Consider the following 121,742-nt stretch of genomic DNA (forward strand, 5'->3'; position numbering starts at 1 on the left):
AAAAGAAAAACAAGTTTTATGAATGAATAACATGACACAATATTACATAATATGAATTGTATCCTAACAGTGAGACTTCCATCATCTGGCAAGAATGACTCAATACAATAGTAATTCTGACAAAAGTGTTTTTAATAAAAGAAAATAAATAAGACATAGGTCTCATTACCTAACTTTACAACTACATTCTACATTGGGTCTTTCACTGTACTTGTCATTTGACTTAACTTATGATTATGTTTAAGGTCCATTCAAGTAAACTAAGTGTAATTAGTTTTAAATGATAGAAATACAAAATTGATTCTACCTTATAAATTAATATCATCATTAATTTAATTTCTAAATTGATTTTACTTAAATTAGATTGGACACTGTTGGCTATAAAAAGGCAAGGGAAATTGAGGATTTGAGATTCATTTGTTTTCTATTTTGAAGCCTAAAGTACAAACACACTATACTATGTGATCACTAAATATTCTTCAAATTTCGATGTGCTAATGTGCCTTCTACCTGAAATCTGCAGAATCCTTCATGCTTTTCTAATATTTTGATGATTATATGTACAAAACGTGCATCAGTTATCTGTTAGAGATCACCATTGCATTGTTAACTGTGGATACTCATTATTTAATGAGAGGCAAAAATAAATCAAACAGGATGTTTCTGTTTCAAAACGCTTCCTATGCCAAAACTGAAACAGACACTAAAAATGAGGATGTCAATACAAAGAGGCAAGTACATTTACAAAGAGTATTTCACTGTCATTGATGTTGATAGCAGTCAGCAGTGTTGGTACTATGTCATGCAATCTCCCTTTCTCTTGCAGACAGTTTTAATGTATGATAAAATAAAACAAGTGCTGTGAATACATCATTACTGCTAGTCGTTTTGGCTCCAGAGGTTAATATTTATTTTAAATATAGTTTTAAATAATTGTACAATTTGCATTACCATAGCCATGCTATGACTGCTTTTGTTTGGCAAAATATGTATGTGAAAAATGTCACACTATTTATGAATTAAGTCATGCACTGGTTTCTGTTGGATAAACAGTTTATCAATATCACATTTATATCAGCTCATCTCTCCTGTTAAAATACATTTACCTACTTCCTTTGCATTGGCAGTACCACTGACCTGTCTTGGTGTCAAAAGTGACTCTTGTCCTTCCAAATTAACACCAATAATCTTTCTTCTCAGTGTACACAGAAAAATAAACAAATCTGCCAGAGAATCCATGATCATTAAAAACAACTGGGTAAACACTACACACCCCTTCAATGGATGTTTGTGTTTGTAATGAAAGACATTCATCTTTCCTAAACTTTGAAATACGGCCATTATCACACATATTTTCAAGAACTGCGTCTCGTAGTCTAGATGGTCGAGTGAATGGTAGTGACACAGCAGTTCTCTGTAAATGAATACATTCCAAAGCTGGATTCCCACTTCGGCTAGCAAGAGCCATAAACTCCCTGCACTTCACTTGTGCAGTGAAAGATTTGCAGATATGTAATGGTGCCCTTTGACCACTTTTGTCTTTGGCAGTGAAATAGATACCACTTGCAACATCAGCCCAGTAAATGGGATCCTTTGCTACCCCGTATTGATGCATAGCATGTCGTCACAAGGAAGCATGACTTCCAAAACTGGCATTGCAGGTATGACATTGCAATGGTTTAAGTTTAATCTTTCCTCCAGGACTGGTTTGGCTGTCTAGAGGAATCTTTCTCCTTTCAGCCAATGTTTCTAATAAAACAAATGCACAATGTTTAATGAATAACACATATGTTAGTATAGTGTACGTTAGGGTGCTCTGCTCACACGAAAGGGTTTTGAGATCAGTGGTTTTCTTATTTCATCTGATTTGCCTGTATAGCATTTTTCTGTGTAAGAATGTAAAATAGTGGTAAAATATTAGGATCAGCCTTAGATAGTAGAGTCATTTAAAAAGCAAGTTAGAATGTGTTAATAAAGAGTCCTTACCTGTACCGCATTTTACATTTTTAAATTTGCAACCTGTATAAGAAGGAAGTACATATATAGTTAGATTTTTTTTCAAAGTTTACAAATTTTAAAGCAGAATAGGCTAGTATGATGTGGAGCATCAAATATACAAAAGTAGAGCACTTGTTCTTAGGCATTTCAAAGAGTTGCAATTCATTATATTAAAACAATTTTACTTATTTTCTTTGTTATCGTATGAAATTCTTAAAATACAATGGTTTAAATGTCTGTATTACCATGTTTTTCAAAGTGTTTCTTGAAATTATGCTTTCTCTGCATAACAGTTTTGCACTTATGACAGTGTCAGTGGCTTCTGTTTGCAGAGCATCCATGCTCCACACAGTAACAAGGAATGATGGATTTATCTGTGAAAATATACATATACACCACAAAACTTAGATTATATCACCATAAATATTGAAATTCTTAAGAAAAAGGCTTTTGGGCAATTCTAAATACAATGGTAGGAGAACTTTTGAACATACAAGTTAAAATGTTTGAAAGTTAAAACATACATACTTATATAAATATGATACATTTAAACTTGTAATGAAGATAATGATCACACTACATTAAATGCAATGTCTTGCCTCCTTCTCATCTCTGACCCCTAAGTGGTGGAACGACCTGCCCACCAAAGTCAAACCAGCAGAGTCCCTGACCTCATTCTGGCACTTACTCAAGACGCATCTCTTCCCACAGCACTTGTAATATTAGTCCTCTATCCCTGCTAGACAGCACTTCACAGTTTTTATTATGCTCCTTGCGTTCTTGATTGTTTTCCTCCTTGCTCCCTTTCCCGTAGCCCTGGTCTGTGATCCTACATCTTGACAGCACTTAGCTTTCACCGTCCAGGATGTAGGACCTCACTTACTGTACTTGTGTAAATTGTAATTGAAATTTGTAAACTGTATTTTGAATAGCTATGTTTTAGCTAAGTTGAATTTGTAATGATTAATGCCTTGTACTTCTCTGTATTTTTGCACTTATGTTGTAAGTCGCCCTGGATAAGGGCGTCTGCCAATAAATAATAATAATAATAATAATAATAATAATAATAATAATAATAATAATAATAATAAAAATACGTTTGATCTGCAGATATTATACTATATATTGTATTTATTTCATGTCTCCTTTATTTCTTACCAAGAACAAACACATCTGAAACCATAACACAAGAATAAATTAATAACTTACCAACACCTTCATCTTCAAAACAAATGGAAAATCCCCAGTGTCAATTGACAATCTTCATCTTTTGATATCTTGCATAAATCCTCAAAAGATGCAAAGGTTTTTGGACCTGTTTGTTTGGAAAATAAAAAAGTAACAGTTTATGGGGTGCCAAATGTAAAACAGCACACACTTTTTTTTATAGTGCCTTCTTTCACACATGTATCTTAAACCGTTTGTTTTTTTCCACATTTAGTAAGTACTTAAGCCGTTTTTCCACATTTCTAAATATTTAGTTTATTTAAATAAATACTGAAATAAATGCCAAATCTCAATTTTTGCAAAATATATATATATAGTTTTTAAATACATATTTAGTTTAAATATAACTGTTAAATATAAATGTAAATTAAATATGAATATAAATAGAGTTTGCTAAATAAATATAGAGCTAACATGCAAATCTAGCACCGCCCCTCTGGTCAGTCAGCCTCTCACTTCAGTGGGCGGGGCTTCAGTATCCCGTGTATGAGAGCTGCGTTTCGGTGCATCAGGGCATCAAATTGTCGGATTGTGTTTCCGTGATGCGGTCAGTGGAGCTGGTGGATATTGATCACTGAGTGGACACTGACTCCTAGTAAAAACTGAATTAAAATCACCAGACTATGGAGGTGGCAGGAGGGTCAGGGCAGGGTGTGTCGTTTCCCCCTTTGATACACTGGCCCACAATCAGCATATTGTATTTATAATAAATAACACACAGTCCTGCTCATCAGTGGTCACTCATATTGTATTTATAATAAATTACACTCGTCCTGCTCATCAGTGGTCACTCATATTGGATTTATAATAAATAACACACAGTCCTGCTCATCAGTGGTCACTCATATTGGATTTATAATAAATAACACACAGTCCTGCTCATCAGTGGTCACTCATATTGGATTTATAATAAATAACACACAGTCCTGCTCATCAGTGGTCACTCATATTGGATTTATAATAAATAACACACAGTCCTGCTCATCAGTGGTCACTCATATTGGATTTATAATAAATTACACTCGTCCTGCTCATCAGTGGTCACTCATATTGGATTTATAATAAATAACACACAGTCCTGCTCATCAGTGGTCACTCATATTGGATTTATAATAAATAACACACAGTCCTGCTCATCAGTGGTCACTCATATTGGATTTATAATAAATAACACACAGTCCTGCTCATCAGTGGTCACTCATATTGGATTTATAATAAATAACACACAGTCCTGCTCATCAGTGGTCACTCATATTGGATTTATAATAAATAACACACAGTCCTGCTCATCAGTGGTCACTCATATTGGATTTATAATAAATTACACTCGTCCTGCTCATCAGTGGTCACTCATATTGGATTTATAATAAATAACACACAGTCCTGCTCATCAGTGGTCACTCATATTGGATTTATAATAAATAACACACAGTCCTGCTCATCAGTGGTCACTCATATTGGATTTATAATAAATAACACACAGTCCTGCTCATCAGTGGTCACTCATATTGGATTTATAATAAATAACACACAGTCCTGCTCATCAGTGGTCACTCATATTGGATTTATAATAAATAACACACAGTCCTGCTCATCAGTGGTCACTCATATTGGATTTATAATAAATAACACACAGTCCTGCTCATCAGTGGTCACTCATATTGGATTTATAATAAATAACACACAGTCCTGCTCATCAGTGGTCACTCATATTGGATTTATAATAAATAACACACAGTCCTGCTCATCAGTGGTCACTCATATTGGATTTATAATAAATAACACACAGTCCTGCTCATCAGTGGTCACTCATATTGGATTTATAATAAATAACACACAGTCCTGCTCATCAGTGGTCACTCATATTGGATTTATAATAAATAACACACAGTCCTGCTCATCAGTGGTCACTCATATTGGATTTATAATAAATAACACACAGTCCTGCTCATCAGTGGTCACTCATATTGGATTTATAATAAATAACACACAGTCCTGCTCATCAGTGGTCACTCATATTGGATTTATAATAAATAACACACAGTCCTGCTCATCAGTGGTCACTCATATTGGATTTATAATAAATAACACACAGTCCTGCTCATCAGTGGTCACTCATATTGGATTTATAATAAATAACACACAGTCCTGCTCATCAGTGGTCACTCATATTGGATTTATAATAAATAACACACAGTCCTGCTCATCAGTGGTCACTCACTGAACCAGCGCACTGTGATAGTGGCCGGTCGTGCCTGTAGTCAGATGCATTGTGGGATACCCGTGTATAAAACACTCAATATAGGAGAGATCGTGAGATTCAGACTAATTTAGAAGGCCTCGTCAGATATACATTTATGAAGTTTCAACATGTTTTTAATTTCCCTGAAGTTAATTTCAAAACAGAAAACAGATAAAACTGAAAAAGTGAGCTTTGTGAGCTGCGCTTGCTAAGCACTGATGAAGCTGAAACGTTTGCTGCTTTTTCTCTTGAGCCTTTAAGACCTGATTCCACACAGAAATAAATGCCTGACTTTGTTTCCTTTCAGTGCAGTGCGTGGACAGGATCTCTGTCTTAATAACAGACACATTATACATCGCACTCGCTGTCATTGCATTGCACTGCCGCCATTTAAGGGATCATGTTCCCCCCCACTGCTGTGAGAGGCTGACCTGACCAGAGACTAGATTTGCATGTTAGCTATATATTTATTTTGCAAACTCCACATTTAACATTTATATTTTTATGTAACATTTAGATGTAACATTTACATTTAAAGTAAATATTTACTTAAAAACTGTATATTTTGTGTGACTATTTAATCAAACAATAAATATTTATTTTTCAAAAACAGAGATTTAGCATTTATTTAAGTATTTATTTATATAAACAAAATATTTATGAATGTGAAAAAAACTGCTTAAGTATTTACTAAATGTGGAGAAAAACACAAGATTTAAATTAAATGTGTGAAAAAAGACACTCGAAAAAAGTGCGCGCTGTTTTACATTTGGTGCCCCATACCAGTTTTATGTTAGTACACAAAAGTGGCAAAATGTTTCAAATATCATACCTGCCATTAGGACGTTCAGCTGCCATCTCTTCAGATGCTTTGAAGAAAATAATTTGATGTGATCTTTGATTCAGACAAAAATATACTGATTGGCCTGTGATTGACGTCTTTTGTGCAGCCCACTCCAGATTTACCTGGCGCCAAGGATGCATTGTATGCATTCAAAACCATTAATCAACTGGTCAGTGTCTCCGATGACAGGTCGTGGCAAGAAAAAGTCAAACACAAACTATTTCATACTTTGATTAGTGCCCGAGTCATAATGTCTTGTTTCAGTAACCTGGTGCAAGGTGTGAACAGCAACCATTGTAAAATATTTGATAAAATATTCTCAACTGATGTGAGAAAATGGCAGAACTAACCAAATCATTTGAATACCAATGTTGAAACATTGTGTATGTATCATTATCATCATTTTTATTAGTAGTAGTTTGAATCAAACTAGTGATAACACCACTCCACACTGGTCCGAAATACTCCAAGCACAACAGGTCCAGTACAGAGACCACTCTACAGTGTGAAATATGTTTACACACAAACATTATCCATTAAGTGTGCTTTCACACATGCAAAATACTGAGTGATAGAATAAACACATCAGAACAGCATGCATTGTACTTTACAAGTGAAAGAACAAATATGTACAAAATATATATTGTGCCATCGTTATCCTCCTCATAATAATGATAGTGTATTGTAACACTTTTTGGGGGTTTTCAGGTCCCGACAAGATGGTGGTCTCCTTCGCCACAATGCAATGATCTTAACGCATCACTAAAAGGCCCAGGCCTCCAGGCCAGACTGAGAGGCTCGAGATCGCTAAACTGGTGTCAGAAGTGTGTGCCGAACCTGCGACAGGGCTAGGGGCCACTGAGATGCGTACCCCAAAGCGTGAAGCGAGCCAACTCCATTCCGGGGGGAGATATGGGAGTAGCACGGAGACGCGCTAGCACTGAGTGGGGGGTGGATTGGTCAACTTTTTAACATTCTCTCACTCTCCCCCCAGTCCTGTCCATCTCCTGCGAGGGGGGCTGCTCCCAGCATGCCTCTGTCCCTTATGCAAATGCTAGCGCAGTCCCCCCCCCTTGACACAGCACTGTCTCCCGGCACAACAGTGTTACAGTATTATTATTAATGATAACAATGATATTTACTTATAACACCATGTTGACTCGTAAAAGATTGTAACTCACTGTATACCCAAGACAAGAAATAATATATACCACCGAGACCACTCAGAAGTGCTGGCTAGGGGTATTTTACTGCTACTGTCATAACTCAGAGTGCTACTTTACATAATACATTACATTAAGGGTTTTGTAGCAATTTGTTATTTCTGATACTTACTTTCTCAGACAAACAAAAGTAGAAATAAGCTGCAAAATTAATACATAATTCTCCACATTCACGTTTTTCAAGCGAACCAAACTCAGTTATTTTGACAAATGGACCGACACCACCTCTTTCGGTGTCTGTTTGTTTCGGTTCGGTTCGTTTTCCAATTGAAATGTGTTGTTCACACTCTTCTCTAAAGAACCAAACCACACTGAATACGAAACAAACCTCTAGTGTGAATGAGCACTTAGTGTGAAATCGGCTTTAAGTACCTTATTAGCTCTGATCAGTTGTATTTGAGTTTCAGTATTTCAGTATTTGACTCAATTACTTTTTTGTGTTAGTTTGCAGACACCTTTTTAAGTTTTCAGACACTTTTTGAGCTTGCAGACACATATTGTTGTTAGTTTGCAGACATTTTTTTAAGTTAGCAGACACTTCTGTAATGTTGCAGATGTTATGGGAGTTAGATATATGTTGTGCCACTAGGTGGCACCCTAAATGTTAGTTAGCTACAGGAACTGTAATTTGACCTGGTTGTTCTTATGTTGATGTTAGGAAGTGCTGCTCCAATTTAACATGGCTACTGTTAACCTACAACCTGTGTTTGTCTTCATTGCATATATCTGAAACTGCAGACACTTCTTAAGTTTGCTGATGTTTTAATTGTAAAGTCACCTTTTTTATTTGCATGTGTATTGCACTTCAGGTAAATTGTATTTTTGTGTTAGTCTGCAGACACTTTTTAAAGTTGGCAGACACATTGTATTGTTAGTTTCCATAAACTTTTTAAAGTTTCCAGACACTTTTTAAAGTTTGCAGCAATTTTTTTAGATTTGCAGACACTTCTATAAGTTTGCAGACACTTTTTTAAGTTTGCAGACACTTTTTTAAGTTTGCTGGGGTTTTGTTTTAATTGTACAGTCATCTTTTTTATTTGCCTGTGTTTTGCACATCAGGGTCACCGTACATATACCCTCCTATAATTTCCTATAACAAATTATGTCGTTCATACCATCGACAAATCGCCAGCACCCCCGCCCCGTTGACAAACAAAATATCGTATACCTACTACTTCAGTCACCACTACAGCACTGCCTGTTATACAGCAGCCTAATCTCCTGGGCTGCTCAGCAGTCTTTATTTATCTATGCTCCAGTGTACTTTTAGAACTTCTGTTTTCCATTATATAGATAGGGAGAAAAGTGCCTCTTTGCGACTCCCATAATGCACTGTTTTGGGTAAGATAGAAGTTCCAATGTTAAATAAGTGGAGTTGACTATCTTGTTTAAATAGAGGATCTTTGCAATAACTATGTTAAAAAACAATGGTAAATATAAAGTTAAAGTTTGCAGCAACTTTTTTAATGTTGCAGACACTTTTCTTGTTTTTATTTGCATGTGTTTTGTACTTCAGAGCCACCATATATAGGCACAATCTTCCAAAATTATGTGGGCATATGCAAAGTTGCTTTCAAATGATGTGGGCATACAAAGTGTCATGATATCACAAAACTTTCCCCCCCAAATAGGCAAGGCTAAAACCCTGGATCCTTGAGACAAAGTTACAGATCTCTATGTAATAGTTCCTCTTCCCCCACAAAGAAATCAAAAAAGGGTTTTTGTAAAAAATGTAAAAAAGGCAAATTTCTCAGGCAATGTGATTACTGTTGGCGTGTTAGGAAGTAGACAATAAGTACAATTTTGAATAAAATACTTAAATGACACTACTGGGCTTTAAGTTAATAACCCATGCACACACAAAAGCTGTATCTAAAAGTGCATGTTTCATACACAAATGCTCAGAGACTTTTGTACTCTGTTTTAACAAACGTGTTAAAACTGAATCCAGAGGGCGTGTACTTGGTACTGTTATATTGTGGCTATACGACACCAACTTATCATAACAGTTATATATGGCAAGTGTAAAACTAATGTGTCTTCCTGAACTGAGTCAAGTTAACAACCACTTATCTTTTCATGGGGGAAAGTGTTGAATAGTAGAACCTGTTGAGGGGCACCCTCAGGTGGTGAAGGTTGGCCACGGTAAGAGCAACACTGCAAACTAAATACTGTAATGTTGGAATAAAGCTGTCGCAGTGACATATTTTCCTCAGTAGATGGAAGATTCCACTGCCATTCTTCATTATAATCTTGTTGTCTTCTATGAATAAAGACATGAATAAATCAGTTAATGAGACGTATATGGGCAGTAGGGTGGAGTAGTGGTTTGGGCTCTGGAGCAAAGGGTCATGGGTTCAATCCCAGGTGGGGGACACTATCCTTGAGCAAGGTACTGTACCTATATTACTCTAGTAAATGCCCAGCTGTATAAATGGGTAAAATGTTAAAATAATGTGGTATATTGTAACAATGATATGTCACCCTGTCTGCTAAGAAATGTAGTAATATCTAGACTGTTGGTTAGAACATCAGTTGAAATGGGTTCATTATGTTTGTCACACTGTGCTCTAAAAGTTAAATCTCGTTGTCTGTGTCACCCAGAGCTGAGGAATGAAATCTCCAAACTGCAGCGCAGCTACAGCAGTATGAAGGCAGGCTGTCTCCCCTTAGAGATGTGCCTCCCCAATGATCCCAGCAAGACTGGTGAGTGGGCCTTGGGCTTTCTTTTTGTTATTGCTTTTCTTATTTGATTAGTTTTCATTTGTAGAACTAAACACTATTATATGAAAAGCTCTGTATTCAAATTTTATATAATATACATATTTTGTGGAATGTTTTAGAACATGAAATCTAAACAACAGGGAAGAGATGTAAGGGTTTTGAAATCAAGAAGCAAACAAACAAACAAAAGCTCTGAGCTGCACTGTGTTTACATTGTGTTTACATCATAGGAACATTTTGTTTCACAAAAGACAAGAGGCTGTCAGCAGCAAGATATGCTTAAAGGAGCAAGCTACGATGTTGGTCACAGAGAGCTTTTTAATGCCTGAATGAGGAAGCCAAATCACTTCACTTTTCATTTGAAAAGGTTCAGAAAGTGGAGGCATTATACATTTTAGATCAAGTCTTTTTTAAATTGTTTATTCAAAACCTTATTGAGGTTTTACAAAGTCCATAAATCATGCTGTATCAGCAAAATCACCTGTAGTGCTATGTTTATTTCAGTCTTTGTCCTCTAAATTAATTAGATATTGGACTTTTATCTACCATTATTCAGCCATTGAGAAAATCTTGCATATAAAGTTAACATGGAAAATGAGTGGACAGTTTCTAATGCTAGAACTCTCTGTGGCTACTGTATATTTACATGTGGGTTCAGATGTGCCAAATGTCATGATTTCAGTAACAAATTTAAATGGGTAAGGCCAAGTTATATCAGTGATGTTACATAGACGAGTCTTTGCCATTGTTGTCTCAAAGGAGAAACTGAAGCCTTGACTGTTTTGAACTGTATACTTCCACAATAACTGTAATTGAAAAGGTGGAATACAAAATAATTATTCTAGTGATATATGATGATACATTGATTTTAGTTTTCTTATCTGTCCATGTGCATGTGTTCAGTGCTGCTTTTGTTTTGTTTTTGTACATGTTTTCTTCATGATGTTTTAATCAGGACACTTGAAATGAGCTCAGATATGCCTAAAATATAACAAGCTTACCTTGACAACATTGGAAATGACTTGCTTAGACAACACCACTTTAGTAATTCAGCCTTACAGCAGGGTACATCGTTCTAGTTCTTTTTCACCTATTTAATTAATTATCCCAGTATTTTGTACATTTGTCATATCTGCATGAACGTTGTTGCTTTTAAAATTAATTTGCTCAAATAGAAAGCTTTTGTCACAACAAAATGATGTGATGTGAGACATTAAAAACTCAATGATTACAATATCTTAATTGTGTTTCAGTCAAAGGTGTATTCTCTGATTACTCAGGTAAGTTGAACTTTTTTTCAATACTTAATTTTATTTTAATTATTGTTTAAAATTGAAAGATTATGTGAAAAGCATCTTTTGGAAACCTTTGTCACTTTTTAATATCTGTCTTTTTAGACCAGACCAAAAAGTCTCTACAAAGGACCACAGTGCATAAAAAACATAACACAACTGTAACACAGTATTTGCTTCTCTACAGGAAAGGAGGGAATTGTCATTAATCCAGGTAAATCACATAAAACATGTAAATAACTTTCCAATAGGGAAACTGCATGATGCGATTCATGTTTCAGGTTTCATAACTATGCTAGATTTCCACAGAACAAACATAGGACTTTTGACTATTGAAAAGTGTTTAATTTAGTGCTGTTCTGTAGTGCTGTAGTTCCTTTTCAAATATCTAATCACGTTCTTTCTTGGTAATGTTTGACTTGTTATACACTCACCTAAAGGATTATTAGGAACACCATACTAATACTGTGTTTGACCCCCTTTCGCCTTCAGAACTGCCTTAATTCTACGTGGCATTGATTCAACAAGGTGCTGAAAGCATTCTTTAGAAATGTTGGCCCATATTGATAGGATAGCATCTTGCAGTTGATGGAGATTTGTGGGATGCACATCCAGGGCACGAAGCTCCCGTTCCACCACATCCCAAAGATACTCTATTGGGTTGAGATCTGGTGACTGTGGAGGCCAGTTTAGTACAGTGAACTCATTGTCATGTTCAAGAAACCAATTTGAAATGATTCGACCTTTGTGACATGGTGCATTATCCTGCTGGAAGTAGCCATCAGAGGATGGGTACATGGTGGTCATAAAGGGATGGACATGGTCAGAAACAATGCTCAGGTAGGCTGTGGCATTTAAACGATGCCCAATTGGCACTAAGGGGCCTAAAGTGTGCCAAGAAAACATCCCCCACACCATTACACCACCACCACCAGCCTGCACAGTGGTAACAAGGCATGATGGATCCATGTTCTCATTCTGTTTACGCCAAATTCTGACTCTACCATCTGAATGTCTCAACAGAAATCGAGACTCATCAGACCAGGCAACATTTTTCCAGTCTTCAACTGTCCAATTTTGGTGAGCTTGTGCAAATTGTAGCCTCTTTTTCCTATTTGTAGTGGAGATGTGTGGGGTCTTCTGCTGTTGTAGCCCATCCGCCTCAAGGTTGTACGTGTTGTGGCTTCACAAATGTTTTGCTGCATACCTCGGTTGTAACGAGTGGTTATTTCAGTCAAAGTTGCTCTTCTATCAGCTTGAATCAGTCGGCCCATTCTCCTCTGACCTCTAGCATCAACAAGGCATTTTCGCCCACAGGACTGCCGCATACTGGATGCTTTTCCCTTTTCACACCATTCTTTGTAAACCCTAGAAATGGTTGTGCGTGAAAATCCCAGTAACTGAGCAGATACTCAGACCAGCCCGTCTGGCACCAACAACCATGCCACGCTCAAAATTGCTTAAATCACCTTTCTTTCCCATTCAGACATTCAGTTTGGAGTTCAGTAGATTGTCTTGACCAGGACCACACCCCTAAATGCATTGAAGCAACTGCCATGTGATTGGTTGGTTAGATAATTGCATTAATGAGAAATTGAACAGGTGTTCCTAATAATCCTTTAGGTGAGTGTATATTAGTAATAATGTTTTTACAAGTTATTACAAAATTTGGGATATTGAAAATTAATGATATATTTTTTACATTCAGTGATGTGCGGAGGACATTAACAGGGCAGGGGCTCCACAGGGGTGTGTGGATGGATTGCCAACTGGGGGGTGTGGGGTGGGACTTGGTCTGACTGGATCAGCTGATCCAAGGAGCCATCAGAGTGGTTAGAATGGCAGCAGAATATTCCAGATTTACAGCAGAGTTCTTCAGCTCTAGTCCTCATCGGTACAATGCCTGCTTAAGATGTGTTCAGTGGGTTCCACTGGCTGAGTTAAACAAGTAGATATATCTGATTACATAGGATGCTGTGGACTACAAGGAACTGAGGATCCTTACCTTCAAAAATGTATTTCGTAGGTTTGAATCAATGTGCTTCTCTTTTACAGTGTGGAAGTGGATTCATGATGCAGCAGGTACTATCTACATTTTATCTATTAGAAAAGCTTTTATTTGTATTTTGTATGAATATATTAAATTCAAAAGTTTCATTGAATGATAAAAGTTTACTAGTGTAAGACAGAGTGGTAGTCCTTTGGCCCTCTTTTTCCATGGACATATCATGAGGACATATGAAACTGCAATAGTTATAACCTGATGAAGAACATAACAAGGAATAAAACCAAGAGGAGGAGACATGAAGGCATCTGGCCAGGATAATTGATCAAGAACAGCATCTATGAAGAGATCTTTAGAACATTTTAGTCCTAATTAATCTAATTGTATAATACATTTGTCATTCATAAAGTTTGTGAATTGTGTGTATCTCAGTCCTCGGTTTTCTTCTTTTCTCCACAGTCAGTGTCATTTTCGATCCCAATACTGCCCAGGCATCTCTCATCGTGTCTGAAGATGGGAAACAAGTGAGACTGGGAGACAAAATACAAGATCTCCCTGACAATCCAGAGAGGTTTAATCCTGTTATAAATATCCTGGGCAGAGAGGGCTTCACATCAGGACGACGCTACTGGGAGGTGGAAGTTGGGAACAAGATTACATGGTTTTTAGGAGTGGCCAGGGAATCTGTCAACAGAAAAACATCAGTCACATTAACCCCTAAGAATGGCTACTGGACAGTAGAGCTGAGAAACAGAACTGAGTTTAAAGCCAATGCTGACCCCTCTATCTCTCTCCCCCTGAGCCTGAAGCCATAAAGGTTGTTTTATACGTGGATTATGAAGAGGGATGGGTATCCTTTTATAATTTGGAGGCCAGGACTCACATCTACACATTCACTGACATCTTCACAGAGAAGCTCCATCCTTTCTTCTGTCCTGGTAATCTGCTAGCTTTATGATTGTCAGAGACATTTTGCTTCTGCCCAGTGGGAAGCAGATAACAAATACAGGATGTGAGATGATCATGTGCATAGAAGCCTTGATTTAACTCTTTTATAAAGAAATATCTAATCATGCAGGGGGCATAATCTTTTCAGAAACAGGAACAATTTTAAAGCAAGAAAAGGAGAATAGAATATGTGTGAAAATATTAAAATGCTCAACCTGATTATGGAAATACATCAGTTTCACCAAATGTGTAAAATCATTATATTATATTATTTTTTATAAATTAAATAAAAGTAGTGAAGGCTGCATTCATTTTAATATTTGATTGTAATGCTCTCACCATAGGTCTCTTGTGAAATGCTGCAATGCTTGTTGTGCTACAATGTCCTTAAAATTATTATTTTGTGATTGCAATCAAAATATGAATAAATTAACATTAAATCCAAAATTAACCTTGTCATATTTTAATTAAATCTGAAAATGGGTGGTATAACTTTCAAGGTTGGCTGGAGACTCTTTCCAGGTGGATTGTTCAGGTTAAAGGATGTTTTTTCGTTTGTTTGTTTTTAACTTGATTATGATTTATTCAAGCACTCAGAGAATTACATTTCCTTCGGTGTTTTCTTACACTTATCCCTTAACTAAAACTGGTGATAATGTTTCTCCACATAATTGGTAGCATTCTTATCTGTGGAGATCTACAATTTAATACTTAGTATTTTTTATAAAGCAAAGTATTAAATAAAAGAGTAATAAGTGGCGCAGTTCATGACACATGAAGTGAAACAGACTTAGTGAACACACATGAAAAGTTTATTTCTCTTTTCCAGCAGTGCCCTGCAGCTGTGTGAGGGTCGCTGTGGCTGCTTCAAGAGCAGAGTCTGCAGCTGCACCGCAGCGCTGGAAGAGGAGGGGCTCCACTCGCAGAAGTGAAAGTAAATTGCAGAGATGCATACTCATGCTGGGTAGAGCTGCTGAACTTTGCCCTTCTTTTTTAAGATAAAAAAAACACGGGTGCACTCGGAGCCCAGGCCATGTGTAGGGGGATAAGGATCTGTGGCTGTGCTGAGTGTCAGTGCAGTGAGAGGACAAGGGCAACACAGGAGATCAGGGAGTTTAGAGTTGGAGCTGTGACTCTCACCTGCAGCTCCCCCACCGAGACTCTCTGGTCTGCGCAGTCGGGACACTGCTGCGTCTCTGCTGTAGGTCTTCAGTGGAAATAACGAGACCTGGGAGCCTTATTGACCACAGTGTAGAGTCTGAAGAGCTGCTCTGCACAGGACTGAGTGAGATCCTTCAGGTAACGTCTCCCCACAGTGTGTTTTGGAAGAGTTTCAGAGTTTTGTTAATGGGACTCACTTTATTAGAAGGACAGGCATGATCATGTAGCTGATCAGTAGGTGTTGTACATTGAGAGTTTGTTTACAGGCCGATTTTCTCTCCAGTTCAGTTCAGTGCAGTGACTATCAGGCAAGACAGTCTGGGAGTTTTCTGTACGGCAGTATTCTAATCTGCTCACAAGGCCCTGTTTCTGTCATGTGACTGTCTGAGTGGGAGAGTCCCGGCATCTGTGTAGTAGCTCCATGTAAGAGTCTTTATGCTTGTCTGTATCTGTGTGTTATGTCCTGTACTGTGATATTGAGCTTTCCATTCTTACACTGTCAAGCTGACATAGTCACTTTTGTTCTTGTTTCTGGGTTACAGGTTTGTTTGACAATGTGTGTTTTGTTGTTCTTTGTTGTTACTGTGACACTTGTGCAGTTACAAAGTGTGTGTTGTGTGTGACTTTGTATTGCACTTATGTTGTAAGTCGCCCTGGATAAGGGCGTCTGCCAAGAAATATTATTATTATTATTATTATTATTATTATTATTATTAATAATAACACACATTCTGTAACTACATAAGTGTGTTTAGTACATGCTGTTTGATAAACCAGGTCCACAGCTGCACTGTTTGGTGTCAATGTGTGTAGTATGATAGTCTGAGGATGTGCTGACCCTGTTCACCTGCAGCTGTGTGTGTGTGTGTGTGTGTGCGTGTGTCTATATCTCTATGCAGGGCTGAGTCTCTCTCTACAGGCTGAGCTCTGTGTCTACAGGTATGTGGTTGTTTGTATACATGTGTATCTCACTGACTCTTCTCCAATCAAGTTCAATGTGTCTGTGTATCTATTAGTGTGTGAAGAGTTGCAGAAAGTCTCAACATTTCTAAGTTACATTTGGTATTTTATGGGTTGTGTGCAAGACCGAGAAGACAGTTCTTTCCTACTTGATTGGTTCAAACAAGTTTACTAAGCAAATTGTAACAAATTAACAAGAGACATTTAAATTAATTACTACATAGACTTATGAATGAATAACCTCTTGGTCAAGGATGCTAACACAGTAAGGTTTGTTAAATAACAAAACGCAGGGCAACAACAGAATGCAAAGTCTTAGAGATAAGAGAGCTATATTATGAAATTATAGAAATAATCTATACTGTTGAGAAACTCTTTGGATCTGGCAAGGGCTGACACAGCCTAACAGAGAAAGGCCGTTCAGCATTAAAACTCTAGAAATGTGAAATTTTGTTATTAGTGTGTATCTCGACTTATTTGTGTCTTGTTTGTTGGGGGAGAAGCATGTTTTCATCCACAATTTAATTTTTCTCTTTCATCACATATATTATATTTTACATATAAAGATCTTGAATATGACAGTTGTCTTTGCTATGGCTTTAAGTAATTAATTTTGGTTGCAAATCCATTGCAATCAATGACTGCCTGAAGTCTGGAACCCATAGACATCACCAGATGCTGGGTTTCTTCCCTGGTGATGCTCTGCCAGGCCTGTACTTCAGCTGTCTTTAGTTCCTGCTTGTTCTTGGGGTGTTTTGCCTTCAGTTTTGCCTTCAGCGAGTGAAATGCTGCTCAATTGGATTCAGGTCAGGTGACTGACTTAGCCATTGCAAAACATTCCACTTCTTCGCCTTAAAAAAGCCTTGGGTTGCAAGAACAAGCAGGGACTAAAGACAGCTGCAGTACAGGCCTGGCAGAACATCACCAGGGACGAAACCCAGCATCTGTTGATGTCTATGGGTTCCAGACTTCAGGCAGTCATTGACTGCAAAGGATTTGCAAACCAAGTATTGAAACTCACAATTTAATTCATGTTTAAGTTAGTTTGTCCAAATACTTTTAAACCCCTAAAATTGGGGGGACCACATATACAAATAAGTGTAAATCCTACACTGTTCACCCAGTTTGGATGTAACTACCCTCAAATTAAAGGTGAAAGTCGACACTTAAAGCACATTGATTGTTTCATTTCAAATCCATTGTGTTGGCATACAGAACCAAAGTGATAACAATTGTGTCACTGTCCAAATATTTATGGACCTAACTATATATATAGTGCCTGACCTCGGCCCCCCTCAAATGTTAACTCAATTCACAGTGGACACTTCACACTCTGGCTCAGTTTTCTTTGATTACTGATTACTTTGACTTCTGTTATTCTCTCAGTCCAGAGCACAAGCTGAGATGACATCAGTAATTGGTGAGACGCTGTTGATTTCCTCCTCGTCTCTCTCATTGCTTCTCTGCCAATCGCTGTGGAAATGGCTTCCCCCAGTATTCCCCTGTGTGAAGAGCAGTTCCAGTGCTCCATATGTCTGGATATATTCTCCAAACCAGTCTCCACTCCCTGTGGGCACAACTTCTGCATGGCGTGCATTGGAAGGTACTGGGACAGCAGTGATGTGTGTCAATGCCCAATGTGTAAGGAGACTTTCTCTAGGAGGCCTGACCTACGTGTTAACACCTTCATTGCTGGGATGGCTGAGCAGTTGAAGAAGGTAAGGCTCAGCCCTCCTGAGGAGCTCTCTGCTGAGCCTGGAGAAGTGCCCTGTGATTTCTGCACTGGGAGAAGGCTCAGGGCCGTGAAATCCTGCCTGGTGTGTCTGGCCTCTTACTGTATGACTCACATCCAGCCTCACTTTGGAGAAACTGCCTTCAGGAAACATAAACTGATTGACCCTGTGATCAATCTTGAAGACATGCTGTGCAGGAAGCATGAGAGAGTTCTGGAGCTGTTCTGTAGAGATGACCAAATATGTATTTGTGAGTTCTGCAGTGAGGCAGACCACAGGATACACAGCACTGTACCTTTAGAGGAAGAATGGAGAGAGAAGAAGGTAGGTTTTAAAATGGAAATATGCAGTATTTATAATTTGACAAAACACTTACAAATACAGGAATGGTACATTTTTTAAACAATGCATGCTATTTTTTACAAGGTAAGAAATATGAACTTCAGAGGACAGAATGCCATTTTCAATTCATGTCATGAGGGCTTCTAAATGCAGAAACTGCAAGACTTTTTCACCTTTACTAGTGGGAGAGTCTGGAGCCCAGTGTCAGTGAGCCATCAGCAGTGACTGGAGTCTCTGTGTCCCTCTGTCTGTCCACAGGCTCAGCTGGGGGAGACTGAGGCAGAAGTGCAACAGAAGATCCAGGACAGACTGAAGAAGGTGCAGGAGATCAAACAGGCAGTGGAGCTCAGCAGAGTGAGTCCTGTCCTGTCTGATCAAACCCTACTGAGTGGGGCACCACAGGGCTGCACTGCTCTCTCTCACACAGATTGCATGGCTCAGTGCTGCATTGCTCTCTTTCGGGGAGATTGTTCATACACAGGACTGTGGCTTGTTGGCAAAAATATGTATGATGCAATCTCAGCTCCCTGTGAGGTCACAGCTAATAACTCACCCTCAGCTGATTGAATGTCTGTGTGTCTCACTAATACTGTGTTATTCTCTTCTGTATGTTCCTCTGGTCCCCTCAGCTTGGTGCCCAGAGAGAGGCTGAAGACAGTGAGCAGGTCTTCAGGGCTCTGGTGCGCTCCATTGAGAGAAGCCAGGCCGAGCTGCTGGAGCTGATTGAGGAGAAGCAGAGAGTGGCGGAGAGGCGGGCTGAAGGGCTCATTGAAGAGCTGGAGCAGGAAATCACTGAGCTGGTGAAGACACACACAGAGCTGGAGCAGCTCTCACACACTGAGGACCACATCCACTTCCTACAGGTCAGCACTGTGACATCACTTTATTCACAGTGACATTTATTGACCCCTCCATGATGATGAGTGTCTCCTCTCTCCTGTAGAGTCTCTCAGCCCTGCCCCCTCCTCCACACACCAAGGACTGGTCTGACGTCACTGTGACCTCTGACCTCTGTCTCAGTACTGTTAGGAGAACAGTGTCTCAGATGGAGGAGATACTTAGGGATGAACTGCAGAAACTCTCTAATGCTGGTTTGTAGACCATTTATTTTAACTCTACATCAAAGTTACAAGCTGTATTTTACCTACAGCAATGGACAACAGCGATCGTGCTGGCCTGTGCTGATGAATGAGAGTAACCCTTTAAGAATTTAGTAATTTGCTATATGGAATTCAGTTTTATCTATATCATTGTTTCCTGCACTATAACATTAGAGCACTTGGAATCTTTAACAATAAAATGTTTCATTTCAGACAATAACATAACAAGCTAGATTTTGTAATGTAGGACAATTTATTATGAATGATTACAATCAATGGTTGTTTGACCACAGTGTTTTTCTTCCCAGAGCTCAAGAGGGTCCAGAAGTGTGCAGGTGTGTGATTTCTGTTGTTCTTCTGCTGCTCTCACTAATGGATGGAGAGAGAGAGAGAGAGAGAGAGAGAGAGAGTGCCAGGCAGTGCTGATGGTATAAATCCCTCACTCAGTGTGATTTGTAATATTCACTGACAGGAGGGATTGACTGAGCTCCACATACACAGTCTCTCATTTTGGGATGGATTGTGAATTAGAACTCCAGTATTTCTGAATGAAGCCATAACAGCCCTTCAAGCTTTTTTCAATGGGGGTCAGTGGCTCTGAGGAATCCCAGCTGACCTGAACCCAGTCCACAGCAGCACCATCAGCAATATTCACTCAGTCCAGCAGCACAGCTTCCTGTGTGACCAGTGTCCCCACCTGGAGAGGAGCTCCATACAACACAGACTGTGGTTCTTCTGTTAGAGCAGCACTGTGATCTTCTATAATACCTCATACTCTCATGTCTCCCTCTCAAAATGAAATACAAAATTAGAAAATGTGAAGAGTGTTCATTCTTCTCTTCAGTTTTTTTCATAATTGTTGTGAATTTGTTCTTCATTATTTTCTCTTCTCTGATCCACAGTGGATGTGACTCTGGACCCCAACACAGCTGCTGCCAAACTCATTCTGTCTGAGGATGGCAAACAAGTGAGACTGGGAGACAAACGACAGGCTCTCAATGACAATCCAGAGAGATTTGATCCTGGTCCCAATGTCCTGGGAAAGGAGGGTTTCAGTTCAGGGAGACACTACTGGGAGGTGGAGGTGGGGGAGAAGACTGCGTGGGATTTAGGAGTCGCCAGAGAGTCCATCAACAGGAAGGGGAAGATTACACTGAGGCCTAAGAATGGGTACTGGACTGTATGGTTGAGGAATGGGAATGAGTACCAGGCTCTTGCTGGCCCAGATATCCCCCTCCCCCTGAGCCTGAAGCCATGGACGGTGGGGGTGTTTGTGGATTATGAGGGGGGGCAGGTCTCCTTTTACAATGTGGAGGCCAGGTCTCATATCTACACATTCACTGACACCTTCACTGAGAAACTCTATCCTTTCTTCAGCCCCTGTAACAATGATGGAGGTAAAAATGCAGCCCCGCTGATCATCTCTCCTGTCCGTCACACAGACTGAAGGAGGCAGATTCTCCAAGGAAGGGGGAGCAGAAACCGTAATCAGTGAGAGTAATAACAATGATATTCAGATCAGTGCTCTCCAGCCCCAGAAATACATTTTGTATACAAAATATTTAACAAATGACATAAAACATTTGAGGCAGACTTGACCAGCATTGCTTTTACAGTCTTGATGCTGGCCAAGTGTGCCTCAAGAATTGTCGTGTCTTTCACTGGGGTTCACTATAGAGTGCGTTTTTTTTTTAATGTGTTATGTTGCAGACTGCTGTTAAGGCATCTGCTGTGACTAATTGCTCACCATTATAAATCACAATTGTAATGGAAGACATTTGCGTAGCTTCTCCCTCCCTGGTACAGAATGCAGTGTTTTTATAACTCCTGCATAATTTAGTTAGATCAACGATTTTAAAGTTTAAATACACAGTAGGAGAATCTGAGAGTGTGTTTTAGGGGTTTGGGAGTATTATTTTTTACTTAAGATTCACAATACATTAGGCTAATTGTTCACTGTCATCACTTCCATGCAATTTTGTAAATTATAATATTAGAAGAATGCAATTTTTTAATATTTTCCAGTTTATATTTGTTTAAAAAATGCTGTAATGTTTGAATAAAGATCAGAAACATGATAGTATGGAATCATTACAGAGAAAGAAAGCAGCTTGGCAAGGTTGCAAGTCATTGTTTGATATGGTCCTATTTAGCTCACTTTTCTTATAGAGGAATGTTAATATATTTGAATGATGGATCTCCATGTTAATTATGGGTCCTGACTATAAAAAAATGATATGTACAGTGAGGGAAAAAAGTATTTGATCCCCTGCTGATTTTGTATGTTTTCCCACTGACAAAGAAATGATCAGTCTATCATTTTAATGGTAGGTGTATTTTAACAGTGAAAGACAGAATAACAAAAAAATCCAGAAAAACACATTTCAAAAAAGTTATACATTGATTTGCATGTTAATGAGGGAAATAAGTATTTGATCCCCTATCAACCAGCAAGATTTCTGGCTCCCAGGTGTCTTTTATACAGGTAACGAGCTGAGCTCGTTACCTATATAAAAGAAACCTGTCCACAGAAGCAATCAATCAATCAGATTCCAAACTCTCCACCATGGCCAAGACCAAAGAGCTGTCCAAGGATGTCAGGGACAAGATTGTAGACCTACACAAGGCTGGAATGGGCTACAAGACCATCGCCAAGCAGCTTGGTGAGAAGGTGACAACAGTTGGTGCGATTATTCGCAAATGGAAGAAACACAAAATAACTGTCAGTCTCCCTCAGTCTGGGGCTCCATGCAAGATCTCACCTCGTGGAGTTTCAATGATCATGAGAATGGTGAGGAATCAGCCCAGAACTACACGGGAGGATCTTGTTAATGATCTCAAGGCAGCTGGGACCATAGTCACCAAGAAAACAATTGGTAACACACTACGCCGTGAAGGACTGAAATCCTGCAGCGCCCACAAGGTCCCCCTGCTCAAGAAAACACATGTACAGGCTTGTCTGAAGTTTGCCAATGAACATCTGAATGATTCAGAGGAGAACTGGGTGAAAGTGTTGTGGTCAGATGAGACCAAAATCAAGCTCTTTGGCATCAACTCAACTCGTGTTTAGAGGAGGAGGAATGCTGCCTATGACCCCAAGAACACCATCCCCACCATCAAACATGGAGGTGGAAACATTATGCTTTGGGGGTGTTTTTCTGCTAAGGGGACAGGACAACTGCACCGCATCAAAGAGACGATGGACGGGGCCATGTACCGTCAAATCTTGGGTGAGAACCTCCTTCCCTCAGCCAGGGCATTGAAAATGGGTCGTGGATGGGTATTCCAGCATGACAATGACCCAAAACACACAGCCAAGGCAACAAAGGAGTGGCTCAAGAAGAAGCACATTAAGGTCCTGGAGTGGCCTGGAGTGGCCATAGAAAATCTGTGGAGGGAGCTGAAGGTTCGAGTTGCCAAACGTCAGCCTCGCAACCTTAATGACGTGGAGAGGATCTGCAAAGAGGAGTGGGACAAAATCCCTCCTGAGATGTGTGCAAACCTGGTGGCCAACTACAAGAAACGTCTGACCTCTGTGATTGCCAACAAGGGTTTTGCCACCAAGTACTAAGTCGAAGGGGTCAAATACTTATTTCACTCATTAACATGCAAATCAATTTATAACTTTTTTGAAATGCGTTTTTCTGGATTTTTTTGTCGTTATTCTGTCTCTCAGTGTTAAAATACACCTACCATTAAGATTATAGACTGATCATTTCTTTGTCAGTGGGCAAATGTACAAAATCAGCAGGGGATCAAATACTTTTTTCCCTCATTGTATATATTGTTGAAACAAATGTTAGGCCTCATACTTGTTGTTGAAATTGAGTAATTGCAGAATGTGCAGTATGTGCAGATGGGTGAGGAAGTTGAACAAGTTAGATAGTCTCTTAGAATAAAAAATAAGCCTAGGTGTCAAAACGCACCCTTGTTTTTCTGTCTTGTTTATTAGCTGTCTGCATTTGCTGAACTTTTCCATTGTGCAAGAGTAAGGAACTAACGAAATGATCAACAAATTAGGAAATGTGTAGAACCATGCATTGCATTGACCGCTTTGAACCTAAACGACAACAGCGAAGCCTCAATCTTGCACAATTACCTGGTGCTGTCACCCGAATGGGACTAGATTAATGGGACTTAGTACATATAAAGAAACTGTTATCTGCAAAAGAAATGGTACCCAACATGAATACATTGAGCCTATGCAAACCTAGAATGGTACTTATTATATCTGTGACCATCAAGCTTACTCTTGGCTGCCCACAATTTGGTCTGGGTCTGCTATTGGTCTGCTATCTAGAGTTTATAAAGCCAGCCATGAGACATCTCCCCTTGTTACCTACAGGTCAAATGTAGAACAAACGGGACATCTTTGAAACTGAGCAATTTATCTGCATTGTATTTCCCAACTATGGTGTGACCCACACAGTCAAAGTGGTCAGACTCCTTAGATGAATTGAGATCTGAAACTGTGCAATACACACCATGGTTTTACAAAATCACATGGGTTTAGATTTTACACTTAGCCTCAAAGTAGGTGTATGTGCAAAGAGTGCTGCACTTACATACCTGAAAATTCTGAACAGATCCATGATTTGACTGATCATGTCAGTAAGAAGATACACCATACAGATTATATTATTATTATTATTATTATTATTATTATTATTATTATTTTATTTTATTTTATTTATTTTTCTTGGCAGACGCCCTTATCCAGGGCAAATTACAACATAAGCGCAATAAAAAGTGCAAGAATACAGTTAAGTACAAGGCATCAAACATTACACAGTCTCTCATTTTGGGATGGATTGTGAATTAGAACTCCAGTATTTCTGAATGAAGCCATAACAGCCCTTCAAGCTTTTTTCAATGGGGGTCAGTGGCTCTGAGGAATCCCAGCTGACCTGAACCCAGTCCACAGCAGCACCATCAGCAATATTCACTCAGTCCAGCAGCACAGCTTCCTGTGTGACCAGTGTCCCCACCTGGAGAGGAGCTCCATACAACACAGACTGTGGTTCTTCTGTTAGAGCAGCACTGTGATCTTCTATAATACCTCATACTCTCATGTCTCCCTCTCAAAATGAAATACAAAATTAGAAAATGTGAAGCGTGTTCATTCTTCTCTTCAGTTTTTTTGAGGCATTTGAGGCAGACTTGACCAGCATTGCTTTTACAGTCTTGATGCTGGCCAAGTGTGCCTCAAGAATTGTCGTGTCTCTCACTGGGGTTCACTATAGAGTGCGGTTTCTGATGTGTGTAATTTGTTTAAACTGCTGAAATAAGTCTGAATCAATATACTGGGGAATACAAGAACTGCAACCTGGACTCTCTCTCATTTCTTATTTGATGTTTTCTATAACCAATAAACCTAGCTAGCAAGTGAAAATGCTACAATATGTATGTATTTCCAGATAGAATGAGGGATAGAGAGCATATGTAAACTATTAATATTACTTTTAGTTGTAGCAGCAGTGTGTGTGTGTGTGCATGTGGATTTGGGGTTATACATTCAGCTCTTTTTTTTTAATGTGTTATGTTGCAGACTGCTGTTAAGGCATCTGCTGTGACTAATTGCTCACCATTATAAATCACAATTGTAATGGAAGACATTTGCGTAGCTTCTCCCTCCCTGGTACAGAATGCAGTGTTTTTATAACTCCTGCATAATTTAGTTAGATCACCGAAGTTTAAATACACAGTAGGAGAATCTGAGAGTGTGTTTTAGGGGTTTGGGAGTATTATTTTTTACTTAAGATTCACAATACATTAGGCTAATTGTTCACTGTCATCACTTCCATGCAATTTTGTAAATTATAATATTAGAAGAATGCAATTTTTTTAATATTTTCCAGTTTATATTTGTTTAAAAAATGCTGTAATGTTTGAATAAAGATCAGAAGCATGATAGTATGGAATCATTACAGAGAAAGAAAGCAGCTTGGCAAGGTTGCAAGTCATTGTTTGATATGGTCCTATTTAGCTCACTTTTCTTATAGAGGAATGATAATATATTTGAATGATGGATCTCCATGTTAATTATGGGTCCTGACTATAAAAAAATGATATGTATATATTGTTGAAACAAATGTTAGGCCTCATACTTGTTGTTGAAATTGAGTAATTGCAGAATGTGCAGTATGTGCAGATGGGTGAGGAAGTTGAACAAGTTAGATAGTCTCTTAGAATAAAAAATAAGCCTAGGTGTCAAAACGCACCCTTGTTTTTCTGTCTTGTTTATTAGCTGTCTGCATTTGCTGAACCTTTCCATTGTGCAAGAGTAAGGAACTACCGAAATGATCAACAAATTAGGAAATGTGTAGAACCATGCATTGCATTGACCGCTTTGAACCTAAACGACAACAGCGAAGCCTCAATCTTGCACAATTACCTGGTGCTGTCATAAAACCAGTAATTGATTTAGGGGGGCCGATAAATCACAACACAAATGACAGGGACCATCGATTTTGAGCATAAGTACCTCAAAAGAAGAGAACTCACTAACAGTGATTGGATTCAGTGGCATAGGTGTCATGGGTGGTCTGGTGACAACGGTCTCCCACACTACGCCACCGCAGTTGTTTAAAGAGGAGGGGACCTATGCACCACCCATTACAATCCCCCAAGCAGGCTCGGATCGGGATCTCGGCACACCCACCACAGACACAGGAAATTAAATAACGGGTTTATTTACACACAAGGCAGGACGGCTGTGTGACAGTTTTACAATAAGGAATCTAGCTAAAATGCCATTGTTTATGTGGGCAATAAACAATATTCTACAAGCGAATAAAATAATTCCTAAAAACTCATTCCCTAATCTGTCTTATAATCAAAGAAAAGGAAAATAAACCAAAAGCCTGTCTAATAAAATAACGCTTCCTTTCCCTCAATATCAATAGAAGTGGTGGCAAACAAAGATGTGCAAAAGTTACAGCTATAGATACAGCTCAATCCCAAATGTCTTCTGCCTTCTGGACATTCTGCACCGGTGAGTCCCTTGTCTTGAAGTGTCCATATTCTCTCTCTCTCTCTGTGTATGTGAAGAATGCCTCCCAGCAGCTGGACCCCATACTGGAACACGTCTCTCCTCCGGACCAATCTGTGTGAGTGCAGCTATTACTGATCTTATCTCTAAATGGTACTTATTGCATTTCATTCTCTCTTTCCATTTCAGATTGCCAATGAGGGCACTTCCACGGTAGCTACAGCAGGGCAGCAGCTTCTACAAAAAAAAAAAAAATCCAAAATCTTTTGAATATATAAGGTTTTCTCCACGCTCATCCATGATTTGCTTTTACTGTTGGCGCAGTCCTTTTGCCTCAGCTCCGACTGCTACTGTCTCCGACTTTCAAGCTCTGCAATGCTTGTATTTCATTGTATTCCGTCTCAATTTGGCACTTTCCTGCGCAGCTTCAGTCCGTCACTCGGTCCCACTGTCCTTTGCTTGTGCCTTGTCCCGCTGTCCATGCCAGGGATTTATTTATTGTGTTAATTGTACTGCATAATCCTTAAATCCTACAAATATTGTATGAATGTGCATGCATTTTTTTGCATTTAAATAATAACATTAGATTTAGATATTGTAGCTGTCACCACCGCCGCCCCCCCTCTAGAAAATATGGTCTGCTACAAACTGTTTTGCTCCTGAGTGTTTTGTTCCTGTTTTGCTTGCGCTCACTCAGTGTTATCTTAAGGCCATGATACACTATGACATTTCCATGAAATCCAATTTCATGAAATTCGAATGCAGCCCAGGATTTCCTCAAAATTTCAGTGACATTGCAAGAATTCTGATTTCATCCGATTTCATCCGATTTCAAGCAATAGAGCAGAGTCCAATTTTCATGAAATCGCCCTGGACAAGTATCCAATCAGAGAGCAAGAAGGAGTCACATGACAACATCTACGACATCACTGGGAACCTTGAACAGCAGATGGAAGTTGGACAGGAGAGGAGAGCGAGAGAAGTGCCAGTTTACCCACTGTTTACGGCTACTGTCTCATACACATAAAACTGTGGTAAATTGTCGAAAGCCATTCATTAAATATTAAATAAATATTTTCCTTTCAGTCTTGTATTTCTTACCTTACATTTGATTTTACTCAAATCATAGTCATGTATTTTATACATGGGGTTCAGTCTAGAACAGAAGAAAATGCAATTAATGTTATTATCCGATAAAACAACCAAATCACTGTTGTTTGGGTGCTGCAATGCCAAGCCCTCAACGAATTCCTGGCTACACAACTGGCCCTGCCAATGTGATATTAAACAACAGTAAGTTCCTCTTTATATCACAGAGCAACTTCGTCTGATGGCAGTATAGCAGACATGAAGAAAGGCAACAGTTGTGAAAATTTGGAACTAATGTCAGTCAATTCTCCATTGACAGAGAAACAACCTGAAGCCAGGATATCCCAGCAAAGAAACACAGCAGGTACAGTTCAGAAGCCAATCTAAAAACAGTAGAATTTTTTGAGTATAATTATTTTGTCTTTGTACCCATTTCAATGTCTGTTATGTTGGAATTTATTCTACAACTAATATAATTCAACAAAATTATAAATTCATTTAAAATTGATTAATTTGTGCAAACTTAGAACCTTAGAACTGTGGGGTGTCCCTTACAGAACACCTGCTAATCTGGCTTAGCCTCAATTTATACATTAAAGTAACCAAAATTGCACACTTCAATGTTAAATCATGTAGTAGGATTTGTCATATTAAGAGAATTTCCTAATTATTAATATTTTTTTTCAAACTGAGAAATTATTAGTAACATGCCAACTAAAAACAAATGTAAAATGTTACGTTCCTTCCACATTTAAAACTGCATGATGAAGAATGAGGCTTGGCTAGAAACATCTTTACTATCGGGCTGCAATATTGTAGTTTATTTCTGTAACTTAAATTTAAAGCAGAAATAGAAACAAATATATGTATTCAATGACAACAGCGGTCGAATGTACTTTACAGCAAGAGATGTTTGTATCAAATTGTTTTGTTGGACTGGCATTCAGGATAATTACATGACTGAAAGTCCACTATGTCATTACTCAAGATGAAGAATGTCATTTCAGATAAAATCTGTTTCAGATGGAGACAAGTTTATTTTCATATGACATCTGTCCTAGTTCAACCAAATAACTCAAAAATAGGTGTGATTTATGACAATACTGAGTTGAAATTAAGATATTTATTCAACTTACACTACCATAACCTAATGAATCAAACAAAGTTAATTCAGAAGACATTACAAAACATAATAAAAACATAAAGTAAAAATAAGAAATCAAGATTTAAAGAAGTAATAAAATAATTTTACAGTGAGGGAGAAAAGTATTTGATCCCTTGCTGATTTTGTACGTTTGCCCACTGACAAAGAAATTATCAGTCTATAATTTTAATGGTAGGTGTATTTTAACAGTGAGAGACAGAATAACAACAAAAAAATCCAGAAAAACACATTTCAAAAAAGTTATACATTGATTTGCATGTTAATGAGGGAAATAAGTATTTGATCCCCTAACTAAAGGGAGTGTAAAAGACACCTGTCCACAGAAGCAATCAATCAATCAGATTCCAAACTCTCCACCATGGCCAAGACCAAAGAGCTGTCCAAGGATGTCAGGGACAAGATTGTAGACCTACACAAGGCAGGAATGGGCTACAAGACCATCGCCAAGCAGCTTGGTGAGAAGGTGACAACAGTTGGTGCGATTATTCGCAAATGGAAGAAACACAAAATAACTGTCAGTCTCCCTCAGTCTGGGGCTCAGGCAAGATCTCACCTCATGGAGTTTCAATGATCATGAGAATGGTGAGGAATCAGCCCAGAACTACACGGGAGGATCTTGTTAATGATCTCAAGGCAGCTGGGACCATAGTCACCAAGAAAACAATTGGTAACACACTACGCCGTGAAGGACTGAAATCCTGCAGCGCCTGCAAGGTCCCCCTGCACAAGAAAGCACATGTACAGGCCCGTCTGAAGTTTGCCAATGAACATCTGAGTGATTCAGAGGAGAACTGGGTGAAAGTGTTCTGGTCAGATGAGACCAAAATCGAGCTAGTGGCCTAGCCAGTCTCCAGACCTTAATCCCATAGAAAATCTGTGGAGGGAGCTGAAGGTTCGAGTTGCCAAACGTCAGCCTCAGCCTTGCCAGCCTTGGTTTTTTCAGTCGAAGGGGTCAAATACTTATTTCACTCATTAACATGCAAATCAATTTATAACTTTTTGAAATGCGTTTTTCTGGATTTTTTTGTTGTTACTCTGTCTCTCACTGTTAAAATACACCTACCATTAAAATTATAGACTGATCATTTCTTTGTCAGTGGGCAAACGTACAAAATCAGCAGGGGATCAAATATTTTTTCCCTCACTGTAGATGAAGCTCTTCTAAAGATTTTCTAAATTTACACAATCTATATATATTTAGGAGTTGGGACACAGACCTAGTGAAAAAACACAACATAATACATAGCCAGCGAGTTAACAGAGTAGCTGAGCCGAAGAAGAATATACAACATGTACATACCGCGCAACAGCAAGACCATGCCTGTCAGCGTGCAGCACAGGAGTATCCAACTCAACTGAATAGTACAGAGTGGAAGAGCTCTATTGTGCTGACAATTAGATTTCGTACAAACAAACTACTACCAGCTAACGCAGGGCAACTACAGCTCTTACCATGTGAATAAATGAACTATGTACACAGCGGGGCACTGGAGAAGCTCAAGTGCCCTCCGCTAGAGGACAGTGGCAGTGAGCTCCATTCTATACAGGTCAGACGGAGCCACAGTCCTGCTGTTTAACACATATTTTATTTATATACAGAGTGGGGTACAGGCCAGACGCATGCACCACCGCAACACAATGCATAATGAAGGAACTATATACAGGGTGGCCTCGTAAGGCAACGTTCCTGCGAGGCTGCATGACAGACCCTGGGAACACATCGACAGGGCTGTCAGTAAATCCAGGATCAGCTCACATGGGTGCTCGACTGGAAGGCATAGTCCAGTGGAAGGGAAGACACAGGGTCAGACTGGGAGAGGAAAGGCAGGAGCCAGAGCCCGTAAGCTACTGGGGCTCGACTGCAGCCAACACCGGGTTCCCAGTGGAAGCGACCGGTCCCGTCACATGCAACCTGTAGAACTGAGCAAATGTAAGCTGCGAGGCCCAAGCTGCAGCCGCACAAATGTCTGCCAAGGGGGCGCCTTGAAAAAGGGCTCACCATGTGGCAACACCTCGAGTCGAGTGGGCCACCAGGTGGTCAGGCTTCGGGGTCCCGGTGGACTGGTAGGCCATGGTAATGGTGTCCAAAATCCAATGCGAGAGGCGTTGCTTTGACAGCGCCTGGCCCTGTGTCCGCACTCCATAAGACACAAACAGTTGGTCTGAGTGCCGAATGTCCTTAGTGTGTTCCAAATAGCACCTGAGGGCCCACACAGGGTCCAACAGAAATTGCAATGAATTGGGTCTTGACTGCCATCTTGGCATCAGGTGCTAAACGTACGCCAGCGGTAGGAATACTGCGACCTTGTAGAGGGAGCTCTCGCCGACTGAATAGTGGCTACTACTGCGTCTGACAGACCGCAGGCAATCAATCGCTCCCACTCAGGGGCCAGGCCCAGAGCTGGAAGAGGCCTGGATTGGAGTGCCAAAGCTTCCAGAGATGAGATGAGAGTCCTGCACCTGGGAGAGCAAATCTGCTCTCACTGGGAGCTTCCAAGGGTCTCTGTGGAGGAGGGCGATCAGGTCTGCAAACCAGATTCTGCAAGGCCACTGTAGGGCTATCAGCAGAACTCGTTCTCTCCTGATCTTCTCCAGGAGAAGGGGGAATGGTGGGAATGTGTAAAGTAGACAGCGCAGCCATGTGTGGGCTAGCGCGTCGATCCCTAGGGTTCCTGAACTGTCTTGGATGGAGAACCATAGTGGGCAGTGTGTGGACGCTGCCCAGGCAAAGAGATCCACTTCTGCACCCTGCCGATCCGGCTCCACAGTTGCTGTATCACAAATGGGTGGAGACGCCATTCTGAGACCGGGGGGCCTACCCCTGAGAGGAGGTCCGCCGCTGTGTTGGCCAGGCCTGAGAGGTGAAATGAGAGGTGAACTGGAGTGGAACCGTGGCTGCGCCCACAGAAGCAGACGGCGTGATAGACAGTACAGTCTGCATGACCGGAGGCCTCCTTGCCTGTTGATATATAGGCAACCACCGCTGTGTTGTCCGTCCAAACCAGTACATGTCTGTCCTGCAGGACTGGCAGTAAACGAGACATGTGAAAAAGTAGACGGATCCGGCGACCAAGGATGGTGGAATAAGTGGCAAGGAGAGCAGAGTGTGTCACCAACAATAAATGTCACGTTTATTAATTCAAAGAGTCCACCTGAGCAATCAGGTCTATGCAATAACTTCAGGATGTGAAGTACAAAAACAGGAATTTTGCACATGAAAAAAAACAAAACAAAAAACTTGCCAGTAAAACTAGGCTTACTACAAAAAAAAAAAAAAACAGACAAAGAATACAGCTAAATCCAGGCTTACGCCATTAAGACAGTCAAACAGCTAACATAAGCTTGCTTTGCTTATTCAATGCACTGGCTGTGAGCAGCCATTACCTTACCCAGGCTTCAACAAAACAGAACTGACTACAGGTTGAGATAAGGCCTAATTTTTCCCTTCCTGAAGCTCCTCCCCTGATTGGACTGGTCCACTTTCCTAAACATACAGATAAGGCTAAATGTTCTATAACCTTAATTCTTATGCATAAGCTTTTAGTTCCAGAGTAGTAAATTACAAAACAAACATTTCTGCATAACATGACAAGAAAAACAAACCAACAAACTATCTGCATGGCTGCCTTAAGAAGAAATTGCCAATACACTCGATGCCCACTCGAAAGCAACCACTAGGTGTCGCTCCCAGGCCCTAGGAGCGAACACAGCAAAATTCCATCCCGGAAGCAATGAGCCAAGCTGTAACCTTATAGCGTTTACCTTTAGACAAGAAAACGAAAAGGCATTACAAAAGGACAGGGACCATAAAAGATTCATAAAGCGCAAGGTAAGGATCCTGAGTTGTTTATCTTATCATTAATCACAATTCTGCGGCAATGTCTTTAGCATTAAATGATGGTGTGGGTTTAATGTAATGTATTGCCATCGGTGTGTGCTTGTGGTCCTCAAAACACTGTTGGTGATGAGTTTGGGACAAACGCATCATCACAAGACAGTCCAACTGCTTGCAACTCCAGGATATTGATATGGAGGGCCCGTGCTGGCTCCATCCACTTGCTTCGGACTCCACGTCCGTCGCAGACTGCTCCCCAATCCTGCTTGGAAGCGTGTGTCATCATGACTGCTCGGTGGTAGACTGGCAACAGGAGCACACTAGGGTCAAATTGTGAGGGCTCTGCCACCAAGTGACTGACTCAGCGTGCTCGATCATGGCGAGGGTGCATCCTGAGAGACCTGAACCACCACTGCAGCGCCCTCAATTGGAGGAGGCTGAGGGGGAGGGCCTTTGATGCAGTCTCTAGGAGGTCCAGCAGCCTCTGGCAAAGGGACACCCTGACACGAGCTCTCAGTTGAAAGAGGGAGAGACATGTGCATATGGAGGCAACTCTCTCTGGCACCAGTGTGACAAGCATGGCAACAGAATTGAAGCGCAGTCTGAGGAACTGTGCCTTCTGAGTTGGCATCAGACTGCTCTTCTCTCGATTGACCTGGAGGCCCAATTCGGAGAGGCGGCCTAAAATCAGGTTTGTGTGTTTCTGAAGCTGTTCCCTTGAGTGAGAACAAACCAGCCAGTCATCTATATAGTTGAGGATGTGGACCCCCTGCCAATGCAAGGTGGCTATGCACTTGGAAAAAGTAGGTGGGGCTAATGACAGGCTGAAGGGGAGAACAGCAAACTCGAACACTCGGCCCTTGCGCCTGCGCAATGGGGATGTGAGAGCAAGCATCTTTCAGATCCACCGTGGTGAACCAGTCGCCGGGCTTGATGGCCTGGGACATAGTACGCAGGTTAAGCATCTTGAAGCGCAACACCTTGAGGTGGCAGTTCAGGCGCCTCAGATCCAAGATGGGGTGGAAACCGCCATCTTTCTTGGGCACAAGGAAGTATGGGAATAGAATCCCTCGTGCTGCCCCAGCGGGGGCACTTCGCTGGTTGGTCAATTCTCCAGGAGAGCGGTGATTTCAACACAAAGTGCCGCACACTGCAACAGGTCTCTCACTCGCGTCCACACCACACCCTGGAAGGGGGTGGACGTGTCTGAAATTGTAGCCAACTGATACAGTTTGGAGCACCAAAGAGTCTTGGGAGTTGGCAATTTGAGAGTTGCTGTAAGGGTGGGCCAGAGGCTGTTGGAATGCCTCAGGGGCGGGGCTCAGGTGGTGGAGGAGGTGGGGTCAGGCTGGGTCTCCTACTACCACGAGCTGCCATGGGCTGCCGGAGGCCAGGGCGGTGAACCAGAGGTGGTGCCTGCCTGCCAGTGAGACGCTGGTGGAGATCGGCAGGTGGGCGGGGCTGTGGGCGGGGCTGTGGTCTGGCCTGTGACCTGGGAGCCGCGGTCGGGAGGCCTCCCTGCTGGCAAGCTGCTGCAGACTGTCTGCGCTGCTGGGCCTGGGGTGAAATGGGATAAACCCATGCCAGCTACAGGGACTGCTCCCTCTCCTGGAGGGTGCGTATCAGAATCGCCCCCACAGAGGGGCCAAAAGTGAAGCCTGGCGAGTCCTGTCCGCCTCATTTGGGTGAGATCTCTTACGACACACCGAGGCTCAAGCCAGGCAGCCGGGCCTCGGATTTTACTGCCACTGCTAGCGCTCCTGCTGTGGAAGACAAAAAAAACAACACAGCAAGCAGTTGGAATATATAAGGCACTGTATAAACACGACTATCATTTTTAAAGTGTACTATTTGTAGCTGAAACTGAAACTGAAAGCACAACAGAGCCCTGGAGTGCAGATGGAACAGTCGGATTAGCTATCAATATTAATTAAATAATACAAATAGACACAGAGTAATAAATAGTGGTGAACAGCACAGCCATGAAGCCAACCAACCGAATAATAATTGTTAAACAACAATAAGGGTCTAATGCACAGACAAGACACAGAGAGCTCACATTCTCGGGTCCAGGCGAAATGGCAAAAGAGGACAAACCTGCGCTTTATGCAACAGGATGTGAGAAGGGACCTGTTCTGAGTGACAAGCGCAGGGGCCAATGGCAGCTTTGATAGAGTGACGTTTCGATCAGGTTCCTACGGCAGGTTCCTGCGCAGAAACAATGACATTTCTTTTGCAACCCACAGACCTTCCTAGACATAAAAATTTAATAAATAGTTGTCCTCAATTAAAAGGTCAATATGATTATTTTTAAAATATGACCTAAAATCACCTCTTTCTTTCCCAGGACCTCAGAAGAGCAGTGATGGGAGAGTGTCTCTGTACAAGAGGATCTCACTGCTCCTTGTCTGTGTGTGGATCCTCACTCTCATCTCTGGACTGGCTGTGTACTGTGAGTATTGAACAAGCAGGAGTTCACTGTCAGAGCTGCTCCCACTCTGGACTGGACAGCAGGCTGACGGTGAGAAATACTGCAGCTGTGCTGATAGAGGGCTCTCATCTAGACAGGGTGACACCTGTACAGTCTTCAGCTGAGTCCTGAGCAATTTTACCTTGGCATGTGGCAGCCAGAAAGCTATCAGACATTTAAAACAAATATCTGATAGTCTGAGCGCATTTAACACTGTTTTCAATGCCTTTTTAAAGCAACTGTGATAACTTACATTACAATAATGTAAATTAGGAAAATAATTAAAAGCAATGTAACTGAATGCTTCCTATGGTGTCCCGTTGACAATGTAGCAAGACCATAAAAGTGGTCGACAATAGCAATCATAATTACAGTCTTTTTGTTTTCTATCTATTTATATATTTCTTTTCAGTTTTCCTTGGTTCAATAGACAAGCCAATGCAGAGTGAGATGTTGAAGCTGCAGGAGAACAACACCGCTTGGATAACTGGTATCTACTTATCTATGCTTGTCATTTACTCAAACTTTTGCTTCTTGTCAAAACAATAATTAAATTCTGTTAGAAATTATAATAAGGTTTTCTTTTCTACTTTAACTATAGTTCAAAACATCAAGAGCAGTTACAAAATGTTACACATTTGAGACATGGACATGGTACATACCACAAACAAGAAATGGGTCCCTGTCAATTCGTCCCAGCGACAGTTGGCCCACATGACATTTCTCCCCCATCATACTTAAGCATTTGTAACCATGAGTGCATTAACTTATAGGAGAGTCATAGAACACATACATGCACATATACAGGTATATCTATATCTATCTATCTCTGTAATGTCTCAGAAGACCACAGAGATGAACCCAAGTGCAAGCTCTAATACAGAGTAAGCACAGCTAACAATACACAGAGGATATTCAAGAGATGTGGTTTAAAGACAGTCCAGGGGTTTGTCAAACAGGCTGAAACAGGCAATCCAAAGGGTTGGTCGAAAAGCAAAGGCAGGAGGTCAGAAACACAAGATAGTCAATAGCCAGCAGTAGTGCTTAGAAATGCTACAATGAAAGAGACAATACTTAGCAGTAACTAAATGACAAATAGGGGTTTAAGCTCTGCAAAAAATTAAGAGACCACTCCAAGTTCAGAAATCAATGTTAAGTGGTCTCTTAATTTACACACACACATTTTATTAATTTATTATAATGGTGTTTTTTCTTAATTGTTGCCGGGATGAAGAAAAGTTTTAAAAATACAAATTTTAGGTGTCATTCATCTCTAGTACAGAATTTGACATTGTTCCAGTTCCAAAAAGGGGTTTCCTGCACAGGATGCTTTAGGTTATCTAAGCACAAAGGAGCTTTAAAATGGTTCCATCAGTATTTGTACTATTTTCTGTTTCATACAGAAGTATAATGCTACATTTATTATATACACACTTACACTACCATTCAAAAGTTTGGTGTCGCTTAGAAATTTCCTTATATTCCTTAAATATATTTGAAATTAGTCTGAATAGGAAATATAGCAAAATGAATAGGAAATATAGTCATTTACAAGGTTAGAAATAATGATTTTTAATTGAAATAATAATTGTGTCCTTCAAACTTTACTTTCATCAAAGAATCCTCCATTTGCAGCAATTACAGCCTTGCAGACCTTTGGCATTCTAGCTGTCAATTTGTTGAGGTAATCTGAAGAGATTTTGCCTCATGCTTCCTGAAGCACCTCCCACAAGTTGGATTGGCTTGATGGGCACTTCTTACGTACCATACGGTCAAACTGCTCCCACAACAGCTTAATAGGGTTGAGGTCTGGTGATTGTGCTGGCCACTCCATTATAGACAGAATACCAGCTGACTGCTTCTTCCCTAAATAGTTCTTGCATAGTTTGGAGCTGTGCTTTGGGTCCTGTCCTGTTGTAGGGGGAAACTGGCTGCAATCAAGTGCCGTCCACAGGGTATGGCATGGCGTTGCAAAATGGAGTGATAACCTTCCTTCTTCAAGATCCCTTTTACCCTGTACAAATCTCCCACTTTACCACCACCAAAGCACCCCCAGACCATCGCATTGCCTCTACCATGCTTGACAGATGGTGTCAAGCACTCCTCCAGCATTTTCTAATTTGGTCTGCATTTCATGAATGTTCTTCTTTGTGATCCGAACACCTCAAACTTAGATTCGTCTGTCCATAACACTTTTTTCCAATTTTCCTCTGTCCAGTGTCTGTGTTCTTTTGCCCATCTTCATCTTTTCTTTTTATTGTCCAGTCTGAGATATGTATTTTTCTTTGCAACTCTGCCTAGAAGGCCAGCATCCCGGAGTCACTATTTACTATTTAATGAAGCTGCCAGTTGAGGACCTGTGAGGCGTCTGTTTCTCAAACTAGACACTCTAATGTATTTGTCCTCTTGCTCAGTTGCACCGGGGCCTCCCACTCCTCTTTCTATTCTGGTAAGAGCCAGTTTGCACTGTTCTGTGAAGGGAGTACTACACAGTGTTGTACGAGATCTTCAGTTTCTTGGCAATTTCTCGCATGGAATAACCTTCATTTCTACGAACAAGGATAGACTGATGAGTTTCAGCAGAATGTTATTTGTTTCTGGCCATTTTGAACCTGTAATCAAACCCTCAATTGCTGATGCTCCAGATACTCAACTAGTCTAAAGAAGGCTGGTTTTATTTCTTCTTTAATCTGCACAACCATTTTCAGCTGTGCAAACATAATTGCAAAAGGGTTTTCTAATGATCAATTAGTCTTTGAAAATGATAAACTTGGCAAACACAACGTGCCATTGGAACACAGGACTGCTGGTTGCTGATAATGGGCCTCTGTACGCCTAGGTAGATATTCTATTACAAATCAGCCGTTTCCAGCTACAATATTCATTTACAACATAATCAATGTCTACACTGCATTTCTGATCAATTTGATGAATATTTTAATGAACATTTTTTTTTATTTTCTTTCAAAAACAAGGAAATTTGACCCGAAGTGACCCCAAACTTTTGAACATTAGTGTATATACAGTGGCTTACACATTTATATCCTTGATACTTCGAATACATTGTAATTCTGCAATTTGTCTTTCTGAATTAAAATAATTTCCAATATTAATACTCACAACACAGCACAATAGAAACATATTTTATGAATAAAGGCATGTTTCTCAACAAGCACAATGATTCACAGCTGTAAGTATTACAAAATGCAATCTCATGAAAATAGTCCTGTGCCAACTTTCTGTTGTCTGGAGGTTAATAGGAAGAGTCTGGAACTGGAATTTAAGTTTCCAAAGTTCCCCTGTTCCCTCAGGGTATAAAAGGATGTTGGACACAGAAGCAATTTATTAGTAGCATTCAATGTCATGGTCAAAGTCAGAGAGCTGTCCGAACACAGACAAAGGGTTATTGACTTCCACAAGTTGGGTAATATCTAACACAAAAATAAGACCCTAATAGTATCCACTTTAGCATCCATCATCATATACTTGAAAGGCACTGACACGCTCATTACCTTGCCAGGAAAAGGATGCAAGAAAAATATTTCCACCACCTGCAGTAAGAACAATGATACGGGTGGCAAACACAAATCCATGGATAACAATTGAAGATCTCCAAAACAGTCTTGCATCATCAGGATACAATGTCTAAATAAATACCATTCGACCATGGACAGAATATCCCAAACAGCATCTTAATGACTCTTGGGGTCATGCTCTATGGTTAGATGAAACAAAACTGACATGGCCACCAGTGTTATTGTTGATACTGAAAAGGTGAAGTTCACACTGTGAAGAAATAAGGAGATGGGTAGGGGGGGGGGGGGAGCATGAATAAATGTGGAGGCTACTGTAAAAAAAATATATGTATATTGGCACCTATAGTCAAATGTGTATGAGCAAAATGCTAACTGGAGAAGACCCCTGAATAATGTGTTTTTTACCTGGATTTAGTGAACTGTCAATTTAAGGTTTCTCAATGAAGGATTTTATAAGATCCCCTGGGGCAAAACCTCATGTGAAATGGGTCCATTAATTATCCATATTAATTGTCTTTGTCACCCAGAACTGAAGAAGCAACTACAGCAAAAGGAGAATGAAATCTCCGATCTACAGAGCAGATACAGCAGCTTGAAGGCAGGCTGTGATGGTATGTATTGATGAGTATCTATGATTATTTGAGACAAGTTATTTTATCTGTGTGAGTTGAGCTGGAGAAATTGATATATTGGAAAAAGGTCTTAATACCAATTCATTTTGAATCTATTTTCCTATGGGTTCACACTGACTTCTGTGAGAAGTGTGAACTATCTGAATAGCGATGGACGGATTAGAAAGATAACCCCAGGCAGATTCTAAAGATGCATAATAAGAAAACAAAACAAACAAACAAAAACAAAAAAATGAAATAGACTGGTCCAATAACTATGTAAGTCTGTTCTGAAAAACATTAATATATCTGTGACACCCAGGAGAGAGGAAGCACCTGCAGAACAAGGAGCATTAATTCTCGAAACTGCAGGACTCTTAATGGAATATGAAGGCAAAGATGTCACCTGTGTTGAATCTGGGCTTTGCGCAACATGAAATCCTCTCAGAGCAGTTCACGACTCTCCTGTTTCCCATGCAGATCTGCAGAGACAACAGGAGACCCTTCGGACAAACCATTCCAGTCTTCTGCAAGAGCATTCGGACTTACTGACAAACCACAAGAATATGACAGAGAGTTGTCTCCTCACAGAGAGATCCAACACTGGTGAATATTCAAATTCCTCTACAGTACCTCATTATAATCGTTACGTCTTCTATGATTATTATACTTGCTATGCATTCAAGTTTAAATAACATTTATTAGAAACAGTATTGCAGTACAGATAGATAAGCTAATACATCAATCAATAAATATATAAATCATAGTTCAAACGTTTGGTAGTAAATTGTAATGTACATATTGAATGCTGCAGAAGCCAGATGTATATATTCTTATTCTCTCATGTTCCTGGAGTGCTAATGAATTTGTCTAAACATGAACCTCTCCTATTTAAAAATACAGTATAGACAGTACTGAACCAGCACTGACGTGTATAGTGGTCCAATCTGACCTCCTTTTATTTGGGAAAATGCACGACATGGGGAGAGTGTGTGTCACGCTTGATTAAAGACTGTAGGTGATACATTTTTATATTCGTTGTACATAATACTGTGCTTTTGCCCAGTCACCACGTATATCATTACTTTCTTACAAAGTTTGAAAGTTGAATGATTTCACATGAACTAGGACATGCATTGAGAACGGTGAATGTAATGTTTATCGATGGGGGCTTCAATAAGATCACCATAGACTAATGCTTGGGTGAAGTGGGTCAATGAATGATGTTATACTGTGTTCTAAAATATCAATGTATTGTGTGACACCTAGAACTGAAGAAGCAACTGCAGAACAAGGACAATGAAAATTCCAATGTAGAAAGCCGATACAGCAATTTGAAGGCCAGCTGTGATGGTCTGTATTCATGTATATGTGTGTGTAATTGAAATGGGTTTTCTGCGCATTTAATTGTTAATGGAGACTGCAGGAGGGGCGGGGCTTAATAATAGAAAAGGATGATTCTCACTCTGTCCCTTACTGTCACGGGCGGGACAACGGGGGGTAAGGACCCAGTTGCAGAGCGAGGGGAGTCCAGATAGAGCCACGGGGTCAGTAGCCAGCAAACAGGAACGTCAAAGGGAATCCGAAAGGGTAGGTTGAAGAGACATGTGAGAGGTCAGGGATCAGGCAAACAAAACAGGGTAGGAAATCCAATAGTCAGAAGTCGAGAGGGAAATGGCTAAGGTCGATAACTGAGAAGGCAACACAGTAAGTAAAAGGCTCGGAATTGCTACAGGGCATAAAACAATACTTCACGATATGTAGTGTTTGTGAGGGGTATATATAGAGAGGAGGACAACCAAACAGAAGGTGCAGGGCAAATGGGAGACAGGCGGTGAGAGCAGAAGTACATGCATGTTTCAGGAATGTGGAAAGAATGAAGGGAGCTTGGAGAAGTCACTAGTGCAAAGAACAAGGGTGACATCTAGTGGCGACAGGGAAAATGTCATGCAGAGAATATGACACTTACGATGCCTGTGCTGTAACAGTCTTATCCTCTTTATTTCTGCACTGGACATGTCTGCATTGCACTGCTGTGCAGTTTGAGAAATTCACACTACATTCACTTAACAAAAAAAATTATAATAATAATATATATATATATATATATATATATATAGCTCTGGAAAAAATTAGGAGACCACTCCAAGTTCAGCAATCAATGTTAAGTGGCCTCTTTTTGTTTTTCCAGAGTTCTATATGTCTGAGTAACCTGATTGGGGCACCAGACCGACCTATAAGGAAGGGGCCATGCGAATTGGTGTCAGATAGGCATGAGATTTAAAATTCGATCCAGTCAGGAAACCCAGGGTTTATGAACCCCGAAGTCCCCTCAAGTTGACCTGAGTGTGGAAGTCTCCTATAAGTAATTCCATACATTGATTGTGTTCTGCTTCATACAGGCTTTGAGATGTTATGAATCACTAGTGTGGAATCATTTGAATTCTGATGGAGGTATTTGAAAGGTAACCCCAGGCTCATTCTGAAGATATTTTCTAACCAATACATCAACGTGGACTGGTTCATTAACTATGGCATACTGCGCTTTAATCCCTACAAATACCTGTCTTACCCAGGAGAGAGGAAGCACCTGCAGAACAAGGAGCATTAATTCTCGAAACTGCAGGACTCTTAATGAATATGAAGGCAAAGATGTCACCTGTGTTGAATCTGGGCTTTGCGCAACATGAAATCCTCTCAGAGCAGTTCACGACTCTCCTGTTTCCCATGCAGACCTGCAGAGACAACAGGAGACCCTTCGGACAAACCATTCCAGTCTTCTGCAAGAGCATTCGGACTTACTGACAAACCACAAGAATATGACAGAGAGTTGTCTCCTCACAGAGAGATCCAACACTGGTGAATATTCAAATTCCTCTACAGTACTTCATTATAATCGTTACGTCTTCTATGATTATTATACTTGCTATGCATTCAAGTTTAAATAACATTTATTAGAAACAGTATTGCAGTACAGATAGATAAGCTAATACATCAATCAATAAATATATAAATCATAGTTCAAACGTTTGGTAGTAAATTGTAATGTACATATTGAATGCTGCAGAAGCCAGATGTATATATTCTTATTCTCTCATGTTCCTGGAGTGCTAATGAATTTGTCTAAACATGAACCTCTCCTATTTAAAAATACAGTATAGACAGTACTGAACCAGCACTGACGTGTATAGTGGTCCAATCTGACCTCCTTTTATTTGGGAAAATGCACGACATGGGGAGAGTGTGTGTCACGCTTGATTAAAGACTGTAGGTGATACATTTTTATATTCGTTGTACATAATACTGTGCTTTTGCCCAGTCACCACGTATATCATTACTTTCTTACAAAGTTTGAAAGTTGAATGATTTCACATGAACTAGGACATGCATTGAGAACGGTGAATGTAATGTTTATCGATGGGGGCTTCAATAAGATCACCATAGACTAATGCTTGGGTGAAGTGGGTCAATGAATGATGTTATACTGTGTTCTAAAATATCAATGTATTGTGTGACACCTAGAACTGAAGAAGCAACTGCAGAACAAGGACAATGAAAATTCCAATGTAGAAAGCCGATACAGCAATTTGAAGGCCAGCTGTGATGGTCTGTATTCATGTATATGTGTGTGTAATTGAAATGGGTTTTCTGCGCATTTAATTGTTAATGGAGACTGCAGGAGGGGCGGGGCTTAATAATAGAAAAGGATGATTCTCACTCTGTCCCTTACTGTCACGGGCGGGACAACGGGGGGTAAGGACCCAGTTGCAGAGCGAGGGGAGTCCAGATAGAGCCACGGGGTCAGTAGCCAGCAAACAGGAACGTCAAAGGGAATCCGAAAGGGTAGGTTGAAGAGACATGTGAGAGGTCAGGGATCAGGCAAACAAAACAGGGTAGGAAATCCAATAGTCAGAAGTCGAGAGGGAAATGGCTAAGGTCGATAACTGAGAAGGCAACACAGTAAGTAAAAGGCTCGGAATTGCTACAGGGCATAAAACAATACTTCACGATATGTAGTGTTTGTGAGGGGTATATATAGAGAGGAGGACAACCAAACAGAAGGTGCAGGGCAAATGGGAGACAGGCGGTGAGAGCAGAAGTACATGCATGTTTCAGGAATGTGGAAAGAATGAAGGGAGCTTGGAGAAGTCACTAGTGCAAAGAACAAGGGTGACATCTAGTGGCGACAGGGAAAATGTCATGCAGAGAATATGACACTTACGATGCCTGTGCTGTAACAGTCTTATCCTCTTTATTTCTGCACTGGACATGTCTGCATTGCACTGCTGTGCAGTTTGAGAAATTCACACTACATTCACTTAACAAAAAAAATTATAATAATAATATATATATATATATATATATATATATAGCTCTGGAAAAAATTAGGAGACCACTCCAAGTTCAGCAATCAATGTTAAGTGGCCTCTTTTTGTTTTTCCAGAGTTCTATATGTCTGAGTAACCTGATTGGGGCACCAGACCGACCTATAAGGAAGGGGCCATGCGAATTGGTGTCAGATAGGCATGAGATTTAAAATTCGATCCAGTCAGGAAACCCAGGGTTTATGAACCCCGAAGTCCCCTCAAGTTGACCTGAGTGTGGAAGTCTCCTATAAGTAATTCCATACATTGATTGTGTTCTGCTTCATACAGGCTTTGAGATGTTATGAATCACTAGTGTGGAATCATTTGAATTCTGATGGAGGTATTTGAAAGGTAACCCCAGGCTCATTCTGAAGATATTTTCTAACCAATACATCAACGTGGACTGGTTCATTAACTATGGCATACTGCGCTTTAATCCCTACAAATACCTGTCTTACCCAGGAGAGAGGAAGCACCTGCAGAACAAGGAGCATTAATTCTCGAAACTGCAGGACTCTTAATGAATATGAAGGCAAAGATGTCACCTGTGTTGAATCTGGGCTTTGCGCAACATGAAATCCTCTCAGAGCAGTTCACGACTCTCCTGTTTCCCATGCAGACCTGCAGAGACAACAGGAGACCCTTCGGACAAACCATTCCAGTCTTCTGCAAGAGCATTCGGACTTACTGACAAACCACAAGAATATGACAGAGAGTTGTCTCCTCACAGAGAGATCCAACACTGGTGAATATTCAAATTCCTCTACAGTACTTCATTATAATCGTTACGTCTTCTATGATTATTATACTTGCTATGCATTCAAGTTTAAATAACATTTATTAGAAACAGTATTGCAGTACAGATAGATAAGCTAATACATCAATCAATAAATATATAAATCATAGTTCAAACGTTTGGTAGTAAATTGTAATGTACATATTGAATGCTGCAGAAGCCAGATGTATATATTCTTATTCTCTCATGTTCCTGGAGTGCTAATGAATTTGTCTAAACATGAACCTCTCCTATTTAAAAATACAGTATAGACAGTACTGAACCAGCACTGACGTGTATAGTGGTCCAATCTGACCTCCTTTTATTTGGGAAAATGCACGACATGGGGAGAGTGTGTGTCACGCTTGATTAAAGACTGTAGGTGATACATTTTTATATTCGTTGTACATAATACTGTGCTTTTGCCCAGTCACCACGTATATCATTACTTTCTTACAAAGTTTGAAAGTTGAATGATTTCACATGAACTAGGACATGCATTGAGAACGGTGAATGTAATGTTTATCGATGGGGGCTTCAATAAGATCACCATAGACTAATGCTTGGGTGAAGTTGGTCAATGAATGATGTTATACTGTGTTCTAAAATATCAATGTATTGTGTGACACCTAGAACTGAAGAAGCAACTGCAGAACAAGGACAATGAAAATTCCAATGTAGAAAGCCGATACAGCAATTTGAAGGCCAGCTGTGATGGTCTGTATTCATGTATATGTGTGTGTAATTGAAATTGGTTTTCTGCGCATTTAATTGTTAATGGAGACTGCAGGAGGGGCGGGGCTTAATAATAGAAAAGGATGATTCTCAGTCTGTCCCTTACGATGTCTGTGCTGTAACAGTCATTTCCTCTTCATTTCTGCACTGGGTTTGTCTGCATTGCCCTGCTATGCAGTCTGAGAAATACACAATTTAATATGTTCATCTGTTCCTTGGGTGAAGTGAGTTCCTTTATGATGTCACACTGTGCTATAAAATGTGAATCAATTTTTGTGTTTGACACCTAGAACTAAGGAAGGAACTGCAGAACACGGAGAATGAAAACTACATTCTACACAGCAAATACAGCAGTTTGATGGCTGGTTGTGATGGTCTGTATTCATGTAAATCTATTTTTAATTGAGACAGTAAAGCAGGTTTGCTTTCCCTTTAATTGCTAACAGAGACTGGAGAAGGGGCACGGTGTAAGAGTAGATAAGGCTGACTTCTGGGTGTATAAAGTCAGTTAGATATTGGAGCTCAAATGGCGCAGAGACTCTTACTTTGTCCCTTATGATGCCTGTGCTGTAATAGTTTAAGTTTAAGAGAACATCAGGTTCTAATTCTGATGTGGTCAGGGATGGAGGACCCAAGTGCCAGCATACTGCAAAACCAAAGAACAGGCAGGGGTTCTGGGGCCGGCAAACTCATTTACGTGGAGGCTTCGAGAGGAAAATTCGAGAGAAGAGGCAATGGGTCGATAGATCAGACGATCATGACAGTATTGGCAATCTGAGAGAAGGTGGACGATAAAGGGTAAGCAAAGGTCAAACACAAGTAGAAAATTAATTATCAGAAATCATGACAAACAAGACATTGCACCTGAGTGCTGGAAGTAGAGGGAATTAATACAGGGTCTGATGACCTAGGCAATATGGAACAGGTGAGATATTTGAGGATATCCAAGAGAAACATACAACAAAACCGGGAAAAGGGCGGCATCTGGTGGTGAGATTGGTATAATTTTGTCCCTAACGATGCCTGTGCTGTAATAGTCTCATCCTCTTTATGAGACAAATTTGCTTCCCCAAACACTCTTTAAGCAACTGTGACAGTTGGTTTCACAGTGGGATACAAACTGGCCTTGCAGAAGACCTCCAGAGTCTGCAGGAGGCACTCCTCATGTAGTTGGGCAACAGACCAAATAAACACCAGGTGTTGAGTTGGAGAAATTGATGACTTCCATTCCCATACCTCTGGACGGCAGTGCAGGAGGCTCAGTTGGGCCATCACAGGTTTCTACACAGCACCATACAGTGCACAATGCAAGTACAACAGCTACAAGTACAGGCACAGCAGCAGGAACACAGAGATGGCTGGCACGATTGTAGAACAGAATGAACAGTGGCAGCAGAGACTAGGAGCAGAGACTTGGACACCTGAGCAGACCCATAGATCTAAAATACATTAATTTCAATATGTCTTCTTCCTTAATCAGACAGCTGCTTTTTTCCCTCTCCCTCTGTCAAGTTTGTAGTATTGATAAGCATTAGGTTTGGAAATCAAGAAGGAAACATGCAAAACAGACAAGCATGGAAAGCACAGAGCTGCACAGTTAGTTTAGAGATTTGCATTGTGTTTTGTTTACATAGCAGGAAAATGTATTAGTAGTTTCACAAACAAGTGTATTTCAGCATAATTTTCAAATAGGGCAAAATTGTATCTAGTTTGCAGAGGTTTGAAAGTCTGAATGATGTAGCCAAATCACTTCTCTATTCATTTTAAAGGCACAGAAAGTGGACAAATTATACATGTTTTTATCCCTTCAGTAACCTTGTTGAGGTTTAAAGAAAACCTATCATCTTCTTTAGAGAAGTATTCACCCCCTTTGCCACGACACTCTTAAATTAGCTTAGGTGCTACCAATTACTTTTAGAATTCACACAATAGTTTTAATAGGGTCTATTTTTTTGCATTAAAAGTGGTTCACATGATTTCAGATTACATACACCTGTCCCTGTAAGGTAAGGTCAATTATGTGATAAAGTTGTGGAAGGATACAAATCAGGGGAGGGTATAGAAAGATTTAAAAGGTATTGAATATCTCTTGGAGCACAGTCACAGTCAGAATCTGTTTAGAGCAGTTCATCCTCTTAAAATGAGCAGCCACATAAGAAGGGCAATGGTCAGAGAAGCCACCAAGAGGCCAATGACAAGTCTGAAAGTCCTATAGCTTTCTATGGCTGAGAAGGAAGAAACCGTCCATGTTAGCTATTGTTAAGCTACTCTGGCCTGTATGGAAAAGTTGCAAGAAGGATGCCATTCTGAAAAAGGCTTGTGTAAGATCCCACTTGGAATTTGTAAAAATACTCAATGGCATTTATTCTAGTTCTGTTCTGTTAATTAATAATGACAGTGTTGTGTACATGTTTCATATCTGAATCAATTATTTTCAAATTAATGTATCATGTCTGAGGAGATCTATTTTTATTTAATGACTAAGGTATATATTGTAGGTATATTGAAGTTGATATTTATCAGTATTTGATTTCATTTAAATTATTATTACAAATGAAAAGGTTAAATGAGAATAATATCATATCATCAGTCCCAGTAAAGAAAAAAAAAAACTTTTGAAAACCTTTGTCACTGAATTAAACTTAACTGTAATATTTGTCCTCTCTTAGTTCAGTCAATATAAGATATTTATGGGGGTTAAAGGGGAAGCCCAGCCATTTCTAATATCACAGTGTTATGCATATTTGTGCTGTTATAGTGTATATACATATATACATAACAGATACATAACACTATTCCATATTGATACTATCATATCAACTTTTAACAATGTAAAATGTGAAACTTTCTAAATAATGTCAGATGTCATCCTCCAGCATATGTGTTCTCTCAGGTTGACTGGATGTTTTTTGTCATAACTTCATGAATAGTGGAAAAAGGCAACAGATATGTCTTCCCCAAGGCAGCTATCAACAAGTCTACCGGCATGTCATTGGTCTTACTCATTGATAGTAATTATAGTTTCCATAGACAACATGAAGTGTTACTGTGTCCACGGCTGTGGGACAAACAGTGACGAGTGCATTAAAACAACAGAGATTTATTGTGCAAGTAAGCAATCCCACATTCAAAAAAGGGAAAGAATGGGCAATGTGCAGCGATCCCTTTGATCACAGTGCTTTCTAGCATTTACATCACTTGATTATGTCACTCTCCTATGCTGGTCTGTACAAAAGGCTAATAATGCACTGTAATGCTTGTTAAAGTTTGCAAGGTAAAAAATGATTATTTGTAGTAATTTGTTTGGTCTCTTAAATTAACATGTGTCATTTAAAATAACCACTGTTCCAACACTTGAGCTGTTCCACCTAAAAGCTTATTTTACTTAATTAAATGGTATGACCCTAATTAAAAAGTGAACAAATCACCTGGGCCAGATGGTATATTTCCAACAGTACTTTTTATTATGTATAGGCTGCTAACTAAAATATTCCAAAGAACACTTAGAACAGCGGATGTGCCAACTGATTGGAAAACTGCAAATGCCATACCAATCCACAATAAAGGGAACACAACTGAGCCAGGAAATTACAGACCAATCAATCTCACCTGTGTAATTTTGGAAAACATTATTTGTGTAACAAATTTTCCGATGAGCACTAAAAGCTGAACTCCAGTTTGAATACAGGGAAGAAGATTTAGGACTGAAAAAATGAATTCAGCTTGCAGTTCAATTGGATAACCTGTTGCAGACCAGGAGACGACACACTGTTGTGGACCTGTTGCACTAGTCTGCCAAGCCGAGTCCACAGCCCCTACCTGAACTGGAGCCCATGTAGCTTGGGCGCAAACGTCTCTTACAGGAGGAAAGACATTCCAGCAGCTCCTCTGCATGTACTGTGGACAAGCCGGACACTTCCATGATGCCTACCCGACTCATCCTGGCTCTGCACAGGACACCACTGTGAGTACCGGTTTATGCCCTCTATTGTCTTGTACTCCGGGTCTCCTCACTGCTCAACTCTGGTGGAATGCTAAAAAGGCTAATGTGTCTTATTATTGGATTCAGGCTGTGCCAGGAACTTCATCAACCAGGCGACAGTAGAGAAACTAGGAATTCCCCTTGTCTGCTGCATTCCCTCACTCCAAATCAAAGCCATTGACAACCAGGCTATAGGAACTGGTACCGTCTCACAGATGACCATTCCTCTTTGTCTCCAGATTGGCTATCTTCATTCAGAAGAACTGTCCCTGTTTGTCATAAATTCCCCTTCTGCTGACATCGTTTTGGGGCTTTCCTGGTTAGTTTACCATAATCACACCATTTCATGAAAGGACGGTGAAATACTGTCCTGGGGTCCACAGTGTTTCTTGTGATGTCTCTCTCTTCCAGGCCAAGCCAAATACAGAGAGCCCTCTGTAGTCCACCCCACTCAAAATACCCTCTGAATATACGTACTTGGCGGACAAGAAACAGGCTTCCTGTCTCCCTCAAGCAGAGACCGTGGGATTGTGCCATTGACTTGCTTCCTTGAACCTCTCCTCCCAGGGGTCATGTCTATCCATTGTCCCTCCCGGAATCCCAAGCCATGGAGGATTATTTCAGAGATGCCCTGGAACTCTGGATCATTCGCCCTTTGACCTCTCCTGCTGTGGCCAGTTTCTTCTTTATCGCTAATAAAGATGATGGTTTGCGACCTTGCATTGATTACCAGGGACTTAATGAAGTAACCATCAAGAACCACTATCCTCTACCACTTGTGCCAGCAGCACTTGAACTGGTCCAAGGGGCTAGTTTTTTCACCAAACTTGACTTAAGAAGTGCCTATAATCTGATACGTAGCTGTGAGGGGGATGAGTGGAAGACTGCTTTTATCACCTCTAGCGGGCATTATGAGTACTTTGTGATGCCCTTTGGTCTGGTAAACTCCCTCTTTGTATTCCAGGCTTTCGTCAATGAGATATTGAGAGAGTTTTTAAATCAGTGTGTCATCATCTACATTGATGATATTTTGATATATTCTCCGACCTTCTCCGAACATGTGGCTCATATGCGCCAAGTCTTCTCTGGCTTTTTGTGAAGGGGTGAAATTATGTGAATTCCATCTCCAGGGCATTAGGTTTTTGGGCTATGTGATCGATACTCAAGGCATGCACATGGACCAGGAGAAGGTACATGTTGTTACTGATTGGCCCCGCACAGTTAAAGAATTGCAAATATTTCTAGGGTTTGCGAATTTTTATCAGAGTTTTATTCAAAACTTTAGTTCTGTAGCATCACCTTTACCATCTCTTCTCAAAGGTAATTCCCACAGTCTTTCCTGGTCTGACGCAGCTACACACGCCTTTCATCGACTAAAAACATTATTCACCACCACTCCCACATTGAAGCACCCAGATCCCTCTCCTCCATTTGTAGTGGAAGAGGATGCCTCAAAATCTGGAGTTGGAGCAGTGCTCTCCCAATGGCATGGCACACCAGAGAAATTATACCCATGCGCCTTCTTCTCCCGAAAGCTGTCATCCGCAGAATGTAATTATGACATCGGCAATCGTGAACTCCTCGTTATGAAACTTGCATTAGAAGAATGGCGACATTGGTTAGAGGGAGCCCAACACCCCTTACTTGTGCTAATGGATCACCGCAACCTGGAATACATATGCTCAGCCAAGAGACTTAATCCCTGTCAAGCCCGCTGGGCTTTATTTTTCACCAGGTTTGCTTTCACAATGTCATATCGACCAGGCTCAAAGAACACAACAGCTAATGCCCTCTCTCATCAATTCAGCTCCTCCGCCTCCACAGTCCCCACAAAACCCATAATGGCACCCTCCTGCGTCGTGCCTCCCATTAGATGGGATATAACAGCACAGATTAATCAAGCCCTTCTCTCCGATCCGGTTCCTGTTACTTGTATTAATTCCCCCGAAAGGGACATCCACAGCATTTGAAACTGCAGAAGCCCTCTTTCAGCAGGTATTTAGAGCAGTGTTTCCCAACCGGAGGTTTGCAGTCCCCAGAGGGTACGTGGGAAGATTTTCAAAAACGTGCAAAGAAAAATAATAATAATATGTTCAAGATATTTCAATTTCAGTAGGCAGGGAAACATTTAATGAAGTCACTGGTGTGAAATTTCTAGCTTATTTAGTATTTATATGACTATATGCTGTGTTTTCTCCACACCTGGGTCTTACATCCCGTCTGAAGCCAGAGCTTACAATTAGACACAAAATAGAGGAGCATCTTAATGAAAACCATATCCTTGGTGATAGTCCACATGGGTTTAGTCAAGGCATATCATGTCTTACTAATTTATTTGAGTTTTTTGAACATGCAACTGCAGCTGTAGATCACGTGAAAGCATATGATATGATATACTTAGATTTTCAGAAAGCTTTTGACAAGGATCCGCACCAAAGACTGATCCTCAAATTGGAAGCTGTAGGCATTCAGGGTAATGTAAGTAGATGGATTATGAACTGGTTGATGTATAGGAAACAGAGGGTGTCAATTAGAGGAGTCACTTCTAACTGGAGTGAGGTTGTTAGTGGAGTTCCACAGGGATCAGTACTAGGGCCTTTGCTTTTTCTAATCTATATTAATGATCTGGACTCTAGGTGGCTCAGCAGATACAATTTCGGCAGCACAGGCTATTCAAAGGGACTTAAAAAATCTTCAGTTGTGGGCCAATGCCTGGCAGATGAAATTCAATGTAGAAAAGTGTAAGGTATTACATGCAGGTAACAAAAATGTCCACTCTAATTACACTATGGGAGGAATAGAACTAGATGAAGTAACGCATGAGAAAGACCTAGGAGTCTATCTGGACTCCTCACTTTCTTTATCCAAACAATGTGGGGAAGCAATAAAAAAGGCACACACAATGCTAAGGTATATTGTCAAAAGTGTAGAATTTAAAACTTTAAGTGAAAATTATAAGAAAAATAAGTTTATACTGCCTTTTTTTCATAAAATCCAAATTTGTCCAAATTCATAATTCTTAATTATTATTATTATTTATCTTGGGGAAAAAATGTGTTAGTGTTGCAATATAGTGTGTCATAATTGTAGCCCTTATAATGGAGAAATGGCTCTTTTGCGAGTATTTTGTGCTACAGTTTTTCTCTAAACTATTCCACATAGGCTATGTTTTTTCAAATGCACATTATTCCTTAATTTCATATGCTATTTTCTCCAAACAACTTCTACAAGTTTCAATTTGAGTGGTATTTCAACATAAATTAAAAAAAAAGATTTCCCATAGACTTTAATGGAGAAAAAAGGTCCAGAATGTCAGAATTTCAAAAACATTTTGTTTGTGTGAAAAAAACTTGGTAGTATTGTAATACAGTACAAGTTTTCCAGTTTCATTTGCTAGATGTCACATACCTGTTCCCCTTATAATGACCTCATTAAACACTTGCATGTCTAAGAAGTTCCATCCAGGTGAAAATAAGGCTGAGCTCAAATGGCTAAGCTTTAGTCAAATGTGTATAAGAGAGTCTCCAACAAGTATTTACACTTTTTGACAAGGTTTTATTTTCTTGCTTCACTTGTTTTTAGGTTTTACATGGGTGTCATGCAACAAGTGATATAAATGTTTGAATGGACTGTGATTAAAGTGATCATTGCAGATTGCTGTTTTTATTATTATTATTATTATTATTATTATTATTATTATTATTATTATTATTATTATTATTATTATTATTACCTTTGAATGTGGAATTGCTTATTTGCACAAACAATTTCCTCTGCAGATGTATCTCCTCCATTGTTGGACTGTGGAAAAGAATAACGCCATCATTTCTGTTTTTCTGACAGCCATAGACATAGTAACAGTTCATGTTGTCTATGGAGACTACAATTGCTATCAAGAAGTAAGACCATGAAATGCCAAAATCCAGTTGACTTGATGATTGCCGTGAGGAAGACAAATCTGATGATTCCATAGTTTTTCCACTATCCAGGAAGTTTATTTTCAGGACACATCCATGTGAACTCAGAGAGTACACATGAGAGAGAGTAGATGGTTGACATTTACCAATATTTGGTCAGTTTAAATGTTATATATACAGTGAGAGAAAAAAGTAATTGATCCCCTGCTGATTTTGTACGTTTGCCCACTGACAAAGAAATGATCAGTCTATAATTTTAATGGTAGGTGTATTTTAACAGTGAGAGACAGAATAACAACAACAAAATCCAGAAAAACGCATTTCAAAAAAGTTATAAATTGATTTGCATGTTAATGAGGAAAATAAGTATTTGACCCCTTCGACTTAGTACTTGGTGGCAAAACCCTTGTTGGCAATCACAGAGGTCAGACGATTCTTGTAGTTGGCCACCAGGTTTGCACACATCTCAGGAGGGATTTTGTCCCACTCCTCTTTGCAGATCCTCTCCAAGTCATTAAGGTTTCGAGGCTGACGTTTGGCAACTCGAAACTTCAGCTCCCTCCACAGATTTCCTATGGGATTAAGGTCTGGAGACTGGCTAGGCCACTCCAGGACCTTAATGTGCTTCTTCTTGAGCCACTCCTTTGTTGCCTTGGCTGTGTGTTTTGGGTCATTGTCATGCTGCAATACCCATCCACGACCCATTTTCAATGCCCTTGCTGAGGGAAGGAGGTTCTCACCCAAGATTTGATGGTACATGGCCCCGTCCATTGTCCCTTTGATGCGGTGCAGTTGTCCTGTCCCCTTAGCAGAAGAACACCCCCAAAGCATAATGTTTCCACCTCCATGTTTGACGGTGGGGATGGTGTTCTTGGGGTCATAGGCAGCATTCCTCCTCCTCCAAACACGGCGAGTTGAGTTGATGCCAAAGAGCTCGATTTTGGTCTCATCTGACCACAACACTTTCACCCAGTTCTCCTCTGAATCATTCAGATCTTCATTGGCAAACTTCAGACGTGCCTGTACATGTGCTTTCTTGAGCAGGGGGACCTTGCGGGCGCTGCAGGATTTCAGTCCTTCACGGCATAGTGTGTTACCAATTGTTTTCTTGGTGACTATGGTCCCAGCTACCTTGAAATCATTAACAAGATCCTCCCGTGTAGTTCTGGGCTGATTCCTCACCGTTCTCATAATCATTGAAACTCCACGAGGTGAAATCTTGCATGGAGCCCCAGACTGAGGGAGACTGACAGTTATTTTGTGTTTCTTCCATTTGCGAATAATCGCACCAACTGTTGTCACCTTCTCACCAAGCTGTCTTGTAGCCCATTCCAGCCTTGTGTAGGTCTACAATCTTGTCCCTGACATCCTTGGACAGCTCTTTGGTCTTGGCCATGGTGGAGAATTTGGAATCTGATTGATTGATTGCTTCTGTGGACAGGTGTCTTTTATACAGGTAACGAGCTCCCTTTAAGAGAGTGCTCCTAATCTCAGCTCGTTACCTGTATAAAAGACACCTGGGAGCCAGAAATCTTGCTGATTGATAGGGGATCAAATACTTATTTCCCTCATTAACATGCAAATCAATTTATAACTTTTTTGAAATGTGTTTTTCTGGATTTTTTTGTTGTTATTCTGTCTCTCACTGTTAAAATACACCTACCATTAAAATTATAGACTGATCATTTCTTTGTCAGTGGGCAAACGTACAAAATCAGCAGGGGATCAAATACTTTTTCCCCTCACTGTATATAAGTTGCTTCTATGATAGAATCAATTTGGAAGAGTGGAGTGCTTGTATATTACTTATACACTATAAGAACACATCAAAACACATAAAACTGTGATTTTAGAAATGGTGTGACTTACCCTTAAATGCTGATCCTGGCTATTAAGTGTCATTGTATGGAAACAACTTTTATTTATAACAACATTTGATGTGTTGTGTGAAGTAGCTTAAGAAGTGTTGATGTTGATGTTCAGAAAGTCTCTAAGAAGAACCACAGTGCTTAGAAACCTGTAATATTGTGTCCGGTTCTCAAAATGGGAAGAAGGAGTTGTCCTTAAACCAGGTAAATCAAACAACAATTATAGGCTGATTGAATGACCAACAGGGACACTACATGTTGTGATTTTTGTTTCCGGTGTCAGAAGGATTCCAGGTTTCCACAGAGAAAATGTAGGACTTAGCATTAAAACACAACTTTTAAAAAATATTACATTTCAGACAATGTTTTAAATACATGCATACATTATTTCAATATAGTTAGTGCTATAGTGTTTTAATTACATACAAGTATGTAGTTCCCTTTCAAATATTTAATATTGCTTTCTGGATATTATTTTAAAGCAAAAACGTTTTACAAGTCTCTAAAACATTAGGAATATTGAAAATGTAATATTATGTTTACATCTGTATGTGTTACATCTTAGTCCCAACTTTCCCCATGTTCACCACCAGATGGCACTCTGTTCCAATCTTCCCCTACTTTTAATGTTCCTGTGCAAGGTTAATTCAAGTCAATCAATTCTCAATTAAGGCACCTGTTCCCAGTTTCCCTGGTCCATCATATCAGTATTTAAACCCCCTCATTCCCTTGCGAAGTCTTGTTTATTCTACTGTAACAATCTGAGCATTATACCTGATCTTGTTTACATTCCTCTGGTTTTGACCCGTGCTAGTTCTCTCTTTCTTGGATTATTGGCTTCCCTGCTCTAACCTGTTTGCCTGATCCCATGACCACTGTTTCTTTGACCTTGAATTCTGGCTTACCTTCGTTGTCCTGTTTGCCGGTTCCTGACCTTTAACTTGCCTGACCATCCCTTTGAGCTGCACACTCGGATCCTCTCCATCCACTACGGATTCCCGTGACAGTATCAAATTTGGGTCACACTGGATCTACTGATACAAGGAGGCATCAAAATGGTTGGAATGTCAGCAGAACATTCCAGATTTACAGCATAACCCCTCAGATATAGTCTTTATGACTACAGGATGGCAGGTGTTATTAATACCTGTCTGTTTCAATACATGTTCAATAAGTTCCATTAGCTCAGGTAAACAAATTATTAGGTGCAGGATTCATTCAAAATTTTGACCCATCCACTAATAGAAAACTACAAGCTGGTACATTGTAGCAGTTACATTGATGAGGAGAAATAGTGTCTCATGGAAAATTAAGTTGCCACTGAGTTTTTAGTTTTCTATTAGCAGATGGTTCAAAGATTGTTTGAAATCTAAAATGATTGCTTCATTTTGTGTACATTTTGTGCTAATTAAAAAAAATCTGCTTCTCTTTTTCAGTGTGGAAGTGGCTTCGTTATGTAGCAGGTACAGTTTTGTTTATCATCTACAATTTGAAAAACATATATTTTGTGAATTTAAAAAAGTATTTTCCTTGGACCCAATCCTGATGCCTCCAGTTGAGGTACTTCAATTATTCAAATATAATCTTCATTTATTTAATTATTATTTGTATTTGTATTTATTTCTTACCAGAATTACAGTTTATATACAGTCCTAGGTATGTGCTAAAGAGAGGGGTAGGCATAGGAGAAGTTGCAGTAAAAGTATGGAAGTTAAAACAATATGTAAGTAAGCAAGAGTGTGGAAGAACAATCATCTTCAATCAGGTTGGAACATTAGTTGCAATGCCTTTAATACACGCAGCGTGGAGAACAGCAGTAAATCAAGAAAATCCCAAAGTTGTTCTGCCTTCTGCCTTCACAGAGCTTTTATACACAGGAATCAAAGAGCTGGATATAATCAGAAAGTCATTACTATGTTATCTTAAAAGTTAGCTAAACAGAATATATATAATAATAGGACAGTTCACAGATCAACCCATGGATTAGGGAGCAGGCACTTAAATCATACTGTTTGACATTACCTCCAAGATTCTCATCGTAAATAACAAACCAAAATCAAGCTTCCTTCTGGCCTGACCTTCTAGCTTGAAGTATACAAGAGAGAAAAACAGGTATTAGAAAAGAATTTCTAACTTTCCTTCCACGGGAGCATGAGGATGTATTGTGCAATAACAGATAAGTGCATAATAGCAAGAGTGCTGAGCAGCCCTGAAGATTAGGCTGCTGTATTACATGTACCGTCTGAACAAATGTGAATAATCTTGAATAATCACCAAAAGGTGGTCAGGGACTCTGTTGTCCTGAACTTAGTGGGAAGGTGATTCCACAACCTAGGGGTGAGGGTGGAAAAGGACGGGGCTCTGGCAGAAGGGGAGCAGAGGTGGTAAAGTGAGTCTTCTGGTGCAGGAGGACCAGAGTGGTCTGGAGGAAGAGTAAGGAGACTATAGGTAGATAGGTGCAATCTAGTTGTGACAACAGAAGGTAAGAGCCAAAGTCCTAAACTGGATGTGAACTAAGCCAGTAGAGGGAGACTATGTCATGGTGGTAAAGCTTGATTTCTCTGGCTTCACTATTGTCTGTGTAATTACAAATCAGTGACTAAAAGCTGTCATTTCCCTAGCGATGTGATCAAGCCTAAGGGTTTTATATCAGATATAGTGATATTTCTGGTACTTAGTGCTATAATAAGGAAGAAGGAAAATGAAAAACATGACAGGTATAGAAATTAGCTACCAGAGAAACAAAGACATCTAAATAACAATACAACTAGTCAGAGCATGTTAATGGTAAGTATCCTGCTCATTGCCTGCTATTAAATTAAAATATAGTTATAACATCTACAAATGGTCATCCCTATAGAGGAAATATTGTGGAACTCTTTCAGCAAATATATACCCAGCCACTGTCATTAAGGCAGAAGTGATTTAGAAGTTGGGACTCAAGCGTGGGGTAATGAGATCACCAATCAAAACATAGTGGTTGGAATAAAGTATTTAATACTTAAAGCACAAATAAGAATTAATCTTTCATCTCTACCAGTAAATAGAGGGTATTTTTATATGAAATAAACAAGGAAGGTGAAAAAGGTGCATGGTCAGGGATTTTGTATATAGATTATAGATTATATATAGATTTTGTATTTTCTTTATAATAATGTAAAGACCTGATAATGTCTTTGGTATGTCTATTCTAACCATTTAAATTGCTGTATTCCACTTATCAACTGAAATGCCAACACAGATTGATGGTTTGATAGATATTGTATGTTAATGAGGTCACACCCCTAATGTTCAGCCCATGTCCAGCACTGATGCTGACTAAGACACAGCTTCTAAATCACATGAGTCTATTCTCTCACCCAGATTGTGTTAGGAGTTTGTGAGCAATACTAAAAAGCACCATTTATGTTCTTGCAAGTGCTTGTTTACTACACATTCCTTCAGCCATTAGCCTAGGAGTCTTTTCATCAGGTACTGTGGACAAAATTTCTCCTTAGCCTTCAAATAGAAATGTGATCAAAAACAATTAATAACTCATAATTCATATTTCTCTGAGACGATGGCAGAATCAGATTGAAAGGCAGTGATTATTATATAAGCTCCTCATGCAATGTGTTCACTTATAATGACTGACAAGGAGAATATACTGAACTCTAAAAATATAATATTTCAGTTTAGAATGGATTGCGAACAAGAGCTGCATTATTCCTGAATGAAGAGCCATTACAGCTCTTTAAGCTGTTGTCCATGGGGGTCAGTGGCTCTGAGGAACCACAGCTGAGCTGAGCCCAGTCCACAGCAGCACCATCGCAATAATCACTCAGTCCAGCAGCACAGCTTCCTGTGTCACCAATTCACCACAACACACTGCAGACTGTGGCTTCTCATTTATCACCAGTAAAAAATTCTACAGTAGCTCATATTCTCATCTGTCTCTTTCAAAATGTATGAAATGGAAATGAACAGAAGAAAATCGAAATGGTTTATTGTTCTCTCCACTTTTCATAGCAACTGCTGTGACTGTCTTCTTCATGTTTCTCTCCTGTCTGCTCCACAGTGGATGTGACTCTGGATCCCAATACAGCGAATCCCTATCTCATCCTGTCTGAGGATGGGAAACAAGTGAGACATGGAGACGAACGCCAGGTTCTCCGCAACAATCCAAAGAGATTTGATTATGTTGTCTGTGTCCTGGGAATGGAGGGTTTCAGTTCAGGGAGACACTACTGGGAGGTGGAGGTGGGGGAGAAGACTGCGTGGACTTTAGGAGTCGCCAGAGAGTCCATCAACAGGAAGGGGAAGATTACAGTGAGCCCTGGGCTTGGATTCTGGACTCTGACTCTAAGGAATGGGAATGAGTTAATGGCTGCTACTAGCCCCCCTGTCCTCCTCCCCCTGAGCCTGAAGCCCCGGAAGGTGGGGGTGTTTGTGGATTATGAGGAGGAGCAGGTCTCCTTTTACAATGTGGAGGCCAGGTCTCATATCTACACTTTCACTGACACCTTCACTGAGAAACTCTATCCTTTCTTTGGCCCTGCTCTCACTGAGGGAGGTAAAAACGCAGCCCCACTGATCATCTCTCCTGTCCATCATACAGACTGAAGGAGGCAGATTCTCTGTGGTGGTGGTGGTGGTGGGGGGGGTATTACTGAGAGTAATAACAATGGTATTAAGATCACTTATATCAGGTATGAAATTCCCAGGTGAACTGAAATGACCTGCCAGCCGGAGACAATCTGAAACCTCCAGCAGTCAGTCCAGTCATTTCAATGGAGCAGATCTAAATGTCTGTCTCACAGGACTGGTCTCATTCAACACTGGAGACTCTAGGCCAGTGGTGCCCAAACATGGTCGTGGAGAGCCCCTATACTGTAAGTTTTGCCAGTTACCCTAAATTGCTAATTTTAGGAAATAGGGAAATAACTTGTTCAATTAAGGGAACTAAGGGAAAAGGGTAGTTAATTTTCTTCACACCAGATCTCTACATTGTCATTTTATAATTCACCTGCTTAATTGGTGACAGTGAAATTGTTCCAGGTGTTACGAAACTGCTAATTGAAGGTTACCTATAAACCCTGTTTGGCCCTCGAGGACTGGGTTTGGACAGCACTGCTCTAGGCTGACAGAGCAAGTGATCATTTCAGTTCACCTGGGAATTTCACACACTTACTGCTGCAATGTGATTGTCTGACCAGCAGGGGAAAGGCTGTAGTCATGTATGTATGCAGCAGTCAGTCTTCAGCTACAACTCTGGGCTATTTGTTCCAGACCCCCACCCCTCTCTGTGTAAAGCATGGCCTCCTGTTTCTAATTTCAGTTGGTGGTCTTCAGGGTTGATCCTGCAGTCGTCTCCTGCACTTACCTTGACTTTAGTGCCTTTTCAGGTTTATTAATCTCCTCTGTTCCAGACTAAAGAGGCTCATTCTTTGTAGCCTGTCTATCTGTCTGTCTGTCTGTCTGTCTGTGTGGGGGTGTGTGACATTCTCTAACCATCACATATTGAGCAATAGGGTTTACTATACTGATGCAGGACAGTACCCTGTCTAGATGCCAAATATATTCTAATTTTAATACTGTTGCAGCAAGATTGTGTAACTCCTGTGCAATCTGTTCAGACTGTACCTGTAATTAAGTAGTCTATTTCCCTGAGTGGTTCAGCTTTCCTGTAAATTTGCACTTTTTATATAATGTTTTCATCATACTGCTTCCTTTATTGCTAGTATTGGTGTTGTTTATTTTGATTTCCCTATGCCCCCATCCCCTTAGCTCTTAACTATGACTTCGCACCTTGTCTGCACTTGTTAGCTATTACAATGTAGGATGTAGGACTTGTATTTTATATTAACTGTATTTTTTTTTTTTTTGCCAATGCTCTTATGTAATTCAGAACCTGTTACTGTATTATGTTTTGATCTGTAATTGTCCCCACGACCCTTGCCAGGACAAGTGGTTTTGAAAATGGATGGATGGATGGATGGATCTGTAATTGTATACTGTATTATTGCACTTTTGTATGGCTCTTATATTCTCTAAGTCACCCTGGATAAGGGTGTCTGCTCAATAAATAATAATAAATAAATAATACAAAGAAGAAGAAGAAGAAGAAGAAGAAGAAGAAGAAGAAGAAGGAGAAGAAGAAGAAGAAGAAGAAGAATGTGCAGCTCTGTGTATTGCTCCAGGCAGGTCAGATTCACTATAGTTCCTGTGTAGCTGATTTTCATTGAAGGCCACATAGAGAGCAAAAGACACAGAAGGACGTCATGTAGTTTCTCAGCAACCAAGGGAGTAATCTTCATTATGATGGCATTTTCTTTAGAAAAGCCTTAGATGAGTCTTCATCACTGGAGTGCTTTGCTATATTTGAATAAACTACTTTTGCATTATTTTAATGAAATCAGGCCCTGAGTGTTCCTTGTCTGCCTACAGTATCTGTTAACACAGTATTTAAAACTTTGTTAATGCTAGAAATGACTATGCAAAACTAGACACTAACACTTTAATTTAGGTATTCATTATGAACAATTATAAACACTCTATTAACATGTTATTATGTAAAACATTGTTATATGAGACTACACATTATAAAAATTAGCCTTATAATATATTATAATATATTTAATAACATACTTTATAACATGCATTATAACATAACATTAATGTCGACATCAATCTATTATAATCCCATGCCATGCTATTTATTAGCTGCTATAAACATCTTATAATTCTATTTAATTACATTTACTATAAGAATACTACTTTATATGTTATAGTTCTACATATAAGATATGCTCATTAGTACCATTTATAAATTAATTTAACTGATATATATCTCTGAATTGTGTGCATTTTGCTCCAATTCTACTCTAAGTATGATACAGTCTATAATTGTGTTATATGTGTATGTTTCCCATTACATTACATTACAAATGAAAATAAATAGCAACTTTTGTTTTTGCTTTTATATCCTGCAAAACATGAGATAAAAGCATTGCATATCCCTTAGAATAGATGATGTCCATACCTTCCCAGACCTCTGGATAGTTGATAACTACGTTAATTCAGTTACTGTTGAATAGTGTAATTTGTTCTACATCCTAGTAGAAAGTGTTTGAGAGGTAATATATTTTTATAATTTGTAATATAACAAGCCCAACACTGCTGTGCTATCTCTGTTTACATTGGGCCAAATTTCCATAAATTATGATGTTGTATTGTATGTTTCTGTGTATATGCAACATAATCCTTTCTTTTAACCATTGTTATGTACAAATAAATATATGTTCACATTTTGTAATGTTGTTATATAGTTTGTAATATATTTTCATAATTCTTTCCATTCTTTAAGGTCTGTATTTTATAGAAAGTCCACATATCACTGCATTAAATATTACAGTCATTTGTAAGAGTATTCTCTTTATTCTTCTTAATATTAATTACTTATTCATTAAATGCATCATCTGTGAGCTGCTGTAAATTTGCTTGATTGTTTGATATGTTATTCAGAAGGAATAAAAAGAAAATTAAGAGAATTGTGAAATTAACTTGTCTTCTATTTAGATTTGTAAGCATTCATTTAACATATCGCATTATTATAATGCTTTCAAATACTATTCCAATGTATTCCCGGAGTTTCGAGTGAAATACACAATCGCCACTGGGAAATTAAGTTTTTGCTAAATACGCATGTGCCACAATGCATAGTAATCTAGGAGACGGAACCAGAAATGGGGCTGGGAACTTTTGCAATTTCAGCAATTTCAGCTACAGTAGCTCGTCTGTTGGATCGGACCACACGGGCCAGCCTTCGCTACCCACGTGCATCAATGAGTCTTGGCCATGACCCTGTTGCTGGTTCACCACTTTTCCTTCCTTGGACCACTTTTGATAGGTACTGACCACTGCAGACCGGGAACACCCCACAAGAGCTGCAGTTTTGGAGATACTCTGACCCAGTTGTCTAGCCACCACAATTTGGCCCTTGTCAAAGTCGCTCAGATCCTTACGCTTGCCCATTTTTCATGCTTCTAACACATCAACTTTGAGGACAAAATGTTCACTTGCTGCCTAATATATCCCACTCACTGAGAGGTGCCATGATAACAAGATTATCAGTGTTATTAACTTAACCTGTCAGTGGTCATAATGTTATGGCTGATCGACTTTTATATATGTGTGTGTGTGTGTGTGTGTGTGTAGTCAATGCAGGTCGGAGATCACTGCCTAGGATTCAAACCGCACACCACCGGCACAGTACAGCATTAAACCCCCTACGCCAAAATACTGGGTCTCCTGACATGGGAGGCTCAACACTGTACTACTTTTACTGAGGGGTTACATCACTTTGCAAAGTGCCCATTATATACTGAATGAGTCCCGCTACATATGTAGAGATGTGATAGAGTTTACACAGATATATGTGCACAGCTCACATGAAAGCACAAATAGTGCTTTTTGACTAAACATTTACAAAAAGACAAGAGAGACTTTGTCATTTGAAACGGCAAAGTGGAAGTTCCTGTGTGTGTCACCATATATTCAAACAGGAAACAGGAAGGCACTGTAAGAGGGACACACACAGCTTTGATAGAGAAACGTTTTTGTATGGAAAATTAGGTAGACAATCAAACAGTGGCAAACTCTACTATCACGTGAAGGACGCAAACAAACTATTTTAATATATAAACATACATATAAATACTCACACCACACAGAGACATACAGATTTAGTCTCCTTCCACTACCTGTGTCCTAATGTAAGCTTCCTGTATCTGCACTGCCACATTCTGCACAAACACTGGTTATTTCTATAGATACCTCTTTAGAGATATGCAGATCACATCAACATAGCATTGCCTAGTTATTGCCAAGATGGACAGTAATCCAACAGACAGAGTCCAGTATATAGAAAAAGGAGGGATATACACTGACCTGCTGAACTCAGACTGTGATGTGTGTAGCACCGTGGCGCAGATCCAGCAGAGGAAACCAGAGGAAATGAACCCAGGTGAGTACAGAGAGAGAGAGAGAGAGAGAGAGAGAGAGAGAGAGAGAGAGACAGATAACAGACAGAGAGACATACCGAAAGAGAAGGAGAGACTGGCTCTTTAGTTTTAGCTGTCAGAATATAAATTCTGTATGGCATCTGTCTTTACCCCTGGCAGGACAATGGGGTAGGTGTACATTGTATGAAGACCATCAGATCTTCTCTGTAGGATCAATATGTTGTCATTGTTGGAAAACTGCAAGTTTCAAAGACAGCCCAGCCATCCAAAATGGAGATATCAAATCTATAGGCCAAGTTAGCAGAAACTAGTGTGAAAACATTGAGATATGAAAGTCATTAATCAAGGAGAAACCATTGTGGAAAACTTGACCAATATTATACAAGTGATGCTGACCGAGTTTGTCCCATATTTGCTTGTAACATGGCTTTGCTGCAAGTTTTCTGTTGAAGATATGGACTCCAAAACATGAAATGATGCTGAGGTATTGAAGGAAGTTTTAGTTCAGTTTGAAGTTTGAAGTTGAAACAATGTAAGATTACTTGTGTTGTTCTGGAAAATTTGGAATTTTTTTATTTTCATAAAAGGTGTAATTCGTATAAAATATAAAAGTTAATAACTTTTTTAAATGGTTAATTAAATATTAAAATACTATTATTTTAAAGTTAAAGAGGAAGAAGCTAACAGAAAGCTATCAGTTTACAACAACATTTGCTATACAATTGAGCTATAAAGATTTTTCAGTGTGTTGCCTAAGGGTATACGTCTAAGAAGCTGTTAAACAAGGAATGTACACGTGTTTTTTAACAAGGAAGTAACGAAAGTACAACAGGTCTGAGTTTCTATACTTAAATTTAGCAGTAATCTTTCTGCATCAAGGTGCAATTTAAATTTAAGAGCAATTTTTTTTCACCACATCCAAACCTCACATTTATTTTAACAATAATAAGATAAAGAAGAACATTATTTTGAGGAAGAATAAGATTAAGAGGAGGAAGAAGAAAAATAATGAATCATGCAAGCTAATTGGAAATGTGTAGTTACGGTGTGTCAGTACAGTATATCCACGGATTGCTTATTTATTCATTTTTGTATTATTATTCAATCTAATGTTTTTTTACTTTATATAATTAATTATAGAGTTTTCTTATGCATATATTTCTTTTGCATGTTTATGTATTTGGTATTTATTTACTTAGAGTAGGTATTTATTGTTTGGTGCTCTTTCCCTGTATCACACACCTGCTCACCTGTCCTGGAAAGAATGCTGCCTGTACTTCTTTGCTGTGTCCACATGTGCAAAGCTGGTAGAGGCTTATCCACATAGACCCATGGCTGTAATTGCTGCCAAATGTGCCTCTATCAAAATTTGACTGAAGGGGGTGATTATTTATGTATTCAGTTATTTTCTGTTTTGTATTTGTAATTAATTTAGAACAATTTGCAGATTATATCTTTCACTTTGACATTATGGGCATTTTCTGTGTTGATCAGTGATCACTGATGGAGTGAATACTTTTGAGACCGACTGTATATAAATATGTGACAGGGGTGAGGTGGGTACTATTACAAGGCGAGTGGAGCCTTACAAATAAATAACTGATTGTAGTCATGGCTATGCCACCTAGTGGTTTTGGGCACTAGGACCCAGAAAGGAATCTTTGCTTCTTTTGATTGATCTTCCACACCTCTGGTTCGAATATCCTTAGTTGCACATCTAGAACCAGGATTACCATTCAACACCATGCACAAGACGGACACCAATTTAAAAGCAATAAACAATTTGATACAAAGGGATAAAACAAGTGCCAGTAAACATGCTTTGATAGCCTATATTCCAGTCTAAGTCTAGAACACAGCCTTCAGTAACGTGCACCACTCAATTCAATAACTAATCAAAAAACCCGACAACAACTTAAATACACAACCCATGTTCATCAAAAAGGTTTCCCAATAAAACATTTCCCCAAATAGGCTAGACTAAAAGCCTGGATTCCCCAAGTCCAATTTATGAATCTCTATACACTGACTCCCCTTTCCCCATTAAGAAAACTAAAATATGTTAAAACTAGAATGTAAAACCTTTAAAAGACAGAGCTGGTTACAGAGTGTTAAGTTAAGAATACAGAGATGTACATGAAAAGAAAGGCCGATCTCTATAGCAATCCAACAGCACATGTAGTCTTAAATAGACAAGTAGAATGTAGAATAATACAATGCTAAATGAAAAACAAGAGCCCACTGCTAGGGTTTAAACTAAAAACCAATACACACTAAAATCAGAGATGATGACCTTACTCCAGTCCTCTACAGTCCAATCCTTATGGTATTTTGCAAACCTCAGCCTGGCTCTTCTTCGCTTCTCATTGATGAAGGACTTTTTTCTAGCTTTGCATGACTTCAGCCCTGCCCCTAGGAGCCTGTTTCAAACCATCCTCGCCATGCACTTTACCCCAGCTGCCGTTTGCCATTCTTCATAACGTTACTGGTGGAGATAGGCCAAATAAATAAATAAATAAATAAATAAAAAGCCTAGAAGAGAGACAGAGAGTTCATTGCTCATTACGTGTCCAACACTTTATCTCTCTCTCACACACACACACACACACAGCAGCCCACTACTTGCCCCAGATGTCTGCGATATTGCAACAAAGTTTAAGTTTCAATAGCCTGAAATATGCCAACAAAGACGCATCGCTCAAGTCAAGAAGAGACCGCAATTCCGCCCTTTATGGTATCATATAAAGTGTTATTATTTTACACACTGTTTGCTGCCGGCACATAGTAGCAAGCAGATTATCATATGTAGCCTCTACTAATTGGACAGTCATGCTGTGCGCAGCATAGTTAATTTGAAAAACATGTTTATTTTAGCACGTTTATCTTATTAATGTAAATAATACTGTAGCAATCTCGAGCCTCGTTAAGAGGCCTGGGCCTTTTAGTGATGTGGTAAGATCGCTGCATGTGACGCAGGCGAATGGGGTTCAAGGCCGTTCGGGCCGGAATCCCCGGGTCGCTGCAATACTGATTACAATGAAAAATACATTATTTGTGATTCAGAATAATGGTTGTTGGTAAATGAATTAGTTACCCACACAGATGCATGATTTTACTGCTTCCATGGGAGCTCATACCCCTCGGGAGCCGATCTCCCACTGGCTCCCATGTAATTTGAACCCTGGTTGTTGAGTGACATTCGAATGAGTTTTTTTTTTTTAAGATGCAAAGCTTTGTCACCATTGCACTAATGATTTTTAGTCCAGGAAATATAAAATAGTTTGGGGAGATGTGTGATAATTTAAATGATTCAGTACCATTGTATGTAAAGCACAAAACATTATTTGAAATGTTTATAATACAATTGCATGTGTGTGTCTTTGATGTTCAGAAAGTCTCATAACATTAGATCAGTGGTTAGAAACACAATACACCTGTAACACTGTATCTGCCTCTCAACAGGGAAAGAGGGAGTTGTCCTAAAACCAGGTAAATCAAACAAATGTCACTAACCTTCCAATTGGGAAACTATTAAACTACTACTAAATAACTACTACTACTTCTAGGTAACTACTGATAAATAATGTGATTTATGTTTCAGGTTTTATAATAATAAGCAGCGATATCTTTCTTGAAGTGTGGAGCCCAGAACTGTCCACAGTATCCAGATGAGCTCTAACTAGTGCCTTGTACAGTCTGAATATTACTGCCCTTGTTCTCAATTCTACACTTTTGACAATATACCCTAACATGCTGTTTGCCTTTTTTATTGCTTCCCCACATTGTTTGGCTGGAGAAAGTGAGGAGTCCACGTAGACCCTTTGGTCTTTCTCATGTGTTACTTCATCTAGATCTGTACCTCCCATAGTGTAATTATAGTGGACATTTTTGTTACCTGCATGTAATACCTTGCACTTGTCCACATTGAATTTCATCTGCCAGGTGTCGGCCCACAACTGAATATTATCTAAGTCCCTCTGAATAGCCTGTGCTGCCGAGATTGTATCTGCTGAGCCACCTATTTTAGTATCATCTGCAAATTTGACAAGTCCAGATCATTAATATAGATTAGAAAAAGCAAAGGCCTTAAAACTGATCCCTGTGGAACTCCACTAGCAACCTCACTCCAGTTATGTGGCCAGAGAAAATAAGTGACATTGAAAGGCAAAATAGGTGCGGTCATTCCCTGAGTATCTTCTGTATTCAAAATCTCCAAATGGCCAGGAGAAGTTAAAGAAAGATTGGCTAGCATTGAGCAAGAGTAAAGGAGCCATGTTTTGCATCCCTTGTTTGCGGTTTTGTAATGTGCTAGAAAAAAAGTTGTCTAGCACACTGTGCAAAAAAGTAGGGTTTATTTTAGGGTTCAATGCAGCAACTGGAAAGTGGCACAAATTATACAACAAACTTCCCGAGCATGGGAAGAGTGTCCAGCACTAGCATTGTTACTGAAAATGGAGGAACCTGCAGCAGGCTTTGCATGGTGTAGGGATTGATAGCCAGCATCAGAAATAATACACTTACAGGTAGAAAAGAACAGAGCTTTACAGACTTTTGGATGTAACATTGTTTCTATCATCTAGCAATTTGTCATTTCGAGGAAGCAGTTCCACAATTAACATTGTTCACAATGGCAATTTCTTAGGTGTACTTGAACTAATATCACACTATGATCCCGTTATGCAAACTCATTATCTATCATAGGAAAGTCATAACGAATTTATTGAATTATGTGGTCAGCATGTTTTGAACACGATTCTGGAAGAGAGGAGTGAATCTATTTAAGTTTCTGAGATATGTGACTCCAGATGTCTCCCATACAGAACAACACATGAAAGCTTCCATCTGAAGCAAGTCAAAAATATAATTAATCAGAGAAACTTTGGATTTTACATTCCCCAGATGATATCTAATCACTGCTTATTTTTGTAGGTTATTTTAAAGCAGTAATATTAAATGTAGTTTAATGAAGGATAATATACAAAGTGTATGTTGGCGTGTGTAATCATGCGAGTGATTTTAGCATGATTACAAAAGTATATAATTGACTACTTATGTCTAAAACGGCAGTTTATAATCTTCTCTACCCGCTAGCAGTCTAGTGATGTAGCAGAATTCACCAAAAACATTTCATACAGAAGGTGATTCAAGCAGCCAGTATCAGGGCAGAAATGGGAGCCAATCGTAATTCAATTCCTCATGGCCAATCAGAATGAAGTGATGTTTGAATCTTGGCAGGGCAGTCCTGACAGGGACATTTCATGGTACCTTTCTCATGTGAGCTTCCTGGCTACGCCTCTGGCCCTGCCAAAGTGATATTAAACAACAGTAAGTTCCTGTTTATATCACAGAGCAACATAGCAGACATGAAGAAAGGCAAAAGTTGTGAAAATTTGGAACTAATGTCAGTCAATTCTCCATCGACAGAGAAACAACCTGAAGCCGGGATATCCCAGCAAAGAAACACAGCAGGTACAGTTCAGAAGCCAATCTAAAAAAGTAAAATAATCTGAGTATAAATATTTTGTCTTTGTACCCGTTTCAATGTCTGTTATGTTGGAATTTATTCTCATAACTAATATAATTCAACTAAATGATTAATTTAATTTAAATTTGTGCAAACTTTGAACCAAGCCTAACAGAACACCTGCTAATCTGGTTTAACCTCAACGTATAAATGAAAGTAACCAAAATTGCACACTTCAATGTTAAATCATATAGTAGGATTTGTAATATTAAGAGAATTTCCTAATTATTAATATTTTTGTTCAAACTGACAAAACATTAATAACATGCCAACTAAAAACAAATGTAAAATGTTACGTTCCTTCCACATTTAAAACTGCATGATGAAGAATGAAGTTAGAAATATCTTTACTAACGGGCTGCAATATTGTAGTTTATTTCTGTAACTTGAATTTAAAGCAGAAATAGTAAAAACATGTATTCAGTGACAACAGTGGTCTAATGTACTTTACAGCAAGAGATGTTTGTATCAAATTATTTTGGTGGACTCAGGATAATTACATGACTGAAAGGCCACTGTGTCATTACTCAAGATGAAGGTAGTCATTTCAGATCAAATCTGTTTCAGAAGTTTCTTTTCATATGACATCTGTCCTAGTTCAAATTAATACCAGGAAAATAGATGTGATTTATGAGAATACAGAGCTTAAATTAAGAAATATTTATTCAACTTAACCTAATGAATCGAGCAAAGTTCATTCAGAAGAAGTTCACATGTAATCTATAAAAGTTTACCGCTATTACAAAAATAATGTAAATATTTGGGAAGCGAAATTCAGCAAATGAAAGGTTTTTATTACCAAGGCGATAGAACAACCAGATTATGAGAGCAGTTCTCAATACCTTCTCTGAGGTTTACATTGAGACACACACACAGTATATATTCAGTGGTTACAACTGACTCTGCAAACTCCAAATATTAGCTTTTGCTTTACAAGGAAGCATAGGCGCCAACTACACGGGAGCTCAAGGGCTTCAGCCCCCCATGAACAGTAAAAATCAGGGCTCAGCCCCCCCTGGAATTTTGATGAGTTACTTAATCATTCAAGGAAGAAAATATTACCCCCGCTATTACCAGAGAAAACAGCATCAGTCCCCCCCCCCTTACCGGAGAAGACAGACAGAGGAACCCCCCCTCCCGGCCTGCTATTACCGGAGAAAACACTGTCACCCCCATCCCTCCCCACCTGCCCCAAGTAATAAGGGTTAACCTCCAGTTACTGGAGTATAATACATACATTTTGGTTTTCCACATAATACAAGAGTCAGCTCTTAGTTGTCTTAGTTTAGAATGCAAGTCAGCTATTATCTGTAATTTTCCTTATTGTTAATTCCTGTTGTTTCCTGCAGAATGCAAGAGTCAGCTTTTAGTTTTCACTTTCCTGTTTAGTAATTCCTGTACTTTCTTATAAAATACAAAGCCAGCTATTATGTTATATTCCTGTTTGAATGCAAGAGTCAGCCTTTAGCTAGAATCCTCCTGCTCAGTAATGCATTCAATTTACATATTTTTCAACTGAATATTAACATTAAATACTAATAAGTGATCATTAGGCCTCTGTAAGACACCATGTAACACATTTGCAATATGCTTTGTATCATATGTTTGAAATTAAAGGCATTTGGTGTGGCCACCTAATGGTTAAGTGAGGTTTTTCCGATTATAATGTGAGAAAACCTATCCTAATAAGAATAAAACAAACTATTTCCTTCTGAAGGTTTGGCTTAGTAAGTTTACTAAGCAAATATGCAAAAAATACAAGTGTCTTGACTATGGTCTGTAGGAGTCCTGAATTTAAGAATAATTTTCTAGATCAAACATTTGAAGATATGTGGAGAGAATTTGATGGTTGTTGCAAAATTGTAAATACTTAGTGGACAGATTATTTCTTGTTTTGTTTTGCTGGGGTTAAACAAAGACCTCATTGCAGAAGCTCACTTTGTTTTTGGCTTGGACATTTGATTTGCTTTATGTGAGAGCTGAATTACACTCTGCTCCTGTGAAGGAATCGGTGTCTCTCTCTTGCTTGTGGTTGTTTTATCCCTCCCTGGATAAGGGCCAATAAATAAATACAAAAAAGATAGTTCCTCATTTCAGGCTATAATCTGTGAATGCTTGTCATGTCTGTTATTTTATGAATCAGCAATAAACCCCTTGTAATAACCCTGAATTTAGTTCAGTTCCCTTTCAGTGTACTTTCCCTCTGACATAGAGTCAAACCCTATGAGTTTTATAACATTGTCAATATGATAATATTAGAAATATGACCTCAAATGGCCTCTTTCTTTCCCAGGACCTCAGAAGAGCAGTGATGGGAGAGTGTCTCTGTACAAGAGGATCTCACTGCTCCTTGCCTGTGTGTGGATCCTCAGTCTCATCTCTGGACTGGCTGTGTACTGTGAGTATTGAACAAGCAGGAGTTCACTGTCAGAGCTGCTCCCACTCTGGACTGGACAGCAGGCTGACAGTGAGGAATACTGCAGCTGTGCTGATAGAGGACTCTCATCTAGACAGGGTGACACCTGTGCAGTCTTCAGCTGAGTCCTGAGCAATTTTACCTTGGCATGTGGCAGCCAGAAAACTATCAGACATTTACAGCAAATGTCTGATAGTCTGAGGGCATTTAACACTGTTTTCTATGCCTATTGAAAGCAACTGTGATGACTTACATTACAATAATCTGAATTAGGAACAGATTTAAAAGCATTGTAACTGAATGCTTCTTATGGTGTCCTGTTGACAATGTAGCAAGACCATAGAAGTGTTCCACAATAGTAATCATAAATACAGTGTTTTCATTTTCTATCTATCCATTTATATATATTTGTTTTCAGTTTTCCTTGGTTCAGTAGACAAGCAGAGTGAGATGTTGAAGCTGCAGGAGAACAACACCGCTCGGATAACTGGTATCTACTTATCTATGCTTGTCATTTACTCAAACTTTTGCATGTTAAATTAAATTCTGTTAGAAATTATAATAAGGTTGTTTTGATTGTTTGTAAGTTTTGAATCTTAATTAAAATTCATAACATCAAGAGTACTTACAAAATGTTTCACATTTGAGGCATGGACATGGTACAAACCACAAACAGGAAATGGGTCCCTGTCAATTCGTACCAGCGACAGCTGGCCCACATGACAATTCTCCCCCATCATACTTAAGCATTTTTAACCATGAGTCTTAGAACACATATACATGCACATATACAGGTGTGTACAGTGCATCCGGAAAGTATTCACAGCACTTCACTTTTTCCACATTTTGTTATGTTACAGCCTTACTCCAAAATTGATTAAATTCATTATTTTCCTCAAAATTCTACAAACAATACCCCATAATGACAATGTGAAAGAAGTTTGTTTGACATTTTTTCCAATGTATTAAAAAGAAAAAACAAAAAAAGCACATAATCATCTGATGGATCGGACCACACGGGCCAGCCTTCACTCCCCACGTGCATCAGTGAGCCTTGGCCGCCCATGACCCTGTCGCCGGTTCACCGCTTTTCCTTCCTTGGACCACTTTTGATAGGTACTGACCACTGCAGACCGGGAACACCCCACAAGAGCTGCAGTTTTGGAGATGCTCTGACCCAGTCGTCTAGCCATCACAATTTGGCCCCTGTCAAAGTCGCTCAGATCCTTATGCTGGCCCATTTTTCCTGCTTCTAACACATCAACTTTGAGGACAAAATGTTCACTTGCTGCCTAATATATCCCACCCACTGACAGGTGCCATGATAACAAGATTATCAATGTTATTCACTTCACCTGTCAGTGGTCATAATGTTATGGCTGATCGGTGTGTATATACAGTGGGGGAAAAAAGTATTTGATCCCCTGCTGATTTTGTACGTTTGCCCACTGACAAAGAAATTATCAGTCTATAATTTTAATGGTAGGTGTATTTTAACAGTGAGAGACAGAATAACAACAAAAAAATCCAGAAAAACGCATTTCAAAAAAGTTATACATTGATTTGCATGTTAATGAGGGAAATAAGTATTTGACCCCTTCGACTTAGTACTTGGTGGCAAAACCCTTGTTGGCAATCACAGAGGTCAGACTTTCTTGTAGTTGGCCACCAGGTTTGCACACATCTCAGGAGGGATTTTGTCCCACTCCTCTTTGCAGATCCTCTCCAAGTCATTAAGGTTTCGAGGCTGATGTTTGGCAACTCAAACCTTCAGCTCCCTCCACAGATTTTCTATGGGATTAAGGTCTGGAGACTGGCTAGGCCACTCCAGGACCTTAATGTGCTTCTTCTTGAGCCACTCCTTTGTTGCCTTGGCTGTGTGTTTTGGGTCATTGTCATGTTGGAATACCCATCCACGACCCATTTTCAATGCCCTGGCTGAGGGAAGGAGGTTCTCACCCAAGATTTGACGGTTCATGGCCCCGTCCATCGTCCCTTTGATGCAGTGCAGTTGTCCTGTCCCCTTAGCAGAAAAAAATAATGTTTCCACCTCCATGTTTGATGGTGGGGATGGTGTTCTTGGGGTCATTCCTCCTCCTCCAAACACAGCGAGTTGCTAAAGAGCTTGATTTTGGTCTCATCTGAGAGCACTTTCACCCAGTTCTCCTCTGAATCATTCAGATGTTCATTGGCAAACTTCAGAAGGGCCTGTACATGTGCTTTCCTGAGCAGGGGGACCTTGCGGGCGCTGCAGGATTTCAGTCCTTCACGGCATAGTGTGTTAACAATTGTTTTCTTGGTGACTATGGTCCCAGCTGCCTTGAGATCATTAACAAGATCCTCCCGTGTAGTTCTGGGCTGATTCCTTACCGTTCTCATAATCATTGAAACTCCACGAGGTGAGATCTTGCATGGAGCCCCAGACTGAGGGAGACTGACAGTTATTTTGTGTTTCTTCCATTTGCGAATGATCGCACCAGCTGTTGTCACTTTCTCACCAAGCTGCTTGGCGATGGTCTTGTAGCCCATTCCAGCCTTGTGTAGGTCTACAATATTGTCCCTGACATCCTTGGACAGCTCTTTGGTCTTGGCCATGGTGGAGAGTTTGGAATCTGATTGATTGATTGCTTCTGTGGACAGGTGTCTTTTACACTCCCTTTAAGAGAGTGCTCCTAATCTCAGCTCGTTACCTGTATAAAAGACACCTGGGAGCCAGAAATCTTGCTGATTGATAGGGGATCAAATACTTATTTCCCTCATTAACATGCAAATCAATGTATAACTTTTTTGAAATGCGTTTTTCTGGATTTTTTTGTTGTTATTCTGTCTCTCACTGTTAAAATACACCTACCATTAAAATTGTAGACTGATAATTTCTTTGTCAGTGGGCAAACGTACAAAATCAGCAGGGGATCAAATACTTTTTTTCCCTCACTATATATATATATATATATACACATATATACACACACACATTTTATTATTTATCATAATGGTGATTTTTCTTAATTGTCGTGGGGACGAATTGTCTGTGACAAATTGAAGTGCTTCCACAAAAAAATTATATTAAAAATAATAATTTTAGATGTTAAATTCTGTACTACAGATGAATGACATATTGTTCCATTTCCAAAAGGGTTTTCCCTCACAGCATGCTTTATGTTATTTAAGCACAAAGGAGCTTTAAAATGCTTCGATCTAGAGCCAGATTCATTCAGGTTTTTTGGTCCGATACCGATACAGATAATTGGGAAGCTACATTTCTTGATTCCCAATATATCTGACGATACTTACTTTTTTGTTAGCATGCAAAACAGTCATTTTCTGGCATGGGTCCCTCACATCTCTCCCTGTCAGAAAGAGAAATTGTGTCAAATATGCACTGAAGGCAGGATTTTGTACATTTTTACATTTTAAATAATCATCTTAAAATTAATTTTCATCATAAATAATAACCACAAATCAAATATTGTAAAAATAAATTAGAATAAGGTAGAATAAAGGAAAAATATACAAATATGCATGTTTTATACATTAGAACAAATACAATTTCACACACAAGAAGACAAGTGAGGATGTTCTATACATTAGAGCAAATACTATGGTAGTGTTAAGTGCTGGTCTAATTTATATTTACACACATCAGGTTCTCTCCAGTCCTGCTCAATACTGCCGATCACACAGTGACAGGTTATAGTACCAGCAGCACAGCACAGCTGCATTGTTTAAAAAAAAAAATGTATTTAAAAATGCCCTTGAAAGTGTAACTTATTTAATACATATGTTAAACATGTCACAATACAAATCATAGGCAAAACACAATGTAGGATTTGACATAGTTTTATAAATATAGTGTACACTCACCTAAAGGATTATTAGGAACACCTGTTCAATTTCTCATTAATGCAATTATCTAACCAACCAATCACATGGCAGTTGCTTCAATGCATTTAGGGGTGTGGTCCTGGTCAAGACAATCTCCTGAACTCCAAACTGAATGTCTGAATGGGAAAGAAAGGTGATTTAAGCAATTTTGAGCGTGGCATGGTTGTTGGTGCCAGACGGGCCGGTCTGAGTACTTCACAGTCTGTTCAGTTACTGGGATTTTCACGCACAACCATTTCTAGGGTTTACAAAGAATGGTGTGAAAAGGGAAAAACATCCAGTATGCGGCAGTCCTGTGGGCGAAAATGCCTTGTTGATGCTAGAGGTCAGAGGAGAATGGGCCGACTGATTCAAGCTGATAGAAGAGCAACTTTGACTGAAATAACCACTCGTTACAACCGAGGTATGCAGCAAAGCATTTGTGAAGCCACAACACGTACAACCTTGAGGCGGATGGGCTACAACAGCAGAAGACCCCACCGGGTACCACTCATCTCCACTACAAATAGGAAAAAGAGGCTACAATTTGCACAAGCTCACCAAAATTGGACAGTTGAAGACTGGAAAAATGTTGCCTGGTCTGATGAGTCTCCATTTCTGTTGAGACATTCAGATGGTAGAGTCAGAATTTGGCGTAAACAGAATGAGAACATGGATCCATCATGCCTTGTTACCACTGTGCAGGCTGGTGGTGGTGGTGTAATGGTGTGGGGGATGTTTTCTTGGCACACTTTAGGCCCCTTAGTGCCAATTGGACATCGTTTAAATGCCACGGCCTACCTGAGCATTGTTTCTGACCATGCCCATCCCTTTATGACCACCATGTACCCCTCCTCTGATGGCTACTTCCAGCAGGATAATGCACCATGTCACAAAGGTCGAATCATTTCAAATTGGTTTCTTGAACATGACAATGAGTTCACTGTACTAAACTGGCCCCCACAGTCACCAGATCTCAACCCAATAGAGCATCTTTGGGATGTGGTGGAACGGGAGCTTCGTGCCCTGGATGTGCATCCCACAAATCTCCATCAACTGCAAGATGCTATCCTATCAATATGGGCCAACATTTCTAAAGAATGCTTTCAGCACCTTGTTGAATCAATGCCACGTAGAATTAAGGCAGTTCTGAAGGCGAAAGGGGGTCAAACACAGTATTAGTATGGTGTTCCTAATAATCCTTTAGGTGAGTGTATATATACAGATATACAGATATATGTTCTTCAGAACAGAATGACATAGTTATTGGACCAGTCAATTTAGTTTTTTTAGGAAACATATTTAGAATCTGCCTGGGGTTGTCTTTCTAATCTTTCCATCACTATTCAATTATTTCACACTTTTCAGTGTGAATCCATAGGACAGTAGATTAAAAATGAATTGGTATTAAGACCTTTTCCAATTCATCAATTTCTTCAGCTCAACTGTTTAACTGTGCAGATAAAATAACCTGTCTCAATAAATCATAGATACTCATCAATACAAACCATCACAGCCTGCCTTCAAACTGCTGTATCTGCTCTGTAGATTGGAGATTTCATTCTCCTTTTGCTGTAGTTGCTTCTTCAGTTCTGGGTGACAAAGACATAATTAATGGACCCATTTCACATGAGGTTTTGCCCCAGGGGATCTTATAAAATCCCTCATTGAGAAACCTTAAATTGACAGTTCACTAAATCCAGGTAAAAAACACATTATTCAGGGGTCTTCTCCAGTTAGCAGTTTGCTCATACACATTTGACTATAGGTGCCAATATACATATATTTGTTTACAGTAGCCTCCACATTTATTCATGCCCCCCCCACCCATCTCCTTATTTCTTCACAGTGTGAACTTCACCTTTTTAAGTATCAACAATAACACTGGTGGCCATGTCAGTTTTGTTTCATCTAACCATAGAGCATGACCCCAAGAGTCATTAAGTTGCTGTTTGGCAAATTCTGTCCATAACATAAAATTCATGCAGCCAAAGTTGCATGGTATGTTTTGAGACATTGTATCCTGATGATGCCAGACTGTATCGGAGATCTTCAATCATTATCTGTGGATTTGTGGATTTGTGGATTTGCCACCCATATCATTTTTCTTACAGCAGGTGGAGGCAATATTTTTCTTGTATCCTTTTCCTGGCAAGATAATGAGTGTGTCAGTGCTTTTGAACTTTATTGATGGAAGTAGATACTATTAAGTTATTTTTGTGTTAGACATTTTCCAAGTCAATAACCTTTTGCCTGTGTTTGGACATTTCTATGACTTTGACCATGACATTGAATGCTACTAATAAATAATAAACTAATAAATTGATTCTGTGTCCAACCTCCTTTTATGCCCTGGGGGAACAGGACACCTTTGGAAACTTCAATACAAGTTCCAGACTCTTCCTATTAACCTCCAGACAACAGAAATTTTGCACAGTACTATTTTCATGAGATTGCATTTTGTAATACTTAATACTTGAAATTATTTTAATTCAGAAAGACAAATTGCAGAATTACAAATTATTCAATTTATCAAGGATATGAATAAATATGTAGGCCACTTTATATATTTGGCACATATTCCACCGATAATGCACCGATATATTTTCTCAAACTATTGGTTAAATATTTTTTTTAATTACCATAAAATCCTTCATGAGACTTCAGACAATAAATAAATACATGTTTATTTGGTTTTACAGTCATTATTATAATTATTTACCATTATTTTATAACATAGTTATGGTGCTTTTGTTTGCCTGGAGGCTCCGACTCCACAGTGATTCTCATGCACAGCTGAGCGATGTGGTTAAACAAAACACCCCCATTGAGAAACACAGGGCTCATAAACTAATAAACACGTGTTTCACTAAAACCATCATAACCCATATAAAGCATTTTTGAAGGCTGTGCTGCATTTGAGTATCCATGGTTTTGATTAGTGTTTATTTTTGTCATGACTGAAGATTACAGTATACTATGGCATAGATATATATTGTTACTGAAAAGTTAATTCAATCACTTTTCAAAATTCACAATAGGAATTAAAATAAAGAAAAACAGTAAATGTTCACTGATGATGTTGACTTGGATAGCAGCAAACAAAAACTGTCTCCAAATGACAAGCAAGCTCAGATCACAGTAAAACATCTAAAGAAAATTTGTGAAAAACACATCTCTCAGACAATGTTCGATAAAACTGAAACTATACACTCACCTAAAGGATTATTAGGAACACCATACTAATACTGTGTTTGACCCCCTTTCGCCTTCAGAACTGCCTTAATTCTACGTGGCGTTGATTCAACAAGGTGCTGAAAGCATTCTTTAGAAATGTTGGCCCATATTGATAGGATAGCATCTTGCAGTTGATGGAGATTTGTGGGATGCACATCCAGGGCACGAAGCTCCCGTTCCACCACATCCCAAAGATGCTCTATTGGGTTGAGATCTGGTGACTGTGGGGGCCAGTTTAGTACAGTGAACTCATTGTCATGTTCAAGAAACCAATTTGAAATGATTCGACCTTTGTGACATGGTGCATTATCCTGCTGGAAGTAGCCATCAGAGGATGGGTACATGGTGGTCATAAAGGGATGGACATGGTCAGAAACAATGCTCAGGTAGGCCGTGGCATTTAAACGATGCCCAATTGGCACTAAGGGGCCTAAAGTGTGCCAAGAAAACATCCCCCACACCATTACACCACCACCACCAGCCTGCACAGTGGTAACAAGGCATGATGGATCCATGTTCTCATTCTGTTTACGCCAAATTCTGACTCTACCATCTGAATTTCTCAACAGAAATCGAAACTCATCAGACCAGGCAACATTTTTCCAGTCTTCAACTGTCCAATTTTGGTGAGCTTGTGCAAATTGTAGCCGCTTTTTCCTATTTGTAGTGGAGATGAGTGGTACCCGGTGGGGTCTTCTGCTGTTGTAGCCCATCCGCCTCAAGGTTGTACGTGTTGTGGCTTCACAAATGCTTTGCTGCATACCTCGGTTGTAACGAGTGGTTATTTCAGTCAAAGTTGCTCTTCTATCAGCTTGAATCAGTCGGCCCATTCTCCTCTGACCTCTAGCATCAACAAGGCATTTTCGCCCACAGGACTGCCGCATACTGGATGTTTTTCCCTTTTCACACCATTCTTTGTAAACCCTAGAAATGGTTGTGCGTGAAAATCCCAGTAACTGAGCAGACTGTGAAATACTCAGACCGGCCCGTCTGGCACCAACAACCATGCCACGCTCAAAATTGCTTAAATCACCTTTCTTTCCCATTCAGACATTCAGTTTGGAGTTCAGGAGATTGTCTTGACCAGGACCACACCCCTAAATGCATTGAAGCAACTGCCATGTGATTGGTTGGTTAGATAATTGCATTAATGAGAAATTGAGCAGGTGTTCCTAATAATCCTTTAGGTGAGTGTATATATATATATATATATATATATATATATATATATATATATATATATATATATATATATATATATATATACAATATAAAATAAACACCCAGGAGAGAGAAAGCACCTGCAGAACAAGCAACATTAATTCTCCAAGGTGCAGGACACTTAATTCAATAAGAATTAAGTCAAATCTGGGCTTTTCGCATGAAATCCTCTCAGACCAGTTTAACCCTCTTCTGTCTCCCATACAGAGCTGCAGAGAGAAAAGGAGACCCTTCAGACAGAGCATTCAGTCTTACTGAGGAACAACAAGAATATGACAGAGAGTTGTCTCCTCACAGAGAGATCCAACACTGGTGAATATGCATATTGCATATTGTTTTGCATTAATGTTTAAAAATGATATATTAGTATCAGAACAGATTATAAAGATAAGGGTCAAATATTTGGCAAATAAAAAGTGATGTACACTGACTGGGAGAGACCCCAGAAAAATTTGTTTTAATTTTGTCTAGTTACTGTATTTCTTATGTAATCTTGTGCTTGATCAGGTAAGTCTCCTATTTAAGATTACACAATAGACACTGTTGAACAAGCTCTAATAGTGTGCTCCATTCACATTGGAATGATTGTGGGAGTGTGTCTTGCCTGATTAATCAGGGTGCTTATATTTTAAATATCTTGCACTCAATATTGTGCTCTCACCCAGTCACCATGTACATCATTATTTGCTGTCAAACATTTTGTGTGCATATATATATATATATATATATATACACCGATCAGCTATAACATTATGAGAACTGACAGGTGAAGTGAATAACACTGATAATCTTGTTATCATGGCACCTGTCAGTGGGTGGGATATATTAGGCAGCAAGTGAACATTTTGTCCTCAAAGTGGTTGTGTTAGAAGCAGGAAAAATGGGCAAGCGTAAGGATCTGAGCGACTTTGACAGGGGCCAAATTGTGATGGCTAGACGACTGTGTCAGAGCATCTCCAAAACTGCAGCTCTTGTGGGGTGTTCCCGGTCTGCAGTGGTCAGTACCTATCAAAAGTGGTCCAAGGAAGGAAAAGCGGGGAACCGGCGACAGGGCCATGGGCGGCCAAGGCTCATTGATGCACGTGGGGAGTGAAGGCTAGCCCATGTGGTCCGATCCAACAGATGAGCTACTGTAGCTGAAATTGCTGAAAAAGTGAATGCTGGTTGTGATAGAAAGGTGTCAGAACACACAGTGCATCGCAGTTTGTTGCATATGGTGCTGCGTAGCCGCAGACCAGTCAGGGTGCCCATGCAGACCCCTGTCCACTGCCGAAAGCGCCTACAATGGGCACGTGAGCATCAGAACTGGACCACGGAGCAATGGAAGAAGGTGGCCTGGTCTGATGAATCACGTTTTCTTTTACATCACGTGGATGGCTGGGAGCGTGTGTGTCGATTACCTGGAGAACACATGGCACCAGGATGCACTATGGGAAGAAGGCAAGCCGGTGGAGGCAGTGTGATGCTTTGGGCAATGTTCTGCTGGGAAACCTTGGGTCCTGCCATTCATGTGGATGTTACTTTTTCAAGTACCACCTACCTAAGCATTGTTGCAGACCATGTACACCCTTTCATGGAAACGGTATTCCCTGATGGCATTGGCCTCTTTCAGCAGGATAATGTGCCCTGCCACAATGCAAAAATGGTTCAGGAACACAACAACGAGTTCAAGGTTCAAGGGTGTTGACTTGGCCTCCAAATTCCCCAGATCTCAATCCAAATCGAGCATCTGTGGGATGTGCTGGACAACCAAGTTTGATCCATGGAGGTGCCACCTTGCAACTTACAGGACTTAAAGGATCTGCTGCTAACGTCTTGGTGCCAGATACCACAGCACACCTTCAGAGGTCTAGTGGAGTCCATGCCTCGATGGGTCAGGGCTGTTTTGGCGGGAAAAGGGGGACCTACACTATATTAGGCAGATGGTCATAATGTTATGGCTGATCGGTGTACATATATATATATATATATATATATATATATATTACAGAACAATGATATTCATCCTCTTACAACCCACAGACCTGCACAGAGAAAAAATATATATAAATAGTTGTCCTCAATCAGAAGGTAATGACCCAAGTGAAGATCTTAAGGGGATGGTCAAAACAAGCTGGAGGTCAGATGTTGGCGATCAGAACATTGGAGACAAGGCAATAATTGTGGTCGGTAAAACAGGCGAGTGGTCGTGGGATCAGACAAACAGAATGGAGCAGGGAAGGCAGTAATCAAGGAATGATAGGACAAGAAACCGCTAAGACTGTTAATAGGACGTAAGCAAGACTTTGCAATAAATGAGGGGAGCAGAGGGATATACATACACAGGGCCAGCAGACAGCAGAGGAGTGGTGTGCTGGACCAATGAGAGGAAGAGGTTCAATTAGACTAAAAGCACATGGGGCTTGAAATGAAATGACAGGACTAGATTTCAGGCAAGGATGACCTCGGGTGCCACACTGGGGAAGTGCGATGTGAGAACATTACAGTCACACAGCAAAAACACAAAGAGTTCTCATACAAACAAAAGTCAATACTGTCATATTCTAATATATAAATCAATTGTTGTGTTTGACACCTAGAACTGAAAAAGCAACTGCAGAACAAGGAGAATGAAAACTCAAATCTACAGAGCAAATACAGCAATGTGAAGGCTGGCTGTGATGGTCTGTATTCATGTATATCTATTTGTAATTGTCCCTTTAACTGCTTACAGTGCCAGGAGAATGGGTGGGGTTTATGAGTAGATAAGGATGACTCTTGAGTGTATCAAGTCATTTACATGTATATATATATATATATATATATATATTTTTTTTTTTTTATTATTATTTATTTATTTATTTATTTATATTTTTTTTTGTGGTTCTTGTTTTCCACAAAAACTGGTTTGATTACAAATGCATCCAACTATGTGTCCACAACATGATTTTTAAAGGGGAATTTCGAAAGGTTTGTATTTTGTATTTTTATTTTTTTAACAGTTCATTACACACCTTGCATTTTATTTGTGTGTTGGGGGGAGAGGGTGGGGATGGAACTGAACGAGCCTGTATTTACAAAAATCTCGGATATACTTTTTATGCCTCCCTAGTGCATCCTGCCCTGATTCTTGTAACTTGTTGCGAGGTTCCATTTTGTAGTAAACATCTGAGTTAACGTAGCACTAATTATGTTGTCCTGTGCAGTAGGGTAGGCAATGCTCCAGGTTTGCTGGCTCCGGCTCGGGAGTGGCTCCAGAGTCTCAGTTCTAGCTCAAGGCCGGCTTAAATCAAATGGCGACATTTGCAAAAGTCAATACTGAGATCCCATCATTTGAAAAAACTCCTCCCCTGAACCCATATGAATACTTTTACAAGTATGTGCCAGCTGAGATGATGGCATAGATCAGTAGTTCACAAACTTTCTGGGTGGCGCCTCCCCAAAAACATTTGAGTCACAGCTCACTCCCCCCCATGTCTCACACGGTCATATTTATATTAACATTTATTTTTTTGAAAGCCCTAATTCTTAACAAGGATGAATACACTTTAATACTTGTTTGCATTTCACTTTTCACTATTTTATTTGGCCATTTACATTGGAATCTCTCTGCATGAACCTATTCTTACTCCATCTAGTGCTGCTCACTCAAATTAATGAAATGGGTGAGCCTGAAGATACACTAACGCCCTCTTTCCATTTCGTACGATTTTACCCATTTTATATATATTTTCAACTATTCGGTCTCATCCTTAGTTATATATATACACTCACCTAAAGGATTATTAGGAACACCATACTAATACTGTGTTTGACCCCCTTTCGCCTTCAGAACTGCCTTAATTCTACGTGGCATTGATTCAACAAGGTGCTGAAAGCATTCTTTAGAAATGTTGGCCCATATTGATAGGATAGCATCTTGCAGTTGATGGAGATTTGTGGGATGCACATCCAGGGCACGAAGCTCCCGTTCCACCACATCCCAAAGATGCTCTATTGGGTTGAAATCTGGTGACTGTGGGGGCCAGTTTAGTACAGTGAACTCATTGTCATGTTCAAGAAACCAATTTGAAATGATTCGACCTTTGTGACATGCTGCATTATCCTGCTGGAAGTAGCCATCAGAGGATGGGTACATGGTGGTCATAAAGGGATGGACATGGTCAGAAACAATGCTCAGGTAGGCCGTGGCATTTAAACGATGCCCAATTGGCACTAAGGGGCCTAAAGTGTGCCAAGAAAACATCCCCCACACCATTACACCACCACCACCAGCCTGCACAGTGGTAACAAGGCATGATGGATCCATGTTCTCATTCTGTTTACGCCAAATTCTGACTCTACCATCTGAATTTCTCAACAGAAATCGAAACTCATCAGACCAGGCAACATTTTTCCAGTCTTCAACTGTCCAATTTTGGTGAGCTTGTGCAAATTGTAGCCGCTTTTTCCTATTTGTAGTGGAGATGAGTGGTACCCGGTGGGGTCTTCTGCTGTTGTAGCCCATCCGCCTCAAGGTTGTACGTGTTGTGGCTTCACAAATGCTTTGCTGCATACCTCGGTTGTAACGAGTGGTTATTTCAGTCAAAGTTGCTCTTCTATCAGCTTGAATCAGTCGGCCCATTCTCCTCTGGCCTCTAGCATCAACAAGGCATTTTCGCCCACAGGACTGCCGCATACTGGATGTTTTTCCCTTTTCACACCATTCTTTGTAAACCCTAGAAATGGTTGTGCGTGAAAATCCCAGTAACTGAACAGACTGTGAAGTACTCAGACCGGCCCGTCTGGCACCAACAACCATGCCACGCTCAAAATTGCTTAAATCACCTTTCTTTCCCATTCAGACATTCAGTTTGGAGTTCAGGAGATTGTCTTGACCAGGACCACACCCCTAAATGCATTGAAGCAACTGCCATGTGATTGGTTGGTTAGATAATTGCATTAATGAGAAATTGAGCAGGTGTTCCTAATAATCCTTTAGGTGAGTGTATATATATATATATATATATATATATATATATATATATATATATATATATATATTTATACAATATAAAATAAACACCCAGGAGAGAGAAAGCACCTGCAGAACAAGCAACATTAATTCTCCAAGGTGCAGGACACTTAATTCAATAAGAATTAAGTCAAATCTGGGCTTTTCGCATGAAATCCTCTCAGACCAGTTTAACCCTCTTCTGTCTCCCATACAGAGCTGCAGAGAGAAAAGGAGACCCTTCAGACAGAGCATTCAGTCTTACTGAGGAACAACAAGAATATGACAGAGAGTTGTCTCCTCACAGAGAGATCCAACACTGGTGAATATGCATATTGCATATTGTTTTGCATTAATGTTTAAAAATGATATATTAGTATCAGAACAGATTATAAAGATAAGGGTCAAATATTTGGCAAATAAAAAGTGATGTACACTGACTGGGAGAGACCCCAGAAAAATTTGTTTTAATTTTGTCTAGTTACTGTATTTCTTATGTAATCTTGTGCTTGATCAGGTAAGTCTCCTATTTAAGATTACACAATAGACACTGTTGAACAAGCTCTAATAGTGTGCTCCATTCACATTGGAATGATTGTGGGAGTGTGTCTTGCCTGATTAATCAGGGTGCTTATATTTTAAATATCTTGCACTCAATATTGTGCTCTCACCCAGTCACCATGTACATCATTATTTGCTGTCAAACATTTTGTGTGCATATATATATATATATATATATATACACCGATCAGCTATAACATTATGAGAACTGACAGGTGAAGTGAATAACACTGATAATCTTGTTATCATGGCACCTGTCAGTGGGTGGGATATATTAGGCAGCAAGTGAACATTTTGTCCTCAAAGTGGTTGTGTTAGAAGCAGGAAAAATGGGCAAGCGTAAGGATCTGAGCGACTTTGACAGGGGCCAAATTGTGATGGCTAGACGACTGTGTCAGAGCATCTCCAAAACTGCAGCTCTTGTGGGGTGTTCCCGGTCTGCAGTGGTCAGTACCTATCAAAAGTGGTCCAAGGAAGGAAAAGCGGGGAACCGGCGACAGGGCCATGGGCGGCCAAGGCTCATTGATGCACGTGGGGAGTGAAGGCTAGCCCATGTGGTCCGATCCAACAGATGAGCTACTGTAGCTGAAATTGCTGAAAAAGTGAATGCTGGTTGTGATAGAAAGGTGTCAGAACACACAGTGCATCGCAGTTTGTTGCATATGGTGCTGCGTAGCCGCAGACCAGTCAGGGTGCCCATGCAGACCCCTGTCCACTGCCGAAAGCGCCTACAATGGGCACGTGAGCATCAGAACTGGACCACGGAGCAATGGAAGAAGGTGGCCTGGTCTGATGAATCACGTTTTCTTTTACATCACGTGGATGGCTGGGAGCGTGTGTGTCGATTACCTGGAGAACACATGGCACCAGGATGCACTATGGGAAGAAGGCAAGCCGGTGGAGGCAGTGTGATGCTTTGGGCAATGTTCTGCTGGGAAACCTTGGGTCCTGCCATTCATGTGGATGTTACTTTTTCAAGTACCACCTACCTAAGCATTGTTGCAGACCATGTACACCCTTTCATGGAAACGGTATTCCCTGATGGCATTGGCCTCTTTCAGCAGGATAATGTGCCCTGCCACAATGCAAAAATGGTTCAGGAACACAACAACGAGTTCAAGGTTCAAGGGTGTTGACTTGGCCTCCAAATTCCCCAGATCTCAATCCAAATCGAGCATCTGTGGGATGTGCTGGACAACCAAGTTTGATCCATGGAGGTGCCACCTTGCAACTTACAGGACTTAAAGGATCTGCTGCTAACGTCTTGGTGCCAGATACCACAGCACACCTTCAGAGGTCTAGTGGAGTCCATGCCTCGATGGGTCAGGGCTGTTTTGGCGGGAAAAGGGGGACCTACATTATATTAGGCAGATGGTCATAATGTTATGGCTGATCGGTGTACATATATATATATATATATATATATATATATATATATATATATATATTACAGAACAATGATATTCATCCTCTTACAACCCACAGACCTGCACAGAGAAAAAATATATATAAATAGTTGTCCTCAATCAGAAGGTAATGACCCAAGTGAAGATCTTAAGGGGATGGTCAAAACAAGCTGGAGGTCAGATGTTGGCGATCAGAACATTGGAGACAAGGCAATAATTGTGGTCGGTAAAACAGGCGAGTGGTCGTGGGATCAGACAAACAGAATGGAGCAGGGAAGGCAGTAATCAAGGAATGATAGGACAAGAAACCGCTAAGACTGTTAATAGGACGTAAGCAAGACTTTGCAATAAATGAGGGGAGCAGAGGGATATACATACACAGGGCCAGCAGACAGCAGAGGAGTGGTGTGCTGGACCAATGAGAGGAAGAGGTTCAATTAGACTAAAAGCACATGGGGCTTGAAATGAAATGACAGGACTAGATTTCAGGCAAGGATGACCTCGGGTGCCACACTGGGGAAGTGCGATGTGAGAACATTACAGTCACACAGCAAAAACACAAAGAGTTCTCATACAAACAAAAGTCAATGCTGTCATATTCTAATATATAAATCAATTGTTGTGTTTGACACCTAGAACTGAAAAAGCAACTGCAGAACAAGGAGAATGAAAACTCAAATCTACAGAGCAAATACAGCAATGTGAAGGCTGGCTGTGATGGTCTGTATTCATGTATATCTATTTGTAATTGTCCCTTTAACTGCTTACAGTGCCAGGAGAATGGGTGGGGTTTATGAGTAGATAAGGATGACTCTTGAGTGTATCAAGTCATTTACATGTATATATATATATATATATATATATATATTTTTTTTTTTTTATTATTATTTATTTATTTTTTTTTTATTATTTTTTTTTGTGGTTCTTGTTTTCCACAAAAACTGGTTTGATTACAAATGCATCCAACTATGTGTCCACAACATGATTTTTAAAGGGGAATTTCGAAAGGTTTGTATTTTGTATTTTTATTTTTTTAACAGTTCATTACACACCTTGCATTTTATTTGTGTGTTGGGGGGAGAGGGTGGGGATGGAACTGAACGAGCCTGTATTTACAAAAATCTCGGATATACTTTTTATGCCTCCCTAGTGCATCCTGCCCTGATTCTTGTAACTTGTTGCGAGGTTCCATTTTGTAGTAAACATCTGAGTTAACGTAGCACTAATTATGTTGTCCTGTGCAGTAGGGTAGGCAATGCTCCAGGTTTGCTGGCTCCGGCTCGGGAGTGGCTCCAGAGTCTCAGTTCTAGCTCAAGGCCGGCTTAAATCAAATGGCGACATTTGCAAAAGTCAATACTGAGATCCCATCATTTGAAAAAACTCCTCCCCTGAACCCATATGAATACTTTTACAAGTATGTGCCAGCTGAGATGATGGCATAGATCAGTAGTTCACAAACTTTCTGGGTGGCGCCTCCCCAAAAACATTTGAGTCACAGCTCACTCCCCCCCATGTCTCACACGGTCATATTTATATTAACATTTATTTTTTTGAAAGCCCTAATTCTTAACAAGGATGAATACACTTTAATACTTGTTTGCATTTCACTTTTCACTATTTTATTTGGCCATTTACATTGGAATCTCTCTGCATGAACCTATTCTTACTCCATCTAGTGCTGCTCACTCAAATTAATGAAATGGGTGAGCCTGAAGATACACTAACGCCCTCTTTCCATTTCGTACGATTTTACCCATTTTATATATATTTTCAACTATTCGGTCTCATCCTTAGTTATATATATACACTCACCTAAAGGATTATTAGGAACACCATACTAATACTGTGTTTGACCCCCTTTCGCCTTCAGAACTGCCTTAATTCTACGTGGCATTGATTCAACAAGGTGCTGAAAGCATTCTTTAGAAATGTTGGCCCATATTGATAGGATAGCATCTTGCAGTTGATGGAGATTTGTGGGATGCACATCCAGGGCACGAAGCTCCCGTTCCACCACATCCCAAAGATGCTCTATTGGGTTGAAATCTGGTGACTGTGGGGGCCAGTTTAGTACAGTGAACTCATTGTCATGTTCAAGAAACCAATTTGAAATGATTCGACCTTTGTGACATGCTGCATTATCCTGCTGGAAGTAGCCATCAGAGGATGGGTACATGGTGGTCATAAAGGGATGGACATGGTCAGAAACAATGCTCAGGTAGGCCGTGGCATTTAAACGATGCCCAATTGGCACTAAGGGGCCTAAAGTGTGCCAAGAAAACATCACCCACACCATTACACCACCACCACCAGCCTGCACAGTGGTAACAAGGCATGATGGATCCATGTTCTCATTCTGTTTACGCCAAATTCTGACTCTACCATCTGAATGTCTCAACAGAAATCGAGACTCATCAGACCAGGCAACATTTTTCCAGTCTTCAACTGTCCAATTTTGGTGAGCTTGTGCAAATTGTAGTCGCTTTTTCCTATTTGTAGTGGAGATGAGTGGTACCCGGTGGGGTTTTCTGCTGTTGTAGCCCATCCGCCTCAAGGTTGTACGTGTTGTGGCTTCACAAATGCTTTGCTGCATACCTCGGTTGTAACGAGTGGTTATTTCAGTCAAAGTTGCTCTTCTATCAGCTTGAATCAGTCGGCCCATTCTCCTCTGACCTCTAGCATCAACAAGGCATTTTCGCCCTCAGGACTGCCGCATACTGGATGTTTTTCCCTTTTCACACCATTCTTTGTAAACCCTAGAAATGGTTGTGCGTGAAAATCCCAGTAACTGAGCAGATTGTGAAATACTCAGACCGGCCCGTCTGGCACCAACAACCATGCCACGCTCAAAATTGCTTAAATCACCTTTCTTTCCCATTCAGACATTCAGTTTGGAGTTCAGGAGATTGTCTTGACCAGGACCACACCCCTAAATGCATTGAAGCAACTGCCATGTGATTGGTTGGTTAGATAATTGCATTAATGAGAAATTGAACAGGTGTTCCTAATAATCCTTTAGGTGAGTGTATTTCTATGTTAATGCGTTTCTAAAATATTGTAGCAGATTCCTGGCGAGCTCATTTTCCATGACTCGATGACATTTTGGAGCTGCAAGTTATTCTTATGTATTTATTTTACCATAATTATCACCTCACATGCTGTGTTTTTTGGTCTGAAACTATCAATTAGTGGCTTTAACAGACGCTGCTATCTGACAATCCACTATTCTCATTGGACTGAATCTCACTGACTGGATATGGAAGAGTCCAATAACCGAGAACTGATTTACACTCTTATTATTTGGGACAGTACAGTTTGTTTTTAATGTGTGTAAGTGTGGAAAAAGTCGTTTTATAGAGATAGGTAGATGCAAAAGAAATAAAATTATCCAATCATGGGCCCCACAGTTTGGGAACCACTTTTTCATGCACAACCAACGAAAACTTAACATAGGCTGAAAATAGCAAGCTAACCTTAACTGTGAGGGCTGATACTTGGGTCAAATAGTTAGCTAGAACATTACGCAAAAATGACTGTTAAAAATCGATGGCAACCTACACGTTTCTCACCTTGACCTTCTTCGGGTTTGGATCAATTTTCTGTTCTGATCTCAACAAGTCTGGGCAAGTAGGAACCAATCAGAGGCAGCATTTTTTTTGATGTCATCATGTAGACAGTATTTTTAAACTACAAAATACAAAACACTAAAGTATTTTGATACAAAATATGAAGCCATTTCCATCAACCCTATCAAATACAAATTACAAAATCCTATCATGTGTCATAAATACTGCCCATCCCTGATTAGAACACATCAAAACACATAAAACTGTGATTTTAAGAAATGGTGTGACTTACCCTTAAATACTGATTCTGGTTATTAAGTGTCATTGCATGGAAAGTATACATTCTTATTTCCATTTATTTATAACAACATTTGATGTGTTGTGTGAAGTAGCTTAAGAAGTGTTGATGTTGATGTTCAGAAAGTCTCTAAGAAGAACCACAGTGCTTATAAACCTGTAATACTGTGTCCGGTTCTCAAAAGGGGAAGAGGGAGTTGTCCTTAAACCAGGTAAATCAAACAACAATTGTAGGCTGATTGAATGACCAACAGGGACACTGCATGTTGTGATTTATCTTTCCGGTGTCAGAAGGATTCCAGGTTTCCACAGAGAAAATGTAGAACTTAGCAAAGTATTTCATTTCAAACAATGTTTTAAATACATGCATACATTATTAAAATATAGTTAGTGCTATAGTGTTTTAATTATTTATATATATATATATATATATATATATATATATATATATATATATATAAATCCATTTCAAATATGTAATGTTGCTTTCTGGATATTATTTTATTTGTTCGATATCAGCAATAATGTCTCTAAAACATTAAGAATATTGAACATTTTTTATTATGTTTACATCTGTATGCGTTACATCTTAGTCCCAACTCTCCCCATGTTTACCACCAGATGGCACTCTGTTCCAGTCTTTCCCTACTTTTCATCTTTTCATCTTCCCTGGTGCTAGGTTAATTCAAGTCAATCACTTTTCAATTAGCAGACCTGTTCCCAGTTTACCTGGTCCATCATAGCAGCATATACTGTAAACCCCCTCATTCCCTCAGTTTGGTGCCAAGTCTTGTTTATTCTTCTGTCACAGTCTGAGCATTATACCTGATCTTGTTTGCATTCCCCTGGTTTTGGCTAGTTCTTTTTTTCTTGGATTATTGGCTTCCCTGCTCTAACCTGTTTGCCTGAGCCCACAACCACTTGCCTGTTTCTTTGACCTTCATTGCCCTATTTGAAGGTCCATCCACTACGGAGTCCCGTGACAGTATCAAATTTGGGTAAGACTGGATCTGCTGATACAAAGAGGTTGGAATGTCAGCAGATATAGTCTTTATGGCTACAGGATGGCAGGTGTTATTAATACCTGTCTGTTTCCATACGTGTTCAATCAGTTCCATTAGCTCAGGTAAACAAATTACTAGGTGCAGGATTCATTCCAAATGTTGACCCATCCACTAATAGAAAACTACAAGCTGGTACATCATAGCTGTTACATTGATGAGGAGAAGAATATATTGTCTTACGGAAAATGAAGTCGCCACTGAGTTTTTAGTTTTCTATTAGCGAATGGTTCAAAGATCTAATTTCAGCCAAGATATATTTCATCATGTAGGACACTGTGGGCAGCAAGGAAAGGAAGATCCCTCCCCTCAATTATTCCCAAAACTGTAAACCAATCTAAATGCATCTTGTTTGTAATCTAAAATGATTGCTTTATTTTGTGTACATTTTGCGCTAATTAAAAACAAATCTGCTTCTCTTTTTCAGTGTGGAAGTGGCTTCGTTATGTAGCAGGTACAGATTTTTTTATCTGCAATTAGAAAAACAAAACTTTCTATTTTGTGAATTTAAAAAGTCTTAAAATTCATGAAAAAAAGGTTTAGTAGTGTTTGAGGGAATATCCTTTTGCCCTACTTTTCCTTGGACCCAATCTTGATGCCTTCAGTTGAGGTACTTCAATTATTAAAATATAATATTTATTTATTTAATTATGATATGTATTTATTTCTTACCAGAGTTTTCATAGCAACTGCTGTGACTGTCTTCTTCATGTTTCTCTCCTCTCTGCTCCACAGTGGATGTGACTCTGGACCCCAATACAGTGAATCCCTTTCTCATCCTGTCCGAGGATGGGAAACAAGTGAGACATGGAGATGAACGACAGGTTCTCCGCAACAATCCAAAGAGATTTGATTATGTTATCTGTGTCCTGGGAAAGGAGAGTTTCAGTTCAGGGAGACACTACTGGGAAGTGGAGGTGGGGGAGAAGACTGCGTGGACTTTAGGAGTTGCCAGAGAGTCCATCAACAGGAAGGGGAAGATTACAGTGAGCCCTGGGCTTGGATTCTGGACTCTGACTCTAAGGAATGGGAATGAGTTAATGGCTGCTACTAGCCCCCCTGTCCTCCTCCCCCTGAGCCTGAAGCCCCGGAAGGTGGGGGTGTTTGTGGATTATGAGGGGGGGCAGGTCTCCTTTTACAATGTGGAGGCCAGGTCTCATATCTACACTTTCACTGACACCTTCACTGAGAAACTCTATCCTTTCTTTGGCCCTGCTCTCACTGAGGGAGGTAAAAACGCAGCCCCACTGATCATCTCTCCTGTCCATCATACAGACTGAAGGAGGCAGATTCTCTGTGGTGTGTGTGTGTGTGTGTGGGGGGGGGGGGTAATAACTGAAGGGGGGTTATTACTGAGAGTAATAACAATGATATTAAGATCAGTTATATCAGGTGTGAAATGCCCAGGTTAACTGAAATGACCTGCCAGCCGGAGACAATCTGAAACCTCCAGCAGTCAGTCCAGTCGTTTCACACACTTACTGCTGCAATGTGATTGTCTGGCCAGCAGGGGAAAGGCTGTAGTCATGTATGTGTCAGGCAGTCAGTCTTCAGCTACAACAGTTTGTTCCAGACCCCCACCCCTCTCTATGTAAAGAATCACCTGCTGTTTCTAATTTCAATTGTTGGCCTTCAGGGTTGATCTTGCAGTCATCTCCAGCTCTGACTTACCTTGACTTTAGTGCCTTTTCAGGTTTCTTAATCTCCTCTGTTCCAGACTAAAGAGGCTCAGTTCTTTGTAGCCTGGCTGCCTGGCTGTCTGTCTGTCTGTGTGGGGGTGTGTGACATTCTCTAACCATCACATGTTGAACAATAGGGTTTACTATACTGATGCAGGACAGTGCCCTGTCTAGATGCCAAATATATTCTAATTTTAATACTGTTGCAGCAAGATTGTGTTACTCATGTGTAATCTGTTCAGACTGTACCTGTAATTAAGTAGTCTGTTCCCCTGAGTGGTTTAGCTTTCCTGTAAATTTGAATGTTTTATATAATGTTTTCTTCACACTGCTTCCTTTAAAATTGCTAGTATTCGTGTTGTTTATTGATTTCCACAATGCCCCTTTCCCCTTAGCTCTTAACTATGACTTCACACCTTGTCTGCACTTGTTAGCTATTACAATGTAGGATGTAGGACTTATTTTATATTAACTATATTTCTGGCCTATGCTCTTACATCAGTCTGAACCTGTTATTGTATTATGTTTTGATCTGTAATTTTATACTGTATTATTGCACTTTTGTATGGCTCTTATATTCTCTAAGTCACCCTGGATAAGCGTGTATGATGATGGAAGATGATGATGATGATGATGATGAAGAATGTGCAGCTCTGTGTATTGCTCCATGCAGGTCAGATTCACTATAGTTTCTGTGTAGCTGATTTTCATAATCTTCATTATGATGGTATGTTCTTTAGAAAAGCTTTAGATGAGTCTTCATCACTGGAGTGCTTTGTTATATTTGAATAAACTACTTTTGCATTATATTAAGTTGGGCCCTGAGTGTTCCTTGTCTGCGTATCTGTTTAAAACTTTGCTAATGCTCTAAATGACCATGCAAAACTAGACACTAAGGTATCCATAATAAACAACTATAAACACTCTATTAACATGTTATGTTATAAAATGTTATATGACACTACACATTATAAAAATTAGCCTTTGTTTGTTATAATACATTATACTATATTTATTAACATAGTTTATAGCAGGTATTGTAACACGACATTAACATGTACACAATCTATTATAATCTGCCATGCTATTTATTAGGTGCTATAAAACATTTTATAATTCTATTTAATTACATTTACTATAAGAATAGTACTTTATATGTTATAACTCTACCTATAGGAAATGCTTATAAGTACCATTTATAAATTAATTTAACTGATATATCTCCGAATTGTGATTCTAAGTATGCTATAGTATATCATTGTGTTATACTGTATGTGTATGTTTCCCATTACATTGTATTACAAAAGAAAATAAATAGCAACTTTTGTTTTTGCTTTTATATCCTGCAAAACATGCAACTGGGATAAAAGCATTGCATATCCCTTAGAATAGATGATGTCCATACCTTCCCAGACATGTGGATAATTGATAACTATGTTAATTCAGTTTCTGTTGAATAATTTGTAATATAACAAGCCCAACGCTGCTGTGCTATCTGGGTTGATATTGGGATACATTTCTATAAATTCTGATGTATTGTATATTTGTGTGTATTATGCAAAATAGTCCTTTCTTTTAACCATTGTTATGTACAAATAAATATATGTTAACATTTTGTAATGTTGTTATACTGTTTGTAATATATTTTAGTAATTCTTTCCAAACATTAAGTTCTGTATTTTATAGAAAGTCCACATATCACTGCATTAAATATTACAGTCATTTGTAAGAGTATTCTCTTCTTCTTAATATGAATTACTTATTCATTAAATGCATCATCCATGAGCCACTGTAAATGTATTTGATTATTTGATATGTTAATCAGAAGGATTGAAAAGAAAATTAAGACAATTGTGAAATTAACTTGTTTCTATTTAGATTTGTAAGCATTCATTTAACTCATATGAGTCTTTTTAAATACACATGCGCAACAATGCATAGAAATCTAGGACACGGAACTGGAAACTTTTGTATCCTTCATGGGGATGTGGAGATGTTTTGCATGAAAACATATATTAAATGAATTTGAATAGGAAATATAACAAAATGAATAGGAAATATAGTAATTCACAAGGTTAGAAATAATGATTCTTAATTGAAATAATAGTTGTGTTCTTCATACTTTGCTTCGAAGTCCCTCAAAGAATCCTGGCATGGCATTGCAAAATTGAGTGATAGCCTTCCTTCTTCAAGATCCCTTTTACCCTGTACAAATCTCCCACTTTATCACCACCAAAGCACCCCCAAACCATCACATTGCCCACACCTTGCTTGACAGATGCCGTCGAGCACTCCTCCAGCATCTTTTCATTTGGTCTGCATCTCATGAATGTTCTTCTTTGTGACCCGAACACCTCAAACTTAGATTTGTCTGTTCATAACACTTTTATTTTTTCCCAATCTTCCTCTGTCCAGTGTCTGTGTTCTTTTGCCCATCTTAATCTTTTCTTTTTGTTGGCCAGTCTGAGATATGGCTTTTTCTTTGCAACTCTGCCTGGAAGATCAGCATCCCGGAGTCGCCTCTTCACTGTTGACATTGAGACGAGTGTTTTGTGGGTACTATGTAATGAAGCTGCCAGCTGAGGACCTGTGAGGTGTCTGTTTCTCCAACTAGACACTCTAATGTATTTGTCCTCTTGCTCAGTTGTGCACCGGGGCACTCCACAGGCCAATCACATTGCGTGTTGTGGTCACGGTTGGTCAGTCAATAAAGATTTGAAGTGAGTCCTCCAGTCCAGCAGCAGTGAGGTGAGTTAACTAGCTATAGCCACGATTATTAGTCAGTAGGGGTGAACATGTTTTAATCGCTATCGAAACGAGCGTTTAATTTCGACCATAAAATTTAAAGGGGGGTCGTGATTTATGTATTAATTTGGCTTCGCCAAACCAATATTATTTCAAGTATCAGCAAAAACAAACGACAGCAGACAGTAAATATCTCTACTTGTGTGCATTTCTCCAGGTTATCCATTTGAAATAAATACATATACGGTGTTTCAGCTGTGAACTCCTCAAATGTAATAAGCTACACTTTCTTCTGCAACCGCGGAACCTGCAGTTTATGCGGTAGGATAAACTGAATACAATATAGCCAACAATCTGGGATTTGAAATAACAATTAGTCTTTGTGAAAGAGTTATAATCTTGTTGATTCCTGAAATGTGATTTTCTACAAACCATATATTCATATATTATTGTCTTTATGTATTGTATTAGCAGATTTGCAGCTGCCTGCCCTGTGATCGGCTCGGCAGGTTTCTAATTCAGTCTTGATCACGTTGCAAGGCCAGGTCTCGGGATCAGTGTTTGATACCTGTTTGATGCTGTTTATATATAGGGCAGTATCCTGTAGAGAAGCATGTTTACTGCACTGATGTATACAGCTGTAATAGAGCCATTTCAAAGTGCTTTCACACTATAGGCTATGTAATATTTCAGTTTAATGTTAATTTTATAAGTAGTTCTTTGTTTTATAATTGTATATGTCTTGTAAGATATGCATTGGCGGTGGCAGAGAATTTGTTTCGGCTAAACTACGGTGGGGCCAGCATAATAAGTGTGAACGAGGTCTAACGTTAACTAATTTGGCTCAGACTACACTGCATGCTAACACCCGCCAATTTGACACAGCAGTGACGCAAATGGAACTGGCTGCGCTTATTCTGCTCGGTGATATTCTTGGTTGTTCCATGGTGGGGCTAAGGTGGGGCTGTAGCCCACCCAAGCCATACCCTGCCACCGCCCCTGAAGATATGTGCATACCGATTTATATAATGTATTGTGTAAAGTTAGTTTTTTTATTCTTGTGTATGTATATGTGCATGTTTTGATACACAATTGAAGAATCTGCCTGTCCTCTGATCGGCTCAGTGAGATTCTAACGATCCTGGAATTCAATCATGAAACTCCAGAAAAACTGTTCATGCAAATCTGGAACTACTTAAAGTCCATTAAAGTGCGTTTCATAAGCCCTTACTGTTCATTTACTGTTAATACTATTATTGTTAATTTCCTGGCTGGCAGTGTTAATTATTCGATTTTTGTTAAAAAAGGTTATTCATTTGGAGACAAGTGTGTGAAGAAAAAAAATTTAACCGAATCAAAAATCTGTGGAATCGTTACACCCCTATTAGTGAGTAAACATTTGAATAGACAATTAAACCAATTCCACTCACAAATTAGGTTCTTTCTATGGATATTGTACTAGAAAGTACCCTTTTCACATAATATACACAGCTTAATTTAATAATAAGTTATGTCTTGTGATACCAATGCTAAAAACTGCTTTTTTTTTCCTGCCACAGCGCGACATTTGACATTCTTGATTTATTTCAAAACGCAATACATCCATTGTCAAATTAGCACTGATCTCTGAAACGGTAAACGTTCACACGATCACAATGAATACATCATTTAGCAATGTTTATGAAATATCAAACAGTTTTACACATTACAAACCCGTACTTAATAGCAATTTGCTGTTTGTAAAGATCTGTAAAATAAAGGGACAGACTAAAACGAATGACAAAACGGAATGTCCATTGACTATAATGGGGAGTGAAATGCCCATAGACTACAATGGGGAAAACAGAAGGACTGTCTGTATCTCCAAATCCCACACTGGAATCCTAAACTCCTGAATACACTTTTTTTTTTTTTTTTCAAATAACCTCATATAAAACATAAAAGTGGAATGACATGGAATGACAGCTGATTTCCATGGAATGACAGTTACATCTGCTCTCCATACTTCCCCTTCAATCCACACTTCCCCAGTTCACCTCCAGAGGTCATCATCTCCAGAATGCTAATCCTATCTTTCACCTTCCCCAGTTCAAGAGCAATTATCCAATTAACATTCCTCATCACCACATGCACATGCATCATCTACTCTCTGCTCGCATTAGACCAGCACCACACATCCCTGTCCCCTGCTTTCCTCTGCTTTGTATTTAAACCCCCTGTTACTTACATTCTATGCAAAGTCTTGTTTCTACATTGCATCTCTAAGCTATATTCCTTGTTCCTGATCGCCTGTTTACTGACCCTCGATTGCCTTATTGTGTTTCGCTTCCTGGATTTACATTTACTGTCTTGTATGCTCTATCGACTGACCTTCTGTTTTCCCCGACCACGTCTCTTGCCTTGCCTTTATTGCACCATTTGCCTGTTCTCGACCCAAGCCTGTTCCGGCCAAGTCTCTTTCTGCACCTGAGTTCTATAATACACCGACTCTCTATGGAGTCAAGTCTGACAGCAAGGCCTGCAATATGGAAAACACACTGAAAACAGCAAATACACACACACACACACACACACACACAAGCAGGTCTCACAAATGAAATACTTTGGATATTGTATGGTTTGTTGAAAGGCAGCTCCATGATACCACTTGCATTGAAAACAAAGAACCATGCCCTTTCTCATTTGATTGGTTCATTTACTTTCAAAACTAAACAAACCTTATCTACTACACAATACTTCATATTTGATTTCATAAAACTTATTGCTTTAATATTAATATGGAATACAATATAAATGACTTATTGAATGTTAATTACTGTGAATAAATTGATTAACAATATAATTTTCTGAAGTATGCAAAGCAAATAAAAATACTTAATCAGTTAATTATCATAATGCTGATGTCTTTATTGCTGTTAATTGCTTATTAATATTCTTTATTATAAATATTTCTATGCAGACACTTTATTAAGGGTGATTTACAATTGTTTCAAGATATTGCATTATTTTACATACAGTTGCCCATTTACACAGTTTATTTTTTCAGATAAGGTTGAAACTTGCAAATGTAGATGGCAGAAACAATCTTTGGAATTGATGTCTGCAATATTGCAGAAATTGAGTTCTACAAGATTCTAGGATTCTTGATAAGGTGATACTTTAAATTCACTTCTTTAACTGAAATTTATAAAGAGAGAGAGAGAGAGAGAGAGAGAGAGAGAGAGAGAGAGAGAGAGAGAGAGAGAACAATTATCTGGTCAAGGAAGGATGGACAGCAGCTCCCATCTAAAAACAGTCCACATTCATTGTGACGATGCTCTGAGGAAGATAAGTTGAAACACCTAAGCATTATGATGTTCACTTTTTCTCTAATAAATAATTTTTGAGACATCGGTGAATGTGGACTGTTTATAGATGGGAGCTGCTGTCCATCCTTCCTTGACCGGATAATTGTTCTATATAAAATCCCTGGGATAAGGCACCCCGCATTTAAGATTTATTAAAACTATTGTAGCACCAGCTATTTTTAAACTTATGTAACACCCTGTAAAATGTGCTTTTGTTGACAACTGTCTGTTGTATTGCTTCTGTGTACATATGCATGCTGTCCGAGATGTAAACCCACCCTCCTGGACCTGTACAGTGTCCGTTTTTTTTGTTTTGTTTTAAGAACTAAAAAAATGTAACTGCTCGTTACCCGTTGGCTTGGCAACACCTTTAGCATCTATTTTGCTCTCCCCCCTTCCCCCATTTTAACTGCAATTCGGGTTGTTTTAAAATGAGGCTGATTGGATCTGACCAATCACATCTTGTAGATCATCCAATCACTATTCGAGTCCCCTACTCCTCAACAACCGTTGCCAACGGGTAACTAATAAAACTTCATGCCCCAAAAAATCGGGGGTCAGTTGGGAGTGTAGTCGGTGTAGAGAGGTTCATCAGTGTGTTACAGTACAGGGGGTCAGTTGGGAGTGTAGTCGGTGTAGAGAGGTTCATCGGTGTGTTACAGTGCTGGGGGTCAGTTGGGAGTGTAGTCGGTGTAGAGAGGTTCATCGGTGCGTTACAGTGCAGGGGGTCAGTTGGGAGTGTAGTCGGTGTAGAGAGGTTCATCGGTGCGTTACAGTGCAGGGGGTCAGTTGAGAGTGTAGCCGGTGTAGAGAGGTTCATCGGTGTGTTACAGTACAGGGGGTCAGTTGGGAGTGTAGTCGGTGTAGAGAGGTTCATCGGTGTGTTACAGTACAGGGGGTCAGTTGGGAGTGTAGTCGGTGTAGAGAGGTTCATCGGTGTGTTACAGTACAGGGGGTCAGTTGGGAGTGTAGTCGGTGTAGAGAGGTTCATCGGTGTGTTACAGTGCAGGGGGTCAGTTGGGAGTGTAGTCGGTGTAGAGAGGTTCATCGGTGTGTTACAGTACAGGGGGTCAGTTGGGAGTGTAGCCAGTGTAGAGAGGTTCATCGGTGTGTTACAGTACAGGGGGTCAGTTGGGAGTGTAGTCGGTGTAGAGAGGTTCATCGGTGTGTTACAGTGCAGGGGGTCAGTTGGGAGTGTAGTCGGTGTAGAGAGGTTCATCGGTGTGTTACAGTGCAGGGGGTCAGTTGGGAGTGTAGTCGGTGTAGAGAGGTTCATCGGTGTGTTACAGTACAGGGGGTCAGTTGGGAGTGTAGTCGGTGTAGAGAGGTTCATCGGTGTGTTACAGTACAGGGGGTCAGTTGGGAGTGTAGTCGGTGTAGAGAGGTTCATCGGTGTGTTACAGTACAGGGGGTCAGTTGGGAGTGTAGTCGGTGTAGAGAGGTTAATCGGTGTGTTACAGTGCAGGGGGTCAGTTGGGAGTGTAGTCGGTGTAGAGAGGTTCATCGGTGCGTTACAGTGCTGGGGGTCAGTTGGGAGTGTAGTCGGTGTAGAGAGGTTCATCGGTGTGTTACAGTACAGGGGGTCAGTTGGGAGTGTAGCCAGTGTAGAGAGGTTCATCGGTGTGTTACAGTGCAGGGGGTCAGCTGGGAGTGTAGCCAGTGTAGAGAGGTTCATCGGTGTGTTACAGTACAGGGGGTCAGTTGAGAGTGTAGCCGGTGTAGAGAGGTTCATCGGTGTGTTACAGTACAGGGGGTCAGTTGGGAGTGTAGTCGGTGTAGAGAGGTTCATCGGTGTGTTACAGTGCTGGGGGTCAGTTGGGAGTGTAGTCGGTGTAGAGAGGTTCATCGGTGCGTTACAGTGCAGGGGGTCAGTTGGGAGTGTAGTCGGTGTAGAGAGGTTCATCGGTGCGTTACAGTGCAGGGGGTCAGTTGGGAGTGTAGTCGGTGTAGAGAGGTTCATCGGTGCGTTACAGTGCAGGGGGTCAGTTGGGAGTGTAGTCGGTGTAGAGAGGTTCATCGGTGTGTTACAGTACAGGGGGTCAGTTGGGAGTGTAGTCGGTGTAGAGAGGTTCATCGGTGTGTTACAGTGCAGGGGGTCAGTTGGGAGTGTAGTCGGTGTAGAGAGGTTCATCGGTGCGTTACAGTGCTGGGGGTCAGTTGGGAGTGTAGTCGGTGTAGAGAGGTTCATCGGTGCGTTACAGTGCTGGGGGTCAGTTGGGAGTGTAGTCGGTGTAGAGAGGTTCATCGGTGCGTTACAGTGCAGGGGGCCAGTTGGGAGTGTAGTCGGTGTAGAGAGGTTCATCGGTGCGTTACAGTGCAGGGGGCCAGTTGGGAGTGTAGTCGGTGTAGAGAGGTTCATCGGTGCGTTACAGTGCAGGGGGCCAGTTGGGAGTGTAGTCGGTGTAGAGAGGTTCATCGGTGCGTTACAGTGCAGGGTGTCAGTTGGGAGTGTAGTCGGTGTAGAGAGGTTCATCGGTACGTTACAGTGCTGGGGGTCAGTTGGGAGTGTAGTCGGTGTAGAGAGGTTCATCGGTGCGTTACAGTGCTGGGGGTCAGTTGGGAGTGTAGTCGGTGTAGAGAGGTTCATCGGTGCGTTACAGTGCTGGGGGTCAGTTGGGAGTGTAGTCGGTGTAGACAGGTTCATCGGTGCGTTACAGTGCTGGGGGTCAGTTGGGAGTGTAGTCAGTGTAGAGAGGTTCATCAGTGTGTTACAGTGCTGGGGGTCAGTTGGGAGTGTGGTCGGTGTAGAGAGATTCATCAGTGTGTTACAGTGCAGGGGGTACGGAGACTCTAACGAGCCCGTAAAACAAATTTGTTTTCTGTTTATCTGTCTGGACATCGTTCCCAATTAATTTTTTGTACTGTGTTTACTGTTGTTCTTTCGTAACATTTATTTTATTATTGTAATTCAAAGAGTGAACAGTGTAAAGTGTAGGTGGTAACCAGTGCTTTATAAAAATAAACCAAAGTACATATCTGGGAATAGGTAGCGAGAGGAAGGAAGGACCAATGACTGGTGAAGTTACCCGATCCATCATCAGGCCTGCTGGCGCTGACCGGCCCGGGAGTCCGGACGTGCGGTTGGAATAACTCGGACCCGTGGGCTGTGTCGTGAGGAGGGGGCGTGAGTCCGTGGTTGGGGCGGGCTTACATATTTAGTTACGTTTGTCAGCTGGCGGGACTGTGTTCTTTTTAATTACTTAAATTATATTTTTGTCTGAGTGAATAAGTCCTCATTGAACTGTGTCGTGTATAACCGAGGTTTTTTTCTGCAGTACAATTTGATTAAGCCCTCAGCATCAAGGCCAAAGAGGACAATTTGGATTTTTTTTTGTTTCCGTTTTTTACCATTCTTATTATTATTTTGAAATCTCCAACAAATTGGAAAAAAAGTGCACCAACGATAAAAACAAGGGATTCAACCTATCGGGACATTTGGTCATTTATTTACTTTTCATGACAATTTGAACTTGTGGGTACATTTTTATTTGTTTCACAGTGAATTGTGTTGTTTTTATTTTGTTTTTGATACTGTGAGATACTGATACAGTGGTTTTTATTTTCTTGATTCTTTACGTTTACCAAATTGAATACCTGATTGCATGTTATTTATATCCTCATATAATAATAATCAGTGTGCCACTTATTGTTTTTTAGTAACTGTTAAAAAGTACTAGTTGCTTTAAAGTATTTTGTTATTACTACAAGTATTATTTGTGTTGTTCTTACTTACTTGCTGAATGTTTGGGGGTGTTGTATATTACTATGTATATTAACTACATAGTGGCACTTCTTTGTGTTGGCATTACCGGGGAGGAGGCACCGCAACAATTTTTAAAATAACGGAAGAAAAACAAAACATAACAGATCAGCCAATTCAATCTACTGCTGAGACCCAGGATTTTTATCCAATGATAACCTCCCTTTATTTACAGCAGACCCAAAACCCCCAGTTATCCTAGGAACTGGGTGGAGGCAGAGTGGTCAGGGTAGGTTACACTTACATATATATATATATATATATATATATATATATATATATATATATACTCACCTAAAAGGTTTATTAAGAACACCTGTTCAATTTCTCATTAATGCAATTATCTAACCAACCAATCACATGGCAGTTGCTTCAATGCATTTAGGGGTGTGGTCCTGGTCAAGACAATCTCCTGAACTCCAAACTGAATGTCTGAATGGGAAAGAAAGGTGATTTAAGCAATTTTGAGCGTGGCATGGTTGTTGGTGCCAGACGGGCCGGTCTGAGTATTTCACAATCTGCTCAGTTACTGGGATTTTCACGCACAACCATTTCTAGGGTTTACAAAGAATGGTGTGAAAAGGGAAAAACATCCAGTATGCGGCAGTCCTGTGGGCGAAAATGCCTTGTTGATGCTAGAGGTCAGAGGAGAATGGGCCGACTGATTCAAGCTGATAGAAGAGCAACTTTGACTGAAATAACCACTCGTTACAACTGAGGTATTCAGCAAAGCATTTGTGAAGCCACAACACGTACAACCTTGAGGCGGATGGGCTACAACAGCAGAAGACCCCACCGGGTACCACTCATCTCCACTACAAATAGGAAAAAGAGGCTACAATTTGCAAAAGCTCACCAAAATTGGACAGTTGAAGACTGGAAAAATGTTGCCTGCTCTGATGGGTCTCCATTTCTGTTGAGACATTCAGATGGTAGAGTCAGAATTTGGCGTAAACAGAATGAGAACATGGATCCATCATGCCTTGTTACCACTGTGCAGGCTGGTGGTGGTGGTGTAATGGTGTGGGTGATGTTTTCTTGGCACACTTTAGGCCCCTTAGTGCCAATTGGGCATCGTTTAAATGCCACGGCCTACCTGAGCATTGTTTCTGACCATGCCCATCCCTTTATGACCACCATGTACCCATCCTCTGATGGCTACTTCCAGCAGGATAATGCAGCATGTCACAAAGGTCGAATCATTTCAAATTGGTTTCTTGAACATGACAATGAGTTCACTGTACTAAACTGGCCCCCACAGTCACCAGATCTCAACCCAATAGAGCATCTTTGGGATGTGGTGGAACGGGAGCTTCGTGCCCTGGATGTGCATCCCACAAATCTCCATCAACTGCAAGATGCTATCCTATCAATATGGGCCAACATTTCTAAAGAATGCTTTCAGCACCTAGATGCCACGTAGAATTAAGGCAGTTCTGAAGGAGAAAGGGGGTCAAACACAGTATTAGTATGGTGTTCCTAATAATCCTTTAGGTGAGTGTATGTTAGTGTTTGCTAGGAGATCATGTGACTAGGCTTTGTTAAAAGTAACTGTAATTTGTACTCCAAGTCCTTTTTAAATGAGCTACTTTTTACTTTTACTTGAGTAGTTTTTTATACCAGTACTTTTACTGCTACTTGAGTAGGATTTTTCAGTACTCTTTCCACCTCTGCTCACAGGTCCTCAACTGACAGCTTCATTAAATAGTACCCGCAAAACACCAGTCTCAACGTCAACAGTGAAGAGGCGACTCCGGGATGCTGGCCTTCTAGTCAGAGTTGCAAAGAAAAATACATATCTCAGACTGACCAATAAAAAGAAAAGATTAAGATGGGCAAAAGAACACAGACACTGGACAGAGGAAGATTGGACAAACATGTTATGGTCAGACGAATCTAAGTTTGAGGTGTTCGGATCACAAAGAAGAACATTCATGAGATGCAGACAAAATGAAAAGATGCTGGAGGAGTGTTAGACGCCATCTGTCAAGCATGGTGGAGGCAATATCATGGTCTGGTGCTTTGGTGGTGGTAAAGTGGGAGATTTGTACAGGGTAAAAGGGATCTTGAAGAAGGAAGGCTATCAATCCATTTTGCAATGCCATGCCAAACCCTGTGGATGGTGCTTGATTGGAGCCAATTTCCTCCTACAACAGGACAATGACCCAAAGCACAGCTCCAAAATATGCAAGAACTATTTAGGGAAGAAGGAATCAGCTGGTATTCTGTCTATAATGGAGTGGCCAGCACAGTCACCGAATCTCAACCGAATTGAGCTGTTGACCGTATGGTATGTAAGAAGTGCCCAAAAAGCCAATCCAACTTGTGGGAGGTGCTTCAGGAAGCATAGGGAGAAATTTCTTCAGATTACCTCAACAAATTGACAACTAGAATGCCAAAGATCTGCAAGGCTGTAATTGCTGCAAATGGAGGATTCTTTGATGAAAGCGAAGTTTGAAGGACACAATTATTATTTCAATTAAAAATCATTATTTCTAGCCTTGTCAATGACTATATTTCCTATTCATTTTGCTATATTTCCTATTCAAACTCATTTAATTAATGTTTTCATTGGACAACTTTTGTAACATTTGTAAGTGACCCCAAATATTTGAACACCCAGGCAGGGGGAGGACCAGCTCCAAGAGTCTCTACTGCCCACAACCCCATCGCCAGAGATGGGTGATGGATTTATGTAAAAACCACACCGGAAGTTATTGCGTGACACAAACTGAAGAGTGGCTGTACTTGATTTCTTTGGTTTCCTCATTTTATTTAGTAAGATCAGCATGTCATGTTTTAAGATGTGGTGAAAGAGGAAGTTGTGTGTATCTGATAGAGGCGTTGGCTCTAAATGGAAACACTGACAGTACAGAGGCCTGAGAGAAACTGTATTTTTAGTATATTTTTAGGGGGGAAACAAATATAAAAATTAAAACATTCATATTAACACTTTTTTTTTTTTTTCTTTTTTGTCCACAGCTGAAAAGTCTTCACAGTGCAGTGGGATTATGATTACTAGCTAAATATGATTTAGATACAACTTGAAATGAATATGTAATATCTTTAAGATTTAAATAAAATAACATTTGAGATTAAATTTGAATAGTTGGGGTAAAATTGCCCCTTATGTATTGTATATACCCACTGTATAACTGCTAGACAATGTAAGAAACTTTCCAGTAAGTTACTAGTTAAAACTTGTTTTTATTAGGATTTCTCTGCTCTTATTATGATTTCTCTGCTCAGACTTATCTGTGTGGCAGATAGAAACAGTTTCTGCTGCTGTGGCCATTCTTTGAGTAGCGAGCTGAAACTATCCATAACATGTTTTTCTGTGTGTACTGCGTCCTTGATATCAATGCCTCCCTTTCTGGACTACTTACAAAGAATACCTTATTAAATATTGTTACCCGTGTCTCAGAACTGCCCCAGGACATATGCCAAGAACATTTCATCCAGGTTCGGGAGGGCCCCAAAACTCCTTTGAAATACCGCTTACCGTAAATGTATAAAAGGCTGTATGAAACTTTCAATAAACTGAAGATAAACGAACGGACTTCAGTGTCTGTGACTTTTACTTCCCGAGCGCTCATCTCCTGCTGAAAAGTCTCTACTGTTGCTGGAAGCGCTGACTGGGGTGCCTGATTCACTGGGATCCGAAGGGTTGCTTCAACTGAAGCGTTGTACCTTAACATGAACTTACATTTTTTTTTTTTATTTCAAGATCACTTGATATCAGACCAAGTCATCTAAAAACATGTTGCAGATATCTTTCAAGCATTCTGTATTTAGAATGCATACACAATATCTTAAAATTACTTCCTGTCCATTTTGGTATATTTGGAATTCTTTTAGGCATATTACTAGCTTTCTACTTAAATACTAATCAATTTGAGATCTTAAATTTCAACAGATATCTGAAAATCACAAAATCTTAGCTTTCCATATATTGTATCTATTATAGCTTGTGAATAGCATGCTACCAAAATAACTCACTAACTAAATAAAGAAATACATTGATGAATGTGTGCTCAACCAGCATTTGTATGTTAATGTTAGACATCTTACTGATAGTGATGAACTGAAAAGCACAAATGCTTTGAATGAAATTTGAATGGAAGGGCTAACAGAAAATCAATGTGCAAAATATATATTGTATGAGGTTTTGAAAAGAGGTAACTGCAATTTAAACTGATCCTGCAAAATTATTCCAGATGGCAAGGATTCTTGGATTAGCACCAACCACTGCTCACAGGAATGATGGTTCCTCTTTATGTCTCGTGAACTCAACATTACCTCACCCTGCTGACTATCAGGAGGAACTTGATAACCTTGCTGTCAGAGATCATGTATATGAAATCAGAATATTTTTATATTATACTAAATATGACATTAATTAGTCATAAACTATTAATAACAAAGTAATATATATATATATATATATATATATACATTAGGCATTGCATGTGTATTTAACAATCTCCATCTCTGTTTGTGCCCAGTGGCTGAAATCAGGAATCACCACCTGAGCTTATATCTTATATCTTTTGCAGTGGGTCTGCAAATAAATGATCTTATATCATGTTTTATACTTCCACTGGTTACAACTTCTCCTCCCACTGATAATCTAACTCTTTCAGAGTATGTCACAGACAAGATAAATGACCAGGCTTGCAATAAACTCATTCTCATTCTTCAGATGCACAGTCCACAATCCATTCATAGGATTATATGTAATGTCACCCTATTATGTTGATGGACTCTCTTAAAACAACTACAGTCTAATCAGTATTCTCCCCTACAGAGCCGTTTCTAGTCATAAGTGACATAAGTGGGCGCTTACGGTCCCCGGCTGCTAGAGGGCCCCCTAGCAAAAACTAATAATTAATAAATTCCATATATTTTCTATTATTTTCTACAATTGAGCACAGTGATCAGTTTTCAGATTGGATTTCATGTTTGATCATGGAATCAAACATACATTTTGCACTAGAAAACTGTCATCAATCTGGTTTTGGGATGCATTGGGGGTAGCAGATTTTTATTTTTTTAGGATTGGCATGTAACCAAATTAAAATGACCAAGAGCTCAAAAATCTGGCACATAAAAATAAACTGAACAAGACAACCACAAGAGAAAAGTATTGTAATATTATCCTATTTGATTATGTTTCAGTTTTTGTTGTTTGCAGTTTTTATTGTACAGTAGTTTGCTTGCATACTAACTGTTTCAATGATGATGACAGCCCAAGTTCACCTTACCTGCCACCAAATAGCATTTTATTAAAACATGGCTTGAGCTAGTTACAGTTAAAAAAAAAAACTGTAGATAATGAAAATATATATATTAAACACTATATTGCAAATAACAAAAAAAGAAAGCTTTTGCTTAATGTTCTACTGTTCCAAAGCAACACTGACATTTTTGTACAGTGTCCTTGGGTATCCTGAAAGGTGCTTCTAAATCAATTGTTATTATTATTATACATACGTTGTGTAGTTTCTCCAACAAAGTTAATTCTTTATGTGGATCGGCTTCTCAGCATTAACTGCAATTACAACAAAATATCACCCCAGGCTTTCTTTGGAAGAGGACTTATGTGTCTAAATTGCAACCCCAAATCCCACTACTTGAGCAAACAAACACACAACTCCCACTGACAATGTAGGAATAATTAATATTATACAGAATTAATCTATCATTGGTTTGTATCATGTTTCTTAAATGGTTGTAAAGTTTAATTTTAGCTGTTTCCATTTCTACTGTTCTTGATCTTAAAATGTATACTTCTGCTTATACTGATCCCTATATTGATCAAATCCCTACTTCTGTATTCATGTTTTTGCAACATATTGTTGTATTGTTCTAGTAAACTATGAGGAGGTGCAGTCATTTGTCATTGCTCAGGGAGGCTCATTTTGACAAACTTTGCAAACTTGTAAACTTGCAAAGCGTGTAAAAAATATCGGTCAGGTTCTTTGTTGTCTGACAGACGTCAGACTACACTCTATACATGACGCGGGGCTGCAGACTATGAATGAGCCTGGGGCTCATTTGTAAACCACTAAATGTATGTCATTGTAAAAAATTGAATTAGGAAAAATCTAATCAAATTATGCCTAGGGCCCCCAAAAGGCTAGAAATGGCCCCGGTAGTAGATTTTTGAAAACACCAACATGACTGACATTTTTCTTCACAATGTGTTATATTATTATTAGTTTATATGTTATTTTATAATAGTGTTTTAATTTGATTACATCATTCATTCATTGAATAAAAACATGAAAAGGGGGTTACAAATATATATTAGTAGCCGAAGAGGGAGAACCAAGGTAGTGAAGTGTGACGCGTTTAATAGCTTTTATTTATGAACCTTTATAAATCACATAAAGTTTTTGTTGAAGAGAAATGTATTTTCTTCTTTTCATTTTCACTAGCAGCACTAACAGATAGGGTTGCCACGATGATCATTTCCCATGATATATAATAAATGACTACGCTACAACTTATCATAGTAATTTCAAAATATAATATATTTAGGTATTTGAAGATATGTATATAGAGAGTACCCTTCCTACAAATTTGGGATTTTATTCTGGTGAGATTGTAATGACCTTTTGAAATTTCAAATGTAAACATAGAAAGAGATTTATAGGTCACACCCTGGCCTGCTTTTCATATTCAGAGAATAAAGCATGGAGGAACCACCTGAAGGACAGAGTCACAGTGGTCATGTACATGTTGCACAGATTTCCTCAGTTTCCATTGGTGGAGCTGCGATGAGGAACGCAACCAGTATGTCTGCAGAATCCCCACCACCTGCAGCTGCACAAGTAACAGAAGAATTGCAACTTGGAAGATTTTTTAAATACCTGTTAATCTTAGTGCCGATGTAAAATAATGATAATAATGATGACGATGACCAATAAATATGTATTTAATATGCATTGTCTACATTATTATATTTTGTACAGCTTGTGTTGAACTACTGCAATGCACATATATCAATGATCTTAATACATTTTCACAGTTAGGACAGGGTTTCTCACGGCACAATCAGTGCCGCCTGGTCAAACTAAACTAAAACATAGCAATTCAAAATATAATACATTTTACAAATTCCAATTTACAATTTACACAGGCAAGTACAGTAAGTGAGGTCCTACATCCTGGAAGGTAAAAGCTAAGTGCTGTCAACAAGATGTAAGGTCACAGTCAAGGGCTACGGGAAAGGGAGCAGGGAAGAAAACAAATCGAAAACACAAGAAGCATAATAAAACTGTGAAGTGCTATCTAGCAGGGATAAAAGGACTAATATTAAAAGTACTGTCGGAAAAGATACGTCTTGAGTAAGCACCGGAATGAGGTCAAGGTCTCTGCTGTCTTGACTTCGGTGGGAAGGTCGTTCCACCATTTAGGGGCCAGGGATGAGAAGGAGCGGCTCTGGAGGAAGGAGAGTGGAGAGGAGGTAGATATGAATATGAATTGATCAACAGTATACATAACCAGTGATTAGTTATTTTAATATTACTTCATAGTAACTATGCATATTTTGTCCTTTTTTAGGCAGGTACATTTATAAAAATGCTTAATTTCCCAATAGGATAAAATGTTAGTGCCATTGTAAATTACTTTACATATCACAGTGTGGATATCATAATAAAAAAAATAAAAAATAATAAATGCAAGAATCGAAAACCAAAATGTTGCTACCAGAACTCTTCATACCCTTGCCTTCTTGTGAAATTAACAAAGGTATATGCAAAGCGAGACACAATATACACTCACCTAAAGGATTATTAGGAACACCTGTTCAATTTCTCATTAATGCAATTATCTAACCAACCAATCACATGGCAGTTGCTTCAATGCATTTAGGGGTGTGGTCCTGGTCAAGACAATCTCCTGAACTCCAAACTGAATGTCTGAATGGGAAAGAAAGGTGATTTAAGCAATTTTGAGCGTGGCATGGTTGTTGGTGCTAGACGGGCCGGTCTGAGTTTTTCACAATCTGCTCAGTTACTGGGATTTTCACGCACAACCATTTCTAGGGTTTACAAAGAATGGTGTGAAAAGGGAAAAACATCCAGTATGCGGCAGTCCTGTGGGGGCAAAAATGCCTTGTTGATGCTAGAGGTCAGAGGAGAATGGGCCGACTGATTCAAGCTGATAGAAGAGCAACTTTGACTGAAATAACCACTCGTTACAACCGAGGTATGCAGCAAAGCATTTGTGAAGCCACAACACGTACAACCTTGAGGCGGATGGGCTACAACAGCAGAAGACCCCACCGGGTACCACTCATCTCCACTACAAATAGGAAAAAGAGGCTACAATTTGCACAAGCTCACCAAAATTGGACAGTTGAAGACTGGAAAAATGTTGCCTGCTCTGATGAGTCTCGATTTCTGTTGAGACATTCAGATGGTAGAGTCAGAATTTTTTCGTAAACAGAATGAGAACATGGATCCATCATGCCTTGTTACCACTGTGCAGGCTGATGGTGGTGGTGTAATGGTGTGGGGGATGTTTTCTTGGCACACTTTAGGCCCCTTAGTGCCAATTGGGCATAGTTTAAATGCCACGGCCTACCTGAGCATTGTTTCTGACCATGTCCATCCCTTTATGACCACCATGTACCCATCCTCTGATGGCTACTTCCAGCAGGATAATGCACCATGTCACAAAGGTCGAATCATTTCAAATTGGTTTCTTGAACATGACAATGAGTTCACTGTACTAAACTGCCCCCCACAGTCACCAGATCTCAACCCAATAGAGCATCTTTGGGATGTGGTGGAACGGGAGCTTCGTGCCCTGGATGTGCATCCCACAAATCTCCATCAACTGCAAGATGCTATCCTATCAATATGGGCCAACATTTCTAAAGAATGCTTTCAGCACCTTGTTGAATCAATGCCACGTAGAATTAAGGCAGTTCTGAAGGCGAAAGGGGGTCAAACACAGTATTAGTATGGTGTTCCTAATAATCCTTTAGGTGAGTGTAGGGTAGAGCTGTAGTAGGGGTGATCACACAAAACATGACTACACCACCTCTTTTCATTCAAGCAAGGAGCTCATCACACCCACCAAGATTATCTCTCCAGGGCAGGCTCAATGGACCCAAGGCACCACAACACGGACGAGAAAGGTAAGAACCAGGCTTTATTTGTACACTGTCAAATCCGATACAGGGCACAATGTCTTTTCAGTTTGAAACACACACAAGATATTGAAGTTAAACACACAGGATTCATATTATAAAACTAGCTAAAATGCCTTTAATATATCTGGGCAGCCTAAACTCCTAACCAAACCGAAAACAAATAAATAAAAGAATACTAATAAAATATTAATATAAGTTATACTAACAATACTGATCTCGCCAACTCATTTAATTCATTCCCACATGTGGCACCGTGCACAGTCCACGCAGGGAAGTGCAAAACACTGTTGGATACACGAACCCTTCATCCTTCTTAGTTGTGCCTGCAAAGACAAAGAGTTAGGAGTCCTGCAAATAAGAGATCATTAAAGTAAGTTCTATGCAAAATGAAGCAATGAAAACAAGGCCTTGTGCAAAGATATGAAGAAGGAAAGTCTCTGTGCAAAGATCACAAATGAGTCTCTAGTAATGTCTGTCTTTCTCTCAGATGCATTCGCTGCAGCAAAACCCATCACAGCAAAACCCGTTGCAGCAAAAGGCAATCTCTATGGCAGAGGGAAAGGTAATCAATGTAATCCCAACCCGGGGAGAAATTAATGAGGATGATTGTCCTCTCAAAGCCTTTTTCTCGCAACTGGATGTACAGTTCGTTCATTAAATTATACAATGCATTTATAATCTCAGTTTCCAGTACTCAGCCTTTTCAGGAGCCTCTTGCCATCTGCTTGCTCTGTCAGTTGGATCTCCACCATCATCCTCTGCCATTGCCTCCCGCCCTGGTCTTTGCGGGTTGCTGCTATTCTCTTGCTGGCTGATCTGCACACTTGCTGTCTCTACTGATGTGTGCTTCTGAGAGAGGAGACTTCCAGGCTTGTAGAGGTGATTTAATGCGTTAAGGGGACAGGTGAAGGTCATTGATTAGATGAGAAAGGGAATCCACGTGGGAATGTCTACCAGTGGTGTGCACCCAGCAATATACCAATAAACCCATCACCTGAAAAATAATATAATTAGATCAAAATAAACACAATCAAACCACCACACAACAACCAATAACATAAATAGTAAAGCAAAAACAAAGGAATAAGTGCAACAGCAGTATAAATAAAACAAAAAAGATACTAAATCAATTAGTTATTAATCAACCCAATTAAGTGATTATTGCCATCACGCACCGCTCGTGACAGTAACATGAGATTCGTATGCAGGCCAAACACACACTGAGGTGCTTGGGTATCATCTAGAAGAGTCCAGCAGTATTCCGCCCTTTGTGAAGCTATGTTGAGGAACTGCTTATTCCTACTCGTGCAATGTATCTCTGTTTACTCAGTTGTGTTATATGTAATGCACACCAGCATTGTAAAAGATATGTTCCCTAATACATTCATTGCATGAAGAAAAGCAAGGTGGTGATGTAGGCACTGTGCAGATATTTTGGGGCATTTTGAAGAAATGCTTACACACACACACACACACACACACACACACGCGCACACATGCACACACACACAATACCAGTTTCACAAGCCACAGGTCCCATTTCAAGTCCCGCTCAATATCCTTTCCCCATCATAAGATCTACTTAAATAAATTAGATACATTAAACTTATTAGCTCAGACATGTGGCAAATGAGTAGGTGTGTGATTCTGTTAAAAATGGTGTTGCATGCACAATGTGTGTGTGTTGATAGCCCTGCCAATGTGATATTAAACAACAGTAAGTTCCTCTTTATATCACAGAGCAACTTCGTCTGATGGCAGTATAGCAGACATGAAGAAAGACAACAGTTGTGAAAATTTGGAACTAATGTCAGTCAATTCTCCATCGACAGACAAACAACCTGAAGCCAGGATATCCCAGCAAAGAAACACAGAAGGTACAGTTCAGAAGCCAATCTAAAAACAGTCAAATTATTTTAGTATAAATATTTTGTCTTCGTACCCATTTAATTGTCTGCTATGTTGTAATTTATTCTACAACTAATATAATTCAACACAATTATAAATTTGATGAATTTGTGCAAACTTAGAACCAAACTGTGGGGTGTCCCAAACAGGACACCTGCTAATCTGGTTTAGCCTTGACTTATAAATGACAGTAGCCAAATGTGCACACTTCAGTATATATATTTTTTTCACATGGAGAAATCATTAATAACATGCCAACTAAAAACAAATGTAAAATGTTATGTTCTGTCCACATTTAAAACTGCATGATGAAGAATGTTGCATCTTTACTATCTGGCTGCAATATTGTAGTTCATTTCTGTAACTTGAATTCAAAGCAGAAATAGTAAAAATGTATATATTAAGAGTGACAACAGCGGTCAAATTTAGAGCAAGAGATGTTTGTGTCAAATGATTTTGTTGGACTGGCATTCAGGATAATTACATGACTGAAAGTCCACTGTGTCATTACTCAAGATGAAGAATGTCATTTCAGATCAAATCTGTTTCAGATGGAAACAAGTTCCCTTTCATATGTCCTAGTTCAACTTAATACCTGGAAAATAGGAGTGATTTATGAGAATACAGACCTTAAATTAAGAAATATTTATTCAATTATCTTCCGCCTGAGCCTGATTAATCAAGCAAAGTTAATTCAGAAGAAGTTCACATGCAATCTATAAAAGTTTACCGCTATTACAAAATCATAAATCCAGTGTAAAATAATATTTGGGAAATTAAATTCAGCAAATGAAAGGTTTTTATTACCAAGACCCTGGAAGAGAAGAACCAGATTATGAGAGCAGTTCTCAATACCAATATCTTCACTGAGGTTTACATTGACACAGTATATATGCAGTGGTACCCCTGACTCTGCAAACTCCATAATATAAGCATCTGTTTAATGGGGAAGTAACAAACACAGTTTCAAATGTTTTTTATCCTGCCCCAGGTAATAAGGGTCAACCTCCAGTTACTATCTACATAATACATACAATTTGGTTGTTTCCCACATAATACAAGAGTCAGCTCTTAGTTATCACTTTTGTGTTCAGAAATTCCTGTTGTTTCTTATAGAATGCAAAAGTCAGCTATTATCTGTAATTTTCCTTATTGGTAATTCCTGTTGTTTCCTACAGAATGCAAGAGTCAGCTTTTAGTTGTCACTTTCCTGTTTAGTCATTCCTGTTCTTTCTTATAAAATATAAAGTCAGCTATTATGTTATATTCTTGTTTGGTAATCTGGCAAAGGTCAGCCTTTAGCTAGAATCCCCCTGCTCAGTAATGCATTCAATTTACATATATTTCTAGAAGTCCTGTGTTTAAGAATAATTTTCTAAATCAAACATTTTAAGATATTTGTAGAGCATTTTGTGGTTGTTGCAAAATTGTAAATACTTAGTGGACAGATATTTTTGTTTTGTTTTGTAGGTTAGACATTAATAAACGTGTTGGTTTGTTCACTACGTGCGTTTCTTTCAATACAACATATTGGCGACAAAGATGACTTCACTCGCTCTTACATCGTCTGTTACCTTCCTACAACATCCCAGTGAGCCTACGATGCAGTTTACTGCCTGGATATGTATGTCTGAAAATTACTTACTTGCTATAGATGCAGGGGAGATGTCTGACGAACAGAAACGTGCGCACCTAATACATTGCCTTGGGAAGGTCAGTGTTTGTTTTACACACTTCCACTTACTGCTGATACTTATGCTGCTGCGCTGGATGCCTTGAAACCTTTCTTTGTGCCTAAAGTGAACATTGTTGCTGAAATAAAAAAAAAATGTCAGTGGGCTCAGAAACCAGGCGAGTCCACTGCACAATACGTTACTGATTTGTGAGAACTGGTTGTTAATTTTGAGTTATACAGGACCAACTTGTGGAAAAAAAACATGACACCTCGCATTTGTGAACATTTGCGTCAAGAAGAGGACAAAACTGAGCCAGGAAATTACAGACCAATCAGTCTCACCTGCATTACTTGTAAAATGTTGGAGAAAATGATTAGACAGAAAATAGAGGAGCATCTCAATGAAAACCATATTCTTGGAGATAGTCAACATGGGTTTAGATGAGGCAGATCATGTCTTACTAATTTATTAGAATGTTTTGAACATGCAACTGCAGCTGTAGATCATGTGAAAGCATATGATATGATATACTTAGATTTTCAAAAAGCTTTTGATAAGGTTCCACACCAAAGACTGATCCTCAAATTCAGGGGTGTAGGTTTGATTTTAAATGTGAGGGAGACAAATACTTTCCTGCAGGTCATAGCTATAGGACAGGTAACTTTTTCCAGATATAAAAGGTAATAGTACTATAGCCCTACATTATTATAACATGTATAAAATAGCCCTAAAGCAAATGTAAGTCAGATATCAATAAGTTTGTGCATATTTTAAAGGAAGGTTCATATGCTACATTGACAAAAATCAAGAGTACGATAACCTACTTTTGATGCCCTTTATTCAAATACTCTTTCTTTAAAATAATTATAAAAATAAATATACAATAAAATAAAAATATTTAGGCTACACTATATGCAGACCTCTCCTCCCAAAAGAAAAAAAAAATGTAAATCCTGTTTTTTTCTTTAACTTTTATTTCCCATTCCTAATTTTCTCTTCATCCTTTTTGTTCTTTATCTGTCACCATTTCTTATTTTACCAACTTTTCTATCCTTCTCTTCATTTTCTTCCATCCTAACTTTTTTCTTTCCCAACTGAAAGCTCCAAACACCAGACAAACTGCTGGCAAATAGTTTTTCTGTCCAATCCATCCAACTTGTCCTGATGGACATGACAGACTGCTACATGTTTTAAGCGGCTTTGCTTCATTGTACTTCAGAGTCAGGTCTTAAGCTCAAAGCTCATTACCCTAACACACACTACACCAACACTCACTAACCATCTGCCACACACAACTCCCTAATGGGCGGCTGAGGCTTCCTTATATAGCAGGTGGCTGGGGTTGATTGACCTTAATTGATCAACCACCCCAACCACCTGCAGTCCATGAGCAGGCAGGGAGGGAAAATTAACCCTCTCCCTTATTCATACGTTATGGGAGGTAGTCAGCTAGATTACCAAATGTTCATGAGCAAGAGATCATAGTTGCTAGTAGCAATGGTAGCCTCTACTTTTTTAACATAAACAGCACATAAAAGCAAAGTGCCTGCGTGTGGTCGTAAAGCCAGTCTGATTCAAATTATGCAATTGCTTAACGTTCTGCCTCTGCACCATTCTAATGCACAGAGTTTGAGCTTCTCTTATACTAGAGTTCTGTTGATAAAAAGTGGGGGGGACAAAGTGCCATTTTCACAAAGTGGGGGGACATGTTCCACATGTGTATAATGAAACCTATGCCACTGCTCAAATTGTAAGCTTCTCTGCTTCTCTGGGATAGTTAGCAAACTTTGCAGATGATAATAAAATAGGTGGCTCAGCAGATACAATCTTGGCAGCACAGGTTATTCACCTGCCCGACACCTGGCAGATGAAATTCAATGTGATCAAGTGCAAGTTATTACATGCAGGTAACAAAAATGTCCACTATAATACACTATGGGAGGAACAGAACTTGAAGGAGTAAAGCATGAGAAAGTCCTAGGAGTCTATGTGGACTCCTCACTTTCTCCATCCAAACAATGTGGGGAAGCAATAAAAAAGGCAAACAGAATGTTTGGGGAATTTAGGGCAGTAATGTACAGACTGTACAATGCGCTAGTTAGACCTCATCTGGAATACTGTGTACAGTTCTGGGCTCCACACATCAAGAAAGATATCACTGCTTTAGAGGCAGTTCAGAGGAGAGCAACCAGACTTATTCCAGGTCTGAAGGGAATGTCCTACTGAGAGACTGAGGGACTGAACCTTTTCACCCTGGAACAGAGGAGACTACGTGGGGACTTGATCCAAGTCTTCAAAATCATGAAAGGCATTGACCACATCAAACCAGAGGAGTTTTTCCAGATCAGCAGGGACACATGGACCCGGCGACAAAAATAGAAATTGGGCTTCATGGCATTCAAGACGGAAAACAGGAGACACTTCTTCACACAGAGAATTGTCACAATCTGGAACAAACTCCCCAGCGATGTGGTTGAAGCTGAAAATGTGGGAACATTTAAAAATAGACTGGATAGTATTCTTGGATCACTTAGTTATTAATGGAGCTATTAAATGAGCACGGTGGATCGAATGGCCTCCTCTCATTTGTAAACTTTCTTATGTTCTTATGGACTTATGTTCATGAACATTGGCAAACCTTGTTCAGGCTGTACATGCAGTACCATCGCCTTCCAGAAGCAAGGTCAAGGCAAATACAAAAATTACACTCCAAACAGGCCAGACAAAACTACAGCTACATAATCTCCACAAGCAAGTCAAGGTAGGACATGTTTTCGCTGTGGTTCTGCAATGCACTTATCCCAAGTGTCCTGCTGTCACATCTATGCCCCACACTTCCTTAGTCTGCTACCAGAGATCAACACCCTCCCGAGTTCTAATTGATTCAGTCATTCCTCAGCTCCATGTCCTGTTATTCAATTAATATCCCACAATACCATGTGCACTGTCCTGTCATCTTCTCCATTTGCTCAGCATCTCCACCACTGGTATCCTGCTTCCCTCTCCTCTGCATATAAACCCCTCAGTGACTTCTATTCAATGCTCAGTCTTGTTTACTTATCAGTAGCATTTCTCGAGCTCTCTATCCCTGTGATCCGTGTTGCCTTTGATTAGTGCCCAAATGGCATGTGCGTGAAGTTACTGTACTGGATGTGACTGTTTTAAGCATAACCACAAGTAATCCTACACAGAGGAGTGGAAACCTGCTTTGCAGTGTTCTTCTTGACACTCCTGTGGGACGACGGTGGCCCATTACATTCATGGTGGACACTGGCTTAGCTGTCTCAATACTTCCAGAATCAATTTACCTTGAGCACTTCCGGTGTGTGACTCTTAATGAGCCAAAACTACGTTTAATGACTCATTTACACAAACCAATACCTGTGTTGGGCTGACACACAACCACTGCTGTGTTCCTGCTGACTTTTACATTGTGCGCTCTGCCAACCCTCTTCTGGGCATGGATCTCTTCCTGCTCTTGACTTACAAATTGTGAATGGCTGCATTACTTCACCTCTATTGTCAAACTCTCCTGTCCTCCTGATGTCCATCTCCAGCACAACTGCTGACAATCGAACTGAAATCTTTGGCTATGCTAAGGGCTTCGTACACAAAGTTAATACCCAACCTGACAATGTGCCTGTTGAACAAAAACTGTGTTGCTTGCCCTTTGCTGTAAGTGATGCTGTGTCAAAGGAGCTACAACTGCTGGAACAGAAGGGCATTATTGAGAAGGTTGATTCTTCTGCATGGGTTTTGTCCATTGTTGTTACTCAGAAGAAGACGGGAGGAATCAGACTGTGTGTGGATCTCCGTGAGCCCAATAAGGCAGTAGTCATTGACAGTTACCCATTGCCACACATTGAGCAGAGCAGAGCAGTTACATAAAGATAGCAGGGACCTCACTGCTTGCTTCTGCGCTGAGTGCATTCCAAAGAATTAGGTCACAGATATTATCAGGTCAGAAAGGCATCCAGTGCTACCTGGACGACATAATAATCTATGGAGCAACACCAGAAAAATATGAGGCACATCTACGAGCTGTGCTACACAGCATTGACAAAGCAGGCCTAAAGCTGAATGCTGAGAAATGCATTTTCTAGGGCATGTAATATCAGCAGATGGACTACATCCTGATCCAGATCATGTGGCAGCAGTCTCCCAAACACCACCTCCAACAGATGGGTATATGCTCTGCTCCTTCCTCGGTCTTACGTCGTGGTATTCCAAATTAATTCCAAATTATGTCACAGTTGTAGAACCCCTCAGTGCAATTCTGTGTAACACTGCTGCTGATGCTAGTTTTGCTAGAGTGAAAGAGTTAATTACAAACAGCCCAGCGCTTGCCTTTTTCGATCCTGCTCGCCCCGACTAGGGGCAGTGCTCACTCAGACTCATGAAGATGGTACAGAAACAACAGTAGCATTTGCATCACGCACGCTCACAGCATCTGAAAGGAACTACTCCACAGTCGAAAAGGAAGCTCTTGGCTGTGTCTGGGCAACTGAAAATTGGTGTACTTATCTGTGGGTTTGAAGATTTACCCTCCGCAAAGATCACATCCCACTAACAACCCTCCTGTCTTCAAAGGGTCTGGGAAGGGCTGGAATGCACATTGCATGGTGGTCTGCATGCTTACAATTCAATTATGACATTGTCTACAAGCCAGGCTGTGAAACTGTAACTGCTGATTGTCTGTCCCATTTGCCTCTTCAGAAGGCAGTGGCCCACCTTGAGGAGATGTGGAAGTTGTAGGGCTTGTTTCGGGTGACTTCGCTGCTGTACCTGCAGAACAGTTCAAAGCATCCTGTGCCACTTGCCCTGTCTTACAAAAAGACTACTTAAGAAGAGGATGGCCACACACTGCTGAAAGCATTGACCATGCTGTGTTGCCATATTTTCACATTCACACCAAACTGGCACTACAAGATGGCTATTTAGTTCATGGTACACACAGCTAGGGTTTTGGATAGAATCTCCAGTTTCCTCACACTTTCCAAAGACAGTATATTGTAGTGGAGTGTGTGTGTGTGTTCTACGCTGTGATTATACTGGATGTACCCAGCCTTGTGCCCTATGCCTGCCAGGTACTGGATGAAACTGTTATTGGTCATGGATGGATCATGAGATGGATAGTTGCATATATAGCCTCTTTAAAAGCCCTCTATAAACCTCTTAGAAACAACCTGAT

The 121,742-nt window shown here is 39.7% G+C and overlaps 3 protein-coding genes across 5 annotated transcripts; all 3 read left to right on the top strand.

Annotated features, from left to right (window-relative positions):
* The first annotated feature begins 15,416 nt into the window (after nt 1-15,416).
* Nucleotides 15,417-21,877, top strand: LOC136767789 (E3 ubiquitin-protein ligase TRIM39). 3 transcript variants are annotated; one of them, XM_066721792.1, is made up of 8 exons: nt 15,418-15,802; nt 16,564-16,603; nt 18,011-18,681; nt 18,958-19,053; nt 19,329-19,562; nt 19,643-19,790; nt 20,108-20,134; nt 20,702-21,877. In XM_066721792.1, exons 3-8 carry the CDS (start codon nt 18,106-18,108, stop codon nt 21,244-21,246), a joined length of 1,626 nt encoding a protein of 541 aa, XP_066577889.1. In that variant the 5' UTR covers nt 15,418-15,802; nt 16,564-16,603; nt 18,011-18,105; the 3' UTR covers nt 21,247-21,877. The 3 variants fall into 3 exon arrangements, with proteins under 3 accessions (XP_066577891.1, XP_066577889.1, XP_066577888.1); XM_066721791.1 differs by lacking the exon at nt 16,564-16,603; XM_066721794.1 differs by lacking the exons at nt 16,564-16,603; nt 20,108-20,134 and having other exon boundaries at nt 15,417-15,802.
* A 13,350-nt stretch (nt 21,878-35,227) lies between these two features.
* LOC136767836 (E3 ubiquitin-protein ligase TRIM39-like) lies at nt 35,228-61,528 on the top strand. Its single transcript, XM_066721870.1, has 12 exons — nt 35,228-35,331; nt 35,762-35,839; nt 39,413-39,496; nt 39,977-40,102; nt 40,766-40,849; nt 42,230-42,355; nt 43,019-43,102; nt 44,483-44,608; nt 45,272-45,355; nt 45,664-45,747; nt 56,577-56,603; nt 59,198-61,528. Exons 2-12 carry the CDS (start codon nt 35,788-35,790, stop codon nt 59,740-59,742), a joined length of 1,422 nt encoding a protein of 473 aa, XP_066577967.1. The 5' UTR covers nt 35,228-35,331; nt 35,762-35,787; the 3' UTR covers nt 59,743-61,528.
* Nucleotides 61,529-69,504: 7,976 nt separating this feature from the next.
* LOC136767867 (E3 ubiquitin-protein ligase TRIM39) lies at nt 69,505-93,571 on the top strand. The gene is made up of 9 exons (XM_066721918.1): nt 69,505-69,611; nt 71,960-72,064; nt 72,501-72,572; nt 80,612-80,716; nt 82,984-83,067; nt 85,594-85,698; nt 87,980-88,063; nt 92,695-92,721; nt 93,003-93,571. The coding sequence occupies exons 1-9, from the start codon at nt 69,506-69,508 to the stop codon at nt 93,545-93,547; spliced, it is 1,233 nt and encodes a 410-aa protein (XP_066578015.1). The 5' UTR covers nt 69,505; the 3' UTR covers nt 93,548-93,571.
* Nucleotides 93,572-121,742: the final 28,171 nt, after the last annotated feature.

The sequence above is a fragment of the Amia ocellicauda genome, chromosome 14, assembly GCF_036373705.1.
Source record: "Amia ocellicauda isolate fAmiCal2 chromosome 14, fAmiCal2.hap1, whole genome shotgun sequence".
Lineage (NCBI taxonomy): Eukaryota > Metazoa > Chordata > Actinopteri > Amiiformes > Amiidae > Amia > Amia ocellicauda.

Coding starts and splice junctions, on each gene's coding strand:
- LOC136767789 (XM_066721792.1), top strand. CDS start 18,106: ATGGCTTCCCCCAGTATTCCCCTGTGTGAAGAGCAGTTCCAGTGCTCC. Junction 19,054..19,328: donor AGGCAGTGGAGCTCAGCAGA/GTGAGTCCTGTC, acceptor TGGTCCCCTCAG/CTTGGTGCCCAGAGAGAGGC. Junction 19,563..19,642: donor ACCACATCCACTTCCTACAG/GTCAGCACTGTG, acceptor TCTCTCCTGTAG/AGTCTCTCAGCCCTGCCCCC.
- LOC136767836 (XM_066721870.1), top strand. CDS start 35,788: ATGCAGAGTGAGATGTTGAAGCTGCAGGAGAACAACACCGCTTGGATA. Junction 40,103..40,765: donor CACAGAGAGATCCAACACTG/GTGAATATTCAA, acceptor TGTGACACCTAG/AACTGAAGAAGCAACTGCAG. Junction 42,356..43,018: donor CACAGAGAGATCCAACACTG/GTGAATATTCAA, acceptor TGTGACACCTAG/AACTGAAGAAGCAACTGCAG.
- LOC136767867 (XM_066721918.1), top strand. CDS start 69,506: ATGAAGAAAGGCAAAAGTTGTGAAAATTTGGAACTAATGTCAGTCAAT. Junction 72,065..72,500: donor CTCTGGACTGGCTGTGTACT/GTGAGTATTGAA, acceptor ATTTGTTTTCAG/TTTTCCTTGGTTCAGTAGAC. Junction 83,068..85,593: donor TGTGAAGGCTGGCTGTGATG/GTCTGTATTCAT, acceptor TCTCCCATACAG/AGCTGCAGAGAGAAAAGGAG.